General features: G+C 38.8%; 11 protein-coding genes, 1 long non-coding RNA gene and 1 other non-coding gene across 16 annotated transcripts in view; 6 read left to right on the plus strand and 7 right to left on the minus strand.

Moving 5' to 3' along the window:
- Window positions 1–2,372: 2,372 nt before the first annotated feature.
- Window positions 2,373–9,248, plus strand: bud13 (BUD13 homolog). Its single transcript, XM_084731204.1, has 10 exons — window positions 2,373–2,532; window positions 2,683–2,767; window positions 4,515–4,599; window positions 4,690–5,172; window positions 6,421–6,698; window positions 6,823–6,931; window positions 7,040–7,178; window positions 7,288–7,469; window positions 7,579–7,660; window positions 8,820–9,248. The coding sequence occupies exons 1-10, from the start codon at window positions 2,399–2,401 to the stop codon at window positions 8,911–8,913; spliced, it is 1,671 nt and encodes a 556-aa protein (XP_084587330.1). The 5' UTR covers window positions 2,373–2,398; the 3' UTR covers window positions 8,914–9,248.
- Window positions 9,249–10,838: 1,590 nt separating this feature from the next.
- On the plus strand, window positions 10,839–11,985 carry snrnp35 (small nuclear ribonucleoprotein 35 (U11/U12)). The gene has a single exon (XM_084730295.1). It carries the CDS (start codon window positions 11,126–11,128, stop codon window positions 11,831–11,833), a length of 708 nt encoding a protein of 235 aa, XP_084586421.1. The 5' UTR covers window positions 10,839–11,125; the 3' UTR covers window positions 11,834–11,985.
- A 2,935-nt stretch (window positions 11,986–14,920) lies between these two features.
- LOC146318994 (uncharacterized) lies at window positions 14,921–18,358 on the minus strand. Its single transcript, XM_084730388.1, has 4 exons — window positions 18,247–18,358; window positions 17,722–17,811; window positions 16,344–16,599; window positions 14,921–15,388 (listed from the first exon to the last, which is right to left on the minus strand). Exons 1-4 carry the CDS (start codon window positions 18,341–18,343, stop codon window positions 15,271–15,273), a joined length of 561 nt encoding a protein of 186 aa, XP_084586514.1. The 5' UTR covers window positions 18,344–18,358; the 3' UTR covers window positions 14,921–15,270.
- A 4,088-nt stretch (window positions 18,359–22,446) lies between these two features.
- On the plus strand, window positions 22,447–45,711 carry arhgap42a (Rho GTPase activating protein 42a). Of its 2 annotated transcripts, none has more exons than XM_084731205.1 (24): window positions 22,447–23,003; window positions 26,437–26,532; window positions 26,643–26,704; window positions 31,341–31,412; window positions 33,242–33,343; window positions 33,442–33,552; window positions 35,166–35,270; window positions 35,860–35,989; window positions 36,123–36,223; window positions 36,840–36,949; window positions 37,066–37,144; window positions 37,313–37,352; window positions 38,301–38,363; window positions 38,449–38,523; window positions 38,646–38,730; window positions 38,818–38,876; window positions 39,045–39,150; window positions 40,307–40,466; window positions 40,568–40,718; window positions 41,203–41,895; window positions 43,159–43,321; window positions 43,807–43,878; window positions 43,975–44,054; window positions 45,089–45,711. In XM_084731205.1, exons 1-24 carry the CDS (start codon window positions 22,850–22,852, stop codon window positions 45,175–45,177), a joined length of 2,958 nt encoding a protein of 985 aa, XP_084587331.1. In that variant the 5' UTR covers window positions 22,447–22,849; the 3' UTR covers window positions 45,178–45,711. The 2 variants fall into 2 exon arrangements, with proteins under 2 accessions (XP_084587331.1, XP_084587332.1); XM_084731206.1 differs by having other exon boundaries at window positions 43,159–43,315.
- Window positions 45,712–46,193: 482 nt separating this feature from the next.
- trpc6a (transient receptor potential cation channel, subfamily C, member 6a) lies at window positions 46,194–69,958 on the minus strand. Its single transcript, XM_084731207.1, has 14 exons — window positions 69,819–69,958; window positions 67,432–67,760; window positions 65,554–65,686; window positions 64,387–64,687; window positions 62,611–62,796; window positions 61,584–61,748; window positions 61,250–61,487; window positions 60,316–60,543; window positions 59,636–59,900; window positions 58,216–58,411; window positions 57,358–57,558; window positions 47,209–47,268; window positions 46,581–46,656; window positions 46,194–46,478 (listed from the first exon to the last, which is right to left on the minus strand). The coding sequence occupies exons 1-14, from the start codon at window positions 69,956–69,958 to the stop codon at window positions 46,351–46,353; spliced, it is 2,646 nt and encodes an 881-aa protein (XP_084587333.1). The 3' UTR covers window positions 46,194–46,350.
- On the plus strand, window positions 47,476–48,782 carry LOC146318997 (uncharacterized). Its single transcript, XR_014771601.1, has 4 exons — window positions 47,476–47,656; window positions 47,730–47,864; window positions 47,935–47,993; window positions 48,519–48,782. It is a non-coding gene; the product is annotated as an uncharacterized LOC146318997 (long non-coding RNA).
- A 7,371-nt stretch (window positions 69,959–77,329) lies between the features above and the next one.
- angptl5 (angiopoietin-like 5) lies at window positions 77,330–82,342 on the minus strand. Its single transcript, XM_084730296.1, has 8 exons — window positions 82,001–82,342; window positions 80,687–80,858; window positions 80,455–80,558; window positions 80,269–80,362; window positions 79,467–79,570; window positions 79,270–79,390; window positions 77,864–78,049; window positions 77,330–77,786 (listed from the first exon to the last, which is right to left on the minus strand). The coding sequence occupies exons 1-8, from the start codon at window positions 82,151–82,153 to the stop codon at window positions 77,467–77,469; spliced, it is 1,254 nt and encodes a 417-aa protein (XP_084586422.1). The 5' UTR covers window positions 82,154–82,342; the 3' UTR covers window positions 77,330–77,466.
- Window positions 82,343–88,810: 6,468 nt separating this feature from the next.
- LOC146318999 (transcriptional coactivator YAP1-like) lies at window positions 88,811–102,104 on the plus strand. 2 transcript variants are annotated; one of them, XM_084731208.1, is made up of 10 exons: window positions 88,995–89,063; window positions 89,222–89,271; window positions 89,565–89,803; window positions 93,618–93,817; window positions 95,601–95,755; window positions 97,810–97,911; window positions 98,146–98,255; window positions 99,256–99,374; window positions 100,615–100,715; window positions 101,585–102,104. In XM_084731208.1, exons 3-10 carry the CDS (start codon window positions 89,597–89,599, stop codon window positions 101,764–101,766), a joined length of 1,176 nt encoding a protein of 391 aa, XP_084587334.1. In that variant the 5' UTR covers window positions 88,995–89,063; window positions 89,222–89,271; window positions 89,565–89,596; the 3' UTR covers window positions 101,767–102,104. The 2 variants fall into 2 exon arrangements, with proteins under 2 accessions (XP_084587335.1, XP_084587334.1); XM_084731209.1 differs by lacking the exon at window positions 97,810–97,911 and having other exon boundaries at window positions 88,811–89,271.
- Window positions 102,105–111,642: 9,538 nt separating this feature from the next.
- Window positions 111,643–122,947, plus strand: birc2 (baculoviral IAP repeat containing 2). Its single transcript, XM_084731210.1, has 13 exons — window positions 111,643–111,814; window positions 113,811–114,761; window positions 114,863–115,143; window positions 116,136–116,438; window positions 116,558–116,840; window positions 117,763–117,862; window positions 118,232–118,310; window positions 118,399–118,447; window positions 119,494–119,736; window positions 119,847–119,945; window positions 120,775–120,930; window positions 121,282–121,323; window positions 122,331–122,947. Exons 2-13 carry the CDS (start codon window positions 114,668–114,670, stop codon window positions 122,522–122,524), a joined length of 1,923 nt encoding a protein of 640 aa, XP_084587336.1. The 5' UTR covers window positions 111,643–111,814; window positions 113,811–114,667; the 3' UTR covers window positions 122,525–122,947.
- A 2,698-nt stretch (window positions 122,948–125,645) lies between these two features.
- rpl23a (ribosomal protein L23a) lies at window positions 125,646–128,501 on the minus strand. The gene is made up of 5 exons (XM_084731211.1): window positions 128,386–128,501; window positions 127,155–127,335; window positions 126,764–126,940; window positions 125,925–125,994; window positions 125,646–125,709 (listed from the first exon to the last, which is right to left on the minus strand). The coding sequence occupies exons 1-5, from the start codon at window positions 128,453–128,455 to the stop codon at window positions 125,695–125,697; spliced, it is 513 nt and encodes a 170-aa protein (XP_084587337.1). The 5' UTR covers window positions 128,456–128,501; the 3' UTR covers window positions 125,646–125,694.
- LOC146319002 (small nucleolar RNA Z17) lies at window positions 127,037–127,108 on the minus strand. Its single transcript, XR_014771613.1, has one exon. It is a non-coding gene; the product is annotated as a small nucleolar RNA Z17 (small nucleolar RNA).
- Window positions 128,502–130,352: 1,851 nt separating the features above from the next.
- Window positions 130,353–137,945, minus strand: ddx52 (DEAD (Asp-Glu-Ala-Asp) box polypeptide 52). Of its 2 annotated transcripts, none has more exons than XM_084731212.1 (15): window positions 137,844–137,945; window positions 137,366–137,592; window positions 136,426–136,567; window positions 135,975–136,160; window positions 135,739–135,882; window positions 135,004–135,115; window positions 134,845–134,917; window positions 134,171–134,374; window positions 133,991–134,081; window positions 133,743–133,865; window positions 133,502–133,652; window positions 133,269–133,344; window positions 132,406–132,477; window positions 132,016–132,288; window positions 130,353–130,530 (listed from the first exon to the last, which is right to left on the minus strand). In XM_084731212.1, the coding sequence occupies exons 1-15, from the start codon at window positions 137,928–137,930 to the stop codon at window positions 130,494–130,496; spliced, it is 1,998 nt and encodes a 665-aa protein (XP_084587338.1). In that variant the 5' UTR covers window positions 137,931–137,945; the 3' UTR covers window positions 130,353–130,493. The 2 variants fall into 2 exon arrangements, with proteins under 2 accessions (XP_084587338.1, XP_084587340.1); XM_084731214.1 differs by having other exon boundaries at window positions 136,426–136,565; window positions 137,334–137,592.
- A 2,424-nt stretch (window positions 137,946–140,369) lies between these two features.
- heatr6 (HEAT repeat containing 6) overlaps window positions 140,370–142,049 on the minus strand; it is a 12,625-nt gene continuing 10,945 nt past the window's right edge. The window contains exons 19-20 of the mRNA XM_084731215.1: window positions 141,965–142,049; window positions 140,370–141,175 (exon numbers count right to left, since the gene is read on the minus strand). The exon at window positions 141,965–142,049 is cut by the window's right edge and continues 120 nt beyond it. Coding sequence (XP_084587341.1) covers window positions 140,613–141,175; window positions 141,965–142,049 — 648 coding nt within the window. The 3' untranslated portion in view covers window positions 140,370–140,612. The remainder of the gene's footprint in view (window positions 141,176–141,964) is intronic.

Below are 142,049 nucleotides of genomic sequence, written 5' to 3' on the forward strand. Positions count from 1 at the left end.
TTGGTTCAGGCAATTTGTTTGAGTTAACTTGTTGTTTATGATATGATACACATGTGTGTATTCGACTTTCTAGCAGACCATAATGTTTGTAGACTGTTTAATTTATCTACTTGGGTAAGCTGAATTGTTTGAATCATCATGCATTGTGTTGTATTTACCCGCAGATTAAATAAACCTGTAAGTAAAAGATTAATTGTTTAATATAATGAGAAAATGGAGGTATAGTTGTATATCCTGTACTTATGTTTTTGATGACAGGATCCCTATGAAGACCAGTAAGAATACCTGTTAACCTTAATGGATGCATTAATAATGTAAGGTTACTCATGTACCTTTTGTTTATTATAACTAGTTATGGTCTGCATGGCAATGTATGAATTTGTTTGTTTTATACAGAAATCATCATCCCATCCTATCATCTGTTAATCTCAGCCACTCAATAAATGGTTAAAATGGCTCTTGGATCCTTGTGTTTGAATGTGCACACCAGCTAGAGGTTCTACGGTCCACATTCTTTTTTTCATCAACCTATACTATGATATATTTATTCCTGGCAGGGATAATAATATAAAAATACTTGTTTGCATAAGTATAACCTGCCTTTAATAGGATACAGTTGTGTGGTGGTGTGGCTAATGGACCTTTTTCACAGCAGCCATTTTGACATGAAATATTACAGCAAACAATGATACTAATTAAGCTTCCATTACATTCAGGTCAAACAGAGTCAGGGTGCTGCTGTTGTCAGTCCTTCCAGGATTTCACAGACTTTTTGGGGGATTGCTACAGAGAAGAACGTTCCAAGCAACGTGGTAAAAACTTGATTAAAAAGTGCAAGTCAGGAGTTGGATACAGGTCATTGGACATGCCTTGGAGTTCAGCTTCATCCATCATTAGGAAATGGAAAGAGTATGAAACAGAAGTCAAACCGAGTGAGAGACATACAGACTCCATATAGACTAAAAGCTGAAACTGAAAGTGAATCCTAAATCCTAAATGATCACTTGAGTACTTCCACAAGCAAGTATGTTACATTTGTGATTAGTTCGGATCACTTTATCTGTTTTCATTTTGACCTTGAGGAGACGTTTTCTGTTGATCATTGTCCAAAAATAGCCACATTAAATGTACTTTGAATCAATGTTGTGAAACAATAAAACATGAAAACTTCCAAAGGGAGGTGAATATTTTTTATAGGTCCTGCTTTCAGTGTGAACTGACTTAAAAAATCTGAAGTAGCAATTCAACCAGTCGGGAGTTGACCACCCCAATATATACGTGTCCCTGTGCTACAGATAGATCAACCTGTAATATAATTAATTCTACACTGGACCTATTGACAGTAGAAGAATATGGTTGGACTCTATGGTCCAAGTGTTTAATATTACATATAAATGACAAGTGGAATAAATAATCCCATCCACAGATAAAAGTAAAATATAGGTAAAATATATGAACCAACAAATTGTGAAATAATGTAATTAGTTACCACTTATGATTAAGACACTTAATTTTATCCCTCTTATTTTAGTAGTAACTGTGTTTTTTTGTGTTTTATATATATATAAAACACTATAAAACTACGGAGCCCCTCTGGTGACATTGGATGAAAAAAAAAAAATAATGCGTGGCCACGTATTAGCATCTCGTGGCCACGAGATAGTAATGCGTGGCCACACATTACTATCTCGTGGCCACGAGATAATAACGCGTGGCCACAAGATAGTTAATGCGCGGCCACGAGATAATTAATGCGTGGTCGCGAGATAGTTAATGCGTGGTCACGAGATAGTTATTGTAGTCATCCCATGCAGACTGTTGGTTTTATCATGGACAAGTTTGATTTAATTTCATTTTATTTTAATATAGGAATGAATTACAATGACATACTTCAGTCACTTGTGGCAAGGCGTGGAGTAATTCTTAGCGAGAGACTCGGAGCCCCTATGGTGACATTGGATGAAAAAAAAAAATAATGCGTGGCCACGCATTACTATCTCGTGGCCACGAGATAATAATGCGTGGCCACGAGATAGTAATGCGTGGCCACGCATTATTTTTTTTTCATCCAATGTCACCAGAGGGGCTCCGTATAAAACACTCTATATATATATATATATATATATATATTACATTATTATACCTACTATATGTATACATACATATATTTATACATATGTATGTATGTATGTATGTATGTATTAGTATTGCATTTTTTTTTTAAATTTAGTTTCCAAAAGCAGTTTGCTAATTTCAGTTTAGTTTTTATTGTTTTAAAGTTTTTAGTTATTTTTTTGGCAATTCGGCATCTCGTCTGTTATGAGATCACCTGGTATTTGACCGCAGAAATGATCATTCTTGTCCCTCGGTGCTGTCCGTAGTTTCCGACAACATTAAGATGGCCGCTACCACTGCTAGAAAGGGACCAGAATTATCTAAAGCTGAGTACCTAAAACGTTATTTATCCGCTGATGAAAATGGCAAGAAGTCAAAGGGGAAGTTAAAAAAGAAGAGGCCAGCTCCTGAGAAAGGGTGAGCATGTATGATGTTTTAATCGCTCTGTTGGCGGCCATGTTGTGTGTGTGTCAGCCGTTAAGCTAACTGTTTACGCTTGCTGCCTGAACTCCTTCTTTTTCAGTGTTTGAAGCGTGACTTGACTAAATTTTACTTCTCCTATTCAAGACTTAAAATAGTAGACGATGACATAGACTGGAAACAGATGGTCAAAGAGGAGGAGATTGAAGAGGACGAAGAGGAAGCTCCAGTGGTGAGTACTTAGCCTAGCTGTAACTGTCTAGAAGGGAACCCCAGACTCGTGAAGGGTCTCGCGATGGTGAATATCGTAATCATAAACATGAGCATCGCCAAATCTTTTATGTCACTAAACCTACCCAGATTCTAACCACAGCGTTGTCATACTATTAAACATAATTAGTTTGTACAAGATGCACAGTGAAGAAGTAACGCCCACAAATCTCGCGAGAGTTTCGCAATTCAAGGGTTTCCTTCTAGACGTGACCCTGTGTTTATTCATCTGTAGTGACTAGCCCGCTGACATAAACATGACGTGCTTTGAATTGTTATACAGTGGCAAGAAAAAGTATGGGAACCTTTTGGAATTTCATGGTTTTCTGCATGAATTTGTAATAAAATGTGATCTGATCGTCATCTAAGTCAAGGGTATTGACAAATATAATGTGCCTAAAATAATAACACAAAAAATCCTAACTGGTTGACCCCCTCATGGCAGCAATAACCTCAACCAGGTGCTTCCTGCTTTAGCTCTGTCACATTCTTTGGACATCTCGTGTGTATGGCTCTCTTAAAGTCATTCAGTAGCATCTCTATTGGGTTGAGGTCTGGGCTCTGACTTGGCCACTGCAAAAGGTGGATTTTGTTTTTCTGAAGCCATTCTGTTGTAGACTTGCTCCGGTATTTTGGGTCATTGTCCTGTTGCATCACCCAACTTCTACAGAGTTTCAGCTGACATGCAGACATTTTCACAGTATCCTGAAGATCTTTTTGATAAACTTGGGAATTCATCTTCCCCTCAATGATTGCAAGCTGGTGAGGCCCTGATGCAACAAAGCAGGCCCAAATCATGATGTTTCCTCCACCATACTTTACGGTTGGAATGATGTCTTCATGATGATATGCAGTGCCCTTTTTATGCCAGATGTAGTGCTGTGTGTTCTTTCCAAATAGTTAAATCTTTGTTTCATCAGTCCACAAAACATTATGCCAATACCGCTGTGGAGTGTCAGTGTGCTCTTTCGCAAACTTCAGGCGTGCAGCAGTGTTCTTTTTAGTAAGCAGCAGCTTCCTTCGTGGTGTCCTGCCATAGACACCCTGCTTGTTCAATGTTTTACGTACTGTAGACTCATGAACACAGATGTTAGCCAGTGCCAATGACACCTTCAAATCTTTGGCTATCACTCAGGGTCGTTTCTTTACCTCATTGATGAGTCTTCGTTGTGCTCTTGGGGTCATTTTGACTGGGCGACCACTTCTTGGTAGAGTAGCCACAGTCCCACAGTGTCTCCATTTGTAGATCGTTTGCTTAACTGTAGACTGGTGAATTTCTTAAGTCTTTGAAATCACTTTGTAACCCTTTCCAGCTTTATGTAAATCAACAATTCTTGATCGTAGATCCTCTGAAAGCTCTTTTTGGCGAGGCATGGCTCACATAAGCATATTCTTCTTGTGTGGAGCAAACTCAAAAAGTTTGAGTGGTTTTGATCAGTCAAAGTAACTCTAGTCCACACCTCCAAACTCATTTCTTAACAAGACTCCAGGTATGTTAACACCTGACTCCAATTAGCTTTTTTGAGGTCATTAACTCAAGGGTTCACATACTTTTTCCACTGGCACTGTCAGGTTTTTATGGTTGTTCTCAATAAAGAGAATGAATGTCCCTGGACAGGTCACTCTTGAAAAAAGACATTTTAATCTTGATTAGGCTTTTACCTCGTTACATAAAAGATGTATATGAATCTCTTGTGTTGTCCTCGAAGATTGCGGAGGTGATTGATGAGAGACCAGATGAAGTGAAACAGCTTGAAGCCTTCAGAACCAGCAATAGATGGAAAGTGATTGGAGGTAACTGTTATTTGTGAAGGAAGAATAGAGAATTGTTATCACTGCAGTGGTTTGAAAAAGTGTATTACCTTGAGTCTTCTCTCCTAATAGCTGGTGAAAACGAAGCCGCAGAAGAGGGGGAGGGAAGAGAGCATCAATATCTAGAGCCTGTGACATCAAGCAGGAGTCGCCATGATTCGCCAGAGCTATCATCAAAGAGACGGAGACTTGATTCTCCTGTCAGAAAGACCCGACATGATTCTCCAGACACATCTCCCCCAAGAAGAGGTCGCCGTGACTCCCCAGACATATCCCCTCCCAGAAGAGGTCGCCATGACTCCCCAGACATATCCCCTCCCAGGAGAGGTCGCCATGACTCCCCAGACATATCCCCTCCCAGAAGAGGTCGTCATGACTCCCCAGACATATCCCCTCCCAGAAGAGGTCGCCATGACTCCCCAGACATATCCCCTCCCAGAAGAGGTCGCCATGACTCCCCAGACATATCCCCTCCCAGAAGAGGTCGCCATGACTCGCCAGACTTATCACCTCCAAGACAACACTCTGGGAAATCGGGGAAGGCGCTAAGTAAAGGTGAGAGATAATAAGTAATTTTTGAGTCTGAACCTGATCTCTTTCTGCATAGGGCAAAATGATTTTAACAAAAATAAAAACGTCACAACAACCAGATGACCATACAACATCAGTAGTATATTATCATATTTGTTTATCGAAATCTATTTGAAATATATATTAATTCATATTCATCAAATGTGATTGCTTGATAATGAAGTATCACACTGAAACATTATTCTCATTTTGCTGAAACTCTAAGTAGAGATGTAACAATAACAAAAATTCAAGGTATGATAATAACCACAAGAAAACAATACAATATATATTTACAGCGATATTTAAAAAAAAAAAACAGAAAAAAGAACAGCTTGAAAAAAGGCTCCTTATTATATAATAAATCTGTCATAGCTCTGTTGGGCAGGTTAGGATGTAGACGTTTCTCATGCAAGGTCTTTAAAGGTGGACTTCACAATTTAACATATACCTGTCAAAATAACATTTAGTTTCACATGAACATCAAAGAAGCTGGACTGTTTTGAGACTACAATAGCAGCTTCAAGTAGTAGAAACCAATCATCAAAAACAAAGTGCGGCTGCCCCCTCAGGCACAGAAGCACCATGCCTCAGGTACCAACAACACGCTAACTCTGAAGATGCTTTATCAGACACTCGATCGTTCCAGGACTCTGCAGGTGGAAAGACTGCGGCAACTCTAGTGCTCAACAGGGCTGTGTGCTTAGCCCACTCCTGTTCACACTGTGCACCAATGACTGCAGCCCCTGACATGGAGAAAACTGTTGTGAAGTTTGCACATGACACCACCATCATTGTCTGGTTTTCAAACAACGAGACTTCATATCAGGGGGAGTTGTGCTCAGAAAGCAGCCTACTGCGATGTCCGCTAAACCAAAGAGCTGATTGTTCATTTTCAGAGAAAGGAGACAGAGATGCCCAACCTTGTCTATATAAATGGAGCTGCTGAAAAGATAATACCCACCCCAACCACTGCCTGTTCACCCAGTGCAAGTGAAATCCAACATGTTCTGCCTTAAGTATTTCAGATGTCATTGCTTTGTAGTCTTAATTTGAATGACAATATCATTTGATAAGTAATAACTATAACTATATAAATATATTTATTGGCCAGCATCATCCACTCCTAGGTTTTTTACTGTAGTCTTATGACTTATTGCGCATTAGAAGAGTACTTTTGTTCCAAGTGTTTAGTTATATAAACATTTAACTATACAGTTATTTCTTTTTCAGATTCATCCCCCACCAGAAAAAAGCCCAGCTCATCATCAAGAAAAAAATTTGATCCTCAGAGGTCTCAGAACAGACATGACTCAGACTCTGACCTGTCACCTCCACGAAAAAAGCCACAAAAGAGAGAAGCTTCAGACTCTGACCAATCTCCTCCAAGGATGCGCTCCAAAACAAAACGAGGCTCTGATTCTGACCAGTCACCACCCAGGAGGCGGCCGCACAGTGGAAAGGACTCAGATGGGGATCTGTCACCACCGCGTAGACCTGGCCAGTCACAGGTGAGCTAATTATGTCCAGAGGGAAGTGCAAAGATTAATATGAAATCTGATTTGCCTGAACTTGCTGTGTATATGCAATGTCCAATCGATCAGACTCATGCAGTTTTACTTTTTTTTTTCTCAGGGTCCAAGGATGCTGTCTGGTGGGAAAGCAGGTCTGGTTTCTGTTGAAGTTTTAAGGAAAGAGCAGGAGGACAACCGACGAAGAGAAAGAAACAACCAGCCGCTAGAAGGTTGGCTCAGTTTTTTGCTTTTAAAAGGATTATTCAGATTATAAGACATGGGGTTGATGCAGTTATCATTCAGATGACATTTTATAACCATTTTATTGCTGTGATTAGATGAATCCCGTAATGCCCAGACGGTGTTCCGAGACAAGAGCGGTAAAAGGAGGGATTTAGATTCGGAGAGAGAAGAACAGAGGAGGAAGGCTGGAGAAAAAGCGGCAAAAGATGAGAAATATGCCCAGTGGGGGAAAGGGTAAATCCGCATAAAATTTTCACACATTAGAGAACGTGATTGTGACCGCATAAACACTTGTAATGTGTTATGTGCTGACCGCATGATTAGAGTCAGTTTGTGTTTATAGGTTGGCCCAAAGCCAGATGCATCAGCAGAAACTTGAGGATGCACTGCACGAGGCCCAGAAGCCGCTGGCACGTCACTGTGATGACGAGGATCTGGACCGTATGTTGAGAGAACAGGAAAGGGAGGGAGATCCAATGGCTGCGATGCTCAGACGGAAAAAGGAACGCAACACGAAGACACAAGGTTTTAAGGATTTTATATTTCTGTACCTCAGGTTGACTGATGGAAAATAGCCTTTATCACTTATAGAGTATATTATAACCCATCTTTTTTTTTTTTTTTTTTTTCCCAGAGAAACCTCGATATAAAGGCCCAGCGCCACCTCCAAACCGCTTCAATATTCTACCAGGTTATCGCTGGGATGGAGTTGACAGGTACACAATGTGATGCTTTTGTAATGTGGTGAATGTGACCTTGGGCCTCATGCAGGAGGACATGCAAACAAATTTCCCCGGTATTTCTGTTCACATCCACGATTTATTCTTATTTTGTAATTGCCCTTTGGGTGTCATGCAGCAACATTTTCTTACCTTGTCTCTTTTATTTTGTCTAAATTTCCTGTGAAAAGAAAAATAAGAGAAGTCAACTCCAGATGCACCAAACATTCTTAATCATCCACATCTGCTCTTACTCTGGGGTGCTGAATGATGAATCCCACTTGATCATAAAATGGAGGCGTGTGGCCAATTGTATGTTATTTGTATAAGCAATGCCCCCTAAACACTATATGAGGGCAGGTGTTGTCCTTTGTGCAAATAGACTGGCCACCCAAAAAAAAGGCTGTAACAGCAAGACCTTCAGAACTAGTAAGTAAGTAATCATGTCAGTAGGAAAATTAAAATCCATGGAAAATAGCAAAAAATCTGTGATGCTGTAAATTAAACTTAGTAATTAATAAATTCTAATTAAATAAATATTAATACATCAATTGTGTTTTAATTTGTTGGATCAAATGGTTGGTGGTAAAGGAAAAGAAGTTAAACTTTGCCATTTTTATCAACTGATCAAATTTCTTTTTACACTTTTATTTTAAATATTTAACAGTAGTATTTTTTTTTTAATGTATTTAGTTATATTTTTCACTTGTCTGATAACCTTTTAGTTTCTGGGCTTGATAGATAGACTTGTTCAAATGACTTGTTTTGTTCTCTGACCAACAGTTTAAAACCCCTAAACTACTGAATTTAAAATGATATTAAATAGATAAAAGCAAGATTCTCACATTGAATATTGTCTTAATAGATAAGAAAAGTAAATTATATTAAATTATACATAGTAATTAGAAATATTTTTAAAACTTTAAATGTTTCCTTGCATTTGACAGACAAATGGTGGACTGTAAAGATTAAAAAACCAAAACAAAAATGAGACAGTTTGTTTGTAAATGGCTTCCTGCATAAGGTCCAATAATCATGATCACAATTTTGGTTTCTACTTTGAATTGATGGGGAGTTTTTTTTTTAATAAATGATTGAGTTGGGGTTGTTATTGCTAAAATAACAGTGGAATTTGATCTTTGTCTTTGTCTCGCAGGTCAAATGGATTTGAACAGAAACGCTACACGCGGATGGCAGATAAAAAAGCCGTCCAGGAGGCAGCCTATAAATGGAGTGTGGAGGACATGTAATGGCGATCGGAAACTGATGTAGGAGGAGTGCAGCTGAAGAGCAGGACGGCTCATCATTTACAGATTTAGTTTGACAAATCATTGAGACAGATCCATGCTGTTGAAACAACTGCAGATAAGACACATCTACTCAATGGAACTGTAATTTTGAAATATACCTTTCCAACAGTTTGACACTGAACAAGGGACATCAGAATATAACAAACTGAAAATCTAAATGTAAACATAACTGTACAAAGACAACATCTCTATGATTTTGTGATGATTAATTCAATGTGAAGTCAAAACAGATGTGTTTTTCACTGTTTTATTAAATGTTTTTTTTGTACAATGTTGCAGTGTGTTGTAATATTTAATAGTGGTTGAGGTATTTAATTAATTTTGTTTATTTAGAATGGCATTTTCTCTTTTACTTAAATGCAGGTGTAACTAATAACTGTAAAGTGGTTGCATGCCAAGTGCTTCAGTGTCAGGACCATGGTGTGGTGAATGCAGGCTCACTGGCACACCTGAATGGACACACCTATCATTAATATTATTATTTACAAATGTGTTTCTCTGCCACATCAGCCATGAGAAAAGCTTTTTAACACTTTCTGGTAAACATATCCTGGTTCCAGACTTAAAGGGACAGCTCACCCCAAAATCACAAACATTCCTCTTACCTGTAGTGCTGTTTATCCACCTAGATTGTTTTGGTGTTCTACTTCTCCCTACTATATTTTAGAGAAGACCAGCGTCTCTATGGCCAATATCTCCTAAACAACTGACTTTTTCATTTTGGGGGTGAACTGTCCCTTCAAGAATTGAAGGTCTGAAATATGCAGTAATTCAAATTCTGAATAAAAATGGTCATTCCCTCACAATATGAAACTATCAGGCCCCACCAACAAAGCAGAAAATGCTGATCTTTGCACACGGAAGCACAAGTGTAATAAATAATGTTAATGACGGCCTTTCAACAGTCGAGTAACCTGTCAGTGAGCCGGTGTTTATGACTGTGGAGCTGGAACACCTGAATGAAACTGACTCATCATCATACACTGTAGTTGGTGTGGTGATGACAGCATTACGACACAGGAATGTAAATCCAGCGGTGGAAAGAGAACTGAAAATCCATGCTCAAGTACAAGTACTGTATGCTGATCCCACTGGAGGGGGAAATTCAGCATGTATTCAAGGTGGATGTAGAGACGTAGAACTCATGGGATGTGTTTAATCAGTCTTTTATTAATTTCTTGCATATTAAAGTAACACAGATCTGCCAAAGCAAGTTCTATTCTAAATGAAGCAATTAAATAATAAAATTGGAGGGCACATGTGCACGCAGCGACCGGCAGTGAGTGAGTGTGGATTGCTTGCGTTGTTGTTGTTTTTAACCTGAAGCTAAAACATTTCTTTCAGAGCACTCAAAAACTCCAAGCTGTTGTGTAAAAATTGGCAGGTGCAAAAACAAGAATTTCACATTTCTTCCCCCGAAAATACAACATGCATCATAATTCTCACCTGCATCATGTTTGTTAATATAGCTTAATGATGCAAGGTTCCTCACTGCTGTGGAAGCCCCAAGTAGATGACCCTGGAATAACACTGGCAGCACTGCAACCAGACTGACCAGCTGGACAGACAGTGAGAGGCACCCTAGTAAACCATTATTTGACTGAGGGTCTATTGATCAATAAAAACAGCAGTATGCTGACAAAACAGTCATGTTACAGTGGGTTTTTTTGTTTGTCTTTTTCCAGAAAGACGCTTAATTGGTAGTAATAAGTTAGTAATAAATCTGTGTTTACGAAATGTTACTTTGACTTTACTGGATCACAATGATCTTATCTGACAATTCTTTGAAAAACCAGCTCAGAATTTACATGACCAGTTTGATTATGGATGGCAAAAAAATGATCACCAAATCAGATTCAGATTAAAAATTTTGGCATACTGGTCCCACATAATTCTGATCCAAAATCTTTGAAATACTGGCCCCGGGATCTCAACCGTAATCGCGTAGGAACCTTTAAACGCGACAGATTAGAACTCGTTTCCTTCCGGAATGTTTTTCCTGATGCACACGGTAGTGAATGCTACTTTCTGCTGGGGGACAACAAACATTCAAAGAGCATTATGGGCATCTGTAGCTAATTATCGACTAATGAGGTGAAACAAGCGCCCTGGTTTTGAAGAAGGAGACTCTGTGACTTGATTCAGGGTAAACATGGCGGAGTGGAGTCCGATAGCGAAGCTGTACGACCCGCTGAAAGCTGGCAGCATCGACGGGACGGACGTGGATCCCCATGACCGGGCGGTGTGGAGGGCTATGGGTTCCCGCTATAAGCCCAACAAAGGTGTAGTTGGAGACCCGCTGCTCACCCTGTTTGTGTCCCGTCTGAACCCGCAGACCACAGAGGACAAACTGCACCAGGTGTTCTCCAAGTACGGAGACATCCAGCGGCTCCGGCTGGTGCGGGACATCGTGACGGGCTTCTCCAAAGGGTACGCCTTCATTGAGTACAAGGAGGAGCGGAGTGTGGTCCGGGCCCGCCGGGACGCCAATAAGCTGGTGGTGGACCAGCACGAGGTGTTTGTGGACTTTGAACAGGAGAGGACCCTCAAAGGGTGGGTCCCCCGGCGGCTTGGCGGCGGGCAGGGAGGGAAGAAAGAGTCCGGGCAGCTGCGGTTCGGCGGCAGGGACAGACCTTTCCGTAAGCCCATCAACCTCGGGGTCGGTCCGGTGCAGGAACGGGGAGGAGGAGGAGGTGCAGGTGGAGGGAGGGAGTGGGACAGACAAAGAGACAGGGAGGACCGGGAACGACACAGAGAAGCTGAGTGGGGCAGCAGAGGGAGGAGAGATGACCGAGACAGAGGCAGAGAGAGGGATGACCGCAGACACGGAGACAGGAGCAGACACCGGGACAGGAGATGAAGCCCACAGTAAAAAAAAAAAAAAACGACTGGAGATGACTCCAAAGTAGTGACCTCACCGGTCCATAGGGTATCTGTGACAGATGTTGAGATACACATTCCAGCTGTGACTGTCAGAGCTTGTGGTTTGCACACAGGGGACTGGACTATGGAAATGATCAATGATTGTAACATCAGCGTTCAACTTTAAGAGGTTTTTATTTTCACTTGGTCAGAAATCTGCTCACCCAAAGTTAGTTTTTACTTGCACCTATGTAAATTGTTTTATTTATTAGCAGTTATCAAATGTAGAGCTGCAGGAATTAACGCAATTATTAAACTAATTGCCAACTTTTTTGATTATCTATTAATTGGTTTGTTAAATGTGAATATTTTCTGGTGTCTTTACACCTCTGTGACAATTAACTGAATATCTTTGGGTTGTGAACAATTTTCTGACTTTTATAGACCAGACAACTTTTGATTAATGTGGAAAGTGATCAACAGATTAATGAATAATGCAAATAATCATTAAATGAAAGACTTGAAAAATAGGTCCACACATGTGAAGCACATGGACGTGTGTCCGTAAGATTGTGACAGGATTATTAATCAATTAATCAAGAAAATTATCGACAATGCAAATAATCATTAGTCGCAGTCTTAATCAAATAAAAACAAAGACCTTGGTTAATTGTCATGTTTAATCTAGGGCAGCAACTAACGAATATTTTCATTTTTGATTAATCTGCTGATTATTTTCTAGATGAGTAAATTAATCATTTGGTCTGTAAAATGTCAGAAAGAAGTGAAATATGTCCATCCCAGTTGCCACAGTGATGTGTCTTTTTTGTCAGTCCAAAGCCCCAAGATATTCAGTGTATTGTGATAATAAACAGAACAAAGCAGCAGATCTCCATGTTTGAGAGACTTAAAACAGCACATTCTGTCATTTTACTTGAAAAATTATTATAATGATCAATCACTTATCAGATTGTTTATTTTTCTGTCAGCTGACTAATTGATTACTCAAATAATCATTGCAGCTCTAGTTTAATCTTTATTTGAGTAAAGGTATCAGAACAAGGACACAGTGTGTCATAGAGGCAAAGCAACAAACATTTATTGCATTTTGAATTGCATTATGACAGTCTCTGTCCTTGTACCCCAGGGACTTGTTAACTTGTGTTTGTCAGGTTGGAAGGGCTACAAAAATGTGTTTACATGTTTCACTTCACAGATCGAGCAAGTGAGCTGCTAGATTTATTAAGCTGTCATGGCATTTTACTTGCCCTGCTGGCCTCGGCTGGTACTCCTGTATTTCAGTATTTCTCAGGGAATCTGAAGTAATACATTTTGTAGTGTAAACTGAGCAGTTAAACAGTATATTAACTCAAATGCTAGACATTTTTTATGATGCTGATGTTATCGAGTCAAGTGATGCCTTACAAGCACCAAAATATAATTGGATAAAATGCCATTATTTTTTATTATACTCCTCCAAAGTACACATAAGTCTGAATGAATCTCTTACACATTTTCTCTTTTCATAACAAAGACAAATTACTTTTTGTTTTGAAATCAAATACATGCCTATTACAGTGTTTTGGGGCATTATTGCAGCATCATACTTGGTAAAAAGTTACAGATGAGGGTTGCACACTGAGTCTTTACACAAGGAAAAAAACAAATAAACCCAACAACATTGTTACACAGTGGTGTCACGTTCCTCATTCCCAGTCCAAAAGTCACAAAGATTGTCCTCTATTGTTATTAGGGGTTGCAATTTACTCTGTGAAAGAGGCCATTGATCGTGATTTTATGTGTTTAATATAGCTTCAACCAAGTGAAGGTGAGCAATTTGAATTCTAAAAGTTACAACTCCATCAGTTCCCATCAAAACTTATTAGGGGTCCAAGCAGTGTTGCTTGCTGAGGACCTCTGCTGTTTTTGTTATGATTATTCTTTCTTCTCATTATTATTTTTCTTTGCTAAAAGTGTTTGTGCTGCAAAAACTGTATGTAAAAAATTGGCAGGTAGGTTGCAAATTCCACCCAGTACTCAGGTGCTGTAACAATAAAATTTAGGTTTTTGCAGCTATCTTGAAAATGGTGTGAGGTAGACAAAAAATTCTTTCACCATTTTAATTAATGAGTTCATCTGCATCTTTGTTTAATTAGTCCTCTGCCTTTAAAATGTCAAATTTAAAGACTTTTCCACACTTTTAGTGTCCATAGTTCGATTGAAAAGTTATCCATCTCTCTGACTTGTGCTGCTCATTGAAGCAGATCTTGTCTCAGTTATGAGTCACTGGGTGGATTGTTTTCTCTCAAGCTGGCTGCAAGTATGTCTGAAGTCTGAAGCGTTACACAATCAGTCCATTAAGTCATATCCAGTGACTTCATGCACTGGACACATCATCAGTCCAGTAAGTCATCACAGTGACCTGCTGCTGGGAAATTCATCACTTGTTACCCAATAAAGAGCTAAATCTGAAAAAAATAGTTGGTGCCCAAAACAACTACTTCCTTAGTAACACTACCAAAGTAAACAAAGAAAACAAATGTGTGCCATTAAAGGGTGCATACTCAATAAAGAATATATTTCCAGGCATTCACACACTGTACTGGATGTGGTTTGAGAAGGAGAACTCATCACCACATCTGATGCAAGCCTCTAACTTCCGTTTGACTCCGATTAGACAATAGTGGGAAAAGTGAGATTGTATGAGGTACTTATGTGTAGTTAGTGTATTACCTACAGTAAATTATGGTCAGCAAGTCTCCAGTTTGCAGAGGCAGCAGGAATAACAGTGTAGGAAGCTAAACAATGAACTGGTGTTGTCAGGGTCGGCTGCAAAATGTATTATAGACACAGAAAAAAAATCAATATCAGTTTATGTGTTTGGCATATTACGAATATTTCCACCCTTTTACTTTGCCATCATACAACCTTTTCCAACAGGAAACCACCATTATATAAACTTCTCTCCAAAGTAACCAGACTCCTTTGGTAAAATCATGTGTGACCCTGTCCACAGAAGTGCATTTCTCAGATTCCTACCCCAGTCCTTCCTCAAAGTGGGGGTGTGACTATGGATAAACGCCTCATACAAACCCACTTCAAGTAGTCAGAACTACTGTATCTTTGAAAAGTCATGCATAATTGTGACACGTTTGGGAAAAGACAGTAGAATTGATGCAAAGATACACACATAATGCATAAAAGTCACCAAAACTGTCATGCTTTCCACTGGTTTATTAAATCACCTTTAATGTTGTCATTGTATTAAATGATTATAACAAGTTACAACTGATAGGGATTGAAATCAATATGATGGAATTAGACATTTGTTGCATTCTGTAAAAATATGGACATTATTATGACTATTTTATTATCGCCATATTTTACTAAAGGTGTGCTGAGTGACATGTTACAAGAGTCTGAGAGAGTCTTCTGTCATTCAGAGGTCATGTTTGGTTGTCTGGACGAGGCCACTCTGAACCTGCCAGCATACCTGGGATCCACGATGGGCCAACCAGGGAAAGCCTCTCTTTGGACTGTGCTGAACTCAATCCTGTGAAACAAAAGGTCACGCTTTATTTTAGAGTACACCAATAAGACTTAAAGAAAGAATTAAATGAGACAAAAACAACAAATATGTTATTTATTAGACAGTTAACAAACACAGCCTAAACAGATGCCACACACCTAACGGTACACAGATATGATATAAGAAGCTGTACTTTCAAAAACTAGAAATATCATATTCTTTATCAGATGTATTAAGCTTTTTATTTATCTATTGTATTAAGCTCTATTAGACTTTGTTAGAGGGCAAATACATTACAGCAGAACTGTACTGTAAAATAAAGTGTATTATTTCCCACTGTTAGACCATTCCAGTCAATGTCACTTTTGCATGTTTGTTGTCTCTCATCCTTGGTTTTAGAAATAATTCTTGCAACTGATCACTGATTTTAGATTATGGACCTCGGCCTGACTGACGGCGATATTTGGCTTCGACCACTGTCTGAGGTGCAACGCCGATTTTGGACAATGGACTTTATGAACCGCTGTGCTGGCTAAAACGGTGGCTGGTTACTCTAAACTAAACCAGGTAACTACAACAAAACACCAACAACAAACACTGATGCTTATGTCTTTGTTGAAATCACATTATCTGCTCACAGTTTTTTCAACAGGTCTGTGCAGTCACCCATAGATACAGTTTGACCATAGATCTGGTCACATTTTGTTTTTAGATAGGTAAGTAGCAGATCTATGTAATTTCACTTTTTGCAGTACAGTTCTGTTGTAATATCTCTAATAACATCTGATTAGGGTCTAATGAGGTTCTACTGTCTGATGAAGAACTTTATTTCTAGTTTTTGTCTAACTTGATACAAAGAACAGCTTAACATCTTATCAGTGAACTGTAAAATAAAAGTGCAACTTATAAAACACACAAACGAGCTGATCTCTAGATTCAACTATGGCAGACTGTGACACTGACAAACTGACTCTCTGACCTGAAGGCAGAGTTGATGCCGATGTTATCCGGCTGTGGGAGGGTGGGTGTTCGCCTCCTGCGGCAGGAGGATGGAGGAGGAAAATCCGTCTGATACTGGGACTGCATCTGGCTTGTGTCTTGTGTCTGATCGTGGTTGCTTTCGTGCTCATCCTCCCCTCGGTGTCTGTCCCTGCTGTTTCCTCTTCCTGTTTGTCTCGAGGATGTGAGGTGAGAGCGGTGGGACTCCTGCTGTGTGTTCTGGGCAACACGGTCTCCTGAAGGGTAATCATAAACTTGGTCAAGAGTTGCATTTCACACACAGTCATGAAATATCCCACTCAACATCCCATCTTTCTGTCCATAGAGTGAGTCTAAATGATTCCAAAATAAAGATCTAATTGTGATTATTTTGACTGATATTACAATCATGATTTGAATTGTGATATTGGAGGGAAATTATTTTTCTCTTTTCATTGAGAAATATTAAATGATTATGGTGTGATTTTTGCAGGTGTCTGGACCAAACAAAGATGATTTCTTAAGTTTGTGGAATATGATGTGTAGGTCAGGATATTATCTGCAGCACAACAATATTTTGACACATTTTGCCTTAAAAAAATTACAGTAGGCCTCAATCTGAGGGCTAAAAGGTTTACCACATTATATTGTTCCTGCTGTTCTAAATATGTTATTTATGTAAACTTAGTTGAGCCTTAAGAGAGAACCATCTTCTCCTGGCATCATGAGGCACAATAAAAATAAAAAGAAAGAAAGAATGAAGGTATTGCCTGCACACATACTACATGCCACAAAAGTTTAATAATCATTGTGCATTGTGTATATAATCACTCTTCCTCTAATCATCACTTATGACCCACTAGAAACGTGTGAAAAAACTTGGCCATGGTCAGGGACAGGTCACAGTTTGGGTTAAAAGCGTGCATTTGTTTTGGTCTTAGTTGCTGGTGCTCTACATCGACCCCTAGGGTAAATATCGTGTATAGCACCATTAATTACCACAGCTTTGTCATTCTTATTTGACGAGCCGGGAGGAGGGACCAGCCTTAAATGATGCATTTATAAACAGCAACTGACATATTCTACGCACTATATCTTTAATGACAGCGTAGCAATTATAACACAGAATGATTGATTAAATGTATAAATAAAAGAAAAAAATCATAAATTATTTTCCTAATCTCTGCCCTCACACACACAGCCCAAACCTTTTCCAGCACACACACATTTATATATCTACTAAACACAACACACAGCCTGGCATGCCTATTTTCAGCACTGAAACACTAACATGTCCATACAAACACAACTCAGAGCTTATCTTAAAACAGATACGATGAGTTTACGCTACGGGCTGAGATAAGACTGCAGACCTTTACCTCTGTCTGGCTGTGGGATGGGTCTAAAGCAGAAAGCTTCTCGTGATGTGGTCTCCATCTTAGCAGGGGTGTCCGGGTAGAGGAGAAATCCTGGGGCATATAAAAGTTTTCAAAACCTTTTCCTTTTAACAACCTACTCTGGAGTAATTCCAGTTAACACATCACAGCTGGACTAACTTTACGTTTGAGCTGGAAAACCCCCAAACAAACAGGTTATCCTTGTTTAAACCATAAAAATTATTGGTGTCAGTCATGGCTGATTTAGGCCCATTTACTTTGAATGCACTTTACCACATTCTGTCCACTGAAAGGACATTTTAGTGGGAATTTTACCATGTTTTCTCCACTTGAAAGAATCCTTAGAGGGCACTTCATCAGATTTTATCTACCACAGGGGCATCAAAGAGGGCACTTTTGCATCATTTTTTCAAACAGCAGGGTACCAGGGGATGATCAACCCCTTGCCCCGCCCCCCCCCGAGCACCACCTCCTTAAGTCCATGAGTGCTGTAATCAACATCATTACCTGCTACTGTTGGTGGTTCCCCCTTGTAGGGTCGACTGGGCATAAATAACTCATAGCGGCGACTGGGGTCTCGTAGTTTGGTATTTTTGATAAACATTTTGTCTGATGGCTCCCGTTGTTGTCTCACTGGCATCACCAGCTGCTCTGAATCTTTGGCATCTGGTACAACATATGCAGGTTTTCAGTTGTACACTGTAAAAAGATCATATGGGAATTTAGTGGAATGAACAAATATTAATAGTTAATTAAACTTAAAATGTATGGCATTTATTTTCAGAACACTTAAGAACTTATAAATACAAGTTCTACTAACTTGAAGCCTTTTGACTTGAAATGATGAGTTGACTGAATGTATTGTACAGAGCCGACTTCCCAGTATGCATTGTTGGAGAGTTAAAACGCTCTTTTTTAGTTTAAAGAAAACAAACATGATGGAAATTTGTTGTGTCTGTTAGGGATGTTAATGATTAATCATTTGTTGATTTATTGGCATTGCATAGCTATTTGTTGAATAAGGAAAATCCAGTTGCAACTTAAAATGAGAAGAAAATTTATTTTAAAAAAAAAAGAAGAGGGGGAAAAGATGTGTATTTTTTTAATCTCATCGATTACTAATGATTAATTGATTAATTGATTGTTTGTGTTTTAAGGTTAAGGAAAATGCACAAAATTTTCAACCCCAATGTCTCTAATTTACTTTAAGACAAGTCATTGTCAGTGCTGGGCAAGGTAGCACAAAGTGTAATAAGTTAGTTTTTATTAATTACTCCCTTAAATAGTAATGAAATTACTTTACTTATTACTTGGTATCAAAAGTAATTAGTTACTTTACTCATTATATGACTCTACTACTATACAACTACTACTACTACTACTATACTGCTGATCCAGTGAACTGTTAACACTCAAAAAACTTTTTTTGTTAGCTGTCCAGATGTCCAGATGAAATATTGACACTGTTTCCACCTGTAAAGCCTCTCTGCCTCATCTTCTATTCTGTGTTTAGTTTTTTGGCTAGCAGCTGATGCTGCACGTATACATCGTCATAAGAGCCTAAAGAGGTCAGAAAGTAACTTAGTAACTTAGAGTTACTTGGATTAATATACTGTTTTGGAAAATGTCATTCCATCCACTACATATTACTGGTCAAAGTAATAATATGCCCAGCACTGGTCATGGTTGCTTGTTTTCACAAAAATAAAAATAGTATTGAACTTAAAATGTAATATAGGTTTTTTAATATATTGTCTTTGTATCGATGCTGGAACAAAGTAAGCAGCTGCAGCTTTAAGTTCTTTATGTGAAATGAAGACCTGGGATTTTCAAACTGAGAAAATGTAAAAGGAAATCAAATTTGTTTGTATTATTAGTCTGTGTGACTGAAGAGTGTTTGGTTCAACTTAGTGTCTTAAGTTTATTGAACATGTTTTCAAAATCTGTCAAATTTTAAGCCAGTCTGGACACTAACTTTCAACTTTTTTTTTTTAAGTTAAAGCGAATAGTTTATTTCAATAATGAAGTAGAAAGTAGAAACAGCATTTAAAATATCACAGTTTGTATGTATTTCAAATAACATCTAGAACAAAGCCTCAAAACAACCCTGAAGAGAGTTATTTATTGTATTGCTTACCTTACATGAAGAAAAAACACAAGATGTGGTACAATTCTGCAGTGTTTCCCTATACTGTCTACATTTCTCTGTACTGTGTGTATGTGTGTTACAAAGCTATACACAGAGCTACTTAAAGCTTGTTTACTGCAGTAGTCATGGTGTTCTATTCTTCTCAGTGAGTGACAGATACAGTAGTTACCGACTGAGACAATAAAGCAGCTGGACCACCAACAGAGTGAATTGCAGTAGCTGTTTGAACGAATGGGGAACATGTTATGAAAGGTTTTATAGTACACTGTAAAAAAAAAAATTCTAACCTAAAAAAGTTAGTATTCAGGCTGCCTTAAAATTTAAGTTGACTGAATATGAAAAGAGAAGTTGAGGTAATTTTGTAGTGATTCAAAATAAACTTTTCTAGTCAAATAGATTTTATATTATTTCAGTTCAGGGGGTTTTATAACTCTCACACAATGCATGATGGGAAATCAGCTAATATTCTGATCATGTTTTTCTGGAAACTTAATTTAAAGAATTGATTGAACTTCTCACAGTGCATTCATTCAACTCAACATTTCAAGTCATAAGACCACAAGATAGAAGAACTTATGTTTATGAGTTATACATTTGCCGAGTATAAATACTAGAAACATTAAACTGAATTATCTTGAACAAATAAAACATATATATTTACAATGATGAGAAAGAATGAGCTGATTCTCCTAAAATTCTGTATGATTTCTTTTTATAATGAATAGGCCTGACTTAATACTGGAGCAAAAAAACAAGACAGACACTCCTCAAAGTGTTTTTACCTGAGGTTTTAAATGTCATGTCTTACATCAGCAAATCAAGTGAAGCAGCAAGTATAACAATGATAAAATACATTTGACTGCAGTTGTGTTGAGTCACACACCACGCCATCAAAAAAACAAAACAGAAAACATGGTGTCTTTTCAGTGGTTGCCCTGGAGCATTTGGCCAGCGCTCAGCAATGCACTGTGCCTCCCAGTGTTCAGCTGGCATATATCCCAACTATATTTCTCTCACATTAGAGGGCCTGTTTTGGCGTGTAACCTTTCAGTATGGGGATTTTATACTTGTACATAAATCATTTTACCTCATCTATTTTGAGGTATTCTGTGGTGAGAATGCTGCTACAAACTTGCATTATCTGTAGTTCATGTCTGCTGTGGGCTGAAGAAGGTAACACACCATCCTTATCTGTCACATACTGTCAGTATTGTGTATGCATATTTTCACTAGAGTATGAGAGAGATATTTTGAATCATGTCATACTGTGTACAGTGGCAGATTCATATCTTATCTTTTAAAAAACAAATCCCATTCACAATTTAGCTATCCACTTGAATCCCATACAAAAGGTCCCTGTACACATTACAAAAACAATAGATACCAATTTTACAAACACTTTAAAACTATCTAAACTTGCATTTGATAGCAAGATATTTTCTTTGATAATATGTGAAACTGCACTATTATTGCTCCAGTTAAGCATACCACTGATCCCCTATTTATATCTTTATTCTTCTTCTTATGATACGCCCCAACTTAATTCAAACTTCAAACTGTTGAGTTTCTTTGGGTGATGTGTGCTTCTGTTCTTTCTATGAAGACCACATCTATAGTGCATTATGGGGGCATTTATTAATTAGGTTTAGGTTGACTGGTAGAGATCTGCACTCTACTGAGTGACCTCTTCTAGTTCACTATTTGAGATTTTAACCCAAACTTGCACATCTACTTGCACTACTGTCTCAGCAAAGTGCTATATCTCTATAACAAAAAAAAAAAAAAAAAAAAAAAAAAAAGAAGAAGATGTAATATATGAATCTAGGGCACTGTTGCGTAGCCTTGCTTCCAATTTTTCCCAGGGGCCTATTGAGGTATTGCAGCAAAAATTTCCCCCTTTGGCCCAAAAAGCACTTTCTCCAAAAAGCAGCCATTATAAAAGAGATAAAAGAGATGTATGCAAAACTGTTGACAGGACTCTGCAAACTGAAAACAAGGTCAACTATGATGAATGTATGATGAATTTTTGATCTATGGAGATTTTAAATTTGTAAAATTTCCCCTGAGCCAAGAAAAGTTAGTGACAAGTTATGGGCAGAGGCAAGGGCGGAACAAAGAACACAACAAGTCTCATTTTCAGGTGATTATAAACTAATGAAAACACACTTATGAATGTTGTATTTCATTTATGTCCCCCAAATCTTATACACTGGACCTTCAACATCTTTATACAGGCTACATTTATTGTAGTCTAAAAAGATAAATCTCAGGGGTCAAGACATGATTAATTGAATTCTTCTACACAAATGTGATGTATTCATTCTTTTCAGTGACTGTTCTCTAAATTTACACACTAGAACTTTAATTTAGGTTTGCAATTTAGGACTTCCAGTTTAGCAGCCATATCATTCAGTGCTGTCACTTCAACTTTATTTGCTTAAGTATCTTCAGCTTCAACTTATTAATGCCACCCAAAACATTTTTGGCTAGCTTTGCACTGATTTCAGCCCGCACCAGCAGGAGTCTCCCGTTCCCATAGTAACAAGCCTTCACTCAGAGCCGTATGTAGACAGAGTTAGCAACACAGCCTCTGCCGACAGCTTTGATACGTCCGAAATTAAGCTCTTGTCGCGATTTATAGTGTCTTCCTTGTCAACTAAAAAGCCGCTTAGATGCCAGGACGACGTTGTATTTGAGTATATTGATTTGAAAAGGTAAAAGAAGCAGTGTAGAGCTCGTCGCATAGCCTAGCTAAACTCTCTGTGTCAGAGACTCTGCGTTGTAGCGTCCGGAAGTTGTGAGGGGAAAAAAGTGAGAGAAAGGCATGAAAAAAAGGAGCTGGAAGAAAAAGTTTCTCCGAGCACACTGAATCAGTGTTTTCTCTCGTAAATCTCGCCGAGGAGACAGATAAGGAGTCTTACTTTAGCTGTCTAATAATTAGCTGTGTGCATTCATTTATCGATGGGTCTGCCGACGCTTGAGTTCAGTGATTCTTTCCTGGACAGTCCGGAGTTCAGAGAGCGACTGCAGTGCCATGAGATAGAGCTGGAGCGCACCAACAGGTTTATAAAAGACCTCATCAAAGATGGAAACATGCTCGTATCTGCACTCAGAAGTAAGTACATAGTGGTTAATAACTTCTTTCTGGGGTAAAAGTGCAGGTTACAGTATGGTTATTCAAGCAGTTACACGGTCTGCTGCCTGATAACAGAGGGCAACTCAAGGCCATCAAGTCAAACAGAGCCAGTGTTAAGCTACATTAGACTTAGTTAATAGTTTATTACATTGTGTTCAGGTAGGATGATCAGCTCAATTAGGAAGGTAGTTACAGTGTTATGTGCAGGTCATAGTGTTGGCATTATGATAAAAGAAATAATTTACCTATCTTATCATGACAGATTAAACCTTACATGTCTTTGTCTGGTTTTCTGTGCTATTTTGTAGTTGGGACATACAGTTTTTAACCTAGACATGGGTGATATACAGTGGTAGAGGAAGTTTTAATATCCTCAAGTTAAAGTTCTGATACCACACTGTTAAAGTACTGCGCTGACACTGTGAAGTGACAGTGTGTAAATATAATCGGGGAAATGTATAACTTTCTTAAAGCATTAGAATTAAAAGTACTCAATGCAGAAAAGTGTTGCATTACTATGAGGCCCCTGCTAATATTGGATTTTAGGGCCATTGCCCATACTGATAATGGAATATAATTATCTGCTGATGTTCTTTATACAGAGAACAATATACAGAATCAGTGTAAAATACATGTAGTGGAGTAAAGGCACAATATTTACCTCTGAAATGTAGTGTACTAGAGGTATAAAGTATCATAAAATGGAAATACTTAACTTATGTCAGAATGCACTTAAGTAGAGTACTTAAGTAAATGTACTCAGTTACTTTCCACCACTGCTTATTACATTGTGTGCACTAACACTACACTCACAAATGCTCTGTTAAAAGTACAAGTCAAGTATTTTTGCTTTAGATCCCCTCTTATTGGTTAATACAACCATGACAGAGTGACAGAGTTGTCTAATAGATTTGTGTCTGTGTCAGACTATGAAGGAGAAGTTTGTTTTGTACCTTATTATTACACACATGCATACAAAAAATGAAAAGTGAGCAAAGAAACAAATATTAGGTTAATAGGAAATTTTGTACATTTTTCATAACCAATAGTCTAACATGTTAACAATTGATAATCAATTGATTATGAATAATTAATGAGATATAAAATGCACATCTTTTTCTCAGTTTGTTTAATTTTTATTCAACATTTGGCTCTCCTAAACAAAATAACATCAAATGAGGTGCCATTATTGCCATTTTTGCCAACGAGTCTGGCCAAACTGGACTGTGAGAAAGTCCATGAGCTCCAGAGAAATGGTACACAAAACATACATTGTCAGTCATCACACTTTTAGTAGGTCAAATTCTTAACAGGGGTAATTGCTTAATGATTAGTCATTAAAATTCCTGGCAGGAGTGCATTTATGCTGGAAAGATATAGGCCTATGTTTAACTGCTGCACGGTTTGATTGTGGTTGTCATATTAATACATTATCAACTGATGAAGACTTTCAAAGAGTTTCTGTTAATTGCCTCAGGTTTAAGCTTTGACACACCTAAATTTTGTGGCTGCCTGTGGTTTCTTTGGTGCTACTGCCTGCCCTACACATACATAATAATGAGTGTGTTCACCTAACCCACACCACACATGAGTGAAACAACATGATCACAGTATTGTTTACATTAACAGGTCAAACTGTGCACAGAACACTGGCATGTCAGTCATCAAAGCCACCAACATATGATATTACCACACAGTGCAACTGTTATTTATAATATGCTAACATTTATTACCTTTTCTGATTGGAAATTCTCTTTCCAAAGGAAAACTTTCTCAAAATCTGCTTCTCAGTGTGTTCATCTCACATCAGTGGTTTTAGTGCAGCAAATTGCTTTTTTATGGCAAACAACATCATAAAACTAAACAGATTGTGGTAAGATGCCAAAAAACTTTAATACGTTACTACACAGTTTTTTTTTTTGGCATCTTACCACAAACTGTCTGCATTATCATCACCAAATAGAAACATACAGAGTGCAGTATGTAGCCTTCTGTATGTAAGGCATTTGGAAAACAATTCAACATACATTTTAGATATTAAAAATTATTATTACTAAAAATTGAGGCTGAATTATTTTTGATCCTATGATGGCATGTGTATTCACATTGATAATATACATCTTACTGATGGTAAATAAACGTTTGTGTTCCATGTGATACAAATTAACATTAGGAGCATCAGGAGATGTATGTACAAACTGCTTTTCCTCAAACAAAACTGATGTAAATTGACCTTTTAGTTGTTCTCAAGTGCTAAAGCTGCAGTAGGCAATATTCTTTCATTATAATTTGAAATAACTCATTTTGACCATTACATGTCGCTAATGATATTTTATTGGGTTCTTTTTTATTCCAACTATCTTGTTTGCTTCTGCATAGTAATGTTTAATTGTATAAAACATTATTATATAGCCAAATAAATTAATTAATTAAAGTATATTTATGTTTAATGTTATAATGTTATAATGTTATTTTAATATTACTACGCTGTCTCCTTGTACTCTTCACAGAAGAGTTGGTGCATACAGTGAAAAGCTAGCCATAGCTAGTTAGCAGCTATGAATCAGGCTAAAGACAACTAAAATAACCAAAAAAACAGAGTTTGTTCAGATTGGTGGGAGGAGCTTAGCTGAGTGAGCGTCAGGTATGTTTGCTTTGCCTACTGCAGCTTTAATACCTGTATGAAAAGTCCTGTCAATCAATATCATAATATTGATACAACTTAATATAGGTTTCCAGCGAAGGATAAAGCTCTCGTTTAGTGTTTTTCTCTTTGATGCAGTAACCTGCTTACAGTTCTTTGTGCTCATCTCCAGGCAGTATTAAGATAAGATATTCCTTTATTACTTCCACAACAGGGACATTTTCTGTTATAATCTTGTATAAACTGTGCCTAAAGGACATTTTAATGGTTTTATTATCTGTGTGTAGTGCAGTGGTGTGATTGAAGATGGCTGGCATGCAGACCAGTGTCATTGGCGTGTGAGTGAGAGAATGCAGTTTTGTGGTGCCAAATGTTCATACACCTTGGAGAATACATGGTAGTATTAAACTCTATTATTGGAGCGTTGTTTGGACATGTAAACACAGTTGTCTGAGACTAAGGCTGTAAACTGGAGTTTGTTGCAGGGTGTGGCAGTGTGTTGACTTTGACACTTCATGTGGATCTGCCAGAGTGGAAAACACACACTTTATTGCAGGAGGAAATAAGTGATTCTGGTTATAGCATGTACGGGAGTGAGAGCATTAGATTTTGTTGGACCATTAATAGCAGGATGCAAACTCATGCCCAGAGCATTCCTGTGCATAATGTGGAAATAGTGAAATTATATTAGTTATAAATATATGACAGCAATACTTAAATTTTTGTACCTACTTTAAATGACTAAATGAACCTCTCCCTGTTTTTTAGGTCTTTCTCTTGCTGTTCAGCGGTTCTCTCAGTCTCTGCAGGAGTTCCAGTTTGAATGTATTGGAGATGCTGAGACTGATGATGAGATCAATATCGGTGAGATTAAAATGTCCCTGAAGATCTTTAAAACTAAGAGTTGAGAAGCTGCAAAATGCATAAAACATGATAAGTGTTTCCACATTTGAGGTTTACAATTTCTTTTACAGCTCAGTCCTTAAAGGAGTTCTCTCAGCTGTTAAGCACCATGGAGGAGGAAAGAAAACGACTGGTAAGAAAACACGTCTGAGTGTGTGAGACAGAGAGAGAGAATAGATTGAGAAAACCACAATGTCTTTATGCTGTATGTTTTAAAGTTACTACAGGGAGTTTGTAATTGGTTTTGACATGCCTCAGTATAATACTGATACCTCCATATGACTTACATAAGCAAACAAAACCATCAGCAAGAAGATTGGCTATTGGCTGTAGTTATTTTTAATGCCTAGGTCAGGTTCTCCTTGAAATCTGATGAAACAAAAATTTAAACAGGAGATTTTTATTTCCAAATTTTATTTTTGATGTTATGGCTGAGGAAATATTTTTATTTTTGTCCACAGGGGCCTCATTTAGTTGGTTGAGGCTATTTTAAGTGAAGTTAAGATTAAGAGCTAGTGGTATACAGTAAATAGGTCATAAATCCTGTATGAATTATATTGTATTTTACACAAGGTCTGTATGTAAAGCACAGTTATTATTTAATTAGAATTAGGAGTGTAAACTTTATCTGTGGATATAACTTGAAATGGATATTAAAAGCTTGTTTTTCACGTTTTCAGACTTTGTCTCTATACCATCTTTCTTAACAAAAGAACTAGAGACTACTTTGTTATGGGATCACACCAGCCATAGCGCCTGTCATCACGTTGACGTCATGTTGATGTTCCGACCCATGAGAACTTAGTAGTCATTACAACGTTATTACATGAGTATTCAGTACTCATGGGATTGGCCACACCCATCTTTGACCTTCATTTTGATCTCAACATCACATCTGTAAAGTTACATGACTACATCTTGTGTGATGCTATCACATTGACACACATTGCCAAAGTACTGAAAAATGCGTCTGTGGTAGTTTCCGCAAAAGTAGGTGTCTCCAGGACCACTCACACACACACTCACACACACAGACTCACAAGGTGAAAGCAATACCAGCCACAAACTGTCACAGCTGGTAAAATGGTTGTGATTCATATATATTTATTCCATCAGGAATAGTCACCACAGACAATTCTGTCCCTGTACAAATTGCTTTATCTATAAGTAGTGGTGCCACAATTTAATATTAAATTGCAATGAGTAAAATCAAATGCTGAACTGGAAATTCAGTAGTAAAAGGACACCACATCTCTACTCATAGAAGTACAGATACTTGTGCAAAAAAGACTCTGGTAGAAGTACTGTAGACGTACTGATTCAACTTCTTTACTCAAATAAAATACAGAAAAAATACAGGTTCTGTAATCTACTGAAAGTATGAAAGTAAAAGTAGCCCACTGAAGGACATGTCTACAGACTGTGCCTTTGCAGAGCTATCTGAACCTGACCTTTTCTCAGAGTTCTCTCTCTGTCTGTTTTGTCTTTTTACGTATTTTATGTCATTGTCATCTTGTCATGTATTTGTCTTTTTCATCTCGTAACTTATTTTAGTTTAGTTTTTGCCTTGTTACGTCTTCCACGTTGTCTTGTCTTTTTACATCATTTTCGTCTTTTTACATCTTTTTTTGTTACATTTTTTATGTTGTTTGAGTCTTGTTATGTCTTCTCATGCTGATTTTTAGTCTTGATCATCTCACGTTGTTTTTGTCACTGTGTTTTACATTGTTTTCATCTTTTTACCTGTTTTACATCATCACTAAGTCTGTTTTGAGTGATATGCACTGATGGATACACCAGGGAACTGTCTTTTCTGTTGTCCCATCCATTTAGAGTTAAATCAGTCTTGATGTTGGGAAAATGGCGCATAATGATGCAAAATAAAAATAATCAATAATTGCCTTGAAATAAATTAAAACTAAAGTAACAAGCCTGCTTTGAAAATGTGAGGAGTAGAAAGTACAGGTATTTGTGTTCAAATGTGAGTAGAAAAAGTTCTCAGAAAAAGAAATACTCAAGAAAAGTACAGTTACCTGAAAAATCTACTTCAGTACAGTAACTAAATATTTGTACTTCATTACTTCCCACCTCTGGTGATACTGGGCTATACAGATAAAAATCAAATTTGACTTGAGACAGACTTTCGTGATTCACGCATTTGTTGTGAAAACGTTGTGCCAGTGGCACTGAGTGCTCCATGGCGATTCAGAAAAACGTCTTCAACTCACAGACCCTCCATCAGCCAAAGGCCTTTGTGTGGGAGTGACTGGAGTCTGACACAGTCTGTGTGTAGGCACACAGCTGCGCATGTGCAATGTATGTGCACAGTACGTTACCTTATGCATAGCCCTTTGTGTGTGTGTGTGTGTGTGTGTGTGTGTGTGTGTGCGCGCGCGCGCCTTTGTGGCTGTGTGCATGGTCTGGTTACAGAGGAACCATGTGGAACCTATTCTGCCAATTCCCCTGTGAGACTGTGAGCAGAGCCCTGACTGCCTGGGAAAGTCCATAAAAGGGTCCTGTGCATGTGTGTGTGTTTGTATGTGTGTGTGTTTGTCTACTTCTCTCTCTCTCTCTTTCTTTGTGTGTGTGTTTGTGTGTATTTTAATTGTATGCTTTTCCACGGCAGCACTGCTCATAGCTCTGAACCTCTAATAATACCATCATTATTGAGTTAAAGGGTAATTCCTGCAAATGTGAAATACCTACCTGTTCAACCTGAAAAGACTATTATTGGGATTTGACAATGCCCTTCAGTCTCAGTCTTCAGTGTTCAGTTTCACCCTGCATATTATGGTGAAAAAGAGGCAAACAAAGGAAGCAGACTTTTCTTTGGGTACTGGTGTGGCACTAAACTGAAGTGAAATGAAAGTTAAGTCATGATGCAGAGCTGGGAAGCTATTTAGAGTCTAATGCTTAAATCAACTAGACAGAACAAAGCAGGACATGACCGAGACTTGCATATATAGACCCATGACTGAAGAGGACCAAGACCCAAAATAAACACCAGAGCTCTGATAACTGCTCTGTAGCTTTCCTTTCTGCTGAACTCCAGGCTCAACATCAACCACAAGTCTCTCTTACGTGCTGTACAGTCAGCTACAAAAACATTGCCACAATTGTACCATAATTATTTTAGGTTTGGAGGTTTTCTGGCTATGTAACTTCTCCAAGGGCACATTCTAGACTTGGCTCATGCAATAATTATTGAAATTCTTTGCATTATCAACCCTACCTAATCTGTAGTGTTGCTATGAATACTGGAAGAAAAGCTGCTGTTTTGCCCATGTTCTGTCTTTGTTATGCCTCCACATGGACTGTCCGTCCATCCCATTCTTGTGAACATGATATTTCAAGAACGCTTTGACAGAATTTCTTTAAACTTGGCACAAAAACAGGTTAGATTTTGGAGGTCAAAGGTCAAAGTTGAAGGTCACTGTGATCTCATGATGGTCCCATTCTCATGAACACAATATTTCAAGAACACCTTAAGGGAACTTTTTCAAACTTGGTAAAAAACATCCTTTTGTTTGACACTAAACTGAGATGGTGACATTGGTAAACATCAGCATGCTAGCATTGTCAATGAGAGGATGTCAACATTTAGCTCAAATTTTAAGTCCAGCCTCACAGAGCAGTTAGCATGGCTTCAAACTTTTATCCTTGATTTCTGTGACCAGTCCATTAAATGCTCAATGATCATAATGCTTATAATGTTTGATAATGAGCATAAATTCATAAAGAATGGTAATTTAGGTTTACATACTTCAAGATCTCTGTTCTAATGAATGATAATCTAGGCTTCCAGTTGAACAAAATACTAGATGAGATCCATGTTAAATAAACAAATCTCAGCCTGAGACAACAAGAATGTTGTTTGCCATTGGCTGGGTTTGGCAATTTCATCAAGAATCTACTGCCTTGGAAAAATAAAATAAAATAAAATTTAACACAGTATATACTGTGTATATATATTATTCTGTGTATATATAAATGATTCAAATGACAGGTTTTTGGCTTTCAAATGACTGTTTCCGATAATTATCTGTCCTTAAAAAACAGTCCTGAGTGCAACTGTATGTTGCTTCGAAAAAATATTCTCAACCCAGTCATAAATTTTTTTCAATGGAAAGTAATGAATATTTTTTTGTGTTTCAACTTTGGATATGTTGTTTTTGGATTGACCACCAGTTTCATTTATGAAGTAAACAAGTCTTTCTACTCTACTCACGTTCATGCGAGGACAGACAGACAGTGAGACAGCAAAGTCTTGGAGAGCAGAGCAGGCATAATAACATCGCTTTCTCAGTACTGTTTGGAAAATTATTTAAATTAAACTTTTTTTTTTATTTCTTCGAGCGCTTATTCTGGTAATCCTTATTGTGGGCCCTGCTTACTTATGTCTTAATTTGAAATGTTGTGAGACACAGCAAAATTCTAGTTGTAGGATTGAATTTTGTGTTTAATGTTAGCATCAACTCTCAAAGGAAGCAGAAATGTAAAGAAAATTGACTATTAAAGGAGAAATCTGTAATGCATTTTTTGCAATTTATCATAAAATGACCATCATATGTCATCATGCTGAATTGTTACATATTGCTCCTTTATGGCAAATGTCAGAAACATAAAATACAAGCATCTATTGATTGATCGGATTTAACAAAACCTATTTTAACAGGTAGCAGCAGCCCTCATGGAGGAGTGACTTTTTTGTTGTTGGTATTGGCTGTTGTGACGCACTGAGCTGACTGCTGTGTTTTTTCCTCTCACAGATCCAGAACGCAGATGACGTGTTGATCTCACCGCTCGAGAGGTTTCGTAAGGAGCAGATTGGAGCTGTGAAGGTATATCTGCTGCTGAGTGGATTAGTAAAACAAACTGACAGAACCAGTTAACTTTTGCTGTGACTTTTTTTACATGGAAAAAACATGGGTGATATTCAAAACGTCACACAGTCTCTGCTCAGGCCAGTATGTGAAGTTCAGTTCATTAAGCATGTTGCGTTCATTAGTTATCTAACACTGTGGGTGGAGATCAGACGGATCATCCTGCTCTGGTCTGGTCTCAGTCGGCCTCTCAGTCAGTGGTCAGAGAAGCCAATTTGCTCAGATAAACGATGGATCACTGTCCAGTGTCAGTAACAAGGTCATGGGAACGGACGCTGAGAGGGAAGACAGGGAGCGCGTCACAGACAGAGGAAAGTTAAACTGAGTGAGGCAACATAAACACAAATTGAGTCTGGTGTCTGATTTCAGCAGCTGTCTCAAGTCTTACGATTCAGTTCATCTCATTTTTTTTCTCTTCGCTGTCTCTTACACAGCAGAGATAGCAGTTTCATGCGGTACGTAAAAAATAAAAATAGAACTGGTCACAGCTATGACTAACCCTGAAAGTAAAATCACAGCTCGCTTCTCGCTGTTGATTGAAGTGACTCCTCAGCCTGTAGAATGTAGCAGGAATGTGTGAGCAGTACATCCTCACACCGATGTTGTTGAGCAAGAAACAGTGGTTGGATATGTGGAGTTTGGAGCTGCAGCTGTTAGGGGAAATAGCTGTCGTTGTAAATATTTTGGCAGCGTTTCTTCATTTAGATTATTAATGGTTCCGCTGCACTTCCTCATGAAGTTTTGGTCCCTTGAGGCTGGTTAGCTCATCCCAAAAACCATCTGAACATTTGTCACTTGTGAAAGATCAGATACAGAGATGCTGTGCAAGTGTTTGCAGGTCTGCAAGTCTCTGGCATTTTGGTATTTTTAGTCAATCTAGCAGCAGGGCTGAGAGCACATCATCTGCTACAAAGGCAGACACTTAATATAACATGTCAAGAAGTGCAAACAAGCATGTACCTTCAAAATAAAAGTCACTAAACAAAAATGTCTTGAACATGAAAAATTCACAACATAAAATAAAATAGCAGGTGAAACACTGCAGCATGTTTGCATTGTCATTGTGTGCATATTACAGCCTCACAAAGCCACTAGCATGGCTATAAAATCTTAGTCCTTATTTATTTATATGTCAATAACGTATATAACATAAGCATTTTTTGACTGACCGAACTGACATGTCATTTGTAGAATTGAAAACGGTCAAGTGCTGAAAGCTAGAATGAGATGCTGAGTCAAATTCCTGTTATTTACCTATATTTTGATCAGATATTTACTTATTTAAATAAAAAGATTGCTATTTTTAAATAATTGTATTCATTCCATTTCATTATTAAGTTTTTATATGGCTGCCTGTATTCCAGTAAGAATAAATACTAGACAGGGTATTGTATAGCAGTACCCTTAAAGTGATACCGATACCAATGGAGTACTTCATACAATACCTTTTTTTCAAGGTTCCTCTTCATGAAGAACACTTGCAGCAATAGACTAAGAGCAAAACCATATAAATAGTCATTTTTTTCTAGATCTATACCAAAAGGACTGATTGCAGGTACCATTTGGAGAAATGTTGATACTACTTGGTACTGGGTTATTTTAATAAATACCTTAAAGGTATTGAGTTCTGACACCAGCCCTAATAAATACACAAGTCAGATTGTCACTGGTATTCAAAAATGTCAGCCCCACTAAAAGGGGGATATATTGAAGTAGTGTAAGTAAAAGTAAAGTTAAAAAGTTAATTTGTTAGCAGGTATAGAATTTAATGGGTTTTTTTTCCTCAGGAGGGAAAGAAGCAGTTTGACAAGGAGACAGAGAGGTACTACTCTGTTCTGGAGAAACACCTCAGCTTGTCGTCCAAGAAGAAGGAATCGCACCTACATGAGGTAAACTGTCCAACTCCTAAAAATGCACAACAAGTTCCTCCTACATGTGTTAGGTAACACAAAGTACTATATGTGTGTGGTTGCTGTTTTTGATGCAGGCTGATTCACAGATGAGTAAGGACAGGCAAGTTTTTTATGATGCATCGCTGCAGTATGTCTTCAAGATCCAAGAAGTTCAGGAGAGAAAGAAGTTTGAATTTGTGGAGCCGGTGAGTTCTCATAGAGTACATATATTATGTTTATATGCGCAATTCAACTGTATACTTTAATGCTGGGATACACATTTCATCTATAAAACAGTGTAAATTTTAATTTTAATAGATTTTAATTTTAATTTAAAATTTTTTATTTTAATTTTAAATTATGACTAAACTGTTCATTGTTGGCTCTGCTTGGGCAGATAACAAGTTAGGTCTAGAAGTTTTAATAAATCTAGCTAGTTTAAAAAGTGTGTACCTTATCGTCACCTGCTATCTGTCTGGTGGGAAGAAAAGAAAGAAAAGAAAAGAAAGGAGAGAATTAACCCTTGTGCATCATTATAAAAAACTTGCACTGGGGACAAAAATGTCCATATTAAAAAAAATGCAATGAAAATATGATGAATTTTTAATTAATTTCAATCCTGATAATAACAATCAAATGTTACATTTTATTAAATATTTAATTGAAATAAATCAAACATGTCAGACAGATTAGATGTGCCAAGGCCATGTAGTGATTTAAAAACCAATAAAATCATTTTTTAATCAATTCTTTGACAGACAGATAACCAATGCAATGATTTTAAGGCTGGAGTAATGTGGGCTCTCTGTGTGCTGCTGTGTCCTGTACGACATACCAGTGGCATTCTTATACACATCAGACAGAATAGTGTTACAATGGTCTAGTCTGTTGGAGATAAAAGTATGTATTAACTTTTCTAATTCTGTCTCTGCTAATATTCCTAAAATGATCAAATGAGATGCTAGTCACGTGTCTGATGTGACAGTCAAAGTTTTAGTTTACATTCAAAATATGCTCACTTTTCATTTGAATATTTACAAACAGCAGAAATATCCTTCAGTAAACTCTATAACAGTATCATGGAGCTGTCTGAGAAAATTATGGTTATAACACTGACACAAATTAGGACTAAAATTAAATACTGACTAAATTTTTACCAAAACAAAAACAAAAGACTAAAATGTGACTTTAACTAGCTACAATTTTCAGTAAGTGACTAAAACTAAAAAATTATTTTCAAAATTAACACTGATCAAACAGGTTTTTGACAGAATCAACTGCTTTGCATCATGAATGGAGTTTTTCTGGGCTGCTGGGCCTCCACCAATCTGACCAGTAGAGGAAAAATCATTACACAATGTTTGGTCGCAGGAAAATATGACATACAAGTCTATTTTGTAAACAATGATGTAAACATCAAGTCATAATTGCAGCCAAGCCAGTAATGACCATGTGTGTGCATGTAAACATGACCATGGAAAGACAGCTCAGCCAGTTTCTGAAGAACACACATTATACACACTGTTTGGCTGGTGATGAAAATGTTTAATGATAGATATCAGTGAAGCCCACTTCCTGTTGCTGTAGCAGCACTTCCTGCGTGGATATCTCTTCCGCCTGACAGAGAGGGAAACTCTTTGTTGTAAAGTAAACAAGGGCAGCAAACCAAATAACAGGCTGAGTTCGGGGGATTTTCTCCTATTGAGGCTATTTTGATTGATCGAGCAGATGACTGATGATCATTCTTTTGTAATACTCTCATCACACTCCCAAGCCCCCCGCTAACATTTTCCTGCGGATTTCTCCCTCTGTTCTTTAGTTATTAGCCTTTCTGCAGGGTTTGTTTACATTCTACCATGAGGGCTACGAGCTGGCCAGTGAATTTGAACCCTACAAGCAGCAGCTTCAGTTCAACCTGCAGAATGTAAGTGTGTACATTAACTGCCCGTGTTGAGGGGGCCCTTTTTATGTAAGTAAATATTTTAAAGTCAATAGACCTTAGTTGACATGCTATAGTGGGGTAAACACAGGTGTTACCAATGGTACTAATTGGTTAATACTTATACTTAAAGTTTCTGTTCCGTTCAGCTCAAGCAGAGCCGGTCGGCTCTCTGGAAAGGCTCTGCTACACTAAATGGAATAAGACCTTAATTAGTATCAGTGGTAACAATTGTGTATACCTTCCTGTTTCAAAATAGCTGCCGTGAAAAAGGTCCAGATGCATGTGGCATCTTGTGTCCTAAAGTGGAATCCTCACACACATGGTGAAATGCACAGTGTGAGGTACTTTCAACCAGAGGTTGAACTAGACCTGGTCTAGTACAGATTCACATTTTACTGCTTTGACAGTCCTCATTTTGTTTCCAAATGATTACCGGTAGTAACACACTCAGCTGGACTAAGAAACTGTTACTAACTGTTACTAACTTGTTCAAACATTGTGAATGTTTCATATAAATGTGTATACAATGCTCCTTGCAAAGCAGTTTCTTACACATATTTATGTTGATAAGGCTCGCAATAACTTCGAAAGTACACGTGCAGAGGTTGAGAGGCTGATGAAGAGGATCCGGTCTGCTGAGGAAGATTTCAAAGCACCCAGTTGCTTTACTATGGAGGGATATCTGTACATACAAGAGAAACGTGAGACAAACAAAAATCATATTTTCTCAGTCTCTTTCTCTCACTTATGTTGTGAAGAAAATGAAATGCCAGAATTATGCAATGAGTTGTTGTTTTTTTGTGCACCTGCATGAAAATGTGTCTCATTTTACAGGTCCACTGGGCAGTGTGTGGACCAGATACTACTGTACTTACCAAAAAAGCTCTAAGATGTTCAGTATGAGCAACACAGAGTCCAGACCAGCCAGCAGACAGGTGAGCTGGCAGCACAGACAATTAAGAACACCAGTGTTGTTAAAAGTTTTAGCCTCATGTGTGAAAATTATTTCCTACTGTCCTCACAATCACACATCCCAACAGTGAAGTTTCATTTTGGTCAATATCGATAATTACTGATCATGTAAGTTGCGACTGATGATAAGTTGTGTACTACAAAGGGTGGAAGTGGCTGAGTGTTTGTTGTATTATATTGTAACAATATTACAGGGATGACTATTGGTGCTTTCACAAAATATGAGATTATTTTATGAATAATCATCAGCGATGTGGATATAATGCCTAAGTGAGTAAAGGCAAATATGAGATCAGCTGGAACAGTCTGGTAAATTCTCAAAATGACATCACTTAACTGTAATGCAGCCTTTAAAACCAGGAAAAGACAACACTTGTGACATATCATGATATAACGATATCCAAAATCTATGACGATATCTAGTGTCATATCACAATACAATATAATATTATTATATTGCCCAGCCCTAGTAGGGGCTTTGTTTGGTGTAGAGTTTGATGTAAAATAAAAACACTTGTGAAAAAGACCTTAATACCACATATTTGAGAGGGTATCTTAAACACATCTCTCTGTTAACAGAATGGTGTGGTGAATGGCACACCGGAGATGTTCAGGCTGCGTTCGTGTGTCCGAAGGAAGAGAGATTCAATCGACAAACGGTTCTGCTTCGACATTGAGGTGGTGGAGAGGTGAGAGGGAAAGATGACTGAGAGGCTGTGTGTCCACCACACATGACTGTCTGAGGAATAAATAAATTGAGACATGGCTTCTGCTGGATTGTAAAATGATCTCTCTTTCTCTGCAGACATGGTGTCATCACCCTGCAAGCACTCTCTGAAGCCAACAGGCGACTGTGGATGGAGGCAATGGATGGAAAAGAACCTGTATGAATATGTCCACCATTAAAAAAATATACCATAGAGTTACTAGAGAGCAAGGGTAGCAAATGTGCATGTATTAGCATACTATATTAAACATTACTGTAAATATACTTTTAACTAAAAGTGTACTTTGAAATGTCTTACTAAAACATTTTTTCTTTCCTTTGTCAGATTTACACTCTGCCTTCTTTGCTCAGTAAAAAGGAGGAGAGTAAGTATTCTAATTACGCTAATTGATTTGCTTTAATTCAGAAGATTATGTTTAAAGGGATAGTTCAGATTATTTAAAGTAAGGTTGCATGAAGTACTTATCCATAGTCAGTGTTTTACCTACAGTAGATGGCGGTCGGTACACCCACAGTGTGGAGAAGTAGAGAAGTTTGGAGTTCGGAGCCGAGGAAATGTACTGCTCTGGACAGAGTCAGAAGTAAAATGTGTTTTAGCTATTAAACCACATGAAAATCAATATCAGTTTAAGTGTATGCTATATTTAGAATATTTTCATCACTACACCTTTCTGTCAGACAACCTTTTCCAGTGGGGAACAGGCAGGTATACAAGCCAAATTTGGTTTTCGTTTGCTCAGCCCAACTCCATTGATGAAAACATTAATGTTATCTCACAGAAAAGGGGAGTGGCTGGTCTTGGTGGGTTTGTTTGTTTGTATTATTGTATGACTTCCGTGAACCCTAGCTAACCTTTTAAAACAGCAAAGACATACAATAATACAAACAAACTAACAGATTGAGGCAGTGATATGCAACTCCTGTGTTCTGCGAGGTAAAATGACTGATTTTGCCAATGAAGTCCGGTTATTTTGAAAATATATTGCAGTTTCCCATTGGAAAAAGCTGTCTGACAGCAAGGTAAAACAATGAAAATATTCTAAATATAGCATACACTCAAGCTGATATAAATGTTTCTAAGTGGCTAAAATACATTTTGTTGCTGGCCTTGTCCACAGCAGTACATTACTTCGATTCCTACATTACAACTCCAGTCTCCAAAACTGGAGATGTGCCAATCATCATCTACTGTTGGCAATACACTGACAATGGATAACTATCTCATACAAACTAGTTTCAAATCATTTGAACTATCCCTTTAATATGTCTTACAATGAATCATATATGTAAAACTGTGAGTTTTTGTTTTACAGCATTTCTCAACGAGGCAGGCCTCAACTTTGTCAAGAAGTGTATTGAGCTGGTTGAAGCAAGAGGTATTTCTCCTTAAAATGTTCACGAGAGAAATATTTGAGTATTTATTGTCAAGTATGTTAAAACTGTCTGTCTGTGTCTATGTAGGAATTACCACTCTGGGACTGTACAGGACTGGAGGAGTGAACTCCAAAGTGCAGCGGTTGATGACGAGTGTGTTTGGTAAGATGTATGATGGTGTTATTTTTCTGCATGGGCAAGATTTATTCCAGCACAATGAATAGCGGGTGTATTTAAAGATCGATCACTGCAGTTAAATCATTTTCAGTCTACTTCTCCCGTAGCATCCACAGCTCCTGCTGACATGCAACTGGATGCAGACACCTGGGACAACAAGACCATCACTAGCGGCCTGAAGAATTATTTCAGGTGACATACAGTACAGCAGTAAAGCAGTCTCTTTAAATAAGGCTTCTCTCGTGAGTTATGAATTCATTATTTCAAATGTGCATGCAGGTGTCTGGCAGAACCTCTACTGACCTACAGACTGCATAAAGAATTCATCAAGGCTGCAAGTGAGTTCCTTACTGCCTCTTTAAAAACAGAGTATGATAGTCACAATATGTAGTTATATTAATAGTGTTTGGACTGAATTTATTTACCACCTGCATTGTATGTCATATAAACAGACGTACATCCTCTCACCACTGAATCCCTACATCTGTACTCTTTCCTTGTTTCAGAGTATGATAACCAGAAGCACAGAGTGAGAGCGATTCATGCTCTTGTACACAAACTACCAGAAAAAAACAGAGCAATGTTGGACCTCTTAACTAACCACCTACACAAGTAAGTACTTTGTATTTGTATGTATTAACACACACTGGGCTTTTAGTGGTCAGTGCCTGTCTGGAGAATGTCCATCTGTCTTTGAGAGCATCTTCTATTCCTAAAAACATATTTTAAAATGCTTAAACTGGGATTTTTTCTAGATTTATGTATTTATTATTTTATGTAAATAGTTTTTAGCCAAGAGGCATTTTCAGTGATATTGTACGGTTTTCTGTCCAAAAAAAAAAAAATTAAAACATTAGGCAAAAATCTAAAACTATAAAGGGTGTTTTTCAACCAGGAACCTAATTTCCCTTGTTTTTGTGTCTATGTGACTAATAAGGACAATTTTTGAAAGTGGTCCATTAATGAGTGAGACCGCTGCAGCTGACAGCTGTGAACTGGGCTGCAGTGTAATCCCTACAGAGAGAGATCTTTTCTTTAAGAGTGAGATGCTTTTTGTTTAACCAGAAACAGCTGTTTTATTGCTCTTGTCAAAGCCACCAGACTTCTTTTACGGAAATAGTATTTTTATCATCATAAATCACACTTCATAAAAACTAAACAGAAACTAAATAAATCTCACCAAACTGTCTTGATTTATCTTTCCACTGCTTCAACAATCACCAAGTCTGGTTTGGTTAAAATAAACTCTTAATTCACTACGAAAATGTGAAAATATTCTTGCTGTACATGCTGTTTCTCCTTGCTGCTTCTCTGTTGTCTGACCGCCCTCTTGCTCCTCACCCAATATTTTAATGTAACTCAGTGAATTATGGGTTTATTTCTGCCATGATGGTTTGTTGCTGATGGCTGCAGTGGCCTCGCTCAACACTGGACCAATTTCAAAAATTGTTGTCTCCATGAGTCATTTAGACACAAAAACATGGGGAATTTTTATTTTTCTTAATTACAAATTAAAAACACATAACACGATTGTTAGCAATATTAATTATTCCACACTGCAAAGCTGTGAATACTTTTACAGATTACAGTTTGTAATTGTTTGCTCATTTGTATTTCTGTTGTATCTTATGGTTTATTTAACAACATTTTCTCTTATTTCACTCTTACATATACTAAAAATACATTGTGTGTGTGTGTGTGTGTGTGTGTGTGTGTGTGTGTGTGTGTGTATGTGTGTGTGTGTGTGTGTGTGTTTGTGTGCGTGCAGGGTGTCCTCTCACAGTGACCAGAACATGATGACTGTGTCCAATCTCGGAATGATCTTTGGGCCCACGTTGATGAGGTCACAGGAAGAGACAGTGGCAGCCATGATGAACATCAAGTTTCAGAACATTGTGGTGGAGATTATCATTGAAAACCACCACAAGGTACACACACACACACACACACACACACACACACACACACACACACACACAATTAAACATACACACACCTAACAGACATGTACACTGTATATTCCTGTCAGATCTTTGGTGAGGCCCCAGATCTGTCGGTGCCATTACCTCAGGCTCCTTCCTCTCGGTCAACTACTCGGAGGAGCAAAGCCATCTGTTTGTCGTCTGGGAAGAGAAAGGCCCGTCTCTACCCTCCTGCTCTCTGCCTGGCAGACAACGACAGTAAGTCTTTCTGCAACTTACAGCTTCTGTATCTCATCGCAACATTTCTTTGACAGCTATAGCCGCTAGTTACTCTTCAGATTTTGATTTTACGTAAGAAAAACATAAGTTATGTGATATAAGTGAACGATGGGGGCTAATAATGATCTAATGATTCAGTTCCATCGATCAACAATCTAATGTTTGCTAATCAACACTAAACACAAAGTACTGCTGAAGCTGATGGGAATACAATATCAAAAAAGCGATAATAACTATAACAATAATGATAATAATAGTAATAATAATTCACCAACACAAAAGAATTTTCAAAACAGTTGTCTACTCTCAACTGCATTAGTATACAATAGGATTAAATTGACATTGTCATAGACAATAATAATTTAAAATGTATGCTTGTCTGTAATATATGTGATCCCTGAACACTAACCTTGATGTCATTTAGCCTCTTTATTATGTTTCTTGTTTCCGTCTCTCCCTCCAGGTGACACATTCAGCAGCAGCCCCAGCACGACTCCGATGGGCAGCCAGGAGTCTCTGTCCTCACACTCCTCTGAAAAGAACGGGTTGTCTCAGACGTCTCCTCCGTCCTCCCCTGCGGCTGAATCTGGCTCGTCCTCCACAGCACAGGTGTCTCCTCCTGCAGCTTCCTCCTGCTCCCCATCCCACAATTCTTCCAATGGGAACGATCAGAAACATCTGACAGATAGCACCTCCCCTCACCTCATGCCTTCCTCTTCCTGGACGTCCTCCCAGCTTGTTCCAGCCCAGCAGACTTCCTCTGTGTCGTCCTCCACGTCCTCTTTGCTCTCCACAGAGAGGACTCAGTCTGCCAAAGGAAACTCGACTGCCTCCTTGTCCTCTGTTAAAGAGTCAAGGTCTCCCTCCATAGCCTCCTCATCCATCCAGCACTCTTCAGTGGAGCGCGCCTCCTCTCTCAGGGAGGGTCGGCCTGTGCAGAGAGTGTCTTCTGTCTCCTCTCTGAAGAGCACTCATTCAGTGGATCAAAAGAATGCCACCTCCACTGTCACAGAGACCAGAGTGACAGACTCTACCTCTCCTCAGCAGCACAGAAAAACTTATAGGATTGCCTCGTCCTCCTCTTCCTCGTCCTCTTCATTATTTCCCTACCGGCTTTCCACGTCATCCTCTCTGACCTCCCTGCACATCTCTGAGGGTGCGTACGTCTCTGTAGGATAAAGTTTGATCCCCACACTGTGTCCCCACAGTGGGACAAGTTCACATTCCTGTTTATGTCAAGGAAACTAAAAAAGAAGATGGGTTATGACATCATAAACAAACGTTTTCTGCTCTGCTTTGTGTCAGTTCTATTGAAGCTTATGTGAGATGCATGGAGAGGTACATTAAAACCCAACATAACTACATAATATGACCTCTGAGGGGTTCTAGGGTTATACCTAGAACCATCTGTTAAAGTTTTCACCCAGAACCCACTCTAAGAGGTTCTACAGAGACCCCTTCTATGCTGTAATGGTTCCACTCAACCATCTCCGGGGGTTCTATCCAGAAGCTTTCAACATTGTAAGGGTGTTAACAAGAACCCATCAAGGGGGTTTTGCCAAGAACCCCTTTATGTTCCAAGGGTTTTATCTAAGAGCTACCAAGGAGACACAGGAAGAGACGGTGCTAAAATAATTCTTTGACGTACTGCAATCTAATGTCTTTAGCTTGCTACAGTCACTTGGTTGCATATTGGCCCATTGATTTTTTTTTCCCTCCAGTAGGTGTGGTTTTCAGAGTTGCACGTCTTAATTCCTACGAATTTTTCCAAACCTGTGCATTCATTAATTTACTGTTTGTCCCTAAATAGAATTCCAGCATGATTAAAGGCACATTTTACAGGGCCCATTGTGAGTCAAATTAAAATGCTCACCATGGCAAATTAAAACAAAGTTCAGAATAAATAAATATATTGTGAACAAAATCTCTATTAATCCTTCTCTCTGTTATTTTGATCTGGAGGCCATGGTTACCATGGTTGACAGGGCTAATAACAGCCAGTGTTATATACAGCATACAGTAGGTGCCTGTTTGTTTTAGGGATATTTTATAGCCTAACAGTACAAAATTTATTATCAGAGGAGGTTTGGAAATTTTTAATTTGAATATGTGATATTCCCATAACATTAGCTATTATTCGCTCTGTCAGTCATGCTATTTCGAGACCAACAGCAAATAAACAAATGCACACATTTGGAAAAATCAATCAGTTAATGTGTTTAGATGCATTTATTCGTCCAAGGTCATAACAGTGTAGGTAATTTGGCTTTTAGTGTGCCCCTCCATGCATCTCCCATAAGCTTCAACAAAACTGGCACCGAGCAGAGCATTAGGACATTAGTAATGCAGTAATCACCCTTCCTTCAGTTCTAGTTTCCTTGGTTCATGTTTGTTTCTGATTTCTTCTGTTGTGTCACAGATTATAAAAGCTGTCATGGTTCAGTGCAGAGCCTCATGTCTCTGGACCCACAAGAGGCAACACGCACACGTAAAACTTCACACATCCGCTGTGGCTCTGATCTGACCGCCAAACACTCAGCAGCCGCCACATCCAGCAACGGTTACCAGAAGCCTGGGTCAGTGTGAGTGTCTGTAATATTGATTGTAAATCTCAGACATCAACATTGTGCACTCTGGATTATACTGAGACAAAGGTGCCGAAGGCTTGAGAACATGCGCAGCATGCATTTTGGTGTAAAAAAAAAAAGCCTTTCAACTATGTTTATTTTTTCAGAATTTTCAACAGATGCTGCTGCCAAAAATACAGCCTGCTGTTAGATAGACAGGGTAAACCCTGATTAAAGTGCTCTAATCATACATCATTTTACCTTCAGCCTTTGATCTGTGCTCTCAGAGAAGGGAAAGACAATCTGACCTCAGTCAATGGATAATTTAGTCCAGGAATAAACAAGACCACCGAGTTGTTTATGATTGGTTCTACCTGTCTGCATTATTTAAGAAACTATTTTTTTTAGCTGCTAACATACCCAGTCTCTGTCTCTCATTAACAAATGTAAATCATCTCCAGAAGTGTATTCAGAAAGGATTCTGTGTTTGTGTGTTACAGATTATCAGTCAGTCAGCCGCAGCGTGAGAGCTCAGTGTTCTCCTCTGCATTAGACATCTGTTCCCCGGGAAAGTAAGTTGATTTTGAGGTTGTCTGTGACACAGTCCTCCTTACCACACTTCATAAATCATTCCTTTTACTGATTTGATTTCTTTTTGTTTTTTTCAGGGAGGCAAAAGCTCTTTACTCCTGTGAGGCAGAGCACAGCCATGAGCTCAGTTTTCCACAGGGGGCACTGTTCTCAAATGGTAAGAGAACCACTCACAGGTTTCATTTCCTGAGGGAACTTCGTCCCCATTTACACCTGGTGTTAACATGTGATCTGTATCAGTATATGTTATCTAAATAATGACACCCAATTCATAGGGTTTGGTGGTATATAAATGTGTTCTCACTATTTCAATTGTGATCAGATCTCAATATGCAGATTAGTTAGGCGGAGTATGTGACCTTTCAACTTAAGTTGTGGCCATGTTCTGTGCAGACTGCCTGACATCCAATCACAGTACGAGCCTGTCCACTTCTAAATGTGATCTGACTGACCCGGTCACATTTCAGTCCCAGTGCTTTGCATTAGCATGTTTTTCCTTATCCAGATTGCATTTAATGTCCAATGTAAATGAGGATACTGAGATTCTTAGATGTAATCTGCAGATCATTCTCTATGTAACACGTGTATAAGAAAATCTCATCAAAATTGTCACTGATTAATTTTCTAATCAGCTAAATACGGCAACTAAACAATTATCAAATAACTAACATCGAATCTCCTAAAATCTGGATGTATTGCTCTTTGTCCTTGTAATCTCTTATCTCTTCCTGGTAGTCCAAAGCTCTTGTGCTAGTGTAAGCACCAACAACACCAACACATGCTAACTGAGCTACCTAACTAATGGCAGCTACAGTTAGCAGCAGTTAGCATTTACACTGGCATGCTGATATTCTTCTTTATATATTGCACCTTTTAAATTGGATTAAATAATTTTACCCACTTCATTGTAGTGCAACATAGATTTTATTATATGACTTGATACTTTTATTTTAACACATCTACAATAACTCACTGAAAAAAAAAATACTTTGAGGAACTTCATGATCTGGACTAGAATTTAATATAAAGGTCTGGGGGCCTGAATAACATTTGGCTGTTCAGCATGTCTTTATATCACTGAAAGCGAGACAGCTGCAGTGTGCTTATAATGTATGTTGAGACAAGATGAAAACTGATTGTTTCATACGTGAAGGTCCTTGTGTTGACTCTCTGAATTGTTTGTGTTTGCAGTGTATCCCTCTGTGGAACCAGGTTGGCTGCAGGCGACATACAACGGCAAAACAGGCCTCATACCTGAAAACTACATCGCGTACATTTGACAGACCCAATGACATCATCACCGCATCACTGAAAAACATAAAGTTGTAACTTAGACTTTAGTAATACAGTAACACTCTGTGCTGCTGATCAGATATAATGAATTTATCATGTAACTGTGACTGTTATCACTGAACTACTGCAGCTGGATATAAATGATGTATGTACTGTATGTATATCTGACTACTATACTGTATGTGAACCATGTTATTAACCAGTTTATAATACAGTAGATTTTAAAATCTGACTTTTCCTCCATTGACGTTATCAGCCCCTCTTTTATGTTTGTGTTCAGTGGCCTTGCTGCAATCCTGAGAACACTATAAATACATGAAATGTGTCTGTAAGGTACATGGAAACAGTATTTTTCTATCAACATGTGTAATTTATTAATATTAATCATCATATTAATGTTATAGCTGTGCGCCCAGAGATACCTGCAACAGTATGAACTGGTGGTCCAAGACTGAATCCTGCCATAACACCTTCCTTTTATCCTCTGTCAGTTTTCATGCTGTCTAAATAAATACTTTCTTAAAAAAATAAATAAATTTTAAAAAGTGTACATATATGTTGAATTGTTTATTATTACTTTGTTTGTTTCCTATGTCTTTTCAACAGGAAATTTATTTTACACTAAAGATATCTGTTTTATGGAGTAATAAGAGTGCCATAAAAATAATATAATATAAACACAATTAATCTGTTAAAGAATAAGAAAATGAATGTGGAAATATAAAAGGGAATAAATAAAAGAACAAATAAGTAAATAAAAGACAAACAAAATATAAAATACTTATAAGAATTTTTCATCTTCACATTTATTTGTTAATTGTGTCTGTATATATTAATATATGTTTTAAAGTAGTTTGCGTATATACAACTCTATTGTGTCTGAATGTTTTTTATTTAATTTTTATATAATGTAATTTATTTACTTTTATCCCTCTGTTCTTCCTTATTGTCTACCTGTCCCTTGTGTGCATTGTGAACCTAAAAATGACACATAATCATGCAATTAGTAAGCTATATTTTAATTATATATTCACATACATACATTCTTATTTGCTGGTATCAGTGTTAATTCTGTATCTACAGTCAATGATGGAGAACAGGGACTTAAACTTTTAGAGCTGTACAGTCTGATGCACACGTCTTGATGACTGGCAGCACCACTATGAAGGTACACTGATCTCTCCCAGCCTCCTCAACAGTCCGTCCAGCGTCTCCATGTTCTGTGCTTTGTCCTCCAGCAGCTCGTACCGCAGACTGGAGATGTCCTGCTTGATCTCCTTCAGCTCACCTGAACAAAACCAGACACAGAGGCATGAAAGACAAGACTGGACATGGATGCATCACTTAAATCAAGTTCAGTTAAGTTTCAGTATCATGCTGTTGAGTTTACCTTCAGTGATCTCGTCACTCTCTCTGTCTGTTTGGGCTTTGATGATGTAACGCTTTATCAGTCGCTTCATGATCTTCTGCAACCAGAGATCAAAAAAGTACTCAAACTGTTTGAATACATGCAGTTAACAACTGACTGCTTTCAGTTATCAAAAATGTCTTGCAGCATTGTTGTTGTGTTTTCACTTGTTTATTGAATTGTAATGATTGTTGATATGATCTGACCTGTTTTAAACCAGATAACTGAGTGTTTGTGTGCTTCTGCAGCTTAATGACAATCTTATCTGCTAAAAAGACATTTAAAATGACTGTCATACACCTGTCTCCCATGCCAGGACACTGTGCTTCATATCATCCTCAGAATCCATGAGGAACTAATATTCATAATATTAACAATAAATTATATTCTGAATTATTCTGTTTAAAGATTCCTGACATGAAATGTCCACCTCAAACTCCCTGTCCCAAATTTCACCCATTCTCATCTGGTCACCATAGTTTAGATAAAAAAAAAAAAAAAAATCTATGATCCAGAATGATTTTTTCAGGAAATTCTTATTTTGCTACATTAACATGTTTGTATTATATATAAAACCTAATTCCTAAAACAAAAATGTTGTGAAACCTACCTGATATCTGGTTGGCCTGCTCGAAGCACCGAATGAAGCTGAACTTTTGCCCACTCCGAGCTGGAAGAGTAAAGTGAAATTAATTTTACTGAATATAATTGTGACATTTCTCAGGTTAAACTTGACTGCAAGTCTGAGGTGCAACATGTGGTGCAGCAGTAACACCACTGGGAGGTGCTCAGGCTCTGCCTTTAAAGATCTACCAGGTATCATGGTTCTCTGATTGATACTGCATAAGATGAGAGTGGATTAATAATATGTATACATATGTAGTGAGGCGAGCCCCCGCCCCATTTGTTCCAGCCCGTAGGCGGAGGCAGGAAGTAACCGGGCAACAGCTGTTTTCAATCTAGCCTCCCCCTTAAAGGGAGTGGTAGGCAGCCCGGTGAGCGCTGTCTCGCCATTTCCAGAATTCGTGACTGCTGTGAAGGGTGCACATCAGCTTGAGGTATGCTTGTTACGAGGTTTTTGTATTGCGCTTTTTGCATGTACTGAATAGGGTTTCCCTGGCCTCCCCACAGGTGCAGTTCGCAGGTACACCTGAGCTGGCCGGCGTTGGCGTTAGCTCTCTAACTGTGTTTGTACCGTGCACCCGTAGGCCGGCACGTGTGGCGTGCTATGGTGCCCAGCTACCTATGTAAACTCGCAGCTAGAAGGTAGGCCCCTGCTTCATAAAACATAACTAATATACATAGTACAAGTACTAATGCGTACTTTTTGTAACAGGGACGGGGTTAACCTGGCGACGATCTCTGGAGAATTTAGCTCCACTCTGTGTGCTCGAGGTACTGCAGCATAGCTCTTAAGAGCCTATTTTGCCCTTGTAGCAGTCTGTAATGTTTCTTTTTTTTTGTTTGTTTTTATTAGGAGGAGCCCTGTGACCGCTGCTGTTCTTGTCCCGTATTTAATTGTGTGATAGCCTTAGAATCAGTAGTGGGTATTGTGCTGTATTTTGGTTTGAGTTTGTTTGTTATTTTTTTTCTTATGATCACTTTGTGTGTAAGGTTATTAGTTGAGTATCCTGTTTGGAGCTTAATAAGGTTCTTTTACTGTTGTTTTTATCTGTGCTAAACCACTGCCCAAGGGCTGTGAGTTGCTGGGTGTTATACTGGTAGCAGGCTGGTTGGGTGGCTAGGCCCGGCTGGTGGTGGGTGATTGGGTGGAGGGCTCACCGTTTCCTCCGGTCTTCCTTCTTGCATGTACTACTGCCTCCAATCTGTACCTTTTTCATAGTGAGTGTGAGCATTGGGTTTTATACTGCATGCCATTTTGAGTTGCTGTTCTAAATATTGCGTGCTTTTGTCTTGCAGTGTGAATGGGAGCAGGCGTCTGACACTGGTGGTGGTGGTGACACACCCTGATCTTCCCCCTCACTTACCCCAACCCGTGGGTGGGCACCCTTCCTTCCCCTGCACTGGTAACGCACCCCCTGCAACTATTTTAGAATTTTAGCATTTGGGGTTGTAATAAAGACAATTATATTTTTTAAATAACAGTCTCCTCTCTTTTCACAGACTTAATATCACCAGTACTTGCCTTGATTTTTAATAAATTATCCCGAGTTAAACTTGAAACGCACGTCTCTGCTCCTCATTTGCATTCTAAGAACTGATGTCTGAACCTGTTAAGTGTATATTCTCTGGGTGAAATTCCCAGAGTGGCGTTGTCGGGTCTATGTAGCCTGGGGTTTGGGTTAGACACCCCCTCTCCCCGGTCACAATCTGGCGTTGTCGGCAGGACTTGTAAAGCAGAGACGTGTCTTTCCAGTTTTTCTTCTTTGTTTTTTTTTTCTTTTTTTTTCCCCTGGCAGTTGGTTTAGTTCCTGTCTCTCTTGATTTGTTGTTTTGTGTATATATGCACTACTGAATTGAGATTTCTGAACTGTAACTTGGTAGCTTTCTGTTAGTGGGACAAGAACAGCAGTTGGCTGTGGATTTGACTTGGAGACTGTGCAACCAACGACACGTCTGGTTTGGAGGAGGATCCGTGCACCTGTTCACCAGACGTTGCTTCCTGTCACAAACTGACTTTGTTTCACAGATATGGAGGATCCGCAGGATTTGCGAGATCTGGTGATACAACTCAGGGCTGAAAAGGAACAGCTTGTACAGGAGCTCGCTGTAGCTCGAGCCCCTACTGCTAACCCCTTTTCTGATTCTGCTTCTGACCCCCCCAGGTCCTCTGCTCCTAGGGGTGTAGCTGCTGAACGGCTTCTGTATGTCCCCAGAGAGAGAAAATGTCCAGTGTTTCGCGGAGATGTAGGTATGGGTATAGTGGAGTGGGTTGAGGAGGTGCGTGCTAGCATGAGGGCCCGACACCTAGCGCCAATAGACCAGGCATATTTTATCTATGATCACTTGGAGGGATCTGCCAAGGACGAGATAAAATACAGGCCTAGGCACGATCGTGAGGATCCTGAGAGGGTTTTATCTATCCTGCAGGAAGTGTATGGGTGTTCACTGTCCTATGTTACTTTGCAGAAGGATTTCTTCTCCAGGAAGCAGGTAGAGGGTGAGTCACTACAAGAATACTCCCATGCTTTATTTGAGTTAATGGAGAAAATAATGAGAAATGCCCCTCAGGTTATACCAAACTCTGCTATTTTATTGAGAGATCAGTTTGTTGAATATGTTAACAATCCAGACCTTCGCCGGGCTCTCAAGCAGGTTGTCCGCGACAAGCCAGGGGCCACACTTCTTGATGTACGGAGCGAGGCCATTAGGTGGGAGAGGGAAGGTAGACCATCAGAAGGTAGGCCACGCAGCTTCTCAGTCCCCTCTATTTGTGCAACCCATACATCTAGAATGCCCGATAAAGTTTATGGCGTACCACCTCCCTCTGAGATGATTGAGTTAAAAAAAATGCTAAAGAAACAACAAGAACAACTTAATCAACTTTCTGAGCGCCTTTCACAATTACAGAACCCCCCGCGATGGCCTCAGCCCCATAGTAGTGGTCCTGTAATCTGTAGACGTTGTCAGCAACCAGGCCATTTTGCACGAAATTGTGACAATGAAAGGGTTATTCCTCAGGCTCAGCGACCCCAGCTTCACCCCACGCAAGGGGCAGTTCTCCAATATCAGCCATCGGAAAACTAATGCCCTCTGTTTTGCAGAGCCACAATTCAGAAGGGGGCAGTGCAGGCTCAGACCCTCAGGGTTCCATAGATGAACGATCTCTCTCTCAAATTGTGAGTCCTTGTCCACATGTTAAAGTATCTATTGGGGGGGTAGAGGTAAAATGTCTGCTTGATACAGGATCTATGGTCTCCACCATGAGGGAGACCTTTTTCCAGCAGCATTTTAGCAAGGCTCCTCATGCATGTCATTGGTTACAGCTCAAAGCAGCAAACGGACTCAGCATTCCATATGTGGGGTACGTAGAGCTTGATGTTGCTGTGCTGGGTACAGTCATCTCAAAAAGGGGAATTCTGATTGTAAAGGACCCTCCGGGGTCCTCTGACACTGATGTTCCCGGGGTATTAGGCATGAACGTGATTCGTGAATGTTATGCAGAGTTGTTTGGCCAACATGCTTCAACCCTTTTTGATCTCCCGCTCGTGAAAGAGGCTCCAGAAGTTTGGAAACGAGCTTTACAGAAGTGTCACGAGGCCCAGGTCAGAACATCAGTACGGGCCAGTGGAGTTGCCAGGGTGAGAGGGAGGCAGCCAGTCTACATTCCTGGGGGGACGGTAAAGTTGGTGGCATCAACTTGTTCCCAAAAATGTTTTGTTTCTTCTCATGCTGCTTTGTTTGAACCTTTTGCTAACCATGATGCCCTCCCCCCAGGTTTGCTAGTATCTCCAGCCATGGTCACAGTACAGGGAGGTACTGCGTACATCCCAGTGGTGAACGTTGGGACTACTGACACTAAACTGTCCCCTCGTTGTCCCCTAGGGCTGTTGAACCAGGCCCAGATAGTGAGCTTACCTGCAGGCATCAGTGAGGTCACCAAGGAGCCAGAGGGGTTGAGTGCTGTGGCCACTGTTGGTTCTCAGGTAGGCCAGGTGAGCAACATTTTAGACCCTATTGACTCTCTCGATCTAGGCAACCTGTCAGAGGAAGAACAAATTAAGGCACGGTCCCTTCTAAAAAAACATCAGTCTGTGTTTTCAGCTTTTGAAGGTGATTTGGGGTGTACTAATCTCATAGAACACGAAATCCCATTGACTGATGAGGTGCCTGTACGACAAAGGTTTAGGAGAATTCCTCCCTCCGATTATGATTCTGTGAAGGCCCATATTAACCAGCTCTTAGAGGCCCAGGTGATTCGAGAAAGTTGCAGCCCCTATGCATCCCCCATTGTCCTGGTCAAGAAGAAAGATGGCAGTCTGCGCATGTGCGTGGATTACCGTCAGCTGAACAGCAAGACTCGCAGAGATGCCTTTCCCCTACCTCGGATAGAGGAGTCCTTGGATGCTCTGTCTGGCGCACGGTGGTTCACAACGATGGACCTGGCAAGTGGCTATAATCAGGTGCCGGTGGCTGAGAAGGACAAGGTAAAAACGGCCTTTTGTACTCCTTTTGGTCTCTTTGAGTTTAACCGCATGCCCTTTGGCCTCTGTAATGCACCAGGTACATTCCAGAGACTAATGGAAAGGATTTTTGGAGCTCAACATTTTCAGACCCTGTTACTGTATCTGGATGATGTGATTGTCTTCTCCTCCACAGTAGATGAGCACCTTGAGCGCCTTGATTCAGTGCTGTCCCGCCTGAAACAAGAAAAGTTGAAAGTAAAGCTGGAGAAATGCTGCTTCTTTCAAACACAGGTAAACTACCTAGGTCATGTGATTTCAAAAGAGGGTGTGTCTACAGACCCAGGGAAGATCTCAGCGGTAGCAGATTGGGCAAGGCCCACCAGTGTGACAGAGCTGAGGTCATTCCTGGGCTTTGCTAGTTACTACAGACGATTTGTGGAAGGATTCGCCAAAATTGCAGCCCCCCTTAATCGCCTGGTTGCTGAACTAACAGACTCTCGTACAAAGAAAGCATCCCGGAAACTACTTGGGGAGTCTTGGACTGGTGAGTGTGAAAAGAGCTTCCACACCCTTAAATCCAGGTTAGTTAGTGCCCCTGTGCTGGCCTATGCTAACTTTTCTCTACCCTTCATTCTAGAAGTAGATGCCAGTCTCAGTGGATTGGGAGCAGTGCTGTCACAGGAGCAGGATGGCAAAATACGACCAGTAGCCTATGCCAGCAGAGCCCTGACTCGGTCAGAGAGAAACATGCCCAATTACAGCTCCATGAAACTTGAATTCTTGGCACTAAAGTGGGCCATGACTGAAAAATTTCGTGAGTATTTGCTCGGCCAAAAGTGTGTAGTGTGGACAGATAACAACCCCCTCAGCCACCTTAACACAGCAAAATTGGGTGCAACAGAACAGCGGTGGGCTGCCCAGCTCGCCGCTTTTGACTTCTCAATTCGCTACCGCTCAGGTCGCTCCAATGTTAATGCTGACTCCCTTTCCCGGCAGCACCAAACCCCCTATGCACTTCCAGGCCTAGAGGCAGCCCTCTTTGGAACTGCTCTCCCCAAGTCTCTGAGATGTCAGGAGACTAACGACCCACTACAGGTGACACAACTGTCTATGTCTGTCCTCCCCTCGTATTCACCTGACCACCTTGTCGCCCTCCAACACGCAGACCCGGTGTTGGGCCCCTTCCTCCAGTTTTGGCGCCGTAACCAGGCCCCCAACAAGATGGAACGCCGGACCCTCACAAGGCCTGTGCAAGAACTAGTGCGTCAATGGGACAGAGTGGTGGAAAAGGATGGCCTGGTGTACCGCCGCACCCTGCGACCAGATGGTGGAGAAGAGGTTTATCAGTTGCTATTACCTGTCTCTTTGAAGGAAGAGGTCCTCCAACAGCTACATCAGGGGCATGGCCACCAGGGGGTGGAAAGAACAACTGATTTGGTAAGGCAAAGGTGTTATTGGCCAGGGTTGTATCAAGATGTCAAGAACTGGTGTCAGCAGTGTGATCGTTGTGCCCTCGCCAAACCTGTACATCCCAATGTGAAAACGCCTATGGGCCACCTGTTGGCTTCCCGCCCCAATCAGATTCTGGCCATTGACTTTTCTTTATTAGAACGTGCTCGTGATGGAAGAGAACATGTCCTAATAATGACAGATGTTTTTTCAAAATTCACACAGGCTGTGCCAACAAGGGACCAAAGAGCCTCCACAGTGGCAGGGGTGCTGGTTCGGGAATGGTTCTACAGGTTTGGGGTGCCAGCACGGCTTCATTCTGATCAAGGTCGGAACTTCGAGAGCCAGTTGATCCAGCAGCTCTGTAGCCTTTATGGGGTGCAAAAGACCCACACCACCCCGTACCACCCCCAAGGGAATGGTCAGTGCGAAAGATTCAACAGGACTCTACATGGCCTGTTGCAGACCCTACCACCTGCAAAAAAATTGGATTGGCCTCATTACCTCCCACATGTAACCTTCTCATATAACACCACCACCCACCAGACCACCGGTGAGTCACCATACCTCTTAATGTTTGGTCAAGAACCCCAACTTCCTGTTGACTTCCTCCTTGGCAGGATTCGGGAACCAGCTATGGGTACAGTTAGTGACTGGCTACGGGAACACCGGCAGCGACTCCAGACTGCATTCGATGGTGCCAAGGACCGGATTCAAGCAGCAGCCCGCCTCAGGAAGGAGAGGCATGACCAACATGTCTCTGACAACAGATTGAGAGAGGGTGATGTGGTCTATTTGCAGGACAATCAGGCTCGAGGCAGGGTGAAGATTCAAGATGTTTGGTGCCCCACAAAATACCAGGTGGTGAAAGCCCCACCTGATGGGGGAGCTGTGTACTCTATTGCACCTCTGGATAATCCAGGAAGAGTTAAGCATGTCCATCGAATGTTGCTACGACCAGCCCCCTTAACCTGTCCTCTCCCCTGTAGGCCAAATCAGATGAAGGCAGTGAGACCCACCACCACCAGTGATGGACAAGAGGACCAGGGTGGTGAGTGGTTGGTTGTTCCCCTGCCAGCTGGGGAAGGAATGTCTACCGTTGCTCCTGACTCACCTGTTTCTCCTCTCCAGCAATGCAGGCCAGAAGAGTCCACTGTCATTGAGCTCCCTTGTTCAATCACGGAAGCTGCTGAACCTATGGAAGGCACCAGCAGTACTGAATCAAACGTAGTCCCCCTCCGTAGAAGTCAGCGCGGGACAGCAGGGAGGCATACCAACCCTTACAACCTCCCTATGACAGTAGCAGGAAGGGGGATAGGGGTTGCAACCTCTCAGGTCTCTGGGTCAGGTAATGTCTGCTAGTTTTAGGCCTGGGAGTTAATTGTCTAGCCGGCATTTATTTATCGTCGGGACGCCGATAGAAAGTGGGGGGTAGATTGTAGTGAGGCGAGCCCCCGCCCCATTTGTTCCAGCCCGTAGGCGGAGGCAGGAAGTAACCGGGCAACAGCTGTTTTCAATCTAGCCTCCCCCTTAAAGGGAGTGGTAGGCAGCCCGGTGAGCGCTGTCTCGCCATTTCCAGAATTCGTGACTGCTGTGAAGGGTGCACATCAGCTTGAGGTATGCTTGTTACGAGGTTTTTGTATTGCGCTTTTTGCATGTACTGAATAGGGTTTCCCTGGCCTCCCCACAGGTGCAGTTCGCAGGTACACCTGAGCTGGCCGGCGTTGGCGTTAGCTCTCTAACTGTGTTTGTACCGTGCACCCGTAGGCCGGCACGTGTGGCGTGCTATGGTGCCCAGCTACCTATGTAAACTCGCAGCTAGAAGGTAGGCCCCTGCTTCATAAAACATAACTAATATACATAGTACAAGTACTAATGCGTACTTTTTGTAACAGGGACGGGGTTAACCTGGCGACGATCTCTGGAGAATTTAGCTCCACTCTGTGTGCTCGAGGTACTGCAGCATAGCTCTTAAGAGCCTATTTTGCCCTTGTAGCAGTCTGTAATGTTTCTTTTTTTTTGTTTGTTTTTATTAGGAGGAGCCCTGTGACCGCTGCTGTTCTTGTCCCGTATTTAATTGTGTGATAGCCTTAGAATCAGTAGTGGGTATTGTGCTGTATTTTGGTTTGAGTTTGTTTGTTATTTTTTTTCTTATGATCACTTTGTGTGTAAGGTTATTAGTTGAGTATCCTGTTTGGAGCTTAATAAGGTTCTTTTACTGTTGTTTTTATCTGTGCTAAACCACTGCCCAAGGGCTGTGAGTTGCTGGGTGTTATACTGGTAGCAGGCTGGTTGGGTGGCTAGGCCCGGCTGGTGGTGGGTGATTGGGTGGAGGGCTCACCGTTTCCTCCGGTCTTCCTTCTTGCATGTACTACTGCCTCCAATCTGTACCTTTTTCATAGTGAGTGTGAGCATTGGGTTTTATACTGCATGCCATTTTGAGTTGCTGTTCTAAATATTGCGTGCTTTTGTCTTGCAGTGTGAATGGGAGCAGGCGTCTGACACTGGTGGTGGTGGTGACACACCCTGATCTTCCCCCTCACTTACCCCAACCCGTGGGTGGGCACCCTTCCTTCCCCTGCACTGGTAACGCACCCCCTGCAACTATTTTAGAATTTTAGCATTTGGGGTTGTAATAAAGACAATTATATTTTTTAAATAACAGTCTCCTCTCTTTTCACAGACTTAATATCACCAGTACTTGCCTTGATTTTTAATAAATTATCCCGAGTTAAACTTGAAACGCACGTCTCTGCTCCTCATTTGCATTCTAAGAACTGATGTCTGAACCTGTTAAGTGTATATTCTCTGGGTGAAATTCCCAGAGTGGCGTTGTCGGGTCTATGTAGCCTGGGGTTTGGGTTAGACACCCCCTCTCCCCGGTCACACATATATAAATATTCATATAATGAGGAGACCGGGGATGGCAGCAACACTTTTCAGCATCAGTAACTCAGTGGTTTTTCATGCTTGATCTCTCAAACTTTAATACTTGGTCCTATATTTAAATATAACATTCACTTAACATCTACAACACAATCACAGATTCTGTAGGTGAGGTCCATCCACACTATCAATTTATAAAAGAACTTTAGTTAAGAGTAAAGAAGAAACAGTTCATAATAATTTAAATGAAGGAACTCTGTCACTCACAACTGTGGAAAAACGTATGATATCTCAAGGATGCCTTGAAGGAATTCCTTCACACTTTGCACGTTACATGAAAATTACATGACCATTTGAACTGATGGATGAACTGATTAGATTTTGGTGGTCAAAGGTCACTATGATCTCACAAAACCTGTTTTTGTCCGTAACTGAAGAATTTATTCACTAATTATGACAAGATTTCCCACAAATTTCTAACAAGATACTCGCAGTTACGCTGATGAGTAACTACTTACCATACTTGCCAACCGTGAAACCTCAAAAATAGAGAGGGATTCAAACCAAATATTTTATAGTTTCAGAGACTTTGCTTCCTGCATTTTGGTGACTTTTAAGGAGGAAAATAAGGAAGAAAATACCAAAATTGCAAGTACACTGCAACAGTATTTTTATGTTGAATTAATTTTACTTTTAGTTCTCATCAGTTTTCATTTATGCAATAAATTGTTACCCTGCCGCTACAATAAAACAGTCATGGAAGATTTAACAAAATGCACGTCCCTTTCCTTTAAAGCTCTCTTTCCAGGAAGTCTGGTTTGATGTGGCTGTATTGTTGTCCGGGTGGAAACAGTAGACTTATGGAGTCATAGAGGTGAGGCTATACACGCTGCATAGTGCCACAAATGGGTTGTGATAATGAAAAGGAAAAAAAGATGTGAAAATCTGTCATAAATCAGGAGAAATGCAGGAAAATATGTCTCCTGGGAAAACTGGGAGGCTTGGCAAGTATGTTAGTTACATGTAATTGCATTCTAAAATAAAAATGCAATTTTAACCTGTTACAGTTACTGTAAAAAAAAAACTATGTAATTAGATTCCAATTACTTGTCAAAATGTTGGTGGTAACAAAAGGGTTACGTCCAAATATTATTTTGGGTTGCCTTGGTGACAAGGCTGAGTATCAGTGCCCTGTCTAGTTCTATTAAAAGTCTATCAAATTCTCTTGTGATCACAAAAATGGTATTATAAGATACTGATGACATCACCACCGCACTTTTCTGATTGGTCTCACTGACAGCGTTACAACTAACCCCTCCAGCCACATTGTGTGGTACCTGGTTGAGCTGTGTCCCACTTTTCTCTTCACTGTGTCCGGCCACATACTGCAGGAGCAGGGACTTGATGGCCGTAGCCAGTCCCAGCATAGATTTTGGACTGGGGACAAGGTTGAAGGGCACAGGGAGCGTCCGTCCCTCCTCAAAATAGGAGAACCAGAGTTTGGCCCGAGCAAACTTCCACTCAACATCAGCATCGTCCTAAAGAAAAGATGAAAACAAGATGAAAATTACACAAAAGATGTAACAAGACAAAACAGAGAGGGAGACTCGACCGTGGAGAAAAGATGACTTTCAGTTAGCCCCGAGAAATGTCCTTCAGAGGGACACTTTTTACTTTTATACTTTAAGCCCATTTCAGAGCCTGAACTTTTTCATGTTTACTTTTGGTACTTTACTTTTACTTTTTAATGATTTTAAAAGGTCATCACTCCATATTTGCATGTTGTGGGTGATTGCTTATGAATCTTTGTTTTTCACAGCCAGTCTCTCATTGTGTTATAATGGAAAAACTTCCAGAAATATTTAAGTACTGAGAAGCCATGACAGTCACAGTCTGAAAAGACACATGAGGCACATAAGCTGCTCATATATGCTGCCTTCAAATGGAACTCGTAATTACAACATGGAAAGTCATGAACACGACTTGTGAACTCAGGGCTTTCAGAAAATTTCTACTTATTAGGTTGTGAATACCTCATAAGCGGGGTGTTCATATGGACTATACTCGTGAACACAGTAAATGTGACCCCATTTGAAGGCAGCTTTAATTACATTCCTCCCGCCAAAAGATGAAAAATATTTAAACACTTCTCATTCCACTGTCCGTATTTTGTGAGATTGTTTTTGATGACAAACCTCAATCTCCTGGAAAGAACTGTTAATCATGGCGATGAGCATGTTGAGCAGCACAATCACCATGGTAACGTTGTAAACCCCGTACAGCACGTAACCAATGTTCTCGATGAATTTGTGTCCATTGTTGATCACGACAGACCTGACCTCTGACAGTCCAAAGATAGCCCAGAACAACGTCTTGAAGCTCTCCTCCAGGCTGGACGGACGCACGCAGAAGGAAATGAGGGGAGAAGAGAGGAAAGTTATTTTTGACTTCAAACAAACCATTAATCATCAGAACGGAAACTTTAAAGCTGCTGTGAGAGAAAAGCAACGGAAGACAAAAATGGTTTTTAGGCAGTTTTCTTAGTGTTCAGCCCTATGTTTATGTTACTGCTCCCTAACTTCAAAGCATGTCATGCATTTTTAGCTGCTGCTATATTTCCATTAATTTTACTTATGCATGAAAATAACTTGCAGAGACTAAAAATGCTTAAGATATGTAATCCATTATATCATATTTCTTTTCCTATATATTAACTGTGAAAATGCAGTTGCAGCTTTTATAAAGCAATGGGTCAAATCTGAGGGGTCAAAACATGACTAAAGGGATATAAAAGATAAAAATATGACATGTAGGTTCTTTCTTTCTGTCTTTTCTGTCATCTTGTTCGTATAATTTTGCCTCTTCTGGCCTCTAAAAATGCCTCAAATTAAATAATCTGACAAGGAAAAATAATTTTGGCTGCACTGCTGACAGTTCATGTCCAAACAAAGCCCATAACCTGTGATAAGGAGTCCCACACTAACTGCTTAATTTTAAAGGGTGATAGTAAGAAAATGCTGGGCATTACTCTTTTGAAGTATCTTGAGCTGCATATTTCAATAAAAATCCCTGATTTGAATATTATCCGCATTACAACTCACTTTTTTTTTAATGTAAGAAAATATTAAAATGTGAACAAAGCTTTATGACATTCATGTTTTCATTTATCATTGTCTTTTGGGTTAGATTTTCTGAACATCCAGCTTGAGGCTTTTTGACATCTGACTCTCATGTAGATATTTAAGAATAAATCAAAATTAATAAATGAAGGCCACAGTTGGATTAACTTTAAAGCTAGAGTTTGGCACAGGTGCTTGCTCAGGATGAGGCTTTAGGATCAGGAAATAAATGATATACAGAACCCACCTTAAGGCCAATTTTGTAATATTACGTTATTATGTCCAAGTAATGTTGCAATTGATGGTAATCCAACCTTGATCCACAAATTGTTCAAATTATGGGCTAGTGTCTAAATCTGAAGCAACTGTTTACACTGGGATGCACCAACAAAAATTAATTTAGTACTGCCATGACATTAAATACACAGCTACTGAAAGGTAAGGAAACCTAAAAGCATGTTTGAACAAATGCAGCTGTGTGCAGTAAATGTCTCACGTGGTGAAGGCGTCATTCTGCTTCGCCCCCAGGTAATATGAGTACAGGTTGAACATGCCGATCATGAACGCCAGGAAAACCAAGATGAAGATGACCATGAACTTGAAGATGTCCTTGACAGTCCTGCCTAATGAGATCTGCAGTGGACCGAAGCTCTCGTTGGCTGGGAGGATGTAGGCAATCCGAGAGAAGCTCAGCACCACTGCAACCGCGTACAGGCCCTCCGACACCAGCTGGGGATCTGACGGCAACCAGTAAATACGTGCTACAAAAACAGAACATATGTGACAAACTAAGTATAATAATAGGGATAGAAAAAAAGGGGAAAACATTCTCTCTCTATTTTCTTTGCACATGAAATTGATCTCTTTCTGCCTCCAATGATTTAAAAAAATACACATTTTACAGATTCACAAGCTAAAGATGTTGGGAACCACTGAACTGAGCAACTGTTACCTATATTTTTCTTCAGAACACTTGATTAGTGTAAAATTGGTCTGTTTATCCTGTTTTTCTTTAACTTCCAAATGAAAACAAGAAAATTCAGACAGAGACTGCTGGTGTTTGGCTCAGTGTTCGAAGCCAACAGACATCATCTCAGCTGTAGTAGAACACAATGTTTATACATGAAGTAAATGATGGTGGTCTGTTAGTCTGTGCAGGTGTGTGAGCATGCTCACCCAGTGTAAAGTAGTGTATCTCAGGCGGCAGTGTGACATTAATCAGTGTTGTGTAGTGTGTGTGTACATAGGTCTGGGCTAAGTCAGCATGTCTCAGAGTGGCGAAGCGGCAGCTGAAAGAGGCGAGGAAGATCGCCAGCATCCCAAAGTCCAGGAAGTTCCACGGTTCGAGGAGGTACTCCCCCGGCCCTTGACTCCAGATCTCCTTCACCTCAGCCCAGATCATCCCTGCAGCGGCACAAGTCAAATAGTGAAATGCACGGGGTGACATGATAATTTTCGAACAGTTCTCATTCCCAGGTTTTCACATCACTTGACATCTTATATCGACACACAAGGTACCCTTCAGCATCTGTATAAGGTAAAACAGGCTTTCAAGTAAATTCAATGTAAACCCATCCATCAGATGACTTAGTATAAAGAGCGCGAAAAAATGCATATAACGTTATTTAATGTTACAAAACATTGCATGTGTTAAGTGACTAACCTAACCCAACCCAACCTAACATAACATAACCTAACCAAATGTAACATAATGGAGCATGATATAACAGAAGAGAACCTATTGTAACCGAACTCAACCTAACCTGAGGTAGCCTAGCCTAACCTAACCTAAAGTAGCCTAACCTTACCAAATGTAACGTAGCAGAACATGAAGTAATAGAACATTTAGTAACAGAACATGACATAACAGGATGGAAACTAATGTGGTGTAACCTGACCTAACCCTAAGTAGCATAGCCTAATCTAAACCCAACCTAACCTTACATGACATAACATAACCCAATCATTTCACAGTAGCACGGCAGCGTCTCATACAGAAACTAAAGGGTACCTTGTGCATCAGTATGAAACACTGAGAGCTGTGACAAAGTCATTGGGAGGCCTATTTGACAACCTGGAATGAGAAGGGGTTCTGTTTTCAGACACTCACCCATGACCCATGAAATGATGAGGATCTCCATCCACGTGAAGGGCGTTGTGGTCATACGGTAGAGCAGCAGCGGGTCAAGTTGGGGTGCTCCGGGGTGCTGATGGTGGGTCATGTTAGGCAACAGCGTGGTGCCAGCAAAACGGTCGGCAGCATTCAGGATCAGGAGACCCAGAAAGATTGTGAAGGATGAGGCATGGGCCACAAACTTCATGAAGGGGCTCCGCATCACTTTCCCCACCTGAGCAAGAGAGATGAAACAATAGGAGGATGAGAGAAAGAATACCCTGCAGGAAATCAAACGTTTGTGACATTTGTGACCATAAATGTTACATACTCTGCTGCACGGAGCGATCCAGTAAGCTAGAGCCAGTCCAGGTAGTCCGATAGCCACCGCCAGCACCACCAGCAATTTGATAGCAGTGGTCTGTTGTCTCAGGCCGGGCAGATTCTCGTACCAGATACTCAGCAGCTGCTGCTGGCAGTTTGGATGAGCCACAAACTGAAGGGCATATACATTACAGGGAAAATGAGATGGTGAGAGAAAACAGTGGAATGAGCCAGTGGAGGGAAAGAATCATCATGGCGCTACTTCCATACAGCGAGCAAGCAAACTCAGAAAAAAATGTCCAGATGTACTATGAGTGATGTCACAGCAGCACCTGTTGATTTCTCTCTCCGCAGATGAGTAAGTTCAGTGTCTAACTTATTTATTCATAACATAATTTTCTTAAGTCAGCGTTGTTTTTATATAATTGGAGTTTACTTATGTGTAACTCCCTGCAGCTTCCCATTTTCCTTCCAAACCTTGACCTTTTTGAGGATATTCCTGTAAAGAAGGTGCTGTGGATCATATAAGACGTACCGCTTCTCAGCCTCATTAATTAGTCTCTCGTCGTGGTGGATAAGTATCATGTTAGTGTTCATGCCTCATCATCTGCTCATCATGTAGTTGAGAGCTGAAGCCTTTTTGAAAACTCTCTGTACATTCAAGGATGTGCAACATCAAGACAATAGTCCAAGAAGCTACCAAATCCACACTGCTTACAACATAAGCGCATCCTGAAAGCTCTGAGCTTAAAGCTCAAAACTTTTCAGCAGCAGTCTCACATCTTAAATCTTACGTCTCAAGTCTCTGAATTCATCAAGGCTTTTTTTTTGTAAGTCATTGTTGCAGCTACATTATGACATAAGGACACAACTTTGACAAACAATAAACAAGTTGATTAAATGTTCACTGTGATTTTTTCATTTTAATGACAAGATGTGAAATAAGTGGCTGGCTGGAAGTTCTGAAATCAGTCAGTTTTCAAGATCTCTTGACCATTGCCTCTGTGTCATTTCCTGTTTGTAGTCATACTAACCTTCTTGAGTTCGTACTTGATGGCTAATTTGAGCCGTGTGAGGGAGGGGCGGCCTGGTGGTTCATAGCTGTCATCAGAGTCAGTTTCTCCGCTCAATATGGCCTCCACCTCCTCAGTGCTGCGACACAGATCCAGAAGGCCCACCACATAGTCTTTACACTGGCTGGACAGACGGCAGTAGTCGTTCTACAAATACAATGAGGATAAATGTGCACCTGTGAGTGAAACAATGTGTTGACTCTGTGGTTTATTCATGTAGAAATAATTTGTTATTGTCACTATTACACTTGCACTTTAACAATAACAAAATAATTTCTAGCATTTTATGTAAACAAACCACAGCATGTCCAACCCACCTAATACCATCTCAGCAGTAAAAATCAATATATAATGTGTTTCTAGGCTTTAAGGAAAATTGCAGTCAAAAAAAAAGAAAAAAGAAACAAGCAATAATGTCAGTCTCACTGACAAACATTTCAAACACAAGAGTCAGTTCTTCATTTAACATTAAGAACTTATGTAGAACTTATTATACAGATACAGATACAGATGTCTGTCTTCTCTCAACAAGGTCTGTGGATTATCTTTTGAGTGGTGGAGTATCTTACCAACACTAAACACTGAGTGCAATTTAGTCCCATTATATTGGAGAGAAAGCAGCTATCTCTGCAGCTGATATCTCAAAAATTCAGAAAATCGCTGAAAGAATCAGGACAAATAAATAGCACTACAGGCCAAAGGGAGAATATGTATTACTAATTTTGGGGTGAACTGTTATTTTAATGAAAAAAATTACTTGATTCCATGGAATTCCTGTTTAATCCTTTATATTGTAAGGTTATAATAATGACACACAAGATTGTTGTTATACAAAGAAAAGTGTTATTTGTGTGAGTAGTGCATTTGGATTGTGACATTTATTTATTGTACAGTACCCCTAGTACAGTAAACTGTCCTACTGTAAGCCTAATGCGTGTCAAACAACAATGTCAACAGCAACTACAAGATCTAGAGCCTCGTCTGTTCTGTTTCCTCTTTCAAGGCTCATAAACTGTTCTTGTGTTTACTGGCAGCTTTTCGTGGCAGCTGGCTGGCAGAGACGTGGTAAGTATAGTTTCTGTGTATTTGACATTGAGGTGGTTTTCAGGGCACATGCACAGAAGCACTAACAAGTGGGGAATGGTGGTTACAGAAACTTAAAGTATACAAGGCAACAGGGTTGGGAGGGTTCCTTTAAAACTGTATTCTGATACCATTACTCATCATCTGTTAAAGAATGAAGTCAGTAACCTAATCCTGCAGTTGGATTGTGTAGCTAATATTAGCGGTTGGTCTGTGTAGCGAACGTTTGTGGTTAGTCTGTAAATGTTTCTGTAAATTAGATGTTGAGTCCTTGGATGACAACTGGATTTTCACAGCTGAAGGCAGAGCTGTCACTGTGCTGTGATGTTGTTCCCCTTTTCAGATTTTAAGACAAAATAATTGCAAAGTTTCCACCCATTTACAACATGATTTGACTAAAGGACAAGATAATGAATTAATTGCAAGATAAACTGGTTTCACTGAGATTAGAGTAATGTTGTGTGTTGTAATATTTACAAAATATATTTGTAATCTGATTACATCTTTTTAATTTGTAACTCCAATGGAATCCAGTCACCTTTTTTTGTGTTACGTAATGCTGTTACACGTAATCCGTTACTCCTCAACCCTGCAAGGCAGACACATCTTGTTGGACCTGACATCGTTGTTTTTCATCTTTAACATTATTTTCACCTTAAATTCTTTCTCGATATCAGCCAGCATGGCCAGTTCATTGCTGAGCTCCAGGGCTGCCAGCACCGGGTCTTCGTTGGACAGGGAGAGGTAAGCAGGACTGGCGAGTCCTCTGTATGCGTTGATCCTTGATCGAGAGTGGCTGAAGGAGTCAAACTGCTGCTGGTAGTTACAGGAGTCGCAGCCACAGAAGTAATCATGAGGAGGGTCAATGCGAGCCCCTTTACTGAGCAGGGTGTGAACGATCTCATACTCCTGACAGTGCGCTGCAAGGATCAGTGGAGTAACATCATGGGAGAACCTGTGGGAATGTACACGCACAAAAACTTAAAAAATATTAATATTTCTAACAAAAAAGTGAACCTTATCATCATATGTGCAGGAAACAGTCTGTCACACTGCGATAAAATTCTTAATCTGTGAATCCTACAGCAATATCAAGTGGTCTAATAAAAAGTACAGGTAAATGTGGACATCTTTAACAATGTTCATCAGTGAGTTCAAACTAAAATCAACATGTCTGTGACATTATGACATTCACAAATGGAGCATAGAGTTAGCAGATGTATCACACTGCATCATCCTGTTAGCATCATGCTTCCCCATCAATAGCTCGCTCACCAGCTGTTTGGCTACCAGCTGACTATTCATGTCCAGTCATATTTGTACAGGTGTAAATTTATGACAATGCACTTTCTACCACAGCTTCCTCCACCACTTCAGATTCCTCCTTATGTGTGAGTTTTGATTCTTGTGACTTTACAAAGATCAGATATTGTTGTTTTTGTTTGTTGGAGAAAAAGGTCAACATTTTAGGAAATTTGCATGCTTGTAGCAAAAAAAAAAAGTTTTTCAAGGTTTTCAACAAAATGCAGTGCAGTCATGAATGCACACAGGTCCGCTGATCGCACACGCACGCGCGCGCACACACACACACACACACACACGTATGATCGCCTTCAGGCTTATACCTAGCAGAGACAGAAACAACTTGAGTAGGTTTAGGAACAAAACTTACTTGGGTGGGTTTAAGAAAAGATGGTTTGAATCTCAGGTTCACTTTTAAACACAACCACATAGGACGTTATCTGAACTTCAGTCCAAAAGCTTTTGCATGTGACTAACACCAAACAAATCCAGTCAGGGGCATTCAGGAGGTACTCTTACCTTGTCCCATCTTCATCATAAGCATAGAAGTCATCCAACATGTCCACTTGAGCAGGACTCGCTGTCAGACGATGAGCATCTCTAAACGCTGGGTGACATAACAGGGCTTCTGTGATGCGAACATAACCTTTACCTACAACACAAACACACAAACATAAGGCAAAGCTGTTGGTGTGTTTTGGTATCTGACGGCTCAACAGTAACCTCACCAAACTCATGTCGCTCACCACCCACTAACAGCAGCTGAATAAACTGGAGCTTTATGTTTCGAACAATAGTAAATAAGATGTGTATTCACAAGGAACTGTGCTTTTACAGGTGTCAGGATCTCCCTAATTTAATCTACCAGTCCAATTTTATGCATGTATCTGTAGCTTGTTAGCTAGCTAGTCTGTATCATTTTGCTGTCACTGTATCACTGTCTTTTTGGAAAGAATTTCTGAAGAATTTCTTCTGAGGAAGAAAGCTGATCATGTGATTTGACTCAAAACTCAAAACAATCTGCCTCTCAACGAAGTGTGGAGAACATTTGGTTGAATCATGCAAGTTGCACTTGGTGAAAACCGTTCTTTTTTTTTTCTTTTTTTACTTAACCTGACATATCAGATGGTTTGTGACACAGAACCATCTGACAAGTTATCCTTGGAAACAGATTGGAAAAGGGCAGGGACTTTCAAAAAATACAGGTGATTGGATGAACCATCTATCATGGTCTATTATCAGCTAACTTTGACCAATCATCAAACCATGCCAGCAACAGGACATAGCAGGAGACCGGAGCAACTGATAAGTCAAAGTCGTACAGAACTCAGTCAGGAGAAGGTGTAGGAGCTATTAGTCTAGTATTTGTATTATGTTGGCAGTTTAAATAGTTAACAAAGGTTATGTAAACTGACTCTATTAAAGGTGGGGTGAGTCATTTTAGAGAAAGACAATGATATTTGGACACAACAGCCAAACAAACACACCCCTCCCTTTAGTGCTCCTTCAGAAGCTCCGCCCCTCAAATTTGTGAATGTGCATTGCCAAGGAAACGACACAACTGAGCAATATGGTGGAATCCAGCGCATCTGCAGCCTGAAGTTACCAGTAGCCTCAATGAGGGAAGGTAATATTTTATTGGTATGAAAATACAGATGTGGAGAGGCCTAGGGCAGAGCTGAGGCACAGAGCCGACAGAGAGCTGCTGAGCACTGGAGAGCTTTTGGGGAGAGAGCCAGGGACAGACCAGATGCCGACTCCTTTACTGGCAGGAGGGGTGCTCAGAGTTCATGTATCAAACTTTTGGGATTGAAAAGCGGATTTATCATCACTCCTGCTTCTCATCCTGTATGCAGCAGTGACACATGGTGATGTTGCGGACCAATTCACAGGCAAGAGGAGAGCTCAGAGTTTGTTTTTTATACATTCGGGATTAAAGAGTAGATTTATCTTCACTCCTACACTTTTGTACATTTGACCCCTGGACGACCTGCATTATCAGCTTTCTGTCATGTGTGATTAACTCTTTAAATTAGGGTTGCAAATTCAAAAAATCGACAAAATGCTCACATTTCAGTTAGTTATTTGGCTCACATCACAAAAAACAAACATGATGTGATGTGAGCCAAATAAATGTTTGTCTTCCCAGACCTGAGATGTGCTACCTTTTTAATATTTTAGAGTTGTTTACTGGATTTTGGGTTTAGCACTCCACTGAGAATCCCATTGTTGAAGTGCAACCTCTTTCTCTGAATTTAGGGTTGCAAATTGTCAGCACTTTCCTCAATCAATCATTGGTAAAATTAAGGATAAATTAATTGATTAATCGTTATCATCCCTGCTTTCAAAGTATTGTTGGCCCTTATATACACACATTCACAAATGCAAACATCTTACTGATGGCTAACAGGAGGGCGTCACCCACTCTGGACAAATCCGTCCTCCTCAGCAGCAGCTCTGTCACCTCCAGATGTTCGTTGCCCACAGCCAGCTGCAAGGCATTCTGACCCATGTAGTCCACAGCGTTGACATTCAAATTAGGGATGTGTAGCAGCATGCGCCGCACTTCTGGTATGTTGCCATACTCAGCTGCCTCCAGGAACCGCTGCTCAACCTCGGACAGGCTGGGCGAAGGAGCTGAGAACATGTAGGCAGGACCACGAAGAGCCTGGCGTCGTTTAACAGCTATGACACGAGCCAAGAGCTGCCTCTCAGAGCTGCTGTGGCTACCAGAGAGACAGGAGACATAAACACATGGTATAGAATGTCCAATGTTGCTGTTTTTTTCTATTTGAAAACTGGTCACTATTCATTTACATTATTTGTGAGACTGTGAAACACTGTTTTCCTGTGAAATCCAGCAGTATTTTGCAGACTGACAAAATAAACCTGACCTTAACTCTATATGGTAATATAAACTGGCTTGTTTTTCACTACATTATTTTAACAAAATAGAGGTGACAATTTCTCAAGAAATTGCAATATGAATGCTGGATGTTGAAAAGTTTAACTGCATCAATGACTTTAAGAGCTGAATAATATCAACAAAGGACTGCTGAAAAGCTGATTCTGAACTGACTTCCTGCCTTGAATTTATATGAGGAAGCAATTGAAGACTAAGATTACAGTCGACCCTTTCAAACAGTGGTGGGGACATGTTGTCAGTGTAGTTACACCTGTGTACCAACATGAAGCCTTTTGGAAGCCACTCTTCTGTTACTTTTGACCCAGTTTCACATTTGATATCAAAGGCTTAGGATGTTGTTAAAAGGATTTAATCAAAAAGAACAAATACAGCTTTCACCCCTCTTACAGGGACAATTCACCCCAAAATCAAAAATACATATTTCTCCACAAGCCTGAAAGTTTTTTTTTTTTTTTTTTTTTTTTTTGCTATTTTGCCTTCTAATATTATGGAACAAGATAGCACTCGACTTGTGGTGTGTGAAATACCACAAAAACAAAAAAAACAAAAAAAAAAACAAACAAAACAACAACATTGTGTCTTTCCAGAAATCATTACCTGGATAGTTCCTTTCTACCAAACCACTCCTATCAACAGTATCACCGAGGAGAAGGAAACATAAATCTATTCATGGACGACAGGTTACAGCTCAGCTGAGGAAGACGCCATTAATGTTTACATCCTGCGCTGTCATAAACACAAGCCTCTTGTCCATGAGCAGATGAATATCAAAATAATCTAAAAGGAACAAATAGTACTACAGGCCAGAGGAAATATATTTCATTTTAATTTGGGCCTAATCTGTCCCTTTAAAAGCATCACAAGCAATCTGCTTCAAGCTTTTATTTGGAACAGTTTTGGGGAAAAGAATCATACAAAAACCCTTTAAAAAGAGCTGAGGAGAAATAATGAATATTCTGATAGAATTAGATTAAAAATTATTTGACCCAGTAAATATAAAACTGCAGAGTGCTGATACAGTTAAACACATCATCTGTCAAAATCAAATGAGGACCTTTTTATATCTGTAGTATTACCAGTACTTATTTCCCAGTGTTAATTTTAAACGTTACTATAATCAACAAAGTTTGGAAAATCTTAAAATAGATAAGAATAGAGATAAGCATGTAAACCAATATATACTCAACAAAAATATAAACACATCTTTTTTTGTTTTTGCTCTCAATTTTCATGAGTTGAAGTAAAAAAAAACTAAGTCAAATTTTGTTCACAATGTTGTCAAAATCCCTGTTAGTGAGCACTTCTCCTTTGTCAAGATAATCCATCCACCTGACAGGTGCGGCACATAGAGGTGCAGGATTGTTGCAGAGGTGTGACTTGGACTTGGCCACAATAAAAGACCACTTTAAAATGTGTAGTTTTATCTTGAAAAAAATTTTTAGGCACTGAACTGTGGCTATTTCACATAAAACTACAGGTACCATTTTTCCCCCCAGGAGGACAAAGTGATGACCTCTCTACTCTGTCTCTGATTGTCTTGTCTTGATGTTTAATCATACACAAAACTACCATGTGAGCTTTTTCATATGTCAGCATATGTCGGCATAGGAGAACCTACAGTGGATGCTTGATTATATAATTGTTCTATTGTGTTATATTCAAATATAAATTTTAACACAGAAATACCCCAAAATATCCTCGCATAACTTAAATGATTAATAAAAAATATTAAACAAATACTGTAAAAATACTACATTTTATCAATAATTCTATTACTTTAACAAAACTTGAAGCCAAAGTCACACCTGGCCACTACTTACACATCTGGCTGGGTAGGGGATGTAAATGAAGGACTTACCCGAGGCATCGTCCAGTGCAGCAGTTCTCGTACTCATGCTCATCGTACATGAGCAGGTTATCACGGCTCCGCGCCCTGGGGCTGTCGGTGTAACCCGCAGGTTGGCTATTAAGGTGACCCGCTGGCAGCCTGTGGTTCATCCCGGAGGTGATACGGGCTCTGATACAGGCAATGCTACAGGTTCATATGAACAAGTAATCCTGTGGCATGACTCTCTCCCTCTCTCCCTCCCTGTGTCTCCCTCCCTCCCCCTCTGGTTCTCTGCGTCCTTGAGAAAGAATGCATCCTTCGGGGCCCCACTATACTTTTATTTACAAGACTCATTGAACTTTACAGATGTGGAGGGCAGCTCAGTGTTATGACTAAACACACTGAGGGTTATACTGGGGATATATATGGCCATTTTTGTCTTGGTGGCTTCATCTGAAATCTACAAACACTTCCTCTGAAGTTGCTATCTGCATTAGTTCTTAGAATTTAGGCAGAAATTAAGTAGAAGCAGAATATTCTCAAAATGTTGTTCTTTGCCAACAGTTTTAATGCTCAGGCTGTAAAAAGCTATTTTAAACCACAGTGTTTAGAGTACATGTTCGGTTTTGTCAGTGTGTGTGTGTGTGTGTGTGTGTGTGTGTGTGTGTGTGTGTGTGCGTGCGTGCGTGTGTGTGTGTGTGTGTGTGTGAGTACATGTGTGCAGGAGTAATTGATGGCTGATGAACAGCAGATGAGATTCCTCTTGGTTTAAATTCCCAGTAGACTTTGTTTCCTGTGTGCTCCCACTCTCTACTGATCCCTGTCCAGTGTGGGAAAAAAAAAAAACTCATGCAGACACACACACTTATGTATGTATACGTGTGTGTGTGTGCGTGTTTATTTATGTCTGTGATTTTAAGCATGCAAACAAGTATTTCAGGTCAAAGGAGAGTCACAGCATCCAGTGTTTCTCTCCTACATTGCTGCGAGCACACACACAGACTAATACATTTGTGGGGACCCATCAGTGCCATGATACATTCCACCTCGTTCTCATCCCAACTCATCACATAGCGATGATTTATGACCACCATACTTCAACCTTGAGTCCTCAAAAATAGATATTGAAACCAAAGTGAAAGAGTCAGGGGTTATCCTGTATTTTTGTGACTATTAAAGAAATTTACAAAATAACAAGTGCACATGTTCTCTCAAACTGATGTGAGTCACTGACACTTATTAGCTGGAAAACACAATGTGACGACAACATTTAGCCTCACCTCATCTAATTTTAAATTTGAGCACTTTACTAATGTTTTCCCATGGCTATGACAGTTAGGTTGCTCTTAGAAAAAATGTGATAACTTCCTGTAAAACTTAATGAATGAACAGGAAGTCTTCTTTCTCTCTCTCATGGTCGTGTCTAGCAGGGAACCCCAGACCTGTAAAAGATTTCAGGAGTGTGATCATTTTAACCCAAACCATGATCTTTCTTTAATCCTAACCAAGTGGTTTCTCTCCCTAAACTTACCCAGATTTCAACCATATCATTATCACATTATAAAACATAATTGATTGATGAATTTAAATTCTTTATTGATCATTAATATACATGTGGCCCCTCAAGCCAGAGAGAAAAGGATAATAGAACGGAGTGTAGGGGCTGCTGAAGGAGCAACATGAAAAAAGCAGCTGAAAAGCAGCTGGCAGCGCAATCAAAAGCACAATCACAATACGATAAAAATCATTATCATTCCATAAACATTCCTAAATACATTTCCAATAAACAACTATAATCGCCTCAAATTCATTTCAAAAACATACCTGGGACCTCGTCCCAATATATTTTTCATCACAAATCATTCCATCACAAAATACACTTTACAATATATAATAAGAACAATAATCAAGGCAGATAAAGTGCAACAGGCCTCCTTTTTTTTAAACTGTGGCTTTTAATTTTACCATCTTCATTCCCCCGAATGGCAGCTGAGTATAGGAAGGTGTAGAGCTCTTGTACCTGAAAGGTCTAAAATTAATTGTACTCTAGTTGTACAGGCGTGGGTGCAATCATTTAAAGGTTTTTTTTTTTTTTTTTTGGACATTTTATCAGTTGAAGGAATTAAGAAACAATAACATTTTGGTTTCACATGGGACACAAAATACATTCTTCTGGGTGAAAATGCGGTTTGTTTGTTTGCGTGTCATATACTGTACAACCGTGGACGGGTTTACATTGAGGTCACTTGAAACCCTAGGGTGATGACATAATTCTCAAGCCTCCCACAGCCCTTTAAACTCAGCCTGTTTTCATTCCCAGCATGTCAGTGTCATGGTTTATGGTTTTGTTGATCATTTCCTGTTTTATTTTGAAGTTCTCTTGATTGCCTTCACCTGTGCCTTGTTATCCTCGCTCTCCCTATTTAGTGTTGTGAACTTTTCTTCTTGGTTGTCAGTTGATCTTTGTGTCACATCAAAGCTACTTGTACTTTCCTCAGTGCTTGTTTGGCTTTATGCCTTGCTGCTGGACTGTATTTTGTTCTGTTTGCCTGTGGACCTGTTTCCAGATTTTGTTCAAGCACAAACGCTTTGTTTATTGACTCTTTGTTATTAAAATGCTTTTGAACCTTATCAGTCCAGCCCTCTCTGCATTTTTGGATCTTTCTTCTTGTGCCTGCTTAATGAATCATAACAGTCAGATACTGACGATTTGTCACCACCCCTCTGCGACTCATACATACACGCATGGTGCCTATTTGCGGCTGGAATAGACGCACCAGGCTTTCAAGTGACTTCAATGTAAATCCGTCTACAGCTGTATAAGACGCTCTGGGCTGCTGATGCAGTGTAATGTGGGAGAAAGTCCACACATAGAGGAGGTGAGGTGGATGATGGGCTCAAACAAACACAGAATTTTCATCCAGGAGGACTGGACTTTGTGCCCTGTGAAACCAAAACATTTAAAAGTGACTTTGCGAGTTGCTTTAGTGATGTAACATGTTGTACATAACATACATTTGTAAATTGTAACCTCAAACATGGTCTTATCCTAAACCCACCCAAGTAGTGTTTTGGCTTAACCAAACAAATCTGTGATTTTTATACAACATTAACCACACATTAACACGGCCGTGGCAGATACAGCCACCAGAGGCCGTTTTTCAGCCACTTGTGCTTCAATATAAGACGCCGACAAAATGTCAAATGTCAAATGACAAAATTTCACTATGTGACGAGCTGTGAGAACCATTTGGGTGTCCACAAAACTGGTCCACCACAAGTATTGTGGGTTCCCAGTTTTTGGACTCCACAGAGATTAAAACATATAGTTAAACAAGCCCATAGACACAATCACGCACACACACTTGAATACAGCATTTTTAGCCTTATTTGTGATGATAAAGTCTTCTGCACTGTCCTCAGTTAGTTATCACTGATCTTGTTTTCATTGAATTTCTGCTCAATTTCTGATGAAACTCCCCATTACATCACGCAGACATCAACATTTAAAAATCTGATAAAGCAGAGTCTCTGATGTCTGATTGTAGCAGTGAAAGTTGCCTTTTAAGGCCCTGATTGCAGAAGATTAGTCACTTTGGACATTTCATGACGTAACAGCGCCTCATTTTACAGGGAGGATGGCAGGCAAAGGGCTAAACTCTGACAAATGTCACCAGCGTGAGTTTTTGTTAAGATTCCCTCCTCAGAACAGAACAGACCCAACATCTGGACGTAAACACTGTCAACTCAAACATACACACTCTTATTAGGGGTCGCTGAGTGGGCAAGCACCTGGATAGACCTTTTCAGTGTGTGTGTGTGTGTGTGTGTGTGTGTGTGTGTGTGTGTGTGTGTGTGTGTGTGTGTGTATTCATTAACTCTGACAATATACACATGCTGGACCACACAAAGAGCCAGAGCTCACATCAGTGTTATCACCACAATCACTGACACTAAAACACACACACATACAAACACACACACACACACACACACACATGGCTGCAGCAGCTCAGTAGGTGGGGACCTGACTTTGGAACTGGAGGGTGGTCAGTTCAAATGCAGCACAGACCAGTCAGTATGGAGTGCGGACAGCTGGGTGTAAATCATCACAGTGCAAACTATATAAATTCTTTGGACAATGATACAATATTTGCTGATACCACAAAGTCTGTCATGATGTGATTTCAGTTTGATTCAGTTCAGGGTTCTGCAACTGGAATGAGACAATATCATATGTCCATTTAATACATTCAATTATATTGATGTCAACTCACAAAAAACAACTAAACTATTACTCAACAATTTCAAAATAAAGGTGTCTATAGAACAATATTTTCACTTTGCATTGATCATATTGGATCATTCATTCATTCATTCATTCATTTTCTGTAACTGCTTATTCTGCAAGGGTCGCGGGCATATTGGATCATTGAATATTAAATTGATATATCGATCGAGATCATTGTATCATTACACCCGTAGTTGTAGCTGCAGGCAGCTGCTCTGGGTGCATGATTATGTTGCAGCCCCTTCCTCCATCTCTCCATACATTGCACTTATTTTGGGCTTGAGTATGTAAAAAAACAACAGCAAAAAACTAATGAGGAATGTATTTAACTTTGTGTTCATCTGATCTAATGTAAGCTGCACAAGTCTGGCTAACTGCAGCGCATTCTCACCAGGGGAACACTGGGATTTATTTATGTGGATGTTTTGAGGAGGAGGATGTGGGCTGGTGCAAAATCAAAGTGGGCAGATGAGGATGCATCTCTCTGGCTCACTCTCTTAGGTTAAAGCGGGGTTAGTTTAGCTCTTATCCCGGCTCCCTTCCTAAGGAGGTCGCAGTCTGGATGGGTGACCATCTCAAGGTCTGCTGCACTTAATCTGATCCCTGCAGTTTTCCAGTGTAAATGAATGTATTTCTGTCGTCTGTTGTATCCATGTGTCATCCACCCAGTGTTGGCTCGGATGCAGCTATAGCCTCAGTCTTTTAGGATTAACGTTATACCATGGACACAATCGCTAAGTAACTTTGCATATTTAAGATTCTTTTACACCATTCTTGTTTTAAAATGTGTCAGATAGAAACATTAAAAAGTCAGCTGGGGACGAACTTCTCAGCTGACTCGAGGAGTTTAAGCATTAGCATGAGCATATATTTGCTAGCTACACTTGTGAAATATGCTAGCATGAGTCATGATTTTAGCCAAGAAAATCCATGGTCATCAGCCAAAAATGAGAAGATGCTTTTGTTTACTTACCTGTGACCTAGTGCTTTAAAAATCACTATGAATTTCAATGTTAAATTTGCCATCATTATCACTGTAAACTGTATATGTGCAGCACAAGGATGGGAAGCTGGACATCTGCACAGTCTCACCTTTAGGCTGCAGTGTTCTTTACAGCTTGAATAGAATATTTGACATAGACTAGTGGTGATTTATCTGTTCTTAGAGCCTTACTAGTGGTGGAGTTTTTGTAATGTTTATCCAGATGGTGATGCTAGAGAAAAGGCCATTCAAATATAATGGATTCATCATCTCTCGCGTGTGTTGAACCTCTACAACACCTCAGGTGTGCAGGTATTTTTATTGATAACACCTTCTCCCCTTTGTAGAGATTATGGACCAGTTCAACTGTCTGCAGTCTGCTGTGATACACACACACACACACACACACACACACACATACATACACAGACGTTGGCGACATCCACGAAGGCTCAGGACAGTCCCCCTGTGAATTTGGCCAATGTTTTGAGGGCTCTCTGGTTGATTGTTTGAGCCCTTTATGCACTTTTTGTTTATGTCTGCAACTTGCCAGACTTTGCTCAAGGGAATGACCCACATTGCATAATGCTGTGATGTTAAAATAGCTATAACAGCAGACATATTTTGGCATATCATTCATATTTTTTCAAGGGTCTACAGGACAGGGAGTGTCACACACTGCACAGACTGTAAATCCCCCTGAGGCAAATTGTGATCTGTGACATTAAGCCTTACAAATAAAATTTGACTTGTCTTTACATATTAATTTGTCATAATAGGAATACCACACTGCCACCCAAAGGCTACACCCAGTAACTACACCTTTGATTGAAACTAAGTAAAAACTAAAAACTTAACTTCTTGATATGTCTCTTGTCTCAGAGTTCAGTTTTGCTTTGTTTTAGAGAAAAGGTAGTTTAAAAATTGTACCTACAAATAAAGGCCAGTGAAAAATCTTAAAAGCTGCGTTCTACTCTTTGCTGCAGTTTGGCTTTATTGGGCAGCACAGGTGTTACTAATGACATTAAAAATGACTCTGTTCTATTCAAGTGTGACAGCCAACATGCACCTCTTCTTCCAGGATTTCACAGACGTTTTGGGACTGATTCGGCCTAAAATGCCAGATTTCACAGCAGATTTTTTTAGAAAAATTGTGATGCATGTTGAGAGTTTTTTTAATGTGTTTTTTGCTATGAAATTGAGGGAAAAAGTTGAAATTGCAAAAGGAAAAATGAAAAGTTGCATTTCTTTGTATTATTTGTTAAAAAACAAAGGCAGCTTGTTCCAGGGAGAGTATTTCAATAAATATTACAAGGATTGTACAAAGCTTGTCGATAGTTCCTATAGTAAATCTGGAATATAACGAATTCCTGCAGGGATTTTAATGCAGGGAGCTGCTGCAGACAAACACACACACACATTTTCATGTTGGTTTCAACAATAACTAACACCATGTTGACAGAGATTTATGGCACCGTCTACTGGAATGAGTTAGTGGTTGAGTCGACCAGAAGCATCAGTTTCATCTGCTGCTGTCAGTCACACTGTAACTAAGACTCCAGATTGATTCAGATAAAGATGCTGCTTGTCACGTTTTCCCTCTATGATTTGTGCAACAAAACTAAGGGGAGGGTCTACAGTGGAGCAACAGCAATTTGTTCATCCTTCTTATGCATACAGGCTCGACCACCTGTCCTGATCATTCTGACAGCAGCACAGTATGTTGCCAGAGCATATTTACTGTGATTGTTTCCATCGGTACAAACTGTTCGCATTTACCAGCTGCTCCTGAAACTATCAACTGAGCTTTCTTCTGCTTTGATAAAAACGATGGCCTTCTCACTCTGCTTCAGATGAGACCTCAGAGGATACCGCCGCCTTTAGCATTGAGATGTTGTTGATATTTTCCACAGTAAAACCTTTAGTTACACCACCGCTAAGACTCTGGTTTGACAAGCCACAATTTATTAGGTTTCTAGGTTTTATAAGCTAGTATTATTAAGGGTAAATAAATCATTCACCTGGTAAAAATGTGCATCTCTGTCCAAAGAGCACCTGGAACAAATACAGTCCAGAAAATGCTCTCTAAACATTTTCTGTATTAGAAAGAAGTTCACTTGATTCACTGTTCTTTTTTTTTCTTTTTTTTTTTTTTTACCATTTTTCTAATGATTTTTGTGTTTGGTGTTATAATAAATTGCCTTATAATTTCAGGTATATTTGTCTTAAAGAGTCAAAGCAAAGTCACCTTAAAGAAATATTTTCAGATCAGTTGATTAGAATGAGACATCCTTCCATCCTGTTTTATTAAAACATCAGCTTGTACAAAGATGCAGTGCAACTTTTACAGTATGTGCTCTCTTCCTTTCTCCTACTGTTTCTCCTCCTCCTCCACCTCCTCCCTGTCAGTTATTGGTTGCAATCCTCCTGATCTTCATCGTGACAGATTTAATGGTGTGAGGGATCCCGTTCTGTCTCCAGGTGTCCCACAGGATGTGCATCCTCTGCCCGGGGTTCTGCTCTGCATCTTCAGGAGAGCCGTTAAGGTTTGCCAGGCCGCACTGGTTGAACCACCAGCCCGTGTGGTTGTGCTGAGCGCTGCAGCTCTCCACCGTGCGGTTGTTGATGGAGCAGAAAGGATTACAGCCGTCGTTGTCCACGTCTGAGGCGCTGAATGGAGCTGTGTCCTGGTTCTGCTCCTGCTCATACCCGCGAAATGCATCACCTGCAAAAAAACCACACAGACAACTCAGCTTTCTTGGTCAATATGGCACACACTGCAGAATTAGCTTTAAGTCTTACCTGCACTGCCTGCATATCTGCCCAGGTGTATACTGAAGAACTGGGTTTCACTGTCGAGGCGGAAATCATCGTATGATGCATACGAGGTGACATCATCATGGGAGACCAGAGCCATGTGAAGCTGGAACCGAGCATCTTTCTGGTTTACTATGTAAAACACCTTCTTCAGACCCAACCAGTGCTCTCCTACACACACACATACACACACACATACACACACATAAAGAGAGATGGTTATGGCTTTTGACATTTATAGGGTTTGTTCATAATGAGACAGTTGTTAAGTGCATCTTACAATGTTCACATCAAACAAATCAATATTCTATTCAGTATAGTACACCATAAACAAACATTTGAAGGTCCAGTATGTAAGATTTAGGGGGATTTAATGGCAGAATTTTTTTGCATTAGTGTATAATCACCTGAAAATAAGAATCATGTTTAGTTACCTTACAGTGAGCTGAGTTTATATCTACAGAGGGTCCTCTTCCACAGCGGCCACCATGTTGCACCGCCATGTTTCTACAGTAACAGACAAACCAAACACTGACTCTAGACATGACCTGTTGCATTTTTTGTGAGTTTATTTCTCCAACACACTTAGAAAGGGAAAGTGAGACGAGGAGTATTCACTTAATTGTAATCTGCAACCTCACCACTAGACAACACTAAATCTTACACACTGGTCCTTTCACATTATATAAGAAATGTACACATGTGATTTGCATTATAAATGTTGGACTTAACACACAGCAAACTAGGGCTGCAAACAATGATTATTTTTATAATCGATTAATCTATCAATAATTTTCCAACTTAATGGATTAGTTGTTGGGTCCAGAAAATGGTGAAAAATGTCAGTCAGTTTTTACCAAGGGCCAAGAAGACGTCCACTAATGCCTTGTTTTGTCCACAACCCAAAGATATTCAGTTCAACACACAGCAACAACAACAGTCCTCCTCTGTAATAAGACTATACTTAAATTATTAACAAATAGTTTATAATTACGTTATTAATTAGTTTGTAAACACTTACTCTGCATTTTGGGGTACTGGATCTAAAAGTGTGATTAGTGCTAATAAGGGTCAATTAATATTTTACTATGCACGTATTAATGTTAACATGTGTTAATAAGCATCTTAGTCCCTACACTTATTACAAGTGCCTTAATATAAAATGTAACCTCATATTTATACATAAATGGTAGTCTTATAAGTGGGACTGGAAATTTTCACAGCCTACAGTGCAATTTTAGACACATTTTTTGCAGACGTCTGGGGCACAAGCCAGCTGCATGAAGAGAATATTTTTTCCAGTTAGATGTGGAAGAAATCGACTGGCTTGTACAGAGCCCTTTGAAACATGAAATGTGCCGCTGTCACAGTCTAAACTAACTTCATACAACCTGCAAGATGTCCAAAGCCATCAACATAATCAGCCCACGGTCGTTTGAAGTCAGTTAGTCCATCAGTCCTCCGCTGCATCACTGTCCAGCCGCCTCCCATATAGTCCATCTCACAGAAAACCTGCAGCACACGTCGTGTTGTGAGTGGTGACTGATGATTGACTTTCAGACTGTGAGGGACTGAATTATTAATGTACCTCAAATGAAGAGTCGGTGTTCTCTGGGTGGATGATGTAAATACCACTGGGAATCTTGGGGACGACTGACACAAGATTGTCCTTGATGTCGCTGCAGTCTCGTCCTAATCAAAGCACACGTACATTCTTTTGTCATCAGGAGGAAAATTAGTTTAACAACAGTATTTTACTGACAGAAAAGGGATCTACTACTTTGTTTGTTATTTGTGACTTAAGTGTTTAAAAGGGTTTCTTCAGATTCACCAAAGTCACAGTACTAACCAACTAAGTAACAGATCAAGGAAGCAGGAGCCCAGCATCTTCTGTGTTCTATGGGGTAAAATTATTGATTTTGCCAATGGAGTCTGATCGCTTTGGTGATATTTGGCTAATATAACGACAGTCTCCCACCTGGAAAGGCTCTCTGAAGGCAAGGTCAAGCAGTGAAAATATTATTAATATAGCGCACGTTTTAACTGATCTAAACTGATTTATTTAAGTGGGCCTTTTGTTTAAGTGGTTATAATATATTTTGCTGCTGATTCTGTCCACAATGACTCACTGTTTAGCTTTCTATTATAAAGATACCCCTGTTACTTCTGAAAACTGGGGGCTCATCAACTGCCATCTAGAGTCAAGCCCCTGGATCCCTTTCTACCTGGTTAACACCCAAGTTTTTCCACAAAGAACTCAGTCATAATGCAGGTGTGCATTCTGTATTTAAAACCTCACAGCCAATCAGAGGCAACTGTAATGACCTTGGTGGAAACTGTCACCCATTTGTATGAATGTTATATCATCATATGTGCTGTGTGTGAGTTACCATGGGATTGAACGGGCTTGATGCTGTACATCTCAGTGTTGCTTCTCTGAACCTCGGAGCTGAGTGTCTGCACTTTGCTCATCAGCTCCGCCACCTGGAAGCGTGACACTATTGAACATACAACTGGCCAATCAGATGCTAAGAAACTCTGTTACTAAGATGGAAAAAGAAGAGCTCCACTTTTACCTGACCGCTGAGAATATCCAGGGCTCTCTGCTGCTCTTCCATCACATCCCTGATCAACTTCCGGGTGCTGCGTCCAAATGCCAACAGAGACTGCTGTAACTGGCCTGCACAACCACACAAACACACCCGCGCACATGCACACACACACACACACACACACACACACACACATTCTAAACAACAGATGGTGACAATAGAGATAACAATGACACCAAAGCAAAAGAAACGTTACCACAGATTGAATGTTTCTCATCCCGTAGCAGCTTGACAGTGATGTCACATGGGATGGAGCATGTCTCCCGACCTTTGACCCCTCCAAGAGGTTTGTGGCCTTTTACAGGAGCATCAGAGAAGTCCTCATTGACTATTTCTGATTGGTTAAAATGTGTGCTGGTTCCTGTGTCCTGAAACCAAAAGAGAACTGTGGTAAGAGTTTAATCCATGAGTGTAAATCTGACATTATATCATGTTATGTGTAACTACAGCAAGACACAAAGTCCTGACGAGCTTCTGTATCTGATTCTGACCTCTCGCACGGGTAGATAAAAAAAATTCAATCTCATCTGGGGAACAGCAAAGTTTTAAGGCTGCTGGCGACAAGCACAGACACAGAGTAACTGCAATATCCTGTCTTTAAATCTCCAAACATTTTTAACCTGCAGTGGAATGAAACAAAGCTCAAATCAAGTACTGCACTTAAGTACAGTGTTAAGGTACTTAACTTGAGTATTTCTATTTGATGCTACTTTATACATCTACATATCTAAATTTCATTGGGAAACATTGTATATTTTGTTCCACTACATTTATCTGGCATCTCTTGTCATACATTTTGTCATATATTTTGTTGTTTAATACAACACACAAATTCTGAGCGGGCAATCAGGACATTCTAAGGTCTGTTATTACTGTATAGGAGACCCTTGTTATGAAAAACAGACTGCTGACATGGGTGCAGTTTTGATCATAAACTCTGGAGGGGCAGTAAAATCATTTTTAAATAATTTTTTTGTGATTTTTTTTTTTATTGCAAAATACTGTAAACCCAAACATGATGATGCAGGACTCCCCCCCCCCCCCCATGCAAAGTTTGATTTGTTGATGTTGTAATGGCGTTCAGGGAAAATAAAATCTCTCTCTCATCGAGTGATTTTTGTCTGAAAAGTTTTAAAATTTTTCTTCATTTTGTAAACAGTTCCACCATATCTTATATTGAGGTAATCAAAAAGTAATGGAAAGTAATCAAATTACTTTACTTAGTAATTAGTAATTGTATCATAATATATCTGTGATGCCTAACTCTAAACCCTTAGGTCTCCTTGATTGCATCAGCATCACTGGAAGTAATTTACAGTGTAATCATCTGCAAAAAAGAATGATGTGGTTGTTTATTTTCTGTTTTTCACATTAAGCAGCTCACTGACAATTCAACTCAAAATCTACTATTTTACAACCCTTCACAATAATTCCTGATAGATGTCTGAGTGACAGGACAGATGAGTTGCTAAAGTTGAAAACATTCATGACATGCATGCATCATACATACTGTGGAGGGAAGCAGATGAGGCAGGAGCAGCAGCAGCAGGACAGTTGTTGTCCACATCATGTCAGTGTCGTCTGACTGTGATAATTTCCTCCAGGAGCGAGGTGGGCTGATCTCCGTCCACTCCGTCACCAGCAGCAGCAGCCACTCCTCCATTTATGCCTTATTTTTCCACAGCGTCTGCTCTTTCCCCAACACGTGTCCATCTTTCTTCTCTTCTCATCTACTAAGTCTGCAGCTGCTCCTCAAACAATCTCTGAATGCCTCCACCTCCATCTGTTACTCCCACTTTTTCTTGTAAATTCCCATGACGGCATCCCCTGTAAGAGGAAGTTAAATTTGTAAATTGGTTGGTGATAAAAGTCTGCATGTTCCTTACAAGTAGCAAATTGTGCTGAGTCCAGTTTTGTGGTGAAGCTTGATCACCTTCCCCCTCAAAGTGTCTATTACCCAGCATTGTTATTTTACAGGTTATATCCTGCCACCAGCATGAGAAACAGATGTGGAGAGGGAAATGGGCAGCTTGTTTTAATATAGGAACACTTTGTCTCTGCTGGTGTCTTTGCAAGGGAGCTGCAGCTAAAGGTAGGGTGCAGTGACGGCAGGGTGTCTCTACTTCTTCTGCTCATATTTCCCTCCTTCTGTTACACCCCTGACCACTGACTCATACATCTGAAAACAGCCTCCCACAGGGTCAGACCAATTACTCCTGTTAACTGGGCAGTGAAGCAGTGAAGAAAGTGAAAAGTGATAAAGGGCAACAGCACATTCCAGTCGGGGTCCAGCTGGAGCCGGCTGGCCTGTCACTTCCCTGGAAAACTTTGCTGTGAGAGCCAAAGAAAAGATTTGCTGTTGTTCTGAACCTGTGTGTGTTTACAGCCATGGTCAGTGAGAGGAATGTGAAAAGCCTGGTGCTGCAGCCTCAGGGGCCCCCCACATCTGTCCTATGTTACATACTCTTGTAAAGACGTCTATGCATGTGAATGACACATTATGTCTGCCAAGGTAATGAGAACATGCGGACAAGACTGTGGTATCAAAGGTTGTCACAATATCAGATTTTCATGTCACACACTTTACAGTAACTTACTGGCACCAATTAGCTGGTAAGTTGCTCTAAATACATTTCACATTATGATTACTGTAAATCTAATCATAGTACCAGTTCTGAAGGCAAAAGGGGGGTCCAACCCAATATTAACACCTATGTACCTAATGAAGTGGCCAGTAAGTGTATGTAAATGATATACAAATAAGGAACTGTTACTATTATTACAGTCATTATTAGCATGCTGTTTTTTTTTTTATGACAACACTAATTCAACTACTGTAAACGGCACTGCTGTATTAATTTTAATGCTATAAACTGTAGAATAATTGCATACTGTAAAATTAAAACACTTTTTCAAAAACAACTCACAAAAATTTAATTTATGTCAATTTAACTTAATACTTAAATATATTTCAATCAGGAGAGACTAAGAGTAAAAGAAAATATTTTATTGACGCATATGAAACATGAAAAGTCTTTGGCTGTTAGACCCCATTGTGGTGAAACAATATTCACATAAATGGGGGTGATGAAGCTGTAGTGAAGAGAGGAGGGTCGCGTGACTGACTGAATGACAACTGATGGCGATTTAAAGTTTGGCAGCAGCAAATTGACTGGCTATCGCAACCGTGGCAAAATCTGATTGGATAGTAAAGAGGAAGGTGAATGACCACAATCAGCTGATTAGAGGGAATAGCAGGAGTGAGACAGAGTAAAGGAAAGTTGTGAATGAAGGCAGCGTAACAGAAGGTCTTCCTGATTGAACTTACGCTGAGCTTCATTTTAAAAAACATTTTATTTTGTTTATGAATCATACAACTGTGTGTACTGTGTTTTTTTTTCAAAATGGCTCACCTTCTGTTGGGTTTAGCCAAGAGACTACCATCAACCAAACTCATATCTTAAGTTCAGGCCTGGACTACTATTGAACATGTGACGTTTTTAGTTGGATATGGTTAACCTGCCTGGAGGAGCACGTCAAAGTCTAAAAAAATATTGTTGTGTAGATGTGTACAGGGTGAGACTCTTATCAAACGTGACTTTTGGTGCTCGCTGCATCATTTAATACAAAGTTATAGCAATTTTGTGTTTCACAGCAAGACATCAAAACCACACTGTTCAACACTGACCAAATCTTTTAATAACTTTTGATCATAAAATAGTCTGAGCCTCTAAATTAATCCTTCAGTGTGAAATGATTTGTCTGAATAAGTTAGAATAATTCTTCATTCTAGCTGGTCTGGTTATTCCCTCTGATATTTGCTGTGATTTTGCAGCAGGGTACTGATTTAAAACAATATGTACATTATTTTGTTCAGAAAAACAACAGAAGGAAATCTGCATGTGAAAGTGATTAAAAACAGCATATGGTATGACAGTGCCATCTACTGTGGTTTGGTTTGTACTACATTACAGTTACGCTTATGTTGATGTGTTTCCTGTTTCCATTGTGCATCTGAGTTCTCAATGAAAAAAAAGATTTGGGATTAAGAATGTTTGAATTTTGATATTATTGATATATGTTGTCACATCTATGATGTTTAATAAGATGGTTGATGCATAACACTTCTCACGTCTGTACTTTGACTACTTGGCCTCAGGCCGAATGTCTTTACAATCAGGCCTTCAAAATCTTGGACAAAAGCAAATAAGGTACCACAAATGCCACATTTCAAGTAAATACATGATTTTAAGCTTTGTGAACTTCATTGATATTTATTGTTAAGCTTGTGTTCAAATATTTAAATGGACTTGCTCCCAAGCCTCTCTGTAAATGTATTAAGAAACTACAGAGTTGATCCACCAGAGCGGCTTCAAGTGGCAATAGTAAAATCCCATTCAGTAAAGTATATTTTGCTCAGACAGCTTTTTCTTTGAAATGGGCAAAGTATTAGTACTCACTACCTGATCAGTTGAAATCTGCTGCAAATCTAATCATTTTTACAGTAAGAGGGCTATCTGGTTAATTCAGCAACATACATGTACTCAAGTTTGCAATGAGAATCTAAAGTACTGCTTAAAAAAAAATGGGGATAAACAGATATGCATGCTCAAGCACAAAGTCAGCAATAACAGAAATGGCTCAAGTTACCATAGACACACAAATGCTGTATGTCAGTCATTCCCAAAGACTGGGATTTTATTTGGGTCACCAAATTAATGACCATGGAAGAAATTCTGCAAATTTAATATTTATAGATGCAGCACACCTTTTATAAAGCATTTAAAATGTATATGTTTTACTGATGAGAGGGAAAAAAGGAGAGTCTCTTAATTCTATCAAAGTGCACTTATTTTGTCGCATTTATTAAGTAGGCTAAAATGTTCTATATGGTCTTCCTGGAAATAAAAACGAGATGAGCTGTTAACTCCTAAATAGATTTATTTCTCATTTCTAAAGTATTTATCATGTATATATGTTTTCAATAACCATTCAATAAATGGTAGTAAAAATGGTCAAGAATGTTCATTTATGCACAAATTAACTCCCAAGATATATTGAAAAGACCTATTGTAAATTGGATTGCAATAGTTTGTCATTTTTAAAAAGAGGGCCCCCAGAAAAAAAAAACTTTGGGAAACACTGCACAGATGAAGTCTGAAAAATGATTACTGTGGTCTATAAAATGGCCTTATGGTTGAGTGTGGGCAAGTATTTCCTAAGATTGATCACATTATGCTTGTTTAATAAAATTACTATGGTAATAATAGAATATGTATTACATTTACAGGTGCAGAGTTAACAGCAGCAACAAATGTGTGGTGATAAAATGTCAACTTTTGGAGTAGTGCAGTCTCACATACTGTAGGTTTAACATCTGTGAGCATGATGTTTTCAGAGTGGGCAGGGCTGCTGGAAATCTCTGCTGCCCTTTTCTTCACCCTCAACTTATGCAACTCTGTTATAGATGCAGATAGGACGTAGTCTGTACTGGAGTACATGTACTGTATGTGCCGAAAACATCAGAGGCTTTGGAAGAACTTCACAGTTTTGATCATCACAAGTTTCTGGAACCACTCCTTTGGTGAATTAAGGCAATGTTGAATTTCTTCTTTCATATTTCAAATATATACATGTTTTGTTTTGTTTTTTTGACTAAACACGACACAAATATGTTTTGGTAACTGGTTGAAATGACCATTTAACTCACAGTCAAGTAAAGTCATTAAGTTGGCCTGGTGGCTCAGTTGGTAAGAGCGTTTTCCCCATGTGCCGAAGCTGTGAGTCCTCAGCAGAAGCAGTCTTTTTCAGAGACGTCCCTGCTTATTTCAACATGGCAATGCCAAGACATATTCTACGTGTGAATGTGCAGTCTAGTACCTACAAGAGTGCAGGTTCTGAACTGGTCTGCCTGCTGTCCAGACCTGTATCCCACTGAAAATGGTTTGTTTGTAATGATGTCCTGTAAGAAGTTAAACTTGTCCACAACACTTTGCTGGTTGGAAGCAGAGAGTTCTTGATCAAGGGAGGAGAGGAGCTTTCTGACAGCTGGGTTGGTGGAGCGGCTGGCACTGACACACGGACAAGACTTCTACTTAGCATAGTGGAGCTGCTTAGACTGTAGCTTGACCTTGCTGAGGACAAGACAGTGGTTCATATTACAACTTGCACTGTGAAAGGTACACATGAAATGGATGCTGTTAAGTGCCTTTCGTCTCATGATGATGAAGTCGAGCTGGTGCCAACGTTTGGATCTGGGGTGTCTTCAAGAGACGGCTTGGTCTGGAAAAAGGTGTTGTTGATGCAGAGCTCATGGTGGCAACACAGTTTTAGCAGTCTCTGCCCATGCTCTCTGTCGAGGCCAGTCAGCAGGCCGTGTTTTCTGGAGTCACTGGTGTAGTCAAGGCTGTCTGACAACCCTGTGTGCATGGTCCTGATATTGCAGCTTGAATTGCAAAGAGCTGGCGTCTTCGTTTACCTTTTGTACTTCATTGGTGCAGTGTTGACATCCACTTGTCATGCTTTACACTCATCCCCAAGCACCCACTGATGCAGGTGAACATTGGTGGGTTGGCATTAGGGTTGTACCACAGAAGCCTCGTAATGTTTGATAGTCATGGACCACTGAGTACCATAGATTTATTTGGTTTTCGACAGGGGGAGAGAAAATAAAAAGAAGCTGTTGCTGCTGTTGATTACATTGTGTCTCCATGTCCCATTTATTATTTTCTTATTGAACACAACTATGCTCTGGACATATGCAGCAGAGACAAAGACCCTTTTAAAACCCAGCAACAATATCATCATCCGTTGCGATATTTCCCTGTGGACATTGTCATAATGTTAATTTAGTGGATATCGCCCAACCCTAGTCAGCACCTTCATAGGCAAGAGACAGCCTGGTTTAAGGCAGGCAGTAGCTGATCAGTGGAACACTGTGGTTCCTTCAACTGTCAACGCAAAAGCCTGGGTGAGAAATATAGAGAAACTGGGTTGCCCAGTCACCAACAGTCACCCGCTCTTGGCCTTGCTGAAAGAACCCAAAGGAATGTGAAGCATGACATTTGGCACCAGTTTGGCCACAGGAGCTGGCAGAACGGTGTTTGCAATGTACCAGTCCACCTTCAGGGCTTTTCTCCTGATTTATAGGGTTTACTCTCTTTACACATGGCCATTGAGTCTCATATGCTGTTGGCTATGTGGTGCAGCTCATCCGCCCAGTGGTACAGTGTAGACACCACCCATTCACATGGTTTAGCAAGCCAGCTGAAGTGGTGCACCGGGGTGTGGCCTTTGGCACCGGCACGTGAGAGAGTTAGGAGATGGATGAGAACCAGTGGTGCCAGTCCTCTCTACCACTAAGAGTGCTGCTCCCAGACAACAAAGATACTGTATTCAGTGGCCCCTATATGCAAGCTATATCTGACACTTTCACAGCAGCCACATCTTTGAAGAGCCTCTACAGTTTGTTTTAGACGAGCCTCTGACATAGCAAGTGTAATTACAAGAAAGAGGAAAGGAGAAAGTTGGCTGAAGTTGTATAATGTAGACTATATAGTTTGTGTACATAATTTGTATTCTGTTTTAGATCATTTTCCTCTTTCATATTTATTCTGCTTTCATATTTATTTGAACTTCTATTTATTGCTCACTCTTTTTATACCTGTACTCTTGATCCTTGGTCCTTGTAAATTTCCAATAAAATGTTTTCTTATCTCTTTGCTTACATTTTAGTCGTGAATTCAGATATCTATCTCCATAAAAACTTGAAATATTCCACCAATTATTAGGATTAATAAGTCATGTGGTTATTTGTCATTTGTTTTTGAGTAAAATATATTTGTAAAAATATTTTATTTTTAGCATTATTAAATGTCCATTCATTTCATTTTAGAACCACTGGTCAGACTCTGCATGTCCACTGCAGTTTATATTAACCCTGGTGGATTAATAATGAAATAATTTACTGGTTTATTGGATGCACTCACAGTAGATAATAACACCAGTCAGTCCAGCCAGACGTTTTTCTTGACTTCAATCTGTTGACCAGCTGAGCTCCAGCTGTGCGCATGTTTTCCACCAGAGGGCGTGATACTGTGGCTGAGCCTGTATGGACAAACAGGCTCCGGCTGGGTTGGCCTCATCAGGGGCGGATGTTTTCTCTGTGCAACTTCCCAATCTCCCCCCTCCTCACCCCCCAACCCCAGAAAACCAGACCAGGCCCAGAGTCTGGAAAAAAAAGAAAAGACTCCAGCCTCATTTCTCTTGTGAAGCAGATCACAGATGAAACTGGAAACTTGCACAGAAGAGAATTTAACTGTGAAACAAGTTGATTATAACTAATTTCAGCCTCATTTTCAGCCCCGAAAGTGACGTCTTTGATGCACTTGGAGCATGTAAATAAAATATGAGTAAATAACTTGTTTTTTTAAATGTTGTGTTGATGTTTTAGAGTGAAATATTTCCCCCTGCTGTAACTGCGGCAGCTTTAAAGCCTGCTGGCTGAACCCCGCCCCTCAGCACTATCACATGAATCTGGACTGAGCAGCAGTGGATGTGAAAAAAGTTTTGAGGTCTGTCTCGCTGAAATCACTTTTCTCCAACTGGTTTCACATGTTTGGGGTTTTTTCGCACTTGAGGAGTCTTTTAGTTGGAATCAGTGTGGGTGAGACTGTTTTCCCGGCTGTGATTTCTCCAGTTTCTTTTTCTTTTTTTTTTTTTTCCTCTGCAGGAGTACACACAGAGACAGAGTGAGGGGGGAAACGGTCTGGCTGCTTGAAGGTATGTGGGAGGCATGTAACGTGTTATACGCTGTTCAGATTGACTTTTGCCACCGATCCGAGCTTTAAATCGCTCATTTTTGACTCTTTAACTCGAGGGTTGCTTTTCTTTCCAGAGCTGATTGACTTCCAGCTTCAAACTGGCACACAAGGACACAAAAGTTCATATGGGGTGTGGGGGGGGGAGGGGGGCAAAAAGTGTAAACAAATCCGATCATAACTGCAGCAGCGCTCACACGCGTCTTATCGTTTATTTTCTTCTTTGTTTGTGTTTGTGGTTGAACTTTTCGACAGATTTGTTGCGACATCAAACTTTTTTGGGCGACATGGACGCGCACCGCGGCGGCGCGCCTCCGGCCGGGCAGCAGATCGTGCACGTCCGCGGGGACTCGCAGACGGAGCTGGAGGCCCTCTTCAGCGCCGTGATGAACCCCAGCAGCTCGGCCCGACAGCCGGCCTCTCTGCCCATGAGGCTGAGGAAGCTGCCCGACTCCTTCTTCAGGCAGCCGGACTCCCGCGGCCACTCCAGACAAGTACAAACTGATAACTAACTCTAACATTTACATCTAATCATACATTTTCACCATAATAGAGACACACAAGGATGACAAGTAGACAAGATTGAGCAGAGAGAAGAAAGTGGCAGTGTTGCCAAATTGTTTTGGTGTTATCCAGCCCAGGAAATGTTCAAAATCCACCCAAATCTGGAAAAAAAAAAAGCCCAAATAATTGTGATAATAAGCAATACTAGTTAATTCATAAATAATATCAATAATATTGTTGCTCATAACAAGTTGTCAGTATGACATAATCGTAAAATAATTACATAAAATACAAGTATTACATGATAGCTAGAATGCAAATGCAACTATAAAACTTTTTTCAATTTCTGCCTTAAAAATAAAGAAAAAAATAAAGGGACAGCGCATCTAACTTAAATGACTAAGTTTTATCTAACTTGGTCAACTGCAACAAGCCTTGACAAAAAGCCAAACAGATAGGATGCAAGATGTTTCTGTTATAATGAATATACAGATTTGATAGCCACAGGTCTCCTCTCAGCAGAATAAATAAGATTTATGTCATCAAAGTTATACCGAGTGACTGGATGTGTTTGCATAACAAAGGGATACAGCTTATGAATATATTTTTAATGTGTTGTAATGTGAAATGGATTTAAAAACCAAACAAACTCATGCTAAACCAGCCAAAATTCTGTTGACCCACCCCAGCCCATTTTAACCTGCAAAATGCAACTCAAGAGAGTCCAAGTGGATGGAAAACTGCCAAATCTGGCAATGCTGGAGGGTAGGGAAGGGTTACAGTTTGAGATGAAACTTCGCTGTGTTCTTTAAATGTTATGAAAATGTTAAGAAGCTTCTTCTCATGGCTGATACAGAGAAGACAACCAATAATTTCACATTATTGTATCGTTTAAAAAAGTGATATAACCTGTAGTTTATGCACATCTGTGGGTAAGAAAGGCTGAAATGTTGTGAGGAAAGATGGATGATTTAATTTTCCATAGCTCTAATCAAACCAAATCTATCTAACATCACTATGAAAAAACAAAAACAAAGAACAGCTCTGACTCTTCAGGTGTTCATTTAATTTTTCTAGTTAAGTTCATCAAAAAACATCACAAATATTCTTTAGATTTTGTAAATCATTTTTGCCTAAGAATTCAAACTATATGCTCTGACATAATATCAAGTCAAATCAAATATTGTATCTGGTATTAATCTGCTAATATACAGGATATTGATATACCTGGATAGGTCAATATTGACGATAATTTATTGGCCCCAATAATTATCATGCATCCCAACTATATATGGATCTACAACAGATTTTTTGGTGTGAGTTGCAGAGTTTTACAGATATCAGCCATAGAGATTTTTGCTGTCCCTCAAATATAATACAACTAGATGGCACTCTGCTTGTGGTGCTCAAAGAAACAAAAAAATATGTATACGTCTGAAAAACACAACAACAAGGTCTTTCTCCAGAAATCATAATCTGATTGTTGTGCAAAGTTTCATGTAGGAGCTACTTTCTGTCTGCAGTAAAATACGAATGGAATTACTTTTATTCTATTGGAAAGTACTAATAATTGCTGTTAACTGCACCATGCTGGTTCACTGTGTGCACACCAACTACATCAACTACACACACTGAGGGACCAGAGTCAAATAAATCATCTGTTAGGTAATTCAGCACAACCTGTGTGTGTCAGTAGTTAGTGATGGAAATATTAATATATAGAATGATGAGTCTCATCAATATTTTGTCCACATCTTTCATACATAAGAGTAGAACTGGGCAATATGGCTATTGAATAATATCTCAGTATTTTTTTAGGCTATACTATGATCTATATACATATATATACACACACAAATTATAATACACACATTTTCCCTGAAATAACACCGTAATTCTCAAACAGTATGACAAATTGCTGTAGGTTAAATTCGGAAAATGACATCACATTACTGTAATGCAGCCTTTAAAAACAGGAAAAGGCAACACTTACGCCATATATAACAATATCCAAAGATGATATCTAGTCTCATATCACAATGTCGATATAATACAGATGTATTGCCTGGCCCTACATGGGAGTAATGCTGGGCAATATATGGATATTCTATCAATATCACGACATGAGACTAGGTATTGTGTTAGATTTTGGATATCAGGCTGGACAGTAAATCAAAATCACAATATATCCTAATACAATTTTCAAATCACAGGAGGCACAATATTTTGTTAAATATAAAATGTACATTTTAAATACCTTTTTAAATTAAACACTGTCATGGTGCAGAGATGTCCGGGCTGACACATCATATTCTGAGATGGGAAGTATTTTAATTAAATGTATTTAAAATGTGTAGTTAATTATTTTTGAGTATTTTATTTATTTATTTATTTATTTATTTATTTATTTATTTTGCTTGGCAGAAGAAAATAAGATGAATTTGCAACAAAAAACTTTAACTTGTATTTGTGCATTTGAGATACCTAAAATACATGATTTAACATGCCATTTATTCTCAAATAAGATACATGTTTATCCTAGTTGTAAACTGTACAATAATTGGCTTAATCCCAACAGATGTGTAAGTGGTGGGCTTCTGTATTGTTGGTTGAATCTATGACACCGCTGAGTCTGCAGCCTCTCACCTGATAAATTTGGTTAATTTCTTAAACTAAAATTATTACATATTGCCCCTGAAGTGAGGTTGTATGAGGTACTTATCCATAGCCAGTGTATTACCTAACTACAGTCGATGGCCGTCGACACACAGAGTGTGTGGAGTAGGAGCAGGAGTACCAATGCAGGAAACTAAGCACTGTGCAGCTGTGGACAGGATCAGCTGCAGAATGTATTCCAGCCACCTAAAAAAAAATCAACATTACTGTTATATTAGCCAAATATGTCTCTCTCTCTCTCTTACTCAACCAAACTCTGTAGGCGAAATCAGTCATTTTACCTCACAGAACACAGCTGTTGCTGGTCAACTGCAGCCTCCATTGGTTAGTTTGTTTGTGTTAGTGTGTGACTTCGGTAATTTTATGTGTTAGTTTAGATTCACCAAAGTGTGGAGGAGTGTGACACCCAGCACTGAAGATAATATATATATAAACATACACAGTCACTATGGATACAGAGTGCGTCATACACTTCGCTTAAAAAAAATCCATCACATCAAATACCAAACATGTCCAGATTCACCTAAATGAATTTTTCCAGAGTTATTGCATTTTAAGGTGTTTCTGACATTTTGTCTAACCTGTATGCAATAATTGGATCACACTAGTTGCAGTTAAAGTATAGATATGGTTTAATGTGAGAATAAATTCTCTTACTTATCATGCATATGTCCATGTCTCATTTTGGGCCGATCCTCTTGAGACTGAAAGTAGTTTCACCAATACTCCAACTGGCTGTTAAATACAAAGAAGCCTCTCTTATCATCTAAATTTCACACGAAATGACATTTATTCATGCAATGGCTACAAACACACCTTGAATCGACAGTTTGTATCTCTTGATTTGTAGATGTGGCTCAAACTGAAATCTGTTGAACTCAAGCAATGCTGAAACACTTTCATGTAATCTTGCCCGCAATATTAAATCCCCACTAGTGAAACCTTCTCAGTAGAAGTAACAAAACCATTTTTTTTAAGCAAAGCAACTACTTTCATTGTTCTTCCTCTAAGCCTTTTGTTTTTTCACTCTGGTTTCCATCCAGACCTTTTCTTCTTGCTGGTTTATGTTTCTGGTAGCTGTTTGTGGGCTCGTTGTGGCAGTTATTAACCCTGCTTGTTTCTCGTCAGGCCAGTTCAGACGGAGGTGTGTGCGGCTCCCTCACTCCGCATCACGTCCGCGCCCATTCCTCCCCTGCCTCCCTGCCAGTCAACTCCCTCTCCACTCAAGCAGCAGATGTAGCAGCCACGCCGATCATACCTGACGACGTGCCACTCCCCCACGGTTGGGAAATGGCCAAAACGCCTACTGGCCAACGTTACTTCCTCAAGTAAGGTTTGACTTCTGCTAATCAATGCGTTTGATCTATCAGAACTGTGTGTTACTTGAAAGGTTTCTGTTCTGAAAGGCCCAAAGAGTCTGTCACATCTTACTGTAAGAGCAACATTTTTACATTGACAGTCTGTTGTTTTAGTGTATAAAATGTCAGAAAATACCCCTCACGATTTCCCAACACTTGAAGTGATCTCTTTAATTGCTTGTTTTGTGAGTGATTGTCCAGAATTCAAAAAAGGTTCAATTAACATGCATACAGAACAGAGAAAAGCAAATCTTACGCATTTTTGTTAGATACACGATTTAAAAGATCATTCAAATTATCAAAATTGCTGTTGATTAATTTTATCTAGATTATCAAACCAATTAATTGACCCGTCACTTTAGCACTAACCCTGTTTTAAATGCATCAGGACCCATATTACAGAAATCTACTAACTCACAGATAGTATATAACATATATATATGATATATAACAGTTTGGTAACCATGGTAATTAGGGTTGGGACCTGTTTTTGGGAAAATGTCATTACTGATGAACAGTTTGTTAATCGTTTTTTCATTTTTCACTTTCCCACCTATAATAGCAGCAAACATACTAGCTATATAACCTTATTGTTCGCTAAAAGTAGCTTACAGCAAGGAAACTAAAACCCTTTTATTTTCCTTGGCTAACGGTTGTGTTTGCTGATGCTAACTAATGGTTGTGTTAGCTAACAGTAGTGAATGGTAGTGTTCACCAACAGTAACAAACAGTTTCAGCATTGTAAGGTCTTTTAATTCTCTATAGTGGACTGTTGCTATGAATAACAGACCATTGCTATGGACGCAGCTCTGATCAATCATTTTTAAATCTGTAAAATCATTTTAAAACTAATATTTTGTTAATGTTTTTGTTAAGTAACAGAGTATTTAGCAGAATAATATACGGGAGCATGATCACCCTGTCGGGGGTTAATTTCACAATAATGACCTGCTCACTATACATTATCCCTTCCTTAACAAAGCATTAGAAATATCTGAAACATCTCTCTATGTGGTGATTTACAAAACATTTAGTAATAAGCATTCACAAATACTTAGTATAGTGTTAAAAAAATGTTAATTTGCTAATTCAATCAGGATGTAGTTGTGATTTTGTCATATCAGCTATGATTGAATTTATAATTTATGAACTAATTACACAAACTAATGATAAAATAACACAAATTATAGTATTATATATTATATTATAGCAATTATCAGTTCATTGTTTAACAATAATTAAACTTTAAACTTATTATTTTAACTATCAATTTACCATTTATAGATGGATAGTAAATGCACATATAGATTTCTTTATATTATCAAAATTCATTATTCATTCATTGCTTTTGCAATACTGTATTTCATTATGGTTGTGCCAATTGAACTATTTGAAGAAATTAGATAAAGAATTAAAAGCAAAGGGAAACTATGAACAGAGACATGCAGCAGTGCCAATAAAACAGGACCCAAACAAATCAGTTTCATGCAAACAAAAACTAGTTTTGCAACCAGTGTGGCTTCAGCCAGTTTCATTCATGAGTGCACATGGCCTGACAGCTCACACTCCTGTCAAAGGCCACCACAGCACGAGCACTGACGTTGGTCCATGTGAGTGTAGATGTTACATGCACATCCGGTCGTACAGGTAAAGCAGGTCCGGGGCGAGACGTGCCTCGCACTGCTTATCCATCAGGTTGCAGCAGTGGTGTGAAACAGACCCAGATAAGTTGAGACTTGTTGTGTGTTTGCAGTCACCTGGAGAAGACAACCACTTGGCACGACCCCCGACTGTCGCAGCTTCAGTCGGCTGCAGCTCAGCATCCTATCCCCGGCACTGCGGTCCACGCCCACTCCCTCAGCAACCCAGCACCCACTACGCAACCACAAAACATCAATCCAGAGACAGGTATCACTCTCACCCTCTCACAATCCAGTTTCTTTTTAAAGCACAGACCTGCTTTTCATATTTCAACTCCACGGGCAGCGGGTCAGGTCTTTGCTGGGTGTGATTTCTTCGGGATTCCCTTTTGGTCTCTACATCCAGGGCTCTGGTGACTTTGGGAATGATCACTTTCATAGATTAAAGGTCCAGTGTGTAAGATTTAGGGAGATTTTTGGCAGAAATGAAATATAATGTTCATAAGCATGTTATCATTAGTACTTAGTTTATAAGTACCTAGAAATTGTTGTGGGTTTGTTGCCTTAGAATGAACCATTTACAGAGTCGTCTTCCACAAAGTCTGCCATGTTTCTACAGTAGCCTAGAATGGACAAACCAAACACTTTTTCTAGATACATCCTTTCCTGCTTTTCACAGGTTTCAAGGTCACTATAGTTAGTCCTACACACTTGGAAGGGGAGGGTGAGACGAGAGGTATTCAATTGGTTGGTATCTACAACCTCACTGTGAAATGCCATTAAGTCCTACACACTGGTCCTTTAAAGTCTAAAAAAAAGTCTATAATGAAAAAGGCTATGAAAGGGAGACGGGACTCTCAGGTTTGACCTGTAAGTGAGAGCATACATACAGATGTTTTTCTTATTTAGAAGCATTTTTTATAGCTTGTTGGATCATTGTTGTCTTTTTACATAAGTGAAATTTATTCAAAGAGTCTGTTCAGCCAAATTACAAAACATTTCCTAAAACAGAGGCAACAAAAAATGCATTTTAATGTTAATCTGAGGTTACTATGAGGCTTTAGCCATCGAAATAAAAATAAATAAAGTTCATCATACTACAATGACAAGAGTGTAAATGAAAGTGCAGAGAAATGGGATCTATAAATATAAATGCAAGAATAGTAATACAATAATAAATTAGGACATTTCTTGAAATGTACAGAATAAATGCAGTTTTGATGCCAGACTATTGCACAGTTGAACTATTACACACATTTATTGTAATGTTAAGTCACTGTTGCTATTATATTCTAGCTGCTGACAGGTGTGAAATAAGTCCAAAGGCCAGTCTACTGAGTGTGACACACTCAAGGAGTAGTAGAAAAAAAATCCTGTCACAATCTTGTAAGCCTTTCTCGTAAAGATTATTTTCATTGTCAATTAATCTGTTGATAATTTTCTGGATTGATCAGTTAGTTGTTTAGACTAGAAACCAGAAAATAATCACATTTAAGAAATCAGTGAATTTGGACATTGTTTTTCTTTAAAAAGTTGCTCACACCAACTAATTAACTATGAAAATACTTAGAATTAATAATTAATTTAATGACTGTTAAATAACCATCTAATAAACTAATTGTTGCAGCTCTAATAGGATGCCAAGTTTACTTGTAGATAGGCGTCACATTTTGAAAGATGTATTCATTTATGAAACATAATTTTGGTTGTTTATAGCACAGGGATATCTGATTTAAAAATTCTGAGCTTTTGGCTTCAGAAAAGGTGAAGGAACCTTGTTTACTGTGTTTATGTTGATAAAATACCACTAAATGCAGGTATAATTAAAATTAAGATTAATAAAATTGATCTTTTCAGTGATGATGCTCCAGCTATTCTGGATAATTTTAACTACTTTCTACTAAATAAATAGTCCCAGTGAAAACCCTCTATAATGTGTGAAGTGGATTATCCAGAATAACATGGACAATGTTTCTGTGAAAAGATGCTGCTGTTGAATTTTTAGATTGTACTTTGGCTGAACAGAACATTTTCAGAACAAAACATTTTGAATCTCTGTTTTTCATAAAGGGAAACCTGAGTATTGACAGTATTGCATTCTTGTCTCATTTTCTGTAGAGTTTTATCACTTCACTGCATTCAGGAAAGAACATACTATACCGTAGCTGTCTACCCACTAACCCTCACTTCTACTCATCAAATCTCTACAAACTAGAAGCTACACAGTCATTTAAAGGACGTGGGCCAGATTCTTTACTTTTTACTCTCCATGCACTCCATCCACCGTTTGCCTTCTCACTGTGTACTTTCACTGCTGTTCAGGTCCACTGCCTGAAGGCTGGGAGCAGGCTGTGACTGCAGATGGAGAGGTGTACTACATCGATCACATAAATAAGACCACCTCATGGGTCGACCCGTGTCTAGGTAGCACACTATCAAATTTGTGTCTCCTGAATTGACAATTCTTGTTTGTCAATGAGAAACATTTTGTTCCAATGTCCACAATCACAAGTTGCTGTTTGGCAACGAAAATAAGAAAGCTCACAAAGTTTTGACAAGTTTTCTTTCTCATATATGTCATTGCTGCAATGTTTGACCGCCATGGAAATATTAACTTAACAGTCAAAAGGCTCTTTTCCTTTGAATGTTCTGTTGCAGCCCAGAAGATGAATCCTGGCATCATTGGCTTGGCACTGCAGCAAAGGCAGGAAAAGGAACGGCTCAGGTGCAAACAACAAGGCCTCCCTCCTCAGCAAATCACACCGCAGGTCAGCGGTCAAATAAAAATTGATTTGCATTTAAATCATTTCTTGTGTTACCTTTTTGTATTATGCTGTATATTCAGTTAAGCTTTAATGGTAATAGAGCAGGGCTGTAGCTGCTGCTGACAACACAGAGGTCATGTCTTCAGTGATGTTTCTGGGAATTTGGGGGCTTTTACCACAGGACTAGTTATTTATATTGTACAATATAACAAACTAAAAATTATGTCTTTTTCAGGCTGATTCTGGTATCTATTTCAGATATTTTTCAATCTGATATTCGTACTCTGAAAAGACAAATATTATGAGTCATTCTTGTCTGAGTTTTCCAATCAATATTAACTGGTTTCAAGTATTTTTTTTATAAAATCAAGTACATTTTTTCTTGACTCTAGTGTGACAACCTGCATTATATTTTCTTACTTTAAGATACAGACACAAGTTGTTTTGAAAATTCAAGAGAAAAGTTTCTACTGAAAAGAGAGAAGGAAGTTTTTTTGTTTTTTTTTTCAAGAAAAAAAAAACAGATATTCACAGCTTAATTTACAAATAAATAACTTATTAACTTTGAGAGTTTTTGCAGTGTAGTGATGGTTTCAAAACATAATTTAGACCATTATTTAGGCTGATAAATTTGTACAGAAAATATAATTAGATGATAGTTAAAGACAAACCAAGCCCCAGCTTTAATTAAATTCTTTGTGCTTTTCGCTTTTCATAACCACCATAGGTTCTCCTACATGCTTGAAAGGGAAGGAGGATGTGACGTGTTTAAAATCTGCCCAAGTTCATAACTAGATGCCACTAAATTCCACACACTGGTCCTTTAAACAAGTAAATAAATATAAAAGAATATATCTTACTCAGAAAACTTTTTTGATCAAATAGGGGAAATTTGGGCTCCTGACCTCAGTATACCTAAAATCCTGGCTAAAACCCCAAAACAGAGTCTGAGTTTTACACCATGTTATACCAGCAGGTGTGTATGTCTGTGTGTGTGTTGTAGGAGGCAGGAGGAAGGAACCAAATGCCCGGTGGGATGGACCATGACAGGAACGCACAGACACATGTCCCGTCTCTGGATGTCAGAATCAGACCCTCAAACCACGAACCCACACTTAATGGGTGAGTTCATTTTTCACACCCAGTGAGCATTTTTCTGTTGAAAAGACATTTTAAAAATGGCAGGAAACTAAATATCTTTGGGCTGTGGTCAAAACAAGACATTTCAGGACATCACCTTGGGATTTAGGAAACAGGGGACGCATTACAGAAATATCTGAACTTGCAGATTCTGTCTCAGCTGTTTGGTAACAATGGTTATTACAGTCAGCACCACATTTAGGAAAAAAGTCACCACAGATGAATAGATAAGCATCCTAACTCCCTAAAATGTTAGATAAGTCTCCTGTTTATTGGATAACTGTTATACTCTCATAATTGTCACTTTTCCACCTGTAGTAGTAGCTAAATTAGAAGTAGTGTTAGCTAACTGTTTAATCCATTTGGTTAATCTTTTATTGCTCTTACACTCCGCTTCTTTTATCTCCCAAATTAGCATTGTTGTAAATTTCCCTAAAATAATATCTTTGGATTTCTTTACTGATTTTACCCAAACCTCTAACTTATCCATTTTGAAGTTAAGTGTTTGTTGTTGTTTCTGATGTTTTGTATATTTTGATGTATGTTTCAGGGATTTAAAAAAACAGCTCGGTCATATTAGAAAAATGATAGAGGTAAAAGTTTGTAAGTGATGTTGGTTTGTTAAGGATTTTCTATAGAGATAGGATGAAATAAAATAGGAAGGCACTTCTAAACTTAGTAAGTTTGCTTTCTTTAATACCAAGTTGGGAAAGATCCTATCATAGACTCTTTCATTCTTAACTTAAGACTTAAAATGTCAGCATCACATTTACAGTGCAGGTAGATAAAATATTTATGTAGCCAAGGCATTTCAAAATTAAACTTGAAAGGCTCAATAGCACTGTGTCTTTTAGGGTTATTCCGACACTGCTGCCAGTATTGGAAATAAATGTGATACAGGCTAAAATGCTGGATCAGGTGTCACCAAGTGCATAAGTCTAGGCGACCATCTAATATCTCATAATATTCGGTATCAGCCAATATGCAAATTTCAGGTGTTAGAATCACTATCAGGAAGGAAAATATAGTATCGGAACATTTTTAGTGTTTTTCCAGTCACTCTGAACAACCTATCAATTGCTGCCAAATGTTTATATAAAAAATAGCTGGAAAACTTTTGATAAGGGTTTCTGTGAGTTCAATGATTGTATAATTTCTGCAGGTGTTTAACAGATAGTGCTGATGATCAAATATAAAGGAATGTTTATGTGTTCTTGTGTAGCGCTCACTCTCGCAACGAGAGCACCGACAGTGGTCTGAGCGTCAGCAGCTTACCCCGCACATCGGACCACATGCTGAGCTCTGTTGATCACATGGACACTGGTAATACACACACACAAGCACACACAAGCACACAAAGTAGTCAGAAAGATCAGAAAGATAATCTTATGTTTTCTGTGGTGGCAAAGGAGCTGTGGAGGTTTTTTTTTGTTTTGTTTGTTTGTTTGTTTTTAATGAAGAACATGACGTCCAGATGTGAAATCTGTTGATCAAAATACAGATTACAAAGTAGTTTACTTCTGGAGTTTTAGGGGAAACGTCTCATAAATTTAGCCATAATGCCAAATTGTGCTTTGGTATAACTCATAGAAAAACAAATTATTTGTTGTAAAAATAACTTTGCCAAATACAATGCAGAGTATTTGTGTTCATTTATTTTGGTGTGAAATGATGTAAACAGGCTGTTAATATTCAAAGGAGAACTAATGTGCATGCAGAAATGATCACTGCAGTCCAAATAGCAAATTGGAGCCATAAACGGTATATTAAATGGGTTGAAATCCTATTTAATAATATATGAGCTATGGTTTAAGCAAGTTGCTTCCTCCCCGCCCCCTCCTCCCCAGACTCAGGGAAGCCAACCCCATTATCCAGAAAACAAAAACCCTCTGGTCTGAAATTACACACTCTGGACTTTTAGTTCAGTGACTGCCAGCCAGACTCCATTAACAAATTGCTCAGTTTCACCTTTATCAACATCTACACCTTCTACAAGATTATTAAAATGATTTCTTACAACTCATAAACAGACACTTACTCTTTCAGCAAACATTCAGCATTAATTTGAACTCTAAGTAACGTGAAATAGGCCTACAAAATAAGTTACTCCAGCCCGTCATAGGAGATACTGCGGGCGGAGTGCATATTACAAATATCTCAGTCATGTTTATCATGTTTTCTAACTTCATCAGGTGACTCTGGTGAGACCTCCTCGATGACCCTACAGGAGTCTATGCCTGTGCTCCCGATGTCGGAGAGCGAGGAGCTAATGCCCAGCATCCCCGAGGGTCTCAGTTCAGACCTTCTGATGGACATGGAGACCGTTCTCTCTGGGTCGCACATGGACAAAGACAGCCTGCTCACCTGGCTATAGACACACACACCTGACCACCGCCCCACATATTGGTTTGACATCAAGTCTTCGTAACATGACTGAGAACTCTGGAGAATCTTTGGCTTCAAAAGTGGTACAGAACAACATTACTGAGAGAATATGCTACTGTTGTGTGATGGATACCTAACACTACTCGCATCCTGAGGAATGAAAAAAGCCAGACTTTCACAGAGGGTGGTAAGCTGCTGGTATTCTCCTCTTTTTGGGCCTGGTTTTACACAGATGCGTGATGGAGCATCCATATTTTAGAGACACTCCTTTATTTTTAGTCATCCCAGATGATGCTCCATATGTTTCTCATAAAATGCATTATAGCTAATTTAAGAGTACAGATTTTGTTTTTTTTTATTGCCCCTACTTGGGTGATTCACCTTATTCACACAGTGGCCATTTTCCACTGACTTCAGGCTCTGGGTGGGAAGCTCAAACACTGTCGTACTGCTCAGTAAACTTTCTGTTGGAAAACTGACAAATGATTATCATTTCACCGCTCATTTCACCCAGAAGCTATTGAAGCTAATGTTAGCATTCAGCCACTTCTTAGCAAAGATTGCTGTTTGATAACATTATACGACAGAATATGGGTAAATTAATTCTGAAATATCAACACACAGCTTGTACACATTTATTTAAGCCTTCAAGTAAAACAGTGAATGTAATCAAGCTTGCAATGCAATGTTGGCTAGCTAAGATTAGCTTCATCAGAACATTTCTGAGGTCTGGAAATGTTCTGGTGAAGTCAGTAATGTTACATTTTGCTCGCTGCAACACATATTTCTTTGTAATGTTCATAGAGATCACATTCAACATAAAAGTTACAAGTACTTTAGCAGTGTGTGTAATGATGTCAGTAATGTGGTGGTTGAATGTTAATGTTAGGTGTTGTGTAACGGTAGCTTGGGTGGGTTAACAAATATGTTATTTTACCTTGAAATATGGACGGATGTCCCTCCGGATTTTCACTATCCATTGTCTTAACAGTTGCCAATCAATCAGGAAGCGGTGAAATGCTAACAATTTGTCAGATTCTCTGTTGATATGATTTGCAAGCTGAAACACAGCAGTATGACAGTAGACCTTCCCACCCTGAGCGTGACAACAGATTAAAGTGGCTGCCATGTGAATATGTTAAATATTATTTGAAGAAAACTTTTTAAAAACACAGCCAAGTCTATGAAGTTTGCATGTAACGGTTACATCAAAAAAGACAAGACACAAAATACGCTCAAAAAATATGTAGCAGTAAGAGAAAATATATCCACTCAATTAAATATATCTTGTGGGAGCAACATGTAGTGCCACTACCTCTAAGCAGCCTGTAATTTTGTGATTTTAATGCTCGCAGTCATCTAAAACATGTTCCTGATAAGCGTGAGGACTGAGCGCAAGAGATGAAGCAAAAAATGTATCTGAATTAACACTGCATCGGTCCCATTAAACCAAAAATCTGCTAAACAGACGCACCCTTGTGGTGAGCCAGTGAAGGAGGATGAAGAACACTAACAAAAGTCCCATTTAACTTTAGAACGGGTGAGTTAAAATGCTCACAAGCCAAAAAACAGTATTAAAACTGGTCTGTGTGGAAGACCGTGGGGCTGCTCGAAACCAAGAGTGTAATAACTTTGAGGTTTTTTTGAAAATTAAGTTAAGGAGGATAAGCTTTATCTTTGGTCACAGTGAAGACCTCATTCCTAACAAATAAAAAAGCCTGTCGAAAGCATTCACATTTAGAGAAATAAAAGCGACAGGAGAGAGGAGTCTGAACATTTGACACTAAAACTACAATTAAGTGTGTTTTTAGTAATGCTGAAATAAACAAAGAATGTCTACAGTAAAAGAGCACATGTTCAATATAATGCAATCCAAGACAATACAGAGTTTCCTACAGGAAACTATAACCACACTAGATTTATATATAATTTTAATTCAGTGTTCAAATTCAAAACATATCAGATAGAACCTGCACAAACTTTACACTATGTCACATTTCGTGCTTACACACTGAACATATCTCATCATAACAATTTTATTTTAAAGTGTATGTATGTATATTTCCATCACTGTTTAACCCTCAGACACCGGTTTAGTTGGCAGTGACGCATTTATTGACCAAACAGAGATAAACATTGACTAAAAGATTAATAAAAGCTGATTGTGGCCAAACACCAAGGGTGATTTCAGTGTTTCTTATTCAGCGCAGGGAACAACCAGCAGAACTTCCATTGCAGACCAGAGTCAGTCAGTGAAATTATGCAAGTTACTGAAAGAAAAGTGAAATTATATTTACTATACTAACACTATACTTATAGAGAATGTAAAGAAACAGAACTTCAGTTGGAGACGGTTCTTGCTGAGTCTGGGACAGTCGAAAGTAGAATCCAGGACAGTTGCGGGACACTGAGGGAAAAAAGTTAATTTCTAACTCTGCACAGGAGACACCAAAAATCAAAATCGGTCAGCTTTTGGAGAAATGCAACCTGTTGTCACGCTTCACTGACCAATCATGTAAGCCAATGATAAGACCGCTTTATAGTCATCCTGAAATATCTCTGAAACTGGGTGTTAGAGCCAGGCAGAGTTCATGAACCAAGCCATGATACTCTCCCACTTGTGTCCTTGCTTGATTTATTTTCAGCCAGTTGCTGAGTCTGGCTGCAGTTTATGTTGCAAAATGTCGACACCAAGAAGCTTCCTTTGGTCATTGTCCATTTGTTTGAGAGAAAGAGAGTGCACAGTCGTATTTGAGTAAGTTAGACGCCGAGTGAGGAGAAAGCTGGTAAATCAGAGAAATAAAACTATTTTCTGATTGTGTCACAGCAGTTACGTTTTAAACACTCACGCTGCCTCGCAACCATGTGGCTGAAGGATCATTTATGCCACCTTTAAGTACCTTAAGTATGAAAATAGACACATGCGTTTTAAATTATCTAACCTTCCCAGCTCATGTACTTCCATATGCCTTAATGCTAGCATGGATGCTATAAAAAAAAAAAAAAAAACCTCCACTAGAGGGTGCTGCTCAGAGTCAAAAGTTACCCCAGCAAAGAGGAAGAGGAGTGAACAGTTTCTAACAGCACCAAACATGGCACCTTTGGAGGAGACTGTAATAATGTACCCTTCTGAGAGCACTGTAGATGGTGGTGGTCCGTGTGACCATTAAATAAATTACAACGTGGACATTTTTTTTCACTAACTAATTGACGATGATGTCATTTTCAATACTTGCAGACTTTTAAAAGTTTTTTGTTATATGCTGTGGTCGTGTCTCGCTTGAATTATTGGCTACACCGCAGCACTACCAGAGGTACTGCTCAGTTTCAACTGTATCTGTACGCTTTCAAAAAAAATTAGCAGAGTGAACGTAGTGAAGTATGAACACAAGGCTCTGTTTGTATCTGTATGTGTATCTGATGTTTAGCATAAATGATCCTTGATCGCTGCAGTGCTTGTGAGTGATTGTGTCTGAATACAACCACATGGGGCTTCTAGCGGTGAGCTTGCAGATTACAAACACCTCACATCACCCTCCCTTTCCAAGCATGTAGGAGAACCTACGGTGGCCATAAAACACGAACACTGGCCTACTGTAGAAAAGTGGCAGTGCAACATGGAGGAGGATCTGTGACCTCTGTAGATATAAAGGACCCATTCTAAGGTAACAAAAACACAATTCTTATTTTCAGGTCATAATACTCTAATGAAAACATACTTATGAATATTATATTATATCTCTGCCATATTCTCTAAATAAATACATGTATATCTTACTCATTAAACCTTTAATTTTATCATTAGCTCACCTCTGCTCTGAATCACTGCAAGAAACACTTCAACAGCGTCACTATAAAATCAAATGACTAATATTAAGGTTCTGTTAATACTGAGTTTCAGGCTTTGTCATTGTATTGGATTGCATTTTATTGTGAAATGTTCCAGTCATTTTGTCCACTCCAGCATTGAATATAAGCTTCACAAAAGTAGTATTTATTGGAGATTTGTTTTATTGGATTGCATTGTATTGTACAGTTGTAATGTTATTATGTCCTTCCCTTGTGTAAGAAATCATGCCACACTGTTGGCATCGGGGCCTGGACGTTTTCTCTCCTTCGTGTGCAGCAGAGATTTTACCAAGTTCTACCCATCAGTGCCAATGCGGCTCTTGGTGGCTCTGAAAATGCAAAATATACAAAGAATCTGCTGTCAACTTTGAGATTTTATTCCTTTTTTAAAATCACTTTTCCCACATTGGCTTGATACATTCCTAATAATTTACTTTTTCACATCTATTCACCCAGTGGCATTCTAGTTTTCTTCTCAAAAGAAACACATACAATCAATAACCGTTTTTAGCTCCTTAACTTCGAATCTTCTACACTTGATACTTTTGCGGACTATTTTTTGAATACATGCAGAACAGATTTAGCATTTCATATGCACTTTTTTTTTAACACTTCAAGTCATCCTTTGTTTTCGATACATTTATTTAAAAAAATCAATGAGCAGGCTCTTGAAACTTGTTTGAGTTGTAATCATTCACAGAAAACATCAAGTCTTGCATTATAGGAGAAATATGTAATATATTTACTGCAATAAATCATAAAATGACCTTGTCATCAGAGATTAAGGAAACATGCAGAATTGAAATGTTGGTTTCTCTGAGTGCTACAGCCAGTATGCTCGCATTTAAAATTTCCATTCTGGTGCAGAATTAGACCATAATGGACATTATTATTAATTTATTAATATAATATTAATCAATACAATGAAACAAAAAATAGTGTTTTTAACTTAGTTCAAAACACAGTAAACTCGAATCAGATCCATCTCTTAATATTTAAGAAACGAATTTCAGTGACAGTCTACTGTAAATAAATGCACAACAGAAGCACGTTTCAAGATCCTCCTAATAGATTTTTTAAATATTGTATGGACAGAAATGAATTAGATGCCTGATGCAGTAGAAATAGTGCCTTCAAATTTATAAAGCAGAGCAAAATGGTTTGCAGAAAACTTGGCAGTGATGTGAAATGTCTGTGATTTGTTGTAAATAGACTAAAACATGCAGAATCACTGTTACAATCCGATTAAAAAAAAAATAAAAAAATCCTGGTCAGAGCCATTAAGATATTAGTTTGCTACCACTGTGTAGAGTTATCGTTTCCTCTGTCTGTGCCTCCAGTTTTCCACTCTTAAAGAGCTGCACACTAGCAACATACTAATGGCGGATGCTGTGTTCTTGGCGTATTTTCTCTAACTGCGAGTGCTATCTGGTGCTCTAGTACAGAAGACAGTTGTCAATAAGGGGAGCTCTTTAATTCTCCTTGTTTAGTTAAACTATATAATAAGTATATAATCTGTTTGTTTGTTTTTTTATCCGCTGGGTTGTTTGTGCAGTGTGTTTATATTTTATCTGAATTTGAAGCTGTTAATTATTGGTGAGAGCATTTCTTCTAACCAGCTTCTTTTTTTATATAAATATATCTATATATACAGTATATATACAGTATATATAGAAATAGGTCAAGACTTCATTCACAACATCCCCAAAAAAGAGCCAAGTCACCCTTTTATCTTTTTTTCTAAATGAAAGTACCATGGGCCTGGAGCGACTTACTGTTCATACACGTAATGCAACACACTACCTAGCCTTTATTTATCTTAGCATGCATGACACTTGCTATGTATGTTACATATAATGATGTTTATTAGCCTATTTACAGAGAGTTTTGAGGCAATCAGACTTGTTTTTGTACCTTTTTATGCATGTGCTTTATATAAATATATTTCTTCTTATTCTCACTGTAATCATTTTAAAGGAGTTTCTGTTTAATAAACTTTTAAATACACCTGGCAAGTAGTAGTTTCTAGTGATCTTGTGTGGACTGTTCATGGTACGCTTGTAAAACTACACCGAGATTTTTTAATTTTTTTATTAATGCCTCTGCACCAGCGTCAGTCATGGCTGGAGGCATTACGTTTTTAGGTTGTCCATCTGTCTGATCCATTCTTGTGAATGTGATATCTCAACAACACTTTGAGGGAATTTTGCCTATAGATGTGCAAAATGAATGCATGCATGCCACGTCCCACAAACTGTGTGAGTCTTGTAACGATCTTCTCAATAGACCTTTTTACAGCTGACGTCATCGAAAAGCTACGTGTGCATTTCAGCAACAGAACTAGTGGTCTCCCCCAGTTATCATGCTGTAAATGTTGAAATAAATGTTTTACCAGCACCAAAATCACTAAAATGCATGTTTCTTGCATATATAAAATGTCAGAATCAATAATCCACTGGTCAACTTAAAGTGTTCAGAATTTCAACAGGATCAATCAAAATTGCTTGCGTTTGCAGCACCCAACCAGAAAAGAGACCACCATCTTTATAGTCATCTAGCTAATGTTAGCTTACCTCAGTGGTTCTGCTGGTAACATTTATCTGTATCTGTAATTAGCATTTCGCACAACTCTGCTCTGAAGAACGTAGAACGACACTTAAAAAATTGGAACTGATAAGCAGAATCAGATTTAAAATGCCCAACCCTATTTGTCACAAACGTCCACTTGATGAATTGATAAGATTTTGGTGGGCAAAGATCGAGATGAGAGGGTTTGGAAATTTCATATCATGATTATAGTGACACGTTTGGGCCACAGTTCAAGAATTCATATGCTACTTATAACATCTGATTGACATTTATGACAAATTTCACATGAACGTCTACGAGACAAAAATTTTGACATTTATATCTCAAAGGTCAAATTCACTATGGCATGGCTTTCCTGGCCATCATCACCACCATAACTCATGAACAAAGAGCTTCTGTGCTGCCGCATTGAAGATGTGTCTAAAGCGTCTACATTTTACAATTTGTGTCTTCTTTGTATTGACGCAAACATATTTGAAGCCTTGTAGTCCAACATAAACTTGTTTTTGCTGACACTGAGCTTCAGGTGATTGTCTTTGCACCATGTGACAAAGCTCTTTATCACTCCTCTGTATTCCGTTGTAAAAAGAGTTATGGCATGTTTCTCACTGGAAATGATTCACTTATTTTTAATTATTCGCACAGTATCATGATAACTTCCAATTTGTCAAAAACAATACACCTAATACTGTTAAGGTTTTGACTGATGTTAAAACCAAATACTCCCTCTCAGTGTGGATATATCACAGCTGTTCTCAGTCTATGGCCTAGATATCAAATGGGCTCCCAGAACAAAAATAAATAAATAAATACAAACATAAGAAAGAAAATGGCCTCTCTACAGCAAAAGGTTAAATAGAAAAAAGATCACCAAAACTTTCAATGCAAAAAATAAAAACTTCTATGAAGGCTGGTAAATAAAAAAATGACCTCACCCTTTCTACATCTAACAAAACTTGAGGTAGGGAAAGGACAGGGTAAAAAGAAGAATCAGAAAGGCAATGTCAACAGAAAGAGAAAGAAAGCCTTCTGTCTCTGTTTTATACAGTTGGAGTTCCCGAAAAACTCATGTATCTTCCATATATGGTAGACACATAATGTACATACAAATCATTGTATGAGTCTGACACATCTATATCAAATATAAAACACATGATAAAATATGAAAAAAGTGCCATAACAACTTTTAAAACTGCTTAAGGCACATAGGTCAAACAGGTTTTGACAAGGCATGGTGGTCATCGGAGAGCAACATATATTAGAAAAGGGATGCTGCAGTCAGACAACTGCAAAGACAATCGCTGCATTTTCACAAAAAAGGTGTGAACTACTTTGGTTTTCAAACAATTTTCAAAGGTCATGACCATTCAGACTGCCTGGCACATGTATTGTGGCAAAGTGGAAGCTGTTTCTGTCAGCATGTCTGCATGAAATAATTTAGTTAATTTTTCTAACACATGGGAATATGACAGACGGCCCTTCAACAGTACTTTTTTTTTTTTAAAAAGTCCTTCAAAATCTTCACTACACATGTTATATAATGAGTTGAGAGATACATGGACAGTAAACTATAACTTGAGTGGATGGCGGAGGAATACAACCACATTGTTACTCTTGTTATTAGATGACTGGTTTCTATTGTGTTTGTATTTCAAATTTTTTTTCTCATTAACTTAATACAAATATACAAGTTGTATTTATTCATGTTAATTAAACTTAAAACATTAAGTATTAATTTGAAGAGCACTTTAGAACTTACAAATCTGAGTTGAACTCTCTTGAAATGTTGAGTTTTGACAGTAAAAGGAAATCAAATTTGTTGGTAATGTTCGGTGTGACTGAAGAATGTTGAACTTTCTTAACATATTTTATCAAGTACAACTTATATAAGATCAAGTTAATTTGACTAGAAAAGTTTGTTTTGAATCATTACAAAATTAGCTCAACCAGACTCTAACTTTTTTAAGTTAAAACAAAGTTTATTGTTACAGTGAATGGTTTGTTATACATTTGAAGGCCTGTAGATTGTTCTCTGCTGAACGTGACATTTTTGGCTGAAGGAAATTCCAGGAGATGCAGATCTCTCTTCATAAAAACAAATTTGGTCTTAACTAAAAACTCATTATGGGAAAATATCTGAACTACACCCCTGAGGGGACACGGGTGATGCAGAAAATTTCTGAAAGCAAAACAAAGCAAAACAAAACAAAACCAAAAAAAAAAAAATGGTACTTTACATAAAAGAAGCAACAGATTGAGTCAATCAATAGGGCAACAGATGATGTGAAATGAGAAAAGCCCAAAGTCTGTAAAATGTACCTTAAGGTTTCACAAATAGTAATTAAGGGGGAGTGGCTACAGTAGGGAAGTTAGGGGAAATACCATAGACTCAGTAATCCATGATATGAGGCCTTACACGACTCACTGTGTCTTAACCATCTGACTTCAACAGGACCTCTATGTAAGTATCTTCTTAGGAAAATCCTTACTTTAACTTTATATGATGTGATATATACAATATAATAATAACAATCTTAGATAACCTGACTGTTTTGGGGTTTTTTGACAGAAGATTGTTGTTGATATAGGCTAATTAAGAGTGCCATATGTAGTTCATGTGTACTTCTACAGTGTGTTTATAATATATGAAAAGATATATCTTTATTTTATTTTCATTGAAAATTATCTTCAGAATTCACATAAGGTTTAAACATTTGTAAGTGTGTTGCATTGATAGGCTATTTGTAAGAAATTAGGATCTGTTTACACATGTAGACATTGGCACTCATTTATTTAACACAACATTTTACCATTTTCTGTTGCTGGAATTGTTCGATGTGATTTGAACACAACAAATATAGGATTTCAGTGATTTTTGTCAATATAACATTTTGTTACAATGAGAATAACATTGATTTGAAAGTCAGAAGCTAAATCCTCTTTGACATAATATGCAAAATTGCAAAATCATTGCAAAGTATATGGGTTTAACAGGTCCAAAAGAAGATGCAGTTACAAATTTAATTTCACTTCATTTTTAAAAGTTGGAACAACTTCACAATTAATCAAGTGACACTACATTTTAAGTAAACTTTACAAGTTGATAGAAGGTAAATTTAATAGTAACTTAATAATAATTGCTATATGTATTTACCTTTATCAAGGCAACTGGTTTCCTCATTTGTCTGTTTTTAAAGTATTATCAACTTGTCAGATTTTGGAGTGTGGTTCCAGTGCAATTGTTTCAAAGTGATCAGTTTTATATTGTTATTCATATATATGGCTTTTTAAGCCTTTTGCAGTAATTTAATAGTGTAGTTTTCCAGTAGATGATGTCCTGATTCTGGTTTATGTAAGTTACGTGCTATGTAATTAGTGGGGACTGTTTTATTTTTGGGACGCTGCCAGACACTAGCTGTGCATAGGGACGTCATGACAGGTACTGAGATTACCTGAGGGACTAACCTGACGGATTTTTTAAAAATTTTCTGCTCCATTTTCGTTTCTTTGTAACCCGGAAGCAGGTGGTGGACTCTATGACGAGAACCTTCCAGTATATTTCTATCTGGGACTTTCCGTGCAGCCTGAATTACGACACGGTGAGTGTGTCAGAGGACATAACACTGGGGCCTATTTATGTGTTGTCTCGTAGCGTTATATGTATGTCACTCATCCTAAGTATGTTTTATTTTATTTTCTCCGGTCTGCGTCACAGATTAACGAGCAGAGTAAAGTTTGACAGTTATTATTATTTTTTTTTTTAGCTTTTGCACTAGCTAGCGTTAGCATGCTAATGCTCGCTGACCCTGTCAAACTGGTTTCTTTTGGGCGCTGAATGTTATGTCATGAGCCGCTGCCAGCTACCTGGATTTTTAAGTTAATATTTCACTGTCGGGACACATGTCGGGTCTAGCCAATCACCTCCTAAATGTTACACAACATAGTTAACGTTAGCTAAAGCAGAATTACGTTAGTATTGATGACCAGACCTTATCTACCTTATGCAGAATTCTCGCGAGATTTGGGTTCCTTTTTTAAGTCTGTGTATGTTTTCCAAAAAAAACTGTGCTTTATGATTTGACAACACTATTGTTAAGATCTGTTTAGGTTTAGGGTCAATAAAACACTCGGTTAGGATTAGGGAAGATCCTGATTTTGATTAAAACAGTCACTCTCGCGAGATTATTCTTGGGTCTACGGGTCCCTTTTATCAAATGGATGGGAACCCTTGATTTGCGAAACTCGCGCAAGGTTTGGACGAATTGTTTCTTAACTTTGCACGTTATACAATCAAATTGTCTTTCATAAGATGAGAACACTGGGTTTAAGATACGGGTATGTTTAGGGATTTAAAAGAACCCTTTCTGGGAGGAGGGAAAGTATAGTTTTGTTTAAATCGATCAGTCTCGCGAGATCTTTGCGGGTCTGGGGTTCCCATCTAACAACCCATAACATACGTGCATCAACAGCGTTTGTGTTGAGGAAAGTACCGAATCTTACTCTGCTGGAAAAAATGCACACGTCGCTAGTTGATCATATCTTTATTACCATATTTTGTTCCAGAACAATTAAACAACTGAATAACTGGTTGATAATTGAACAGGACAATGGCTGACGGCTTTGTTAAAGGGGCACTCCAACGATTCACCACTAAGAGTTTGTTTAATTTAGTTGTCATAAAGAGTACTACTAAGTAGAGCCCAAACTATGCTGGATCTTTGGGGACAGTACCGATATTAGTGAGTAAAACATTCCAATAATGAGATAATGGCCTATATTTTTCATGAAGAATACAGTAAACAGAATTTAGAGTAATCTCATCAAACACTTGTGATATACATGAAGACAAGATATTTTTCCTCTTGTAGATTTCAATCAGAAAAAGTATCAAATATACAAAAAGGATGTCTATAAAGCAACTTTTAATAATCAGCATTATGATCTGGAAAAAATGTTTTTATATTGGCGCATATATACAACATATATGCCAATACAATTGTTGACCACTGCAGCTGTGATAGGTCAGAATCAGACTCATAATATCAGTCAGACAAAAGGTTTTATGATACCATCTGTCAGGAAAAGCTTTATGAAGTCTGAGGGAAAAAAAACCCCAGATGAAGTCATCATTATCTCAGTGGATGTCCACAAATGGAAATGGAAATAAAGCATTTTACTTAACTAATTTTACAATAAATATAAACATTAATAAATCTGTTTGCAAATGTATGTATTACTTTATTATTATTGAGCTAAATATACTAAATTAAAAGTAATTCATTGTTGGTATTTTAATAGACAAAAAAGTGAAATGATTAAAATAATTTACAAATTAAATATTAATCATTAATAAATTGTTGAATGAAAAAAACCCATTCAAGAAACCCACTTCCTTTGACACGAGGGAACGGGAAGTGCTAAATTGCTAACTCATTTCCAGGGTTTTAGGACTCATTCCTGTAGCACAAATTATATGTCTGGGAAAAAAATCATAACCAACAGTTAAGTCACTTAAAATCCTCCATGAACACAAGTTAACTTGTTGTTTTCTCTCTCTCTCTCTTTTTATGTTTGTCTTTGTTTTTCTTTCTACAGGTCCTGCTATAATAAACTAAGGAGAGACGTCTGTTATCCTTATCACAGGAGGATTAAAATTTTCTTATTGGATTTTTACTATTCAATTATGGAAGCTTAAACACCTACAAAAGGGATGTCCGAGATGGGGGAGGGGTTTGAGAGCACATATCCCTGGGTCTTGGTCTGTGTGTGTGAGCTTGAGACATTTATTTAATTTATGATGTTTGTACACATAATCACATACCATATGTTTAAGTTTTTTGATAATACACTAGACATTTCTGTGCTAAATATACAACATAATAAAGTGTATACTGATCCTGGGTGATCTAACCACAGTGTAATATTATGACTATTGATTTGAGGATGCATTTTTATCATGCCATTTAAAATAGTTCATCCTTTTTTACTGCGGGGGATGTCTTTTGTTTGATACTAATGCTCTAGGGCTGTAGCTGAATGCAGATAAATGTTCAGAGTACTAGATACAGGTAAAGTGGATCCAGGTGTTAAGTAGGAAATAAACAACAAATGAATCCTTGGGCATGTCAGGCAATTTGTATCCAGCACTGTGTGATGATGGTGGTTGCTGAACTGGCAGGTTTGTTTCTTCTGAACTCTCAGAGGTTCTCACTCAGCCAGTCCTCACTTTCCTTTTCACTGTTTCTGTCTTGTGATTTGAGTTGAACCCCCCTGACACACACACACACACACACCTCCCCTGCCCTCTGATCTAATCTTTTTAACTATCTGTTTCTTTGTGAGTGAGTGAGTGTGTCTGTGTGAGAGAAAGCAAGACCTTGGGTTTTTTCTCAAACCCCTCTCCCTATGAAGGACATCTCTTTTGCCTTTATTCTGCTCTACTTAAAAAAAAAATGGAAACTCTTATTCAACTCAAAAACAACCAGTTTTTAATGGGATTGTGTCGCAACGGGCCGCCGCCTGATCTGCAGTATGATAACTCCTCAGGTACTGATCTCTTATTCTTTCTTTTTACCTGATTTAAGGTTCATTTGAATTTCTAGGAAAGGAAATAAATATGTCTATACAATCTTGTTGTCATCCCACAGAGCTCTTCCGCATCTCCACCTTTGCTCGATTCCCAGCTTCAGGAGTCACAGAGCGGAGTCTGGCGAGGGCGGGGTGGTTCTACACTGGCGTGGGCGACCGTGTGCAGTGTTTCAGGTGTAACGTGACGGCAGAGGGCTGGCAGGCCGGGGACTGTCCAACAGAGAAACACAGGCAGCTCTCTCCCTCCTGTTCTTTCATCCAGAGCCTCCCGTCTACAGCCAACCTGCTCTCCTCTTCACACTCTGCCTTCTCCCCACTCCGCATTGCCCCAGCCTTACCAGTAAGATCGAAATTTTGATCGATTTCTGTAGAAAAAAGGCCTCTGTATTTAGCAACATCATAGTAGAGAATAGTTAATGAAGTAGTTTTGTTTTTGAGAACAGAATCTGTTTTTGACATATCAATAGACTTTTCACCTGTTTAAACCCTTAAAGGGATAATTCTGATTATTTGATGTTGTTTTGTAAGAGATACCTAACTACATTCGGTGTATTGCTTGCAGCAGGTGGTGGTTGACACATCCCCAGTTTTGATAAGCAGCTATTGTGTAAGAAGCTAAGCAGTGTACTGCTGTTGACAGGGTCAGCAACAAAAGGTATTTTAGCCACTTAAAAAAAGTCCATCTAAAAAAATCACTACCAGTTTAAGTGTAAGCTATATTTAGAATATTTGCACATCTTTGCCGTTTAACAACCTTTTCTGATGAAAAATCACTGTTATATGAGTCAAACATTGCTCTTTCCAAACCAGCCAAACTCACAGGCAAAAAGTAATTGTACCTTACAGAACACATGAATTGCATATCTACTGCTGCCTTGACTTCTTAGTTTCACAGAAGTCACACAGTAGCAGCAGAAGACTACACAGAAGTCACACAATAGCACAAACTAACTCACAGGATAAGGTAGCCCATAGCCTTCTGTGAGGTAAAGTTACGGATTTTGCCTTTGAAGTTTGGTTGGTTTGGAAAGAGCAAAATTTGGATAGAAAATGGCAGTTTCCCATCAGAAAATGTTGTCTGGCTGCTAAATAAAACCAGGAGAATATGCTAAATATAATTGCGGTTTTTAGGTGGCTAATCACACTAACCTTTTGATGATGATCCTGTCCACAGAAGTACATTGCTTAACTTCCTTGCTGGCACTCCTCTCTGCTTTTCCAAACCGGGGGTGTGCCGACTCCTATCTGCTGTAAATTACATATTGTACATTGACTATCAATAATAACCTCACCCCATTTATCCCTTAAATAATTAGCTTCTTTTTCATTTAGCTTTCTGGTCCAGGCCCAGCTGCTCCTAACCCAACAACAAGCCAGGGTGAAGAGCCAGTCGGCTACCTTAACATGGGCTTCTCTGCTCCGCCACCCTCCAGCCCACTTAGCTCTCGTGGTGTAGAGGACATGTCCCACCAGAGACCAACATGTCACAACCCCAGCATGCGCAGAGAGCAGGACCGCCTGGACTCCTTCCACCCCTGGACGCTCTCCATCATAACTCCTGCGGAGCTCGCTAAGGCGGGCTTCTACTATCTGGGCCAGGGCGACCGAGTGGCCTGCTTCAGCTGCGGAGGACAGGTATATCAAATAATCCTAACTATTCCCTCTTCCAAGTGTGTCATGGTGTCCTTTTTTTCATTTGACAGGATGTTATTTTTTTTAAACAGAGGACATGACAAAAGTTTTTGTATTTGCAGTTGAGTAACTGGGAGCCAGGTGACAGAGCTGTATCTGAACACCAGCGGCATTATCCTAACTGTCGTTTTGTGCGGGGAGACAGAGCAGACAATGTGTCGCTGGCTGCAGGAGCTGCATCTGGAGGAGTAACATCTCAACTGTCTGCAGGAGCCCCTGTCCTCAGCAATGTGTCCAACCCTGCCATGCAGCAGAGCGAAGAGCGGCTGCTCACATTTGTGAACTGGCCGTCTCGCATTCCGGTCCGGCCTGACCAGCTGGCTAAAGCTGGCTTCTACTATGTAGGTAAGGACAGTAGCAAAGAGATGCAGTGAAGGCTCATTTATGTCCCTTTACATACAAAAGTAAGTTTCAAGTGATGTAATCATCACTGCTCACATACTTCATGCGTCCTCCATGATGGCATGGATGGTAAACAGTATATGTCTACTAGAGGGCGCTGCTCAGAGTCAAAGCTTTCCGTAAAAGTGCAGAAATACAGAAAAAATGAACATAGAGTAGAGACAGAAGACTCCATCAGTGTGCGTATCTGACATTTAGCATAAATGAGCTTTATTCAAAGACTGACCTGTTGCTGTTATATATTTAGGAGTTTGGCTGCAACTATAGGACTGTAATTTTGTTTTTGTTTTTTTGTTTGTTTAATAAATACATTTTCTTTTTCACCATTTGATTTCATAATGTGATGCCTAAGATAAAAAAAACTTTGTATCTTTTTATAGCAAATACTTGTAGACTTATTTCATTTATTAATTATTTTTTCTAAAATGAAGTTTATCTTAAAATTGAAATCTTTAACCTGCCATTTAAAAGGTCCAGAAAGTCTTGCACAGAATGTATTCATAATGTTCAGATGAATTTGATGAAGTAATTTACCTTTGTTTCCTGGCAACAGTTTTAGTTATTTCCCCTGTGTGTGGGGGGTATCCACTGCAGTTTGTTTTAATTTGAGTAGGAAAGTCCTGACAGAAATCTTTTCAGGGACACCTGATTATAAACATGATGCCATGATCTCATGTGAATGATAAATCTTGTGTTCAGATGTAATCAGTTCAGTACTGAGAGTGTAAAGGAAAAAAGGAAATGAGAAACAAACACATTGGTTTCACTCATCTTTTTCAGAATCACTATGGGTTTTTTTTCTTTCTTTCCTTGAAACTCTCCTAAAACTAGTTGTGAGTCTGAAAGCTCTTTGTCTGCTCTCAAGGTCGTAACGATGATGTCAAGTGTTTCTGCTGCGATGGAGGCCTGCGGTGCTGGGAGTCCGGAGATGACCCATGGGTGGAACACGCAAAATGGTTTCCTCGGTAAATGCTGCTGTTTGCATTTGTTTTATTTTTTTGTCAGAATGTGTTGTCTGCAGGTCCTTAAAAATCTTTAAAAAGTCTAACATCTAATAATCTGAATTTTAAGCCTTGTAATTTAGTTTTGACAGGTCCTAAAAATAGATTAGATGATTAAGTTAACATTACTACTCTTTTAAATGTGTGAACTCAAAAAATGTATGTACTTTGAAAGTAATTCTATGACTTTTCCTTATCCTTCATATTTTTTTGCCGGTATGGGCATGAAATAGATCTTAAATTGCATTCATATCAGTCTCAAAAAGATCTTGTCTATGCGTACAGGATGGTTCATGTGAATGTTTGTATTCTTGTACCTCTGGTTAACTACAGGTGTGAATATTTGCTCCAGGAGAAGGGACAAGAGTTTGTTCACCAGATCCAGGCTCGCTTCCCTCGCCTGTTTGAGCAGGTTAGTAGAAAGTGACATAAAATTCTGTTCTTTTTGGCAAGGAAAAGTATTTTAAAAAATGTTTATTTTTCTGTTTTCTTCTCAAAAGCTTTTAACAAATGGAGACAGCAACTCCAGAGAGTTTGTGGATCCACCTGGTGAGTTTGAAAACATGTATAATCAAGTGAATTTTGAGTTGGAGAGTTTGGGAAGTGGATCTGTGTGATCTATATAACATACATATGAGAAAGTGAAAAAAATAGGCATAATACCAGATAACTATGTGGGAAGAGAATAGACAGAACATAACAAGGCACCTGTATATAGAAGACTCTATTTGGGCTTCACCAATAAGGATCTGTTTTTAATCCTGATTAAATCATGGTTTACTTATAAATTATGTTCCACTAAACTTTTGAACTAGTTTGAGAGGAAAAAAAGATTGTTTTCCTCTAAACATAGATAAAATTTAATTCTCTTGCACTAAAACATATTTAAATTTTAGACTGCAGTCCAGTACTAATTTTAAACTTAAATTTGAGGAGATTTTACTTTTAAAATATCTACTTTTTTGAGATATGTTGAGCAAAATAATTCTATGCTAAGCCGTCTTGAGTAGGCTAACCAACTGTTTTAGCTAGCTAGCAGACAATATAACATCTTTTTCTAGCTAGCAAACAACCTTTTTCTTTTAGCTAGCTAGTAAACAGTATAACTTAAAAAAAAACATTAAGCTTGCTTGTAGATAATATAACTTCCTCTTTTTTACTTTTTAGCTAGTTAGCAAACAATATGTAACGTTTTGTTAACGAACGCAGCTGAAAGTTCATGGTTTTTCACCACTCTCATACTACATCCCAACAGCACTCAATTTTATTTTTTATTTGTTTTAATGCAGGTAAGCAAGTATCTTCATATTGATTTAAAATATTTATTTTGGTTTACATAAATAAACTTGGATTTACTAAACTGAGATTAGTTTTAATTGTGCAACAGAGCTCTGCTTAATTTAAAATCTGGATATACTCATTTTAAACCTAGTTTAAAATTTAAACTCTGATTACAGCTAATCTTAAATTAAAGTAATCTTTTTGATGTAACGCAGTCAAAGATTTCTACTCAGTAAAACTCATTGTGTCTAAATGGGACATTTCATTGAAGTCTGATCACCCAGCCTGACATTTCTACTTTCTCCTCCTCTCAGTGGTTCACCTCGGTCCAGGAGAGGAGCGATCTGAAGATGCTGTCATGATGAACACCCCTGTGATTAAGTCTGCATTAGAGATGGGCTTTGAGCGTAGTCTAGTCAAGCAGACAGTCCAGAGCAAGATCCTGACCAGTGGAGAGAACTACAGAACGGTCCAGGAGCTGGTATCAGACCTGCTGAGTGCCGAGGACCAGAAAAGGGAGGAGGAGCGAGAGATGCTGGCGGAGGCGATGGCGTCAGGTACAGTGGACAGTGAAAATATGGATGTCTCTGTGATGTGTTATGAAAAACCCTGAATGTTGATGTTATTTGTACCACCAGTGAATATTGCAAATCTTTTTTTGTTTCAGATGGTTTCACCTTTGTGAAGAGACACCAGGCGGCGTTGATCCAGCGATTGAAGAGTGTCGAGCCAGTGTTGGAACATTTAAGAGAGCAAAATGTGTTATGTAAGTTTTAATCTGAGTTTTGAAGAACTGTGGCCTCATCTTTTAGGCTGCCACATAAAAAGGACAATTAGTTACTTTGGGGGCCATGATTTGGTTTTGCTGTGTTTAAGATGATTTTTTTGCCTGGGGCAGACAGGAAATAGGTCGCAGGCTGGAACTGAACCAGTGATGGTTGCAACCATGTAGCCGCAGCATGAGATGTAATTATTGGCTATCAGGGCACTCTAAGGACCAAAACTGAAAACTAAAAAAAGTATAGAAATAAAGTAAATAAAAGTTCTACTCAGTGTTAGGTAAGTTTTAGTAAATAAGAGCACTTTTACTGCAATTAGGTAACTAAACGTGGATTTCCAGGAATTATTGGATCTGAATTAGATAGTCATCAAAAAAGAAAAAGACCAGGATATTCGGGAGTTCAGAATCAGTGTAATGATGTCTCTCTTTGGGAGGAAGCACAAAAGTTCAAAAAGGAGGGAAGGTCCAAGACACTCCTCTGGCAAAAAAAGTTAAAACAGCTTTTATCTAGATTGTTATTGCATAGTTAAATTTTAAAAACAAAGACAATTCTTATCCATGTTAAAATTCTTCAGGGTGTAACTTTTTGGCATTTGTTTTGAAGAAGCAGTCAACAAGTGAAGCATTTCTTTTATTTCATATTGTTTATAATGTACACTGTAGGTACCTGTGGTTAAATAGATGCTCATCTTCACTGACAAGTCAATATTCAACAAAATCATATTTTCACAGTCCCCACTGCATTTTAGCATGAAGCTGTGGCATCTAGAGTTCAGAATTTGATTATTAACTTTTGTTCCCTGTTAACCTGCAGCTACCGAGGAGTACAGCGGCCTCAAGGCTCAGACGTCGGCCCAGCAGCAAACTGCCAGGCTGATAGAGCTCGTCCTCACCAAGGGAAATGCTGCGGCCGAGGTCTTCCGCAACTGGATCCAGAAAAACGATGTCCACCTGCTCAGAGATCTCATGGGTACGTATTTCCCACCAAGACCACATCTCACAGATTTTACAACTGCAATTGTCACAGAAAGAACATGCAGTCGCAGTAGTTCCAGTGTACATTTCCATGGCCAGCTACTCAGAGTTTTACCATTTATTATATATATATATGTATTACCATTATTCTGTTCTACTTATTGTATTATTCGTGTTCTGCTACTCTTTAATTGTTCCTTACCTGTGTTCCATTCTTGTTGCTGTTGCTGCTTTGACCCCTGAATTTCCCTCCAGTGATTTATAAAGGCTTATCTTAGACTTAAAAGAAGACAAAGTTTGTGCATTAAAGGCTAAACTGACTTCATGTTGTCTTTCGCATTTTCAGCCCAATCAAATGAAGCTGCATCACCAAGCCAAGATCTCTCAGGTATAAAGACACACCTGAGCCTCAGGCAGAACTTGCTATATTGTCAGTTTAATGTGTTGTGGGTACAGGGGTAGTTTAGATTATTTCAAGTGGGTTTCATGAGGTACTTATCAATAGTCAGTGTGTTACCCACAGTAGCTGGCAGTCCAGCTTGGAAAAGCAAGAGCAGTACTGGTATCAGATGCTAAGCAATCTATTTCTGTGGACGAGGTCAGCGACAAAAAGTATTTTAGCTGAAGTCAATATGCGTGTAAGTGTACGCTGTATTGAGAGTATTTCCACCACTTTACTTTGCTGTCACAGTCTTGTCTGTGGGAAACCACTATTGTATAAGACAAATATCACTCTCTACAAACCAACCAAACTCCATGGACAGAATCAGTCATTTTACCTCATGGAGCACAAGGGTTGCCGGTTTACAGCTGCCTTGATTGGTTAGTTTGTTTGTGTTATTGTGTGACCTTTTTGTTTTGAAAGGATGGCTCAGATTCATTTAGGTCACCGAATAACACAAACTATAACAGATTGAGGCAGTGGTAGACCAGCAACTCCTTTGTTCTGAGGTAAAATGACAAATTTTGCCAGTAGCGTTTAGTTGGTGTGGAGAGAGCGATATTTAGCTGATGTAACAGTGGTTATTCATCAGAAAGGGCTGTCAGACAGTAGAGTAAAATAAAATATTCTAAACATAGCATGCATTTAAACTGCTAATTTTTTAGGTGGATCATTTCTAAATAACCAAAATATCTTTTGTTGTACTGTAAAACATTTTTTAAATGTTGTTGATTTTACCTTCTTATCAGTCCTACGATATGAAATTCCTAAACATAAATGTTACATAAAACAATACATATCTATATATTTTTTGTCAAACACAGTATTTTATGTGTGAATGGCAGGTTATAACCATTAATTCTGTGTGCGGTTATTTAATGTAGAGACCAACACTGCAGGAACGTAAACCACCATGTTGGATTTTAAAATGGATAAACTTTTTTTTTTGACAGACCTCCCCATGGAGGAACAGCTGCGGCGTCTGCAGGAGGAGCGTACCTGCAAAGTGTGTATGGATAAAGAAGTCAACATTGTCTTCATCCCATGTGGACACCTAGTGGTGTGTAAGGAGTGCGCGCCGTCACTGAGAAAGTGCCCGATCTGCAGAGGCCTGGTTAAAGGCACGGTCCGAACCTTCCTCTCATAATGATGGAGGCTGTGAGCCGCGTTCCCTCAGTCTCATGTGTCACAATGATGTGATTGAATGTAAGCAATATGATAGATAAATCTATATTCACTGGACAGAGCAGGAGGGTTGTTGTGCTGTTTTTCTTTTATCTAACAAGTGACTTACTGGTTGATGTTATCTGAAAGAAGTTGTTTCTACATAACTTACCTAAATAACCAGATAAAACACACAGACATAACCTTATTTGATAGAGATGTAAAACAGTATGGCTTTCAGTGTAATATCTGATTTTTTTTTTCAGTTTAGACACATCAGATGGCTTTTATCATTATTGCTGTCAATGTTCGATGCAGTGAACTGTTTCACTGTTATTATTGCATTAAACTGAACTCTTAACACATGTAAAAACAAAAACTTCAATAAATTATTCATTTGATTGTATTATAATCTGGTTTTGAAAGTTTTTAACAGCAGCTCTGTAGTAAATATTAAGTTTGATTAGGGTTAAAATATTTTTAAAATGTCAGAGGTATCAACTGAGGATTTCTGCAGCTTTCAACTTGTTATGTTTAAGACTTATTTAGACCATTACAAATACAATTTAAGACTAATTTAATTTTATGTCCATGCTGAAATGTAGATGTACTGTTTGCATTAGTGAGTATTCAATCAATTTTGGTTCTTTTTCTGATTTTGTTTTGTAATTTTATAATATAATGTTAAATGTATAATTTAATAATTTTTCAGGTGTCAATCATTTTTAAGATATTTTAGGTCCTAAAATTCAGATTATTGGGTTCTAGATGATTTAAGGACCTACAGAAACCCTGTTCCTGCAACAGAAGTCTGATTAATTGTGACCAAGGTTTTGACTAATTTACCTGATAAATAAAACAAAAAATATCCACCTAAACAACATTGACATCATGTGTTTTAATGTGATTTAGTGATTTGCACTTATGTTATTCAGTCAATGTAGGAAAAAAATAAACTGGTTCAGTTTCAACTTGGGCTCCATATCTGCCACTTCAAGCATATAGATCACAATTCCTAACACATCCATTACCGCTGTGGGAGCCTGTACATATCAGCAAGGTTTTCCCTTCTCATTACTACTACTGGCGCCTACATTACATCAGCAACATGGCAGTAAAAATGTCGCAAAGGGCAACATTGCAGACAAGTCCGAGATCCCAACTTATCTCAGTTTTTGATGACATTAGGATTTTTGTCATTGCAGAACTGCATTCAGGAAAAATCCTCTCATCTCAAGATAGGAATTTTACAGAACTGTCCTTACTGAAGAATTTCAAAAGTTAGGATGGATAAATTCAAAATAACAGCTAAAAATGGCAGCACCACTGTTGTTAGATCTCTATGACAATTAAAAGAAGAACATGAAAACCAAAATATAATTGAAAGGCTGCTCCAACTGAAAGATGACACTTTAAATTTCATCAATCAAACTAATACAGTCTTTCCCAGAGACGGGGCCATAACCCACATGTGGCTCAGAGGAGATTTTATTTGGGTTGTCAAATACATAAAAGACTATAAAAGAAATTATGCAAATGTAAGATTTATATCTGCAGTGGTCCTTTTACAAAACTTTCAATGTGTGTATATGACTTTACTAACGAGAGGAAAAAGCAAGAGCCTGTTAATTCCACCTGAATGCACTTATTCTCATTTAATGTGTGAAGAAATCATTTTGAATTGAATTTATGAAGTAGGCTAAAATGTCAGTGTTTTCCTGATGAGGAAATAAAAACAGACAGCCTGTTATCTCGACCTAAATGCCTTTAGTTCTCATTTTAAGTGTCATGACAAGTGAGGAATGAAGTTAACATTTCTTGTTTGTCTTTCTTAAGATATGGGGTATGACATAAAACAACCATGAGTCTAGGAATTGCTTCTGTATTAACAGGATTTTTCCCACATTGAAACTATAATAGGACAAGCAGTTTTTCTGCAAAAAGGTCCAAAAATGTGGTCAACACTTGAGTGCAACCAATACTCAGAACAGAAAACACCAGTTAACATTTTGTCCACATACACACAGGAACCAAACTTAGCAAAATAACACTAATTTCAAGCTATTAAATAAAGCGCTATCTACAAACATGGTTTCTATAAGTTAAATCTTTAACCTTTTAGGATCATTGTGAAAGGATTTAACACCCATTTCACATCCATACTGGCAAAAAAAAAAAAAAAAGGATTTAGCAAAATCAGAATCAGGGAACATAGTTTCAAACAGCTCACTTATCTCAATGTTTAGCTACCCTGAGAAAACTTCACTAGCTGGGAAAACTAAATTCTGACCAGGCTACACAGTGTTGGTACCATGTTGGCTTCATCTTGTAGACCAAGAATTTTTCCCCCTCAAAATCACATTTGAAAATAAAGACTTAACAATGCAACTTTAAAAGTAACTGCAATTCAAGCCAATAAATTTTAAAGACCTATTTCAAAAATCAAGGTCTAAAAATTCTCATTGGATTTTAGACTTGAAGACACGGCAGACACCCTGCATAAAGGACTTTGATACCATAAAGGAAACCATTTTCATGACATTTTAAATCACCTTCACGTTTGAATGGAAAACCAAACCAAAAACAAGTACTGAACAAATCCAATACATGGACACTGCTTAAGGCCACTATTGTGTCTAAATCTCAACGTTGCATTCAGGGCGGAAAATCAACACCAGCCAAAAATATGTAAAATACGCAAGTGGCTGGCAAATTTCAATATTCATTCATCATTTACCTGATGGATTCAAAACAACAATTTTTGCACCCTAATGGCATTCTTATTAGAACTGCCTGCTTTCTAGCCTGGCAACATCATACAAATTAAATATGCTTATTATATCTTACAGAGCAAAACAAGAGCTCAAGTACATCTGGATACCAGGCTAGCTGCTTTCACACACTTCTGCCAAACATGCACACCTCTGAATTAACAATTTGTTAATTTAAAAAGTTCTTAGAGCATGTTATGAATTCACAGTCTGACCCGCCCTGAAAAATGTAAACTGTACATATAAATGACTCAAGCAATGGTGATAAAAACCTCTCATTTACTTTGTGTATCCATGTGTGAAGACAACTCACAAACACGCAGGGACACCAAATCAGTTTTTGTTTATACAAATATTTATTCTTCCACAAGTCTGCCACAGTTTAGATGATGCCAATCTGTAAAGAAGAGAAGAGGCCTGAATTACACAATGTTCATCAACATGGTGAAAACATCTGTACCTGCACCATCTGGCATCAGTGGTTCCTTTGAATGCATCACAAACATTCAGATAAAAAAAAGTTTACATCACTTGCACAGGACTTAACTTCTGAAAGCAACCATTATATCAAAATGACAAACATAATACCTTGTTAAATTATTTAAAACTCACCTTGTTTGCAACATCCAACGCATCATAATCTGGTGCGAGACGAACGTACGCCTTCTTCTCACCGTCGGGCCTGAACACGGGTCACAACAAAACAGACGCGCAAGATTAATCAATAGAGGGAGGATGGTAAGTGAAATCTATGCTCAAGTTTATATTTACAATGGGAGACAGTTAAAATGTGCCTAACACTAAATGCAATGACAGGAAATTTGTATTTAGTTTTGCTATAAACTACTGAGACTCTTCACTCCTGGATTCAACAGAAACTTGTGATTACAGTGAAACAATACTACTGACCACTGATCTGACTTAAATCATGATGAACGGTAAATTAAATTTGAGTGCACAAGATGGTGAACACAACTTTTCTTTTTTTTTTAATTAAGTAACTTATTGTTGCAGCTCTGACTCAAGTCCTAATACTTTTGAAATCATTGTTTCAGTCATTTTCAAGGAAAAAATGTCAAAAATTTACTGGTTCCAGCTTCTTAAATGTGAGGATTTCTGGCTTTTCTGAGTCATTTTGTGCCTGGGTTTTGGACTGTTTAACAAAAAACTGTTTGAAAATGTCACTTTGTACTCTTGGAAATTCTGCATAAATGACATTTTAGACACCAAACAATCCATCGAATAATCATGAAAATTATCAGCAGACTAATCAAAAATAATTGCTGGTCCTAGCTCCGTTCCGGCTTAAGATTTCTACCTAATAAAATAAATCTTAGATCTATGTGAATAAGATGTAGTGTAAAGTCTGTCTGTCACATTTAAAGGAAGATTGGGATTTGTTTTGTTATGTGCTTTTATCAAATACCAATACAGAGAATAAAGATTTCTACCTGATGAGGGTGTTCACTTTGGCGACGTCGATGTCGTACAGCTTCTTGACCGCGTGTTTGATCTGGTGTTTGTTTGCCTTGACATCTACAATGAACACAAGTGTGTTGTTGTCCTCAATCTTCTTCATGGCAGACTCTGTTGTCAAGGGGAACTTGATGATGGCATAGTGATCCAACCTACAGGGGAAAAACAGATTTAGGCCACAGCACTCTCATCTCCCTGGTTCTATGCCTCAAGTGTTCTCCACTATAAACGTGAAAATGTTTTATTTAGGTGCATCAGTACTTATAAAGGTGGAATCATGCTTTTTCATACTTTGATCGCTTTAAACCATCATGTGCACCAGGTTTTATCTGCATTTTTCAGCACCATGCTCTCACTGTAACTCACTTGTTCCTACGAGGAGCACTCTTACGAGGATACTTGGGCTGCCTGCGGAGACGGAGGGTCTTGGGGCGACGGAAGGTGGGAGAAGTCCTAATTTTCTTCTTCCGCTGGCTGTGTACGCCCTTGAGCACAGCCTTTTTGGCCTTCAGGGCCTTTGACTTGGCCTCAGTCTTGGCGGGGACAGCTAAGACAAAGAAATGACATTTGTTAGACTGTTGATAAGCTGTTCAAGCTCATCCAGGTGATAATACAGGGTTCTGATGTAAGACTTTTTAGGACCTGGAGCCACATTTCACTCAACTTGCAGAGTCATATTAGATCAAAGTGTTGTAGGCAAAAATGATTTTAACTTCTACTTCTTGAAGATGATATATTTTGTCAAGCAATTCGAGACACCATGCTAGCTTACACACCATGTCATAACACATTAGCTAGGTGTGCTCTGATAAATTCTGATGAGGCTGCACAGTTTGCATTTGTGGTTTGTGATTCGATATTGTTTTTGTTTTAAATTTGTTAGTGTTGTCAATATATTTTTCCCACAACATATTTCAAAGCAAATTAAAGTTAATGTAACTAACACACACACACACAAGCTTCCATCTAACATTATGGTGACAGTCCCAAGTCTCTGCCTAGCTACACTGCACAAGGAACGATACACTCATACTCCTTCTCAAGATAGCTGTTACTAGCACGAAAAGATCAAACACCCTCCGATTTGTCGACACACAACCACTATTCATCTCACAAACAAGAGGGTCAGAATACTCCACGTTACATTTAGCTTTCTTGTATTACTTGAGATGCTAACTTTCACGTGTAGCTGATACGTATGAAACACCGCTGAGCTGTAGCATCAGTGCTATCATTATCACGGTTAATCCACAAATGTTAGTTCATAATTATAACTACTGAGACTTCAAGTTAAACAGCCGCGTCCATGATAAGACTGTTTAAATACACGTGGATAAAATACATGCTCTAAAATAGACAGCTGCTTCGTCAATGCTAACATGCTAATATTAGCTTAGCATCACGTTCCAGCATACATGCCGGAGACGCAGTCTGCGTGAACGTTAACTACTCATTTTGACAGTTAACAGCGATACACAGAAATTATTTTAACCACCGTCAGTTTAACTTTATATTTCGGGCATATCCCTTGAACCTCCGAGGGGTTACTTCTAGAAATTGTATGAGTTATTCATTCAAAATGATTAGGTTGACAAACCTTCCTTCTTCACCTTCGGTGCCATGTTGAGAAAGGAAGATTGGACGGGGTTTCCTGCAGTATAATGCATGGGCGAGATCTCACAGCAGATGTATCGCGATAGTTGAGGAACTGGTTTAAACCCTCCCTCAAATGCATTCTCACACAAAATATTACATACGGAGAGCCACATTAAAGAAAACCCCACCCATTTAAAATTCTTTTCAGATCGAGTTGATACCGTTTTAAATTCCTGAAGTGTGTGAATTTAAAATCTGCAAAAGTACTGCTGAAATGTGCAAAATTTTACAAATGAATAGACCCTGAGTGTGTAAACATTTAATCCATACATTATTGAAGACTGTTTCATGTGTTTATCTTTTATCTTTATTTGTTATTTAGGTTATATCATTTAGAATTTCTATGCTTTATATGTTTACATTTATTTTCCCATTTTTTGATTGTTTAATTAGGCCTATATGGTTTTTTCTCTCTCTTTTGTTTTGTATGTTTGTTTTCTGACACACAAAAACATATGGGTCTCAATAAGTGTTGATGTATTAAAGAAGGATTCACATATAAACTATTTCTCAAAGTATCCGTACATCAATATTATTTGTAAGGGCAATACTTTGTTTTTGGAGGTGGGCCAACCTTTTTCTTTTCAGTGTAAATACATTTTACTTTGTTTTGAAGGCAACAAGATAAAAAAAAATACTTTCTTTGAACTACAGGTGTCAGAAAAACTTGATTGGAAATTGCTTTTAACCTGTTTTCAACTGACTATTGGAATATAAAATCACATTTAGTCATGTTAAAACAACAGGGCTGTGAGAGCTTATTTGTTAAATATGGCAGGCCTACCTTATTCATAATATTTGGTAGGGATATGACAATATCAAACTATCAATACAGCAATAAAAAGCACACAACACAATATTAATTGTGATATCAAGAATAATGACAACTTGATAAATATCCTTTATTACTGTAAATAATAAGTGTGATATGTAGGCAACAGCATATTTTTAGTATAAAATTTGTTTTTCTCTTAAACTTAGTGTTTCTGCTTTCTTTCTTTGTTACAAAATAAAAGAGACCAGCTATGAGCCAAATATGTACAAAAAAGCGTGGATGTTTGAATTGTGTACATACAATGGCAAAACAAAAACAATGCAGTAGTCAGTAGCAGTCATTTTATAAAATAAAATTAAAAAATAACCAAATAAAATAATTAGTAATATAATACCATGATACATGTTGTCATCACAGTCATCGTCGTCAATTGATAGATTGTTACATCCCTACTATTTGCATATTATTTGTGTTTTTTATGTGTTTGCTTGTTTCATGAAAAATAGCATGTGTTAGACATGCTGTCTTCACTTAAGCAACTATTTTGCAGAGGAGTAGAGAGGACTGACAGAGAGAAAGCATACTGCCTCTGGTCACAGATGACACCTATGTGGAGGCATAAGAAGCTAAAAATAGACATCTTCTGTGTGATGAAGAGGGCACTAAAAAGTCGGCTTTTGCTTGAGGTGACATAAGAATCAGTTTTCATTAAGCCAACATATAAAGTGGAATGTCAATAGACCCTGAATATTACTCCAGAGTGATTCATGGGTATTAAAAATCTTAAGAGAACTTGTTTCCTCATCTCGCTAACAAGATGCCTTCAATTATAGTTTATTTATTTTATTTATTTAATGAAATGTCTGACACTGCAACTGTACTTTTGATGTTTTGTACACAAGGGTTGGACATTTTGTGTGCTTGACATGAAGATAAAAGAAATCATTCATATTAATATTAAAAAATAGCTTAACATTATTTCATACCATATCACTGTACTTGGGTTGAACACAATCATTTATTACAGCCTTAAATTTTGTTATAAATAATGTTATAATATATTATTTTATAATATTCTGTCAGTATCGTAAGTGGCAGGTGAGCAAGTGTAACAAATAACAAAAATACACAAATACATATAAAACTGTTTATTTTATACTCTGATAATACAAAGCACAAATGTGAAAACAGCAAGAAAAAGCATTACAAAAAAAAAAAAAAAAAAAAAAAAATCCATGTCCAACTTCATATCAGACAGCCTGTACCACCGTCTTCTAGTCCTCTTGTGGCTTATTTTTCTTCTCCTTTTTCCTGGTGGAGAAAGTTGGGGAAAAATAAAAAAAATCTTAATTAGTTTAACCTGTTTTTGAGAAACATTCTCAACTTGTCCCTCATCTTACAACCTTTTACCCTGAAGTGAACTCACTTCAAATATCTGATTTTTATGTCTTGGGGGTAATCAGTGTTTAAAATGGACTTGATGTGCTATTATTTATAGAGATGCCAGTGTCTTTTTTGATTCTACAACTGGTGCACCAGAGTTGGACATTTCTCAGTAATAATTTTTCTGTTGTGGCATTAAGTCTGAGTTGAACCAAGAAGGATTAAACAAGATTAAATATTGGTTTAACTTTAAATTATGTTGCACCAATTTTTTAAACTAGCTCAAAATAAAGAATGATTAAATTTAAACCTCCCTTTAAAGCTTTTCATTAAATTTGATTCTGTTGCACCGAAACCAAAACTCCAACTTTTTTTAAAATTTGAGCCAGTATTAACTTTAAACTTCCACTTGAGGAGTTTTAACTTTTTGAGATGGATTGAGCAAAATACTCAAATTATTCTAAGAAAGTTGAGGGACAAACTCAACTCAGTTCTGTTTCATGATGCGTCTTTTCTTTCTTTCGCTCCAGTTGCTAAGTTTGTGAACAAATGTTTCTCAAAGGTAAAATTAGAGCCTCTCTGTCAAGCCATTGAGTAGACTCACTAGGGGAATGAATTTTACTGCTAGCAAGCAAACAATTTTTTTTTTACACTTTAGAGCTAGCTGGCGAACAATTTTATTTATTTTATTTTTATTTTTTTATTTTTTAGTAAACAAGGTAATGTTCCATTATGGAATAGACCAACATAACTCAATTTACTTTATTTTATTTATGTTAATTTGGATAAGCAAGCATCTCCATATTGATTTGACTCTTTAAACTCTTTAATTTTGGTTTAAATCACTAAACTTGGATTTACTAAACTAAGATTATTCTTGAAATGTGCAACAGAGCTCTGCTCAATCTTAAATCTGGATTTACAAACCTTGTTTAGCTAAACTCTGATCAGAACTTATCTTAGATTAAATGAATCTCTGTTGGTGCCACCCAGTCTAAGAATAATGTCTTTTTTAAAAGTGATTGGTGCCTTATAGGGAAGCACCATATAGACGCATTTCATTGGTTCTTTTACATGACCACAGACGATATTTTAGAGAAAGTTGCAGATTTTTTTGTTTCTACAGTAGGGATAAAAGCTTGGAAGGACCTTTCTCATTTGACAACTTTATTTGTGTATCAGTGTGGTCGTTTCTATAAATTGGAAAGATGTGAGCAAGTACAAGTCTGAACCACCTGCTAATTTTGCATCTTACATGTAAAATCTAAAGAAACACGACTGAAGCACTGAAAATTGACTGTATTGTACCAAAAACAATGGGAAAAATCTGTCACAGATAAAATGTCATCTCTTTTAGCATAAAACAGATAATTACATATGAATACAAGACAGACACACACACACACACCTTACTTTTTTAACTTGGCTCCAGAGGAATTTGATCCAGTCTTTTTGTGTTTTTCTGCTCCTCCTCCTTTCTGTGTTTCATTTCTTTTCTTCAGTCCCTTTGTCTTCTTTTTCTGCTGCTGCTCTGCCGTTTGAGATCCATTTTGCCCTTTCTGCTCTCCACCCACCGCCTTCTGTCCTTTACCTGGTGCTTTGCCTTTTTTCTTCATTAAGAAGCGAGGCGTCGTGCAAATGGTGCTTCTGTTGGGAGGTTTCTTCTCAAGTCTCCGCTTCACTTTGCTAAACACAAAGTAAATATCAGTGGAATATTGCAGCTATATTACCATAAAAGAGCAGGAATGTCTTTTGATGTTTTGGTGATTATGGAGATAAATCATCATTAAACATCCTCTTTACCTGTGTATCTTCTTGAAGCCAATCATGTAGTCAGGTACAGGACAGCCAGCTTGTTTTATGACATTAGCGATGCTATTAGAACGAGATGAGAGAAATATATTCAAAGAAAGTGTCATTAGTTAAACAGCTTCAAGAAAAACCTAAATGATGTGATGTGTTGCTTAAAAAAAACACTGTTAGGTAGAAGTGAACCAAATCCAAAAATAGGTTTTTCTTTTTTATGATTTTGGGGCTTTTGTCTTTGACTGCTGACAGCAGCGACTGACAGAAACTAGCAAGGTCAGAAGCTGAGGCGCTGCAGGTATATGGTTCGCCTTAGAGAGGTCAATCTTGAAGTTTTATTTCAGTGATTTAAGTCAGAGGTTCTCAACCTTTTTCTAACTTAAGGGACAGCTCACCCCAAAATCTAAATTACACATTTTTACTCTTAATTGATCCATCTATTATCCATAACTGCTTATCCTTGATGTGTCACAGGGGGCTGGAGCCTATCCCAGCTGACACTGGGCGAGGGGGGGGTACACCCTGGACAAGTCGCCACCTCATCACAGGACTGACACACAGAGACAGAGGACCACTCACACTCACACTCACACCTACGGGCAAGTTAGAGTTATCAATTAACCCATTATACTGCATGTCTCTGGACTGTGGGAGGAAGCCAGAGAACCCGGAGAGAACCCACGTGACATGAGAACATGCCAAGTCCGCACAGAAAGGTCCTGCCCTAATGCTAAGTGTGAATGCATGACACGTCATGTGTAAATTATTTTTCTGATTGCATTTTAGGCAGTCTTTTGCAATGTGTTTACTGACCATGTGCATATTGCAATGACAATGATTGATCACTTGTATCCATGTACCTGCGCAGCAGTGGTTTGTCATTTTCTGTGAAGAAGGTGATGGCCTTCCCCTTATGTCCAGCTCTCCCTGTCCGACCTAAGGAACAGCACACAGGATATGTGAGGGATTTTTTTTTACATAATAAATTACAATTAATCATTGTCAAAATTAATCACAGATTTTTTTTGTCCTCTGACTAATCAGTTAATGGATGCTCTTATTGTGAAATTATTCAATATGTATAAAAACTAACCAATTCGGTGGATGTACTCCACTGAGCTGGTGGGGAAGTCGTAGTTCAGCACGAGGTTGACTCCTTTGAAGTCGATTCCTCTGGCGAGCAGAGCTGTGCAGATCAACACCCAAATCTTACCCGAGCGAAAACTGCTCACCACATTGTCTCTCTGAAAATGAAAAGCCATAGAGGAGGAGGATTAATACAAGGCAGTGCTTCAGGAAGGACCATAATGCAGTGTTTAAGTGTCAGTGTGTACCTGCTGCTGTGTGCGGTCTGCGTGAATCACATCTACATTGATTCCTTCATACACCAACTCGTGGAAAAGCTCCCGCGCTCGGTCTATAGACTGCACAAACACCAGCATGGGAGGCAGGAAACCCTGAAAATGACATCCATAATGTCAGGTCATAAAGAAGCCTGTATTCACCCAAGTATTTTCTTACACTTAACTCTCTTTAATAGTGACAATTTATTTGAAAATTTCTAGCTTGAAAAGTAAGTCACTTTTTTGATGATGTCCCTCATAGCCACCAGTTTGCCATTCTCTGTCCCAACAAACAGCAGCTCCTGTTCCACCGTCTCAACTGCCGTGTTTCTAGGAAGATGATAAATTAATTTTTCTAAATGTGAGAAAAAGACAACATAAATGCACCAAAGTAAGGAGTTCAACATATAGATTATTACCTGTGTCCGATGTTGATAGACACCAGGTTGTCGAGGTTCAGGCGGCACCACTGCTCCACGTCTGATGTGCAAGTGGCGCTGAAAAAAGCCCTGCGCACCTTTGAACCAGAACAGGCCAGAAAAACTGTGGCGAGCTGCTCTCGGAAGCCCGTCTTACCGTCTTCAAACAGCTTATCGGACTCGTCGACAACCAGCCACTCCACACTGAACAGAAGACAACGATCAGTCTCTCATTTTTGCTTTTATTTGATTGGAGAAGGACACAAGAAACAAAAGGAAAGAGAGAGACCTCTAACACTGAGTGAGAGAGAATGCAGCGACTTTGTGATGACAACTAGAAATAAAAGGTAGCTCCCTGTTGTCTTTTTAATATATTAGCTTCAAATAAATCTTATGTATTAACAGGGTGTCTACATGTATCTGTAAGCTAAATGTAAGACTTTTTAATGCCACTGGTCAATTAGATTTAAGGCCAATTTTGCAATAAAACTAAATATCAAACATGATACAACAGGCCTAGGTATTCTTGAGAGTAAATACATATACTGTCAGTTCAAAATGACACTAACTGATTGTAATAAAGTTCACATGAACAGAGTAGTGTAGCCGGATTACCAAACCCAGAGTTAAGAGAGCCAGTTGAAAAAATAAATATCCCAGTGATTTAGTGTTACCTGCTGAGGTCGAGAGCTGGAGGATCCTGCTTGAGAAGGAAGACGAGTCTGTTTGGAGTACTGACGAGTATATCTGCACAGAGAAATGTAGGAGGTAAACAGTGAGGTAGAAGCAAATCACATTTTACCTCTACTGTGAAAACTTTTCCCAAGTCTTACCATATTTTTTGTTTGACTGTGGTCCATATTTCTTGGCTGCCAGAGAGGCTTTGTCTATGATGTGAACTCTAAAACCTACTCCCTCTGACAGGCGGAGCAGCTCTCTGTAGGTCTAAACACAAGACAATAAAACTGATTTAAACAAACAAAAAACAACTTAAAGGAGGAATATGTAACAATTACATGTCTAACTATGAGTCTTGATTCCAAACTGCCAGCTGGAGCCATAGACCTATATTAAAATAGGTTGAAATACTATTTAAAACATGATCTACGTTTGAAGCAAATTTATACACAGGGTTCTTTTTGTGGAGCAGTTGTCTAACAGCTAAGTTCCACCGGGAATGGCGGCGATCAGCCAGAGCTGATCATTCTTTGTGATTCCACCAGCAGCAGAACATCCTAGTAGCGGCTCGCTGCCACATCAACTAGCACAGAGCAGATCGAGCAGGCAAGAAGTCAGACACAGAAAAAATATAGAGAATCTGATGAATTTTCAAAATAGAAGACCCCATTCAGACTTGCGATCATAAAGACAGAAAAGAAACGATTTAACTACATAACCTACTTATCCATTCCAGAAGCACATAAGGGTAGGGAAAAGGACCAAATTAACAAAACCTGAGCAGATAGGCATTATCAGGCAGGCAAAACGCTCTGCTTCTGAAACACAACTGAAACACTGCTGGTGGCACCTGCAGCCCAGCCCTGTGAAGGACAGATTAGGTTGTGTACCTGGCTGGCCAGCTCTCTGGTCGGAGAGATGATCACGGCTCTGAAGCCCAGGTTGGCGGGCTGCTGCAGGTGGGCGAGCAGCGGGAGACAGAAAGCCAAAGTCTTTCCTGATCCTGTGGGAGCACAAGCCAGCACCTCCCGACTCTGATCCACAAAACAAACACATGAAAATAATCACAAAACCACCGTCTGTACACAGTTTACCAACCACTGAATGTGTGTGTCTCTGCACTCACGTGCATCATGAGTGGGATGGCCTGCATCTGTATTGGTGTCGGGGAGTTCAGTCCTGCCTCTTTGAGGTTCTGGAGGACACGTGGGTTGAGGCGATACTCTGTCTGCAGCTCCTCAAACGTGCACACGGGGTCAGGGACATCACAACCGTGCACGTTTATACGGTGTTGAGAGCGAATGCGATTCACCTAAAATCAAATAAAATCAGTGGTCCCTTTACTCAAAATTACAGCAGCAAATTTCTTTCACATTTCTCATTAGGGCTGAGTCTCACTCACTTTACTGTAATACAGCCTTTAAAACCAGGAGAAGACTACACTTCTGCCAGATCATGATGAAACAACATCCAAATTCTAAGACAAAATCTTGTCTCATATCATATTATTGATATAATACTGATATAAAATCCCCTTAATCATATTTTTGTGCTTCGAGTTTTGTCTCTATGAGGACCTTTTCCTGATGAAGATGCTTCATCATCTTCAGTGAGGATTTCTCCTTCCCGTTGCTCGGCAGGTTTTGGATCTTTCTGTCCAGTGAGGACGTCCAGGTGATGCCGGTTCCCTCCGTGTCTTTCAGCGATGCACCACCAGCTGCAGTCGGACAGAAGACAGCATTGATATAGAGCACTACATCACACTCATTTTATCCTCACATACCATTGTTGTGATGTGAACTTTCCATTAATCACATTGCGAAGACCTGCGTGTGTATAATAGTAGCATAGGGATAAAACGATTACCTTCTTCACAATAAACTTTGTGATGAAGGACATGATGCCAGTTCAAATCAGTGGGAGGTTTTCCAAAATAAAACTTGTCATGGAACATTTTCAGCACACAAAACCACCATAACCATGATATTAGTCATTATAATCACTATATAAAAATTACAGTCAACTATTTATAACTTTTGTTATTGAATCATCTACCAGTTAATTAATCTTTAAGATTATAAAATGAAAAGTACCCATCCCAAGCTCCCTGCCTAAACCCAAGGCAACATCTAACAATACTTGTTTTAAAGGCAGATTATGCAACATGTTCCTTGAAAAAAAGGAAAAACAGTGCATAGTTTTAAAAACACAATTCCTTTCGATCATTACTTATGGATCACTAGAGGAGTGTGGGAGTATCTGTATCTGCAGACACCTGCTCTCTGCCTGTATGTATGTATTATTTTGTTGTGCTCGGGATACTTTACCAACCCAAAACGTCAGTATCAGTCACTTCTTTTGAATGAGACACAATAACGAACTATCTTTCTGGTTCATTTACGAACTGCTCGGAAAAATCCTACTGATTGTACCTTCTGGTACAATCAGATCAAAACATCTGGAGATGACTACGGTCATCCCTTACCTTCCTCCTCCTCCTCCTCCTCCTCCTCCTCCTCCTCCTGGCTGCTTTTCTTCTTTTTCTTTTTCCTTCTCACATCTCTCTCCTCATCCATTTTCTTCCTTTTCCCTCCACTTTCACTCCCCTCTTCATATTCCTCTCCATCCTCATCCTCCTCAAGTCCTTTAGAGCTGCTCTGGGCTCCATTGGCTGATCCTGTGCCAAAGTAATCGATCGCAGAGAGCGGGTCTGAGGACGCGTCCACTCCCTGAGACCTGACAACCTGTAAAGTGAGACAGTACCGTCACTATCGGAATGTAATATGGTTGTACTGACATATTGTCACTAAAGTGCGACATTAAGGCACCAAACCGCCCTGAAATGTCAAGAAACATTCCTAAAAACAAACACTGCAGCACACTTCACGTTAGCACACATCGGGGTTAGCTAAAATAAATCAAACCGTGACTCCTGCTGCTGTCAGCAGTCACCATTTTGGTTCACTCCATTGTCAGCTACATATTTCAAGTTTACCTTAAACCGAGCAGCGTCTTGACCAAATCTCTTCAGGTCAAATTTAGCTCCTGCTCCGAGTTTCCGAAACAACTCAAAGGCGTCCATTCTGCAGCAGCAGCGTGGTCTGTCCGCATCCAGACATCACTAATCAACATCCGGATCATCCACCGGCAGCTCCTCCCCTCACCTCTGAACACCGCTGCCCCCTGCTGACTGACTTCAACAGCACAAGGGTTAAAGGGAAAATTCACTACTTTTTATTTTGATGTCCAGGCAGTATTGATTGTAAATGTAGTCAGTTGAAGCTATATTGCACAGATTCTCAATTTTAGTAAGCCAGGGACAACTTAAAAGATAGAATATATACCGAGGAGTTCCTCTTGGATTAGAGACAACCAGCTTCCACCATTAAAGCAACTAAAACTAGATTTTGGAGGGCCATCTGGACAAAATCAGCAGTGTTTCTACTGTAATAACATCAAAATATACAGTCAAAAATAAAACCATCTAACTGAAAATTTTCTGCTGTTTTGGGAAAATGTAATCTCAGCCAGGGGCATGTATGGATGGCCACCTGAGAAATACTAAGGTGAAACAACGTTTAATGAATATGATGTATGTAGGGGAAATAAACAAAGAAGAGTTTGCTGATGCTATCATTCTAACCTGACTTTCAATGAAATTAAACTTGAATCCATTTTTTATTTGTTGCTTCCACAATTATTGCTTATGAGTGCAAACAATTGTGGGGTTGGGGTTTCAACATTTTACAGCTTCTAAAGTGGGGCATGATAAAAGACTTGAATAACTCTCAAACCAGACTGTAGGAAATCATGTGTTTATTGTTGTGAACATCAAACATGCTGCACAGATGTTCAGTCTGTCGGTCTACAAAGCGTCATCATTGCTGTGGTCACATAGACAACGTAGTGTACTTCATAATATGAATTACTCTGTAATCATTATGACAGCACAATAAAATAATTAAAAAAAGAGGCATTTTCAAATACAGACCGTTTCTTCAGAAAGTATTCAGACTCCTTCACTTTTTGCACACTTGTGTAAATTTTATGTTCAATAATCCATAATGACCAAGTGAAACACGTTTTCACCACCAGGCACCATCTTAAAGTTTGTTATGGAGTGTAGATTGATGGCCCCAAATGACAGTTTTATCCATTTAAAGGTCCAGTGTGAAATTTTTACGGGGATGAATTGGCAGAATATTGCAAAAATTTAATATAATATTCATAAGTATGTTTTCATTAGTTTATTATCACCTGAAAGTAAGACTAATTGTGTTTTTTGGAGCCATTTATATCTGCAGAGGGCACAGGTCCTCTTCCATGGTCATGTTGCCTCCCCATATTTATAAAATAGCCCAGAACAGACAAACCAGACACTGGCTCTAGAGTTTTGATAACTAAGTGCAAATACAGTGAGCCAGCATAAGTTTGAGAGCCACACAGGAAAAACCATGAGGATTTGTAACTGGTCTCATAAAACTTCTAGCAATTTTTGAGCACCAAATTTACCTATTTACAGATAGGGCAGATCATTTTGATCAATTTTTCCTGAAACCTCTTTTTTTAGATATTGTTTGTAGATATCTTATATCAGAACACATTCCCTGCGATTTCAGGTGCCATTGGTTGCCATGCAACCAGTAACTTTGTACAAGTTCCTAGCCTGTTAGATGGGAGCAGTGTTGTGTTAAATGTAGGGTATTGAAAGTCAAAGTATTGAAATGGAACAATTTGCATTTCATATAATGTCTGGAGCCACAAAAAATATTTCTGATGGCCACCACTGGCCCAGGTGCCACACTTTGAGAACCCCTGTCCTACACATCTAGGGAGGCTGAGGTGAGGTGTTTGGAATCTGCAATCTCACCACTAGATGCCACTAAGTCCTAGTGCTGAGTGATATAGCTGAAGAATTTATCACATTAAAATGTTTCATTTCAGTTGATATCAGTAATTACTGATTAAGGAGAATAAAGGTTGAATTTCACTACTTTATTTATGTGTGTCTCAGCACACGAGCAGAGGAGATTTTTATTTAGAAAATCTTATTTCTGACATTTTCTTGGTTATTATTATTATAAGAAACACTACCAATTTTGTCCACCAGGGCCTTCAAAATTAACAAAATGTGCAAAGTTCCCTGTAGTAGCGTTAAGTGAAACTACAGAACGTTATGCTGACCAACTGTCTTATTGCTATTGATGAAGTGTCTATTGCTGGTACATATTATTATTATTGCCTTATTGCCCAGACCTACTAAATCCTACGTTGAAATCTGCAACACACAAGTGTGCAAAAAGTGACAGGGTGTAAATACTTTCTGAAGCTATTGTATAGCTCTAAACATGGCAGGTGTATAAATGCCATTTATACATCAATAAAACAATCAAACTGATGTTGAAAATCACATGTAAAACAATAAATAAAGTTTGTCAACTTAATTGACAAATAATTGAAAAGCATGACCCATAATCTCAATCTGTACTTGTCTATTGATTTTGCAAAACACAGTTTCAGTTCATGTCTTTTTATATCAGAAGTTAGTTCATAAAAGAGTGCAAGTGCAAGTAGATAAAACAATGTAAAGGCACTGACCTTCGCTATTGACATGAAAGAAGAAAAAGACAGTCAAAGAGTCTTGTGGCTCTTTGTTAAATGATCTTTGCCTTCTGTCACCAGTTAGTTTGTGGTTGGATATTTCTCCTCTGATCCAAGACCAGCCTTTGTGATCTCACAAAGTGTTAGTGGAAAATTCAGCTCTTCATGGCTCTTCACACACCTTCAGCAAATCCTCCAGGAAATGAAGCACCACCTCCTTCCCTCTCTCCTCCTCTCCCTCAGCCTTCATCTCCTTCAGTCTGCTCAGGGTCTGCCGCAGACCTCCAACTCTTTGTTGAGGGGTGAAACTGTTCCCAGCTGCATCCTTCTCTCCCTGCTCCCCATCTCCTCCTCCTTCCTCCGCACTCACATATTTGATCAAATGCTCTTTAATGCCCCGCCCTTCCTCAGCAGCCAGCGATGCCCCGAGAGCAGGCATGTCCTGTGCCTGGCTGACGCTGAGCAGGTGCAAGAGAGCTTGTGAGAGCGTGTGTCGCAGGCTGGCACTGTATCGGTACTCCAAAAAGTCATTTGTGTCTTCGCTGTTCTCCAGCGCTGTGGCCAGGGAATGCCACACATGGCTGAAGCGCTTTGTGTCCCCATAGCAGCCGCGGTAGCTGGGAACTGCCAGGGCAGCGGCAGACTTGATCCGCACCTTGAAGTTCTTGCAGGAAGTGACAACATGGCAGAGGGAGGAGAATGCGTCACGAGACCACGGGGCTGAGTCTGCGAAGCAGGAAGAAAACAGAAATGAAAGTTTGACATTTGAGGAATTAGGGATCTTAATGATTAATCGATTAATCTCTGTAACATCACCCACAGGTTTCTAAAGAGCCGTTGTGAAGCTGACAGTGTGTTGGCTCTGGCGTCGCCATCTTGGCAGTGCCTGACTCCGCTAACACCTGGCTACTCCAAAAATGTGCAAAGAGTGTGAGTAAATAAGAGGCAGCTGAATGAAGAAGCTATCTAGTAGCTAGCGAACTGCGACAACGCCCACCTGTCACTCAAAGTGGGCTGAATTATACATCACTCCAAGATTTACATATTTTAAACCACTGTGTTTTATAAAAATTCACCCCTGTATCGTTGGTATGAACATGGAAAGCTATTAGGACCAAAACTGTTTTTTTAGTACGAGGCAACATGTTTATTTTTGTTGTAAAGTTAGACGTTTTAATATGTGGGTTCATGGGGATTGCTTTTGGAGCCTCAAAGGGCCATTTGAAGAACTGCAGTTTTTGGCACTTCTGTGTTGGCTTCACTTTTCAGCTGTTTGGTTGTCACAGATTTTTTTTTTTAGCAAGTGTGCCAGCTAAGATTAAAATATATGTATATCATTCCCCCTTGTTGAAATTTTATCCTTGTCCATTTCTGTAAGCTCCTACCGATAGACTTTCCCTAAACCATATTTCTCAAAATATGAAACTATCCCTTTAAATCCTGGATGGAAACATGGTCACAGATCCAGACTGACCAATTCACACCAAGAACAAACACGGGTGAATAAACACTTACCGAGCGGCAGGGCAGGGTTTCTGAAAGCATTTCCCAAAGCGTAACAGGCATTCCATCGGACCTTCATAGTGGCTTCTGATTGGAC

Source organism: Lutjanus erythropterus, chromosome 11, assembly GCF_056507025.1.
Source record: "Lutjanus erythropterus isolate fLutEry1 chromosome 11, fLutEry1.hap2, whole genome shotgun sequence".
Lineage (NCBI taxonomy): Eukaryota > Metazoa > Chordata > Actinopteri > Lutjaniformes > Lutjanidae > Lutjanus > Lutjanus erythropterus.

Excerpts from the sequence above, each read along its gene's own strand:
- bud13 (XM_084731204.1), top strand. The coding sequence starts at position 2,399 with ATGGCCGCTACCACTGCTAGAAAGGGACCAGAATTATCTAAAGCTGAG. Across the intron at positions 2,533-2,682 it reads AGGCCAGCTCCTGAGAAAGG|ACTTAAAATAGTAGACGATG; the intron begins GTGAGCATGTAT and ends CTCCTATTCAAG. Across the intron at positions 7,661-8,819 it reads CGCTGGGATGGAGTTGACAG|GTCAAATGGATTTGAACAGA; the intron begins GTACACAATGTG and ends TTTGTCTCGCAG.
- snrnp35 (XM_084730295.1), top strand. The coding sequence starts at position 11,126 with ATGGCGGAGTGGAGTCCGATAGCGAAGCTGTACGACCCGCTGAAAGCT.
- LOC146318994 (XM_084730388.1), bottom strand. The coding sequence starts at position 18,343 with ATGTTTATCAAAAATACCAAACTACGAGACCCCAGTCGCCGCTATGAG. Across the intron at positions 17,812-18,246 it reads GGAACCACCAACAGTAGCAG|GATTTCTCCTCTACCCGGAC; the intron begins GTAATGATGTTG and ends TATATGCCCCAG. Across the intron at positions 16,600-17,721 it reads CATCCCACAGCCAGACAGAG|GAGACCGTGTTGCCCAGAAC; the intron begins GTAAAGGTCTGC and ends ATTACCCTTCAG.
- arhgap42a (XM_084731205.1), top strand. The coding sequence starts at position 22,850 with ATGGGTCTGCCGACGCTTGAGTTCAGTGATTCTTTCCTGGACAGTCCG. Across the intron at positions 26,533-26,642 it reads TGATGATGAGATCAATATCG|CTCAGTCCTTAAAGGAGTTC; the intron begins GTGAGATTAAAA and ends TTTCTTTTACAG. Across the intron at positions 33,344-33,441 it reads AGGAATCGCACCTACATGAG|GCTGATTCACAGATGAGTAA; the intron begins GTAAACTGTCCA and ends TTTTTGATGCAG.
- trpc6a (XM_084731207.1), bottom strand. The coding sequence starts at position 69,958 with ATGAACCACAGGCTGCCAGCGGGTCACCTTAATAGCCAACCTGCGGGT. Across the intron at positions 62,797-64,386 it reads ATATCGAGAAAGAATTTAAG|AACGACTACTGCCGTCTGTC; the intron begins GTGAAAATAATG and ends TTGTATTTGTAG. Across the intron at positions 46,479-46,580 it reads GAGTGACGAGATCACTGAAG|GTGAGCTGAAGGAGATCAAG; the intron begins GTAAACTCAACA and ends GGTTTTGTTCAG.
- angptl5 (XM_084730296.1), bottom strand. The coding sequence starts at position 82,153 with ATGGAGGAGTGGCTGCTGCTGCTGGTGACGGAGTGGACGGAGATCAGC. Across the intron at positions 79,571-80,268 it reads CAAGCCCGTTCAATCCCATG|GACGAGACTGCAGCGACATC; the intron begins GTAACTCACACA and ends TGCTTTGATTAG. Across the intron at positions 79,391-79,466 it reads ACACCGACTCTTCATTTGAG|GTTTTCTGTGAGATGGACTA; the intron begins GTACATTAATAA and ends CGTGTGCTGCAG.
- LOC146318999 (XM_084731208.1), top strand. The coding sequence starts at position 89,597 with ATGGACGCGCACCGCGGCGGCGCGCCTCCGGCCGGGCAGCAGATCGTG. Across the intron at positions 99,375-100,614 it reads CACGAACCCACACTTAATGG|CGCTCACTCTCGCAACGAGA; the intron begins GTGAGTTCATTT and ends GTTCTTGTGTAG. Across the intron at positions 100,716-101,584 it reads TGTTGATCACATGGACACTG|GTGACTCTGGTGAGACCTCC; the intron begins GTAATACACACA and ends TAACTTCATCAG.
- birc2 (XM_084731210.1), top strand. The coding sequence starts at position 114,668 with ATGGAAACTCTTATTCAACTCAAAAACAACCAGTTTTTAATGGGATTG. Across the intron at positions 116,841-117,762 it reads AGCTGGCTTCTACTATGTAG|GTCGTAACGATGATGTCAAG; the intron begins GTAAGGACAGTA and ends TCTGCTCTCAAG. Across the intron at positions 117,863-118,231 it reads CACGCAAAATGGTTTCCTCG|GTGTGAATATTTGCTCCAGG; the intron begins GTAAATGCTGCT and ends GGTTAACTACAG.
- rpl23a (XM_084731211.1), bottom strand. The coding sequence starts at position 128,455 with ATGCATTATACTGCAGGAAACCCCGTCCAATCTTCCTTTCTCAACATG. Across the intron at positions 127,336-128,385 it reads ACCGAAGGTGAAGAAGGAAG|CTGTCCCCGCCAAGACTGAG; the intron begins GTTTGTCAACCT and ends TCTTTGTCTTAG. Across the intron at positions 125,995-126,763 it reads AAAGTGAACACCCTCATCAG|GCCCGACGGTGAGAAGAAGG; the intron begins GTAGAAATCTTT and ends ACCCGTGTTCAG.
- ddx52 (XM_084731214.1), bottom strand. The coding sequence starts at position 137,930 with ATGGACGCCTTTGAGTTGTTTCGGAAACTCGGAGCAGGAGCTAAATTT. Across the intron at positions 135,883-135,974 it reads CCATCCCACTCATGATGCAC|AGTCGGGAGGTGCTGGCTTG; the intron begins GTGAGTGCAGAG and ends TTTGTGGATCAG. Across the intron at positions 135,116-135,738 it reads CCAGAGAGCTGGCCAGCCAG|ACCTACAGAGAGCTGCTCCG; the intron begins GTACACAACCTA and ends TCTTGTGTTTAG.